Source organism: Argiope bruennichi, chromosome 10 (genome assembly GCF_947563725.1).
Source record: "Argiope bruennichi chromosome 10, qqArgBrue1.1, whole genome shotgun sequence".
NCBI classification, from domain to species: Eukaryota; Metazoa; Arthropoda; class Arachnida; order Araneae; family Araneidae; genus Argiope; species Argiope bruennichi.
Genome location: NC_079160.1, coordinates 24,879,655 through 25,005,968, shown reverse-complemented (window position 1 = coordinate 25,005,968; position 126,314 = coordinate 24,879,655). Strand labels below are relative to the sequence as shown.

The following is a 126,314-nucleotide window of genomic DNA, read 5'->3' as shown; positions in this document are numbered from 1 at the left end:
ATCATTGAATATCTAATTATCAATCCAACGTAATGACAGCTTTTAGACATCAGATATCTTTATTTACTTTACAAACTTTCCTACAAACTTCACCAGTTATCAGTTTAAAACAATAGGTTATAGTAATTCATTTCAGAATATAAATCGTTATTTTATGAAATAACGGATCAAGATCTATCAACTATATCCTAGAATATCTAGCTATCACAGCTATGTATAGACTAGTTATTTCGTGAAATGATTGATCATGATCTATCAGTTATATCAAAGAATACCTAATTATTTCATGAAATAACTGTTCAAAATCAATCAATTATATACTTGAATAAGTGTGTATAGTGTACTTCATTATTTCGTGAAATAATTGATCTATCAGCTATATCATAGAATATCAGTTATTTCATATTTCATGAACTAACTGATCAAGATATATTAACTATATCGCAGAATATCTAGTTATATCATGAAATAATTCATCATGAACTATCAACTATATCATTGAATACTTAATTATATCATGAAATAACTGATCGACTATATACCTAGAATACGTAATTATGACAGTTATGTATAGAATACCTAGTTATTTCATGAAATAACTGATCAAGATCTATCAACTATATTCTAGAATACTTAACTATGACAGCTATGTATAGAATACCTAATTATTTCATGAAATAACTGATCAAGATCTATGAAATATCGATATCCGTGTTCTAACTTCAACATATTCAAATTAAAATATACGTAGTAACACATGAAACAAAAACACATTAAACATCAGAAGCATTAAGCCGAATTTGAATTAGCATTTAGAAGGGAAAAAAAAAGATCTGTTGGCGTAAATAAAGGAAGAAAATCAAATCAAAAAAGTCAACTAGGTATTCTATCACAAATGGATAATTACAAAAGAAAAACCCATTTTTCATTTCCACAGTAATCTTATACTAAGATGAGTGAAAACGTCAACAAACATTCGTTTAAAAGAAATTAATGATTTTTTTTTTTTGTATCCTGAAAGTTTGCCATGAAATTAGTTTAATGAGACAACTTCCTCCTTATGTCAAGAAATCTGGCGATATCATTACATAGCTTAATATGATTATCACATTTTGCAGAAGCTACTGGACGGGTTCTTTCGTTGCCAGAACTCATCTGCAAACGAGTTCAAGGCGAGTGACAGCAGATGCGAATTTAATTGCACGTGTGTTCACTGTTATAAAAATCAGTCGCATGTGCCTTCGTATATCTACTTGTTTTTATGCCAAACCTTTAAAGAAAAGTCATCATATCGAACACGCATCGCGTTTGTGGCTTCTATCTTTACGTGCTATGAATAGAATTCCTTTAAATAAGACGTTCACCTTTCATCTAATGAGTATAATGAACATGAACTGTGTAATTTACATCGCCAATACATTGGTCCCCTAACAGGTGGTATGCATAACATTTTCGTCGGTAAGAAAATTAAACTGAAAATAATATGTTTCGGCGGAAAAGTAAGTTCTGCTAATAGCGCGTACATTACTAATTATGTGAGACTGGAAGTTATATTTTAATAAATATATTCAATCAGCTCTTGCGTGATATGAATAAAGTCGGCCGGACCGGTTTCATTTTGGAATCCATTGCATGTATTACAGTTAGAACAACGACGTCAAGCCAGAATTTAGATTAAGCTAACGTTCAATCGGATGACTTATGCAGTTGATTTTGTTATTTGACTTCTTATGAATGATTTTCTTCATATTTCTTTGGATTTACTCAGATCATATAGTGACCTGAGGAATTTTTATTAATTAAAATTATATAAAAGTGAAATGGGTCGTTATATTATTAAAAAGTTAAAATAAAAGTCAAAAATCCTCATATGGATTATATTGAAAGGTTAAAGTTAAAATTAAATTCAAAAAGTATATTATGAGGAAATTTATAAAAAAGGGGGAAAAAATTAAAAAAAAAACAGTATACTTTATTTATTAGTTCTATAACTTTATTTTCAGATTAATTTACCGACGTTTTGTGCTTTAGGTGGACAATCTTCTGTAAATAAAATATCAAAAGTGGAACTTTTCAAGAATTAGGTGGTTTTTTTTTTTTTATAATTTAGATCAAGTTAAATAATACGAACCATATACTTTTTACAGAAAAACAGAAACATCAGATCATTGGGTTAAAAGTATAATTCATTGTCTGTCGCGGAATATCTGGACATTTGGCCTTCAGGAAATTCTTGCATTAATCAATTTGTTAAAATCATTGCTTTGTTGTCATTAACTGTGTTTACAAACATGCAATTTTGTGATCAATTTCTTGTTTATTTCTAACGTACTAGAATTCTACAACTTTTCCTCTTGTAGGTAATCGATGACATTACAATATTCTAATAATTTCAGGATTCAGTTAATCGATTAATTTAATGAAAATTTTATTGTATATATATGTCATGGCAACACTAGGTAAATAAGAAAACGAGGCTATCCCTGTCTATTTGTTCTCCCTGCCAGCGGCCACTTTTATTAGACAATGAATTTTCAGTTTATATCTATAATGTTAAAAAATACCTTGAAACGAATACTTGAACCCTTTTTACAAACGCGAAGCTCTGTTTTAATATTAATCTAGGGCCTGCAAACGCGAATGGCATTCTATTAGATTATATATTTAAACAAATATATTATATTAAACAAATAATTATACTTATATTTTGTAAGCAAATAATTTTTTATAAAGTTAATAAAGTTAAAAAGATTAATATAAAATAAATCATTAACATGTTGAAATAGGAAATGAAATCGACTGTTTTATTAAACGAGGGGCCTCAAAGCATGCCTCTGTCTAGGGCCGCAAAGTATTTAAAACGCTATAGGTATTTAATTTCTTGGGAATATTCTTGAATTCCCAAATTTTATACGCTTTGTCAGCAATTATTCTTATGAAAAACTAAATCTTACAGAAAATTCAGAAATTTTTTTGAAAGAATGTTATATGTTCTTTTCAAACTGATACAGTAATTTTTTTTGTCAATATCAGAAATTTTCAAACTTCAAATTTTTACTCTTGATGAATATTCATTGAATGTATAAATTTGGTTCCAAACACAAAAATTTCTAACAAATATTTTTATTACAATTTTTTTTAAATTATAAGTCAAGATCGTAACATTTACAAGCAGAACTAAAGTTTGAACTGGTTAAAAGTATTTTATGTAACTATCTCAATTCATTGACAACATCTCTAAAAAAATGATCGTATTAGAATAATTATACCATCGAATTCTCAAGGAGTATCTAAAGCAGATGTTAGAAAATATTTTTCCAAAAACGTTTTGCTAAGATTGGGTCATAATTCTTGCAGTTTGATGCAATAATAGTTGATTATGATTTTTCCTTAGAAAGTACCTCAAAAAGCATAATTATTTATGCTAGGATAAAACGAAAAATGTCTTTTTGTCCATCTTTGATGAACATAAAATTCAACGAGAAATTGGTTTACAGAGTATTATAAAAGCAAGAACAGAAAGTAGAGGCTGAATCAGAGAGTTTAAAGTTCCAAAGATAAATTTCAATGCAAAAGATTACATCGACTCATCTCTGATTTCATGTCTTAAAAATGACATAACTAACACCCACCCCACCCCCTTGTTAAAACATGTTTCCAGATACTCTCTAAATTACTTTATACGCAAGGCATCTGAAGCTGAGCCAAATAAATAGTAGGTACAGAGGACCCGCTTATTGACTTTCCCCGGCTTTCTTGTCACACGCAAGCATTGGAAGGAGCCGTGAAACGGGAGACCGAATTGGTTTAAAAATGTGTGTGGTTTAAGAGAAAGATAGTGTGACAAGAGAAAAATACATAAGACCAAAAATTGATTCATGTGCGAATATGCCAAAATTTAAGAAAAAAAAATGTTTAATGCGGAAATGAAGTAAAAACAAAAATTCTGCAGTGTAACATTTGTAATTATTGAGGATACAGAAATAAAAAACACAAAATTTGGCATTAAAATTTTTTTAATTATTATTTTATTTTGTAATTAATAATTTCTCTCAATTTAAATGCTTATATAGGTATTTAAAACCACCTTTCATAACATTATATGCAAGAAAAGTTCATAAAGATATTTTATCAAAATTTATCATTTTCCAATCTTCTTACAAACTTTAAGCTGTTTGCTGCGTCTCAAGATGTTGCAACCAAATTTTAAAAAATTCTTTTTGAACCTAAAAGGCAACTTTTCCCCACTATTACTAAACTAAAATCTAAAAAAAAAAATTAAGGCTATTTTTGTTTCACCCTAATGTATGCTCTTTGAATTTTATATCGTGAAAACTAATTATTTTTTATAAAATTTTACATTTTTTTTTTGTATAATTCAAGTTAAAATTGCTTTTGTTTCACTAATCTCGTCTCTCATTTAGACTTTTTTTTTATAAATTTAACTGCAAGACAAATTAATCTTTCATATTTAAAATTTGTAATGTGAATTGTCGATGTTTTGTCGGATAGTTCCTAATTGCAAGCAGCAGCAATAATTATGAAGGAAAAGTTTACTATTACGACAACAGATGGCGCCTAAGACTATGTTCCTTCTGAATCCTGAAATGTTACTGAAAGAAAGCTGATTTTTAGTTGGAAGTCAATTTGTTATTAGTGCACATAAGGAAGTTCTCAGATAATAAAATTAATTATTTATTGTTTCTTAATATTTTTAAAATCACCAGTTAATCGAAAAAAAAATGAGATGAAGATACAAATTTAAAATTGATTTGAAATATATGTTTTCTAAAAGAATGATATTTGAAAAAAAGAAATAAATTTAGTTTTCGAAAAAACAAACAAAAAAAGTCAAAAATAAATAAATAAATAAAGCCACATTATAAAATTTTAATATTTGTCACGTTATATATTAAGAGGAAACAAAAGTAAAATGTTTTTCAAAAACACACAAAAGAAATATTTTTTTTCTCCAGATTATTTCCTTTTTTAGAACATTCACAAAATTTGTAAATGCGAAAGTAATTTACTTTACTTAATGCTATCAGTGAGATTTCAATTAGACAGAAATTAAAATAACTTCAATTTCTACTAAATAAAGAAAAAAACATAACGGGAAATTATTTTATTATATCTTAGTTTATCGTGCAAACGATTTTCCATGAAGGAAAAACTATTGTTTCACTTCACGAAAATATTAAAACATAACAAACGATTTTTTTTATTTCTTTCTTCCAAGTAACATTTCTTTGGAAATTAGCAGTGAGATTAGGAGAAACAGTTTAATACGGTATTTAAAAGTGAATCGAAGAATACCTTTATTCAGGTGGAAAATTAACCCGAAGAAAAGGTGAAAAACCTTTTCCGCACTGTATCTTGGAGGCTTTATCTAAAACACTATTTCATTTCGTCTCATCTGACCTGGTAAAGCTTATAGTTTCTTTTTCTACATTATTTCATATGAAGTTTTCAGAATTAAAGAATGATAACTTACATTTGCTTTATAATTAAAATGATTTGAATCATAAAACATTAAAAAAATATTACCTTAATTTATATCAAATACATATTGAAAAGATATGTAAAGGATTTTACTATTTTGAATGTAATAAATTTTAAATTATTTCTCGTTATTTGCAATATTTATTACATCCAAAATTATTATATTAATAGGTGTTATTTTATTAATAGGTGTTATTAATAGGATTTACGTGGATTTTGAAATTTTTAGAAACTAGACAAATCGTTTTTTTTTTGTTTCCAGTATCAATAATAAGAAGGACTAGTGTTTATAGAAAAGTAAAACTTCTTAATATTGCTGTTTTGGTTTTCTGCATAAATTCAGATAAAAATAAGTCTTAAGCATGTTCAGCATCTTTTACACAGAATATTTTTATAAGAAATTTATTCATTTCATGTTGGTAAAAATGGAATATTATAATCAGTTTATTACTCGTTTCTAGAAGTGAACTAGAGTTTTAAAAATTTTTACTCCTTTATGTTTTCAATGACCATACACTATTTTATGAATTTAATTATCAGTTAATTATTAATTTAATTAAATTTTGATTCCTTCCTGGTGGCGCCACCTGCCATCGAGTTCGAGATACAATAGATCTCGGGATTGAAATTAAAAAATAATTAAAATAAAAAATTACGCTACTTAGTATATTAATAAAAACGTGTTTAAAAGAACTTTTTCACAAAATTTTTATAGTTTTATAATACATTTTTATTACTGCCTAAAACATTAAGTCCTTTTATTTCAAACTATTTTCTAATTTTTAAGCTTGAAATTTATTTTCCTCTCAAACATGTTACTCACAAGTGTATAGAACCAAATGTTTATTAAATTAATCGACGAATCAATAAATAAATTTTGAACAATAAATAATGTGCAATCTATAATAGTACCTCAAAATTATAGAAATGAATTGAATTCCAATTTTTTTTAATTCAGTTTATTTAAGAATCTGTGTCCAAAATTAAATATCTAAAAATATTTATTAAGTTTTAATTATTTTATTTAAAATCCTATTGCTCTATTATTATTAACAATTTTTAAAAATAATTTGTCAAATTGAAATAATCTTACAATTACTATGTTTAGTATGGCTATAAATATAAAAATCCGAATTTAAAAAAAATCACTATTAATTAAGGAAATTGTTTCGAAATTCAGAACTCCCATATCAATTCCAATTCGGCATAAATAATATTTATCGGGACATTGTGATGGAATTAGAAGTCACATGGAAAATTAATTCCCAATAAAACAAAAATTTTCCTATCTCTTGTTTACAATCAAACAAAATCGATTATTTTCAATACAAAAATGGTATACAACTAATTTATTTCAAATCTGTTTTAGATAATGCTGCTTTTAGATTCTTCCGATATCATCTTCCTGTACCATCGCTTCCAGATAATGATTTATTATGACGTAACTGATAAATATTACTCTGGTGGAAAATTCAATGGTAATAAATACAAATGCGTTTTAATTGCAAATAAAAAAAATTCGAGGACGAAATTTTAATGAATCTAAACGTTTTAGATCTGTCAGTGTCCGAGAGACCTTTCTGTGTTATTATGGAGCTAGGTGTGCCTATTTTTGAGTGTGATAAATGAAAAGCTAGATATGCTAAATAAATGGAATTTAGTATGTTATATAACATATCAAAACTAAAGATCAGAATGAAATAATGTTCCTGTCCCTGATCAGTTATTGAAGGCAAGCATAAAATAATTTATAATTTAAGACAAATAGATGTTTAATATTTAAAATAATTTTTTGTAATTATTTTCATTTAACAATAAAATAAATCAAAGAAAATTTACAATCCTATTCCGAAACTAACTAGTGAGATAGCGTATTAAGTTTGATTCATCAGTTTTGATTGCATCAGCCATTGAATTCTGAGTGTAACAAAAAGAAAGTTAGCGAAAACATTGTCACATTAATAAAAGCTAAAATGGAAATTCGGCTTTGAACTTTATTTTCGAGAAAAATATCTTTTTAACCATAATATGAATAATGACAAAAGCATGTGAATATAAAAAAAGGGTGAAACAATAAAATTAATTCAAATTTTTGATTAAAATAATAAAAGGCATTGCTACAAATTATGCTCAATAATTAGCAGAGATAAATAAAGTTTTGTGCGATAATAAGCCGCTACGTTATTGAGGGAAACAAATTTAATTAATTTTTAATTAATTGAAAAAATATTTTAAATTCTTTGAAAAATAAGCATTTGATGGAGATATTCAAAACATAAGAGTATTCCCAATTTAATAACCCCAGGTCAATTATTTGCTTTGTAAAATTTTATAATCTTTATATCATGCAATTTACAGAAAATATGCCAACCTAAAAGCATTATAACGTTAAATATTTAATAATAATAGATTTCATTAGAGGTTTATGACTTACTTTTTATTAAATCTATGCAGAATTGGCAATGACTTCATTCTTTACAATCATTTGGATGCTACGTGACTCAAAATCACTTTTACATATATTTAATTTAATATCTGCTTATCTTCAAGAGGATTAGATAAACTTTGACAGCTGTATATATTACACTTCCTGTTCAGTTTCCGATGCGAGCTCTGTTTTTATGCCAAACGAATCAGAATGTTTCTTTCAATTTTCTTCTAATAGAAAAAGAAAATTCCAAATTCTTGTTCCTATTTGCATACACCCAACGTGGAAGGAAAAATATCAATCACTGTACTGGTGGTAAGCTCATCTTCAAAATATTTATAACTTAATTCTAGATGATAAATTGTTTGCAATTTTCATATCTGCATATCGTTTGTCAATTCCATTGCTATAACTTACATTCATTATTTTAAAATAATGTATTAAATAAATTAATAAAAAGATGCTTTTAAAAATGAAAAATACATAAAAAAGTAAAAATGAGTTTTTTTTATTATTTTCTGTTACTTATTGTTTATTATTCATTTATTATAAATATTATGTAACCTTGAAATTAATTTTAAAAAATTAACTACAAAATGGCGCTATTAATAAAATGGAAGATTTAATTAAATTAATCGATTAACTCATAATTAAGTTATGAAGATAGAATAATACAACAATAATACACAATTATATTGGTTTTCAAAACTCTGGCATACTATGAAATGAGTGAAAAATTGATAGCTAAATTTTATTTTACAAACCTGAAAATATCAAGTTAAATAAAAGTGTGTAATAAGATCAGTATTATTTGTATAATACCCTCTTTAATAAGAAATAACAGAAACAATGTTGTAAAAGAAAATTATAATGACATCTTGCTCAAGAATTGCATCTTAGTTCAAAATCTTATAAACAACAACTTAAGTTAAGCAATGTAATGGTATCAGATTTATTTTTCAATATGATTTTAACACAATTTTTATTTTTTATTATACTTATAAAGTCAGAAAATAAACAATAAGCGGTCAGTTTTTAAATATTTGAGTGAAACACAACTGTTTGTCTCAACACAACCTTAGTTTACATTTTTATGCCAAAAACGGTTCAGACTAAAACTATTTACATATTTTTTTCTCTCTCAGAATTGAAATAATGAAAAGCAATTCTTTATTATTGAACATATTTTGAAATTTTAAATCAATTTGCTATAACGTAAAAAAAATTGGAAAAAAGCCCAGCAGTTGTGGTCTCCCAAAGACTTTCTCGTATGCTTTCTAATAAAAGAGAGCCACACCAGAGAATGCTTTGCGGCGTTTGACATGGAGGTACAATAATCAAATATTAATCTTTGGCGTGAATTTAACATTTTTACTCAATCTATGATCCTTGGCGAGTGTTTTGGCGATTAATCACTGGCATGCTGTTATAGTATCCAAAAATTGAAATGTGTTTTAGACACATTAACGTTTAGACGTTTGATATATTTAACTGATTCCGTTTTTGAACTATCGCATTTACGTTTTTTTTTTTTCTGAAAATATAGATTTATAGGCGTTTAACCTTTTATCGGATTTGGCTCAAACTTCGATACATGTCTACAGGTTTAGAGTCTGTGTACCGAAATTTAGCCATCTAGCTCTTTTTATTTTGTAGTTGTCCTTTTAACTTATATACGAACAGCCGGACAGGTAGACTTCCATTGAAAGGAGTGTGCTCAAAATTTGATAAAAATATAAATTTGATGTAAAGACTTTTTATACCAAATTTCAACCGATTATCAGAAAGCATTTTTGAATTATCCTTATCACAGAAAGACAGGTGGACATTTTCCAAAAATGTGTTTTTCGAACTCAGGAAGATCTAAAACGTAGAGATTTGTCAAAATCTCGAGTTAAAATTTTTTGACGATAATACTTTTTTTATACTACATTTACGAGAAAATACAAAAAGCTTCATTAAAAAAATAAATATAAGCTCTGCCACAGGAAAAGTTTTCTCCGCTCTTTAATTTGACATTTCTCGGATAATAGTAACAATGGAAAATCTCCCTGAATGATTGATATTTTAAGAGCCAACTCTTTAGGCTGGCCTTATTGTGGAGGGAAAATATGCATCAATTTTTATTTCACTAGAGAGTAGAAAGATTCATTGCATTTGGCTGATGGTTTGACAGAAATAAGAATAGGACGTATCAGAAATGGTTATATGATGAGAAAAGGTAAAAGAACAAAAATGAATCTTAATTTTTTCTTATTTATATTCTGGAACTATCAAATATATGTTTCTTTTAATGGATGATAATACTCGATGTCATATAGCTTGTGTTGTGGAATACTGAGCTTTAGACAAGTTGGCGTAGTATAGAATGGGTAAATGCTTGGTACTCCGACAACTGGAGGGTTAAAGCGCCTTTGTGGAAGAATGGAAAATATTTTCATAATTGAAATCCGAAACTTGAGTACTCTTCCATTGTCATTTGATATAAGAATCATGTTAAATAGATTTAGATGCTATTATCTATTGTTGCATTATAAATTTCCGTATGAAAAAATTTACATTTTAAGTTTCTTTATTGAATTTGTGATATAAATTATAACTTTTAAATATTTATTTCAGTATCTGCCAGCATATGCTCTAATGAAAACCAGTGGCAGTGATCTCCTTAAAAATTTCTCGAATACTCTTTAATAAAGGTGTTATTCACTCCTAGTCTCCGTATGAAATTGTGAATCCTGAATAAGACCATACGAGTGCTCAGATTTTTATTTTCAGAGACTCACACTGAGATTTTTGTGTTTCATTTAATGGGGGATAATGCTTGTCATATAGCTTGGCCTGTGGAATACTGAACTTTAGGCAGGCTGGCGTGGTTAGAATGATACTATTCACTCCCTTGGTTGAATGGGTTATTGCTAGGTCCTCCTACTGTATAGTGCTTAATATGTGCTTTTAAACTCCTGTTTTTCGACCACTTGAAACCAAAATTGGAAGCAGAACTTCAATTTTACCAAAAGATCGCATACTGAGTTTCATGTTCCATTATCAGTTTTAATTTTGCTTTATTTCTGTTGTTACGTTTTTACTTATAATATTCTCTTCTGTAATTTTTAAAATTAATTTTACATCATCTTAAATTTTAAAAAAATAATACATTTTTCGATAACACCAATTTTTTGGTGTATAATAATTATGGCGTAATAATATATAATTCCTCAAAAAGACTTTAAGCGTATTTTTCAACAATAAGAATTCTGAATGAAAATTAAACGTATACGAAAGATTGTAATAATTCTAATTCCTTATAATTCTAGAAGAACGCAAAAGTTATTGACTGATGTTAATATTAAAGTTTCAGATTCTTTTTCGCTTTTGTTTTACAGTCAGAATTACTATCCTGTTTTTAACACAAATTCTTATTGGCAAAGAAAATTTCAGAAAAGTAAACGATATATTTACTTAATTGTGGGAATAATTTGTAAAAAATTTAAAACTATATTAAAAAATATTTTTAACGTGAAGAAAATTGCCAGTTACATTATTTTGGCTAGAAATTAGATTGCATTGTTAAACGGTTAGATATAGCACAGAATCTTAATTTTTTAAGGGAGTTTACAGAAAATAAGAGAAATACCTAGAAAAATGAACAGAACAGCGCAAGGCTTCTAAAATAATATGAACTATGTATCTATTAAAATTTGAACTTAAGACTATTTTGCTAAAAAACCATTAAGACTAATTTACGTAATTAAAAAAGTTTAGGAACCATTATTTCTGTCGAACGAACTGGTCGCTTAAGTCGGCCAATTAAAAATAATTGGAGATGGTAAGAGGTAGAGATAAATTTCTAATACATCAAGCAGAAAAAAAGTGATATATTAATCCGTAAATTAAGTTTAAATTTGAGAGTAATTTACTTTCGAATGACACTAGATTTAGTAAATTTGCAGATGTAATATTATTTTAAATGAATGTAACTGTTGCTAATTCTTATTTGCAGTTTACATTTTCATCTCTAGATGGCACTGTTACATAAAGAATGAAAATGTGCTTTATTTTTACCATCACATTTATATTATAAAATTCCAATCTTCAAAAAATTTTCGATTTTGAGATTTTTATTGATTTCGTCGCTTTAAATATTTCTTATTAAAAAAAGCATTTTTAGAATTCGTCAGTTTTTCTATGAATTCGATAACTCAAGAAATGGTACTGATTAGATGAATAAAATTTGGTAGGTTGTACTTGCAGCAAAATTGCATTGTTCTAAGTTTTAATTCAAATCCTTCAATGTGAAAATTTTTCTAAAGGTATAATTAGTTTACTTAATAAAGAGTCTTAATTATTAGATCACAGTAATATGAATATTACTGTTGAATGCATTGTATCATTTTTAATTATTACAGTTATTATATTAGTAATATGCATTTTAATTTAAAAATGATGCTAAAGTGTTTTTCTACAAAAAGAAAACAGCAAGTAATGGCAAAATATGGCAAATTTACGAATGAACAACAATAATAACAAAAGAGATAAATACTCATAAAAAATGCAATTTTGAATAATTTTAAAGGATTTTATTTGGCACTAAAAAAAAAGAATTATTTATTGCATTTTGTAATTTAGGTAAACTTATTTTTGAATGTCCGTTATAAATGAGATGGATCATATTTATCTTGAAAATATAATAATTTTTAATAAATAATTTCAAATGAGAATAAAACATAATGAAACGAAAAAAGTGTTTCTATGAGAAAATTCATAATTCCGATAAAATTGAAATTAAAGAAATAATGATAAAATAATATTTTGGATGGATATAAATTTGTTTAGAATAATTTCCTTTATTAAGTTATTAAAATTGAACTATCTTTCAAATTGAAAAATCAATCATCTTAAACCACTTGTTTACCGGATGAGAAAATGAGCTTACTGGTAGTTCATGTATTCAGAAAACCGAGAAATTTTTACATCTCATTTAACAATCACAGGAAGCTTTCAAGCGTAATTTTATGTAATTGCTTACAATCTCTGCTTCTATGGTTACTTTAAATTACCAGTTTTAGTGGAAGACAGACAATTGTTCTTTCGCAATAAACGAACGAGCTTCTTTTACGATAAAAATCTCGGGCAATAATCGTTTGGAGAAAGAACATTTATTCCAAACGATTTCTTTAACAAATGGAGCGTTTTTTTTATTAGAATCTGGTGTTGGTGTCTGTGGCATGGATGAAAAAGTAAAGTCATAGATTTTTATTGATAACCCAAAGTACAGTTTTAATGATTTGTGATTGTTGTGGTCTTATTTTGTGATTGAAGGTCAACAAATGTTTTTTGAAACATATATATTAAAAAGAATAACAGAATTATTGATATTTCTGTTATAAAGTTGAAGTCATTTGGCATGTCCCCAATTCATGAAGTACGTTGACATTGAAAATATATAATTATATTAACAGATCAAAAATTATTATCACATATGAAATGTTAAAATATTGGAGAATTTCTTTTACTTTAGTCCAATAAACAATTAAATAAAATAGGCTTGTAAATTAAACCAGAACTAGTCATTTAGGTTAGAAATCAACTTAATACTTTCATTCTCCTGTGAAGGAAATGAATTAGAATGAATTTAAAAAGTGTGTATAAGCGTTTTCTCATATATGAAGTATATTATCAGTGGGAGTGGTCTCCATAAAACATTCTTGCATACTTTCTAATAAAGGTGTCATCCCAGAGAAAGCCTTGCTCGGCATTGGCGTATTATAGTTACGAAATATTAGCTTTGGCGTTAATTTAGCATTTTTACTGAATCTATCATGCGATCTTTGGTGAGTTTTTTTGGCGATAGATCTCTGACATTTGGCTAATAGTATTCGAAAACTTGTGGGCAACACTTGGCATTTCAACAAAGAAATGTGCGCCCCCTGTTCAGTTTTGGAATTTAATGAGCATTTTTGAAGATCGAACATCGCATCACAGCACAAGAAACATAAATAAAAATTACATGCATCATTACATTTCTTATATGATTGTGACGTCACTTTTATTCTCTCCAATGATTATTTTTTCTGGGTGATTTTATTATTATCATAAGTTGGTACGAATTAGAAAAGCATTTGACGCATCAAATAAATTAGGGATAATTTAAATTGAAGAATAGCTTGAATTATAAATAATTCCAAAGTTCTTACAGATTTAACTCATAAATAAATGTAATAAAATAATTTTTTAAAATACACATTTATTATTGTAGTAGAAGACAGAATTCTTTCATTTTAATTATTTTGAAATTCCAATATTTAATTAATCATTCATTATTATAAAGTTTATGGAATATTAATTTAGTTTTTCTCAAATTCACAAAATAGAATAACTTGTATGGAACCAAATATCAAATCAATAAATGACTGATAAATAACTGATATTAACTGATAAATAAGTTCTGAAAATATTGCAGTGTCATAATGTAACCGAAAAGGCATACGTATACAGAATTTCAGAATTCTACTACCTCAAGAAGCTTGTGGAAGGTCATTTAAGAAATCAATTTTCAATCTTTATACACATCAAACAATTTTTTTTTAATAAATAAGTGTAAAAAATAGTTGCAAATGGAAAGAAAAGTGCAATTTTTTATGATTTAGGATCTCAAATTTTATAAACTTTGATTTTAATTCTGCATTATTTTGTAACAAATTGTATCTATGTAATGATTAATATATTAGTTATTAAATGTAGAAAAAAACAGTGATAATTTCATTAACCCTTAGCTGGGAATGTGCGGTCTGTGAGACCGCTAGCGATGGATTTTCTGTCACCCCTATTCTATTTTTAGCTCAATTGAATGGATTGACCCTGTAGCTTCCAGTTTTATGACCTTGAATACACGTGCACTTTTTCAACCGATTTCAGCAGATGTTTTTTAAAATAATTCAGTTCTTTCTTCAAGCGCGGTCTCTAAGACCGCATCTCCCTGTTAGTGTCCCAGTGATAAACAAGGCTTAGCAGATGGTGCTAAAACTTGGGCCCCTAAATATCATCCAGTTTACTTATTCTTTTATGAAACAGTGCTCCAGACACTTTTAAATGAAGAATAAAATGATTTATTCTTCATTTAATATCATTCATAATAATTATCCTTCATTAATTATCCTTAGTGATAAGGATAATTGTACAGAAGAGTTTTTCGATAAGAGTTCACATTCAACTTATTTTGATATGTATGTTCAAACATAATTAATTTTTCTAGTGATAATGTATTTTGAAAAATTCATAAAATATATTAATATACCAAAAAATATATATACAGAATTTATAGATTGATTTTTATACTAGTTCTTAACCTGTATATTTAAAATGTCATAGAAAACCGTGCTATGAAAGTCACACAAGCCGATAAAAAAAGGGCCAATTTTACCCATTGTCATTTTCTTTATTTTTCATATAATTGTTGAATTTTACATCATATTGTCTTCTATATACCTTCAAATACTGTAAAAACAAATATGATTTAAAAAGTAAAAAGTAATATGCTTTTTCAAGAATATTATTTATTGTAACATGTAATTTGAGAAGAAAAATGTATGCTCCAACGCATTTACTTTTTTCAATGATAATATATTTTAGAAAATTTCTAAAACATATCTATATATCAAGAAAAATATCTGCAAAATATATTGGCAGTTTTTCAAACTAATGCATTCATTAGAAATTTTAATTTGAGTGTAAATGAAATGCGGTCTCGTAGACCGCACCTCCCCAGTTAAGTCCTAAAATTTCACCTCCCCAGTTAAGGGTTAACATTTAAATATAGGTACATTAATCATTATCTCTTCGAAAATGCATTCAGTCAAACGATACAATTCAGTCAATTGCAAACGATTTTATGGTCCTAATGCATTTCATAGTGCTAGCTATAAATTGAATTCAGTCCAATATTTTTATTTGAATATAATTCTTTGTCTAATTTCTTTTTTTTTAAGAGAATAGAACTGTTCACAAATAGAAAAACATCACTGCAATTTTCCGGAAAATGGAATTAACAACAGAAGCGAGAAAAAAAATCGCATTGTTTTACGAATAATGGCGCGTTTGTTTTTAGTTCCTTAGAAGCAGGTGTTACTTTGAAAAAAAAATCTGCATCTATTTTCAAGAACAATTATAGTTTGCGAAATAATAGTTTGTTCTGCTTCCTTGTTTTGTAAGAACTGAACATTTTAAATGATTTGCAAATTTAATGCATTGTAATATTATTTAATCATTACATATATGTGTGCGTCATATATATTCTGGGAAATAAGTAAGAAAGGAATTAAGTTGAAATCTTTATTTTATTTTTCTTCTTCATGAATAAGCAGAAAGAACAATTTTTTAGCAGCTTTTAAAATTTCTTGTCTAAATCCATGACCAGGAAATCATAATCTAATTACACTAAGGGGAAAATATGAAAAAGAAAATGTGGAAGGCATTCAGAGCTCATATGAAATTTCAAACAAGAGTTTTACCAAAAGTTAAATTAGCAAGCATTTATTTTAGGCGCTTGGTATTTGCATAATAATGCAGTTTCATGCGGGACGGTTAAAGTTACAGATATTAGAATATTGAAGAGTGTCAGAAAACGAACACTAAAGACAACTCAGAAGTTAAAGTGAAATTCGAATTCAAGTGGTTGGAAAATATTGAACTTTAAGAAAGCAGATAAACTGAAATTATTACATAAACATACACACTCACATAGATTTCAGCACAATATTGAGAAATAATTAGATAGCGCCATTTATTGATAATATCATCTTGTAACTTGAAAATTTCAAAATCAGTATGTAAATATTTGAATGAAATTATGTAATCTAATAACATAAAAAAAACAATTCCTAAAATCTTTAAACAATATTAGATAACCGAGATAATTTAAATAAGACTTATTTCGACGTCTCAATTTTATTCATTATTTCTATACAAATTATTTAAAAGGATTGAAAGATCATTCTGTTATTTGCTTCTTTAAATTAAATTTATGTCATTTCTTTTGATAATTGCAGTTTTAGTTATTCAAAGTTAGTTTAAAATTAAACGTACAGTGGTTAAATGAAGAAGGAAGCACAAACACAAGCCAAGATATCTCAGTAAAAAAAATCTACAAATACATCCAACGATTTGTATGCCATTTTATTGATTGTTTTATAGCTTTAATTATATCGAGTGAATCCACATGTCAATTTACAAATAGTTAAATGAGATTGAACAATCAAAACATTAAAAATATCACCGGAAAAGAGAAAAATTCCCGCCAAATTCATCCACCTGTGTAAATGTCATTTGTCTTGATTAATCCCACTTTTTTAATTATACTAGGTTCATTCAAATTTCGAAGGATTAATTCATGTTGGAAACACACACAAATAAAAAAAATCCAAAATACCACAAGAAAAGAGAAAAAAAAAATGTCTAAATCCATCCAACTACATATACAGTGGCTCAAAAAAATGAAAGTACACCTTACGTTTACTTGACAAATGCGACTTTCAATATAAATAACACATTACCGGGAAGTGCAAACTTGTTTTTATTTTTACACATAACAAATAGTTTAATTTAGAGTAAAAATAAAGAAAAATCAACGAAAAATATCTAAATTGAAAATTTTAAGAAGCATTTTAAATAAACATACGCAGAATTTTGCCTCAAAAAATCGAGAATACACCAGTGAAATTTTTGCAATATCACGCGTAGAAACAAAGTGTCACTATTAAATTGCATGTCTTTTGGCTCTTATAATAGTCTCTAAACGTCATGGTACCGATTCGACCAATTTTTGGTGGTATCTGAAGATATTTTACCCCATTCTTCTTGCACCACTTGTTTTAAATGGATTTTGTTTCTAATTTTGTATTTTTGAACCACTTTTTCGAGTATGGCGCACGAATAATTGATGTCAGAGTATTGTGGTGGTGTTTGTAACTGTTGTTTACAATGAAAAAGACATCATATTTTGACGTTACGTGCATTTTGTTTGGGGTCGTTGTACTGCTGGAAAATGGAATTTCCATCTAAACCTAAATTTTTAACACTTTCCTTTAGATTGCTGCTACCATATGGTTCATCCAACTTGTTGCAGAAACTTTCCAAATCATAGGCAGAAGTGTAAGTGCTGAAACTGTGCTAAATGTCTTTAGACAAGCTGGATATAAAAGTCGCATTGTTAGATAGAAACCATTCATCAGCTTGCAAATCCAGAAAAAGCATTTGAAGTTTGCAAAAACTCATCAATTGAAGACCAATAACCTTTGGAAGAAATCTATATTTAGTAATGAAAAAACCCTCAACACTTTTGGCAGTGGCAACCATCTTACTGTATGGAGAAAGCCTAATACTGCTTTGTATCCAAAAAATGTACATCCTACAGTTAAACATGATGGTGACTCCGTGATGATTTGAGGTTACATGGCTTCATCCGGGGTAGGAAATTTAATTTTTATAGATGGCATTATAAATGATATGGTTTACTTGGATATACTTCTCAGCAATCTAAAGAAAATTGCTAAAAATTTGGGTTTAGAAGGAAATTTCATTTTTTAGTAAGACAACGACCCCAAACAGAATACACGTAACTTCAAAATATGGTGTCTTTTTTATTGTAAATAGCAGTTACTTACACCACCACAGTACCCCGACATCAATTCCATTGAATATTCGTGGGCCATACCCGAAAAAGTGATTCAAAAACACAAAATTAGAAACAAAATCTATTTAAAACAAGTGGTGCAAAAAGAATGGGGTAAAATATCTTCAGATACCACCAAAAATGGTTCAAATCGGCAGCATGACGTTTAGAGTCCATTATAAGAGCCAAAAGACATGCAATTTAATAGTGACACTTTATTTCTATGTGTGATATTGCAAAAATTTCATTGGTGTATTCTCAATTTTTTGAGGCAAAATTCTGCGTATGTTTATTTAAAATGCTTCTGAAAATTTTCAATTTAGAAATTTTTCATTGATTTTTCTATATTTTTACTCTAAATTAAACCATTTGTTATGTGTAAAAATAAATACATGTTTCACTTCCCGGTAATGTGTTATTTATATTGAAAGTCGGATTTATGAAGTGAAAGTAAGGTGTACTTTGAATTATTTTGAGCCACTGTATATCATTTTTGTTGAATAGTTTTATAATTTTTGTAATGTTAAATGAATTCAATATATATATATATATATATATATATATATATATATATATATATATATATATATATATATATATATATATATATAAAGCTTCCGGTTAAAATCAATGACATTGTCTCTGACCCACAGTTGTACGAACCAATTCAACACCCTTGTGAGTGGGTTACATTTCCTTTCCGGCAATCTCCACCTTCAGGCGATGGAGTCGAAATTTTTACCGACGGTTCCAAAACTGTTAACCGTGTGGGATCAGCAATTGCCTGTTATTTTATGATAAATTAATCCATGTCGATTCCCATCGACTAGAGGATCATGCAACAGTTTTCCAAGCTGATACCTATGCTTTCTTCATGGCCCTAGAATATATTGATAATATGTACTCCTGGATCAAGGCTTCAATCTATTCTGACTCACTTTCGCTTCTCTCAGCTCTTGCTTCACCAAACCGCAAAAGTTGGATTCTGAAGCAATTTGCGGATGAAATTCAAATCTTTAATACCCACCGCCGACTTTCATTCTTTTGGGGAAAACTCACATCGAAGTGGAAGGTAATGAAGAAGCAGACAAACAAGCCAAACTTGGCACAAACAAACAGATAATTGACTCACGTGTCCCCATATCTCACAACACTTTGAAAGCCGATATCCGGGGAAACATCATCGCTGAATGGCAACATGAATGGGCATCTACCACTAAAGGTCCTCAGACCCATCAATACATCCCTACAGTCTCCACCAGGAGGAAATCATACCATCCATTCATTATCCAATTCCTCTCTGGCCATGGAAGATTTCCATCCTACTTTCAAAAATTTGGCATCACTGACAATCCATACTGTGATTGTGGTGAAGTCGGCACCGCAGACCATTATGTATTTGAGTGCATTTATACGCAATCTTTCCGACTTAAATTTAAAAATTTTCCAACAAAAGATCAATTTATACTTGATCCAATGAACATTCACATTATCCATCTGATTGTCTCATGGGTTAATGACTTCATTCCTCGGCTCTAATTGGCCGCCGCTGTTTACTCTGCCAAACGGGTGGGTTTCGCGTTTCCCTTGGTTAAAACCCATGTGGGTAGCTGCTAGTAGATAATTTTCGGGTTCCACCATTTCACCAACGATGTGCTTCGTGCACGGTATTGGGGTGGCAACTCCGTACCTTAATGTAGTTCAGAGAAGCAAAACTCCGTCTCCAAGAATCGTCATCGTCTCGAAATGCTGAGCACATTTAATAATACATATAGCCTCGAGTCATAGTCACAAATGACTACTTCGAATCTTCCTAAGGCTCATGAAAAAATCTGAATGACTAAATGGCGTGACAGCATGCGAAGGAACTATGGTTAAATTCTAAGGGCCATCATCGGTCACGGTACAACCTCTCCTGTAGGAGGCTCGTTCCATTATCTGTAACGGGTAGCTGACCACATCATTTCTGTACTGAACAAGACGCAGAAAATAAACCATCATGCAGCGGCTTTTCATACCCAAATTTGAGGCTCTCCCCTGGGAGGGGGGATCCTACAAGTCGTTTGAGAAGTTGTTGTGAAATTGAAGTCGCTATATTGCCAAAACGTAAAGTATTACTAACATGAAAAACTTTTATTCGTTATTGGTTTATTCCAGTATCTTATAGCTCGTCCAGTTGAACCCAATCATGCATTCGTTTCTTATCCTGCATTTTTTTCGCACTATCTATTTCCCTTAACTCTCTGTAAGTAGAATTTTAAATCAGCTTTTATATTAATATCTTATTTTGATATTATAAAATGATTATTTCGGAATGAAACTGGCATTTTTTTTGTCGTAATTAAATGTCTAGGAAGGTAGCTGAGCCGACTGTTTCTCACTAAAAATGTCCGGTATATAGCTGGAAGGCATTTGACCCGTATCCGATTTATGTCGTCTAAATGCTTTATATAGTGGTGTGCAGTCTCGAACACATGATTCATCAACAAACAAGTATCGAACACATGACCACCAATCAGCGTCTCGAACACAAGACCATCAATCAACGAGTGGTGACCATAAAAAAGTCTTAGTTTCATTAAAAGTAACCATGTTGCAAATTTGATTTAAATTTTTATTCTTCAAACTATTGTCAAGTAAACACATCTGAAATGAATTATTTCATTTTAAAGTACCTTACTTCAGTTTCGAAATCTGAAATTAATTATCGTCCTAAATTCCATATTATTGAGCTGTTTCCACATGCAGAAAGAAGTACCATTGTGTAATTCGTGGATGTCAATACTATTTTTTAGACACCTTATGTTAACTTATGTTAATGAGTTATATAATTAACATAAACGTTTGCAATTATTACTTAAGTACGCAATTAAATTTTAATAATAACTCTTACATTATAAAATATACAAAAAGAACTGCGATACGTTTCTAAAGGCTTATGTTCACCTAAAAATATATTGAAGAAATATACTGACACAACATAACTTTACAACAGCAATATTTCAACTTTGTTTTTCTTTGCAATAAGGAAAACATTTATCGTTTCATCAAACGCCATTAGTCGAAAAAAAAAAAAAAACTACCACTTATAAATGTGAATGAAAAGATAGTATTTACTTCGTGCAAAAATAAATTGAGGAAACATTTAATTAAAGAAACGTTAATTGAACTTTAACATCTCAACTCTTTATTTTTAACTCACCTAAATGCTTTTCTAATATGTACTCTCCTTTGTCTGTTTTCTTTACTAAGAGGTTAAAAGACACTGCTCACAAAAGACTCCATTGTTGCATACAAGTTTTTTTTCCAACACAAGGAAGTTTAAGCTTAGAAAATTGTATTCTTTCATTCAAGTTACTGAAAAGAATTGCTATTGAATTTTGCTGTGGAAGACTGGTGCGAAAACAATATTCTTCTGGGTGTGGTTTTAAGTTAAACTATTATGATTCTTAAAAGAAATGTTCAATGGGCAATCGGCATTCGTGGTAAATTCAAAGCAGCGTAGCGTAAATTCTACGTACGTCACGCAAAAGCGCCTCTAATGCATATCATAAACGACAGTTTTTTAGTCCAGATTGTATTTGTATTTTCAAGGAATAAAAACTCATACATTTCTTTGAAGTAGTCATGGCGTGGTAGTTGTTGATCAATGTTTTTCTTACTGGTAAAATATAAAATATCAGTCTAACCGAAGCAAACTAAATCCCATCACTACCGGTCATATGACTATCAAATCTCACCTCGTTATAAACTGTATTTCAAATCCATGTCGGTTATAGCAACATAGTAAGGCATTCCAGTCAATAATATTGCAGTTACTTATGTCCCTTGGAGTGAACTTCAATTCAAACCATGTCCGAGAAATCGAGGAAAGAGGAATGCAGTAGCTCTGAGCACCCGAGGACAGAAGTTTGACTTTAGCTCAAATGAAGATGGCAATTACACACTCGCTTGCACAACCCCTTTTTACAGGGGAATCGGAATTTTTGCCCTCGGTAAATCATTCCCTGCCCCTATTGCTGTCATAGGTTTACTGGGATTTGGACCTTTGGCAAGAAAACTTGGAGCGGGTGACGGTTTTTAGTTTTCCATAGCTGCATTTCCGGTCGGGCTTATTGGTAATAATGGAATGGCGATAATTTTTGTAAAAATTTTATTTGATCTTTCATTTATGAGATCTTGTACATACATTTATCTTATCATTTATCTTATTATTATTAATAAGAGCCTTGTTCATTGCACCGAAGGGGGCTCTTTCAAACACCTCGTAAATAGAACATAGGGTAGAGAACAGCCATGCCAGAACCAGGACTCAAACGCGGGACGGCCAGATCAAGGGAAAAAGCGCTACCCCTAGGCCAAGACGCCAGCCTCAGCCAATAATCCTTTGCTATGGACTCACTTTAAGCTGAAATTATTCGAAGATAAAATAGTTTCTTTAAGTATTGTATACTTTCTAATCTGACAGATGTGGGAACAGAAAACTATAGGATTATTGAAGGTGCCTGAGAAAATAGTATTGACATCCCTGAATTACATAATTATACTTCTTTCTGCATGTGGAAACAGCTCAATAATATGGAATTTAGGACGATTATTAATTTAGGATGAAAATATTGAGTTGAAGTATTAACCCTTATCGTGGCAAAGATTGCTTTTTTGAAGAAAAGCAAAAAAAAAAAAAAATGTATATAGGTAGCTATACATTTTGTATAGTATACCTGATTTTGTATAGCATCTCATTTTGTATAGTATACCATACATACAACTTTATAAAAATTATTTTATAGTGGTAGCATATTTTTATAAAGTCGTATGTATGGTATACTATACAAAATGAGCATAAGGGTTAAGTAGAATCATGTACTAAAAGGACGAAGGTTCCATGTTTTAACAGAAAAGGATGATTCATCCATTGTCAAGTAACGTGTCCTAACAAGTGTGTCGTATAAATGGAATTGTCGGAATAACGAGTGTCAGGTTAGAGAAAATCTTTTATATTACTGTTCCAATTATTCTGTATGAGAACTTCAAAACATTTTCATAATGAAAGGACATGTGTTATTCATTTTTTTTAAAAATAAATAGGCTACTTTAAAAAAAATATTTTGTTTTGATATATTTCTTTAATCAAGAGACTCTGCTATTATATTATACATAACTTATATTGAAATGTTCAAATAAAAGCAAAAATGAAAGTAAGCATATATATGCACAAATCATTACATTTTTGAAAGGAAAAATTTTTTTAAATAACAACGAATATTTGATTTTTTTAAAAAAATCTTTCTACTTTTTTATTTAAATTGCCCTTAGAATTTCAGATCAATTTAATACAGAAAAAGCACAATCACTTACATCTTTATTTCACTTCATTTCAGTTCCAATTAATTCGTAACTATTGTAACGATAAAGACTTTGTTTATATGGGGCAAAGCTTTGATTATACGTTGTGTCTTCTCACCTCCCCTCTAACCTTCTAAAATTAGCAAATTTTCTGCCCCGGTCATTATATTTTGTTAAGGAAGAAAGTTTTCTGAGAAAACAGGGAACATAAGATCTTTTTTCTTTTTGCCATTTTAAAATAAAGGAAATGAAATAGGAATTTGAAAGAATAATATCTGGTAATCTATGGCTGGAGAGAAATGAATAAAAAATATGAAGATTGGTAATTTTTAGTATATGAGGCTTAAAAACGTAACGAACTTGATAAATAAAATTTGCTGCATAGGTTAAGCATCTAAATTGTAGATTTTCGTCAAATTTGAAACCAAATCCGTCAAAGGGTTGACCAACTGTTGATTGGCACTTTCACATGCAATAAATTTCAATAACTAATTTTTTAAAAAAAATATGGATTTGTTATTACTATTGTTGAGAAATGTCAAGTTTTGGCTCCCACCGATTGGTAAAAAAAAAACGCCAAAAATTCAAATTTGATTTTCGGGCATTTCTGTATTAACCGAATCCTGGGATAAATCGCCAAATATCATAATCGCCAATATCATCATTATTCGCCAATGTCATGCAAGGCTAATTGTCGAGACCATCAATTTCACAGGATTCTTGGGTTCTGAAGGGTCAATTTTTATATGTAAGTCTGTTCTAACAGAAAAAAAAAAATCTTTTTTTACCCACCGTCTAGAGGCGAACCTCGACGAAATTTCCAGTTTTCTTGCAATTCTCTGTTTTACTTTTTTAGATTTAAATTGATATTTATATTTAAATTCTTGATCATTTGGAAGCTGCGATATTTGGCGCACTCCAGCCACAATGATTATTTCAATTAAAATTGGTTATTCAATCAAATTTAGTGTATATTAATATTTGGTTCTATAACCAAATTAATATTGTTATTCGTTTTGTTCTTTCTACATTACCATGTTCCATGTTCTTTCTACATTAAATTATTAAATGAAATTAGCTAGGCAACGGCAATTTATCAGTTTGCCCGAGATGGCGTCGTTTTGCCCCTTCACAGGAGCCAATTAGCCAATAACGCCCATTTGAGGGGTGAAAAAAAAGTGCCAAAATGATGGCCAAATTCATTAGAACCATATTATTTCTCAGCGATCCTCTCTTCCTCCGTTTCATACTTTTCCTCTTTTTAGCAAATATTCCTGGCTGTCTGAGGAGCCGCGGTGGCCTGGTGGTAAGGTCTCGGCCTCGGAACCGGAGGGTTTGAGGTTCGAGACCCGATTCCACCGAAGAACCGTCGTGTAAGGGGGCCTGTTGCACGTTAAATCCGTCACGACCAAACGTCCTCCCGCTGGTGTGGTGTGGAGAGGGGGATGCCAGCTCAGGTGTCATCCTCGTCATCTGACCATGGTTCAAAATTACGAGGTCCGTCCCAAAATAGCCCTAGTGTTGCTTCAAACAGGACGTTAATATAACTAAACTAAACTTCCCGGCTGCCTGAGGTAATCAACTGGTTAGAGTCAAGCTACATCACGTTATTGCCTCGTCAAGTAAACTGATTCTATTAATTGAAACTCAACTATTATCTTGAATTTTTTTTTCTCACTTCAAGAACTATTGTGACGCGAGTCCTTTATCGTCTGACCAAATGTCTGAAAGAAATATATAAACACTTAACCACAAAAATATCATTTCAATCTTCCCACGATGATCAGCACAAATGTAGCTGTTCCAAAAGTACTACGCATACGTGGGAAATTTTTGAACGAGCAAACAAAATGCATTGAATTTATATTTGCGAGCATTCGCCTTAAAAATACAAAATGTTTCATTTTACAGCTTTTCAAGGTACATACTCCCGAATATTCCATCCCTTCAACTGAATAAACAGCCATCAAATCGTCAATAACTTTTTGTTTACCTTTCTCATTAAATAGCAAGATTTAATACTGCTATGCCTATTATCCAGAGGAAAAAATTAATTAAATAGATGAAATAAAACTGAAACCAACTTCCATGGCTCTGTGCAAACATTTTACACCATAAACAACATGTACTAAAGGTAGAGTTTTCTGTGGTAGGATTATGAGTACTAGCACTGCCTTAAATGGTTTATTGCATAAAAGCTTGCGCAGCGCAAGATGACTCACATCGTAAATATGGGAGTCCAATTTTTATGAGAAGCATATAAATCCAGGTGTTTAAATTTTGTCACATTTTCAGATACGATCTGAACTTATTTCTTTTCTTGTATTTCGTCGGGACTAGGAATTTGTCAAGGAGTTGAAAATATTGAAAGAGGGGTATTTTTAGAATGTCCCTATAGTTAAGAAATGTTTACATTGGAAGATGGAATCACATGGATTGTTAGTTGGTAACATAAAAATCTACTTTTAGCCGACAGGTTTTGAAATCCTAAAATGATTTCATTTGATTTGTAGTGGATTTAGATACTTTGTGATCCCCAGAAGCGTACATTATGATATTCCTCTTTCAATAAATTGGAGAATTTAGTTTCAAATTTTTCACTTATTTTTAAATGGTTTATTCGAAATTAATCTCTTCATTTTATTATCTTTGAGAAAAAGTATTCATCTCTATTTATCTACTATCCGACTTTGGCGACTAGCAGTAAGCCAACTTGGTATTAATGGCTTCTTCAATTAATAAGCTCAAAAAATAATATCGCATTTTTCTGAGCTTCCATATTACACCAAAGGCAGGTTGTTTGACTCCACAGCTTGAATTACCATGAATATTTGGCGATATATCTTTGGTGAAATGGAATCTCGAACTTCCAATCATCCAAACTAGAAATCGAAAAGTTGCCACTTCCGATTCCACTAAACAATCACAGTCTTACTAATACCGCTTTAAAAGTCATCAGACTCGTTAAATCAAGGGGTTAGGAGTTTCGAGCATTTTGTTCGGCACTCATGTACAGATATACTTATAAACTACTTCAACTTAAGCATATTCGGAGCTACGAGGTGTTTTATTTTCCGTTTCTTGATTTGATTATTTACGATTTTTGACTAGTATGAAACAGTTAAAATAAAGTATAAAGTTTTCTCCTGATAATATGAATTTATTGCTCAAAAACTAAGATGCATGTTTCTTTTTTTACTTTCTCGTATGCGAAGTAAAGAGAAAGCATTGCAATCGACAAAAAAAAAAAAAAAAAAAAAAATGAACTCAAGATTTTAATGAATCTCTACGTTTTAGAATTCACTGAATTTGAAAAACACATTTTTGGCAATGTATCTGTCTGTGACAAAGATAATTCAAAAACGCTTTGAGTTAAACAGATAAATGTTAGCATTAGATCTCTGCACAAATGTGTAGATTTCTGTCAAATATTGGACAAAATTCATTCAGGCTGGTCGAATATAAGTTAATACGATAACTATTAACTTTAACTTTAAACTATTAACTTTAGATAACTATTAACTTTAACTTTAAACTATTAACTTTAGATAACTATTAACTTTAGTTCCATACCTATCGATATGGAACTAAATTCCTTAAGCGGTTGATTTTCTGTTGGATTATTTTTCATAAGCATCAAAATGTGATAACTCAAAAATGCATTGAGTTACATATATGAAATCTAATAAATGATTTTATGACTGCAATTGTAGTTCAGTGGCAAATTTGATTTTAGGGTATTATTAATTGCGTGCCAGGGATTAATCGCCAAAACACTTGCCAAGAATCAGGCGACAGAATCAGTAAAAAAGGCTGAATTCGCACCAATGAATAATATTTCATACAAGAGAAAATTTATCAATTTTAAGATTTGCATCAATTTATAAAAATTTATCAATCGCCAAAACACTCGCCAAGTATCATACGATAGAATCAGTAAAATTCGCGTCAGTGTTTAATATTTCATACAAGGCAAAATTTATAAATTTTATGGCTCGCGTCAGTTTATCAAAATTTATCAAAGCCAAATTTATCAATTTTTGTAAATGATTTTGTGACTACAGTTGTAGTTTTGTGGCAAATTTTAGTTTAAATCTATGCACATATTCGATTTTTGGGTACTCTTAATTGCATGACAGAGATTAAACCGCCAAAACACTCGCCAAGGATCACACGATCGAATTAGTAAAAATGCTAAATTCAAGTCAATGATTAATATTTGTTCGCCAATGCCAATTCATTTATATGAGGTGAAGGGCATAAGACCTTTGTCAGATAGTAAATGACAAAATTTTGACTAGACCGTTTTCTCTGATTTAAATTGTAAATTCTTTAGTAAAATTTGTAATTATGCCAATAGCTTGACGAATTTCAATGCCACACTCCCTTTGTAGCTCAAAGAATATCAAGATCTAGTTCTTGCTATAGGTTGTCTTACGTCTATTTATAACACTAGATACAACATCTGTTTTCCAAATTTTCATTGCTTGATTATTACGAAATGATGTGGCAGACATCTATAACAATATCTAATTTTTTCATGAGCGGAAATAGCTAATTTTATTTTCCTGGAATCACAATAAGTTTTCCGTTTTTTCGCTTATCAATTCCATTTCGTTAAAAATTTATCCTTTATATATGGATTAGTTATTTCACTTGTTCCATGCTGAAAGCGTTTAAGAACAACGCTATGCATCAACAAGCATTTCATTTTACTATCTTCATCGGTTATTCATACTAAAGGTTTTTAATTAGTTAAGACTTTGTATTCACGTTGTATAATGAAAAGTGGTAGCATTTTGTGTTCCAAACAACTCAACAGTTTCGAATGATGAACTTGAATTTCATAAAATTATGGTTATTTTCTGTATGCACTTTATTTTTAGACCACTTACATATTAAGTAATCACCAAATAATTCTACGTTTCAGAAATTCCATAAACGTGTATTTTATTTCGTTTTTATAGATGTTATTGCCTGAAACATGTAAAAAAATAATTTGTCTGGGAATTCAGACACAATAAATGACATTTTCAAGAAAATAATGAGACAGTTAGGAATAAGTATTAGATTCTCGTTCCCAGTTAACAATAACACCCACTTCAAAACATAAGAGCAAAACAATTAAGCCTTTTAAGGTCATAAAAAGCGCCATTTTGTCGCGCAAGATGTAATTTCAACTCACAACTGAGTAATAAACGGCAAGAAAAACTGCGAACTTGGCGTCGAACAATTACAAACGATAATTTTCAGAGAGCGTTACGTGTCGCCCTAACAATGTTCTGCTCCATCTGAAATTAATACTGCGTTACCTCTTATGCTGATTTTTATTGCTTCCATTACAAACCAATAATTTCGATGCAATCGTCCGTTGAAATGATCTTAAAAGTGTGGTTCACTTATTTTCGAATTCGCTGCCTTATTTTTTACAATGGTTATCGTTGAACTGTAGAACAGAGCATGTGTAAAATCTTTTGCATAATCATGACAATAAAAACAGCGAATGTGGTCTCCCCAAAACTTTCTCGCTTACTTTCTAAAAAGTTTTTATCCTAAAGAACGCCATGCATAGCATTGGCATACTATAGTTAGGAAATATTAACCTTTCACGTGAATTTAGCATTTTTATCAAATTTCTCATAACCTCCGACCGGCGTCCTGGCATAGGGGTAGCTTATCTTCCCCGTGATCTAGGCGTCCTGGGTTCGAGTCCCGGTTTGGGCATAATTGTTCTATGTGTGAATATGCCCTCCTGTAAAAAGGAGTTGTGCAAGCGAATGAGTAATGCGTGAGTAGCAAAGTCTTATTCTTGGCCCTAGTTGGCGCCAATATAAAAACAAGAGACGCCCCCCCCCCCCCGGCTTAAATCGCTGTCTTCGTAAAGCGGGCTTGTCCATGGCAAGTGCCATAAGAAACAACAACAAACATATCATCTGTGACGAGGTTATTTGGCGATTAATAATTAATTTGGCGAGTTTTTTTCAACTGATTAAAACAAAAATTTGATTCATAACTTCACTTGTAGCCACAAAGACACATACTAAATTTGCTGTATTTAAGTCATTGCATTTTTGAGTTATCACTTTTACAGGTTTCTGAAAGTACAGATCAAATAATTGTCAACCCGTTGTTGGATTTGAATTAAACTTCGATACATGTCTAGACTATAGATGTTAAATCTGCATGTTGAATTTTATCTCTCTAGATCTTTTCATTTTGCAGTTATCCTATAAAACTATAAAGTATATTCGGGCAAATGGACAGACAGACTTCCGCTGTGCGGATTTTGCTCAAAATTTGCTAGAAATATACAAAATTGATATAAAGACTGCAAACCAAATTTCATCCATCTAAATCAATATATTTATGAGTTATCTTTATCACAGACAGATAGACAGATTGACGGACGTTTTCCAAAAATAGGTTGTTTGAATTCAGAGAGGTCTAAAACGTTTAGATTCGTCAAAATCTCGAGTTCGAATTTTTGCATTTTTAGCAAAATTCAAAGGGTTCAATTTAATATTGGAATTTATTGTACAATTTGCATTACTTTCTGTGTAGCGCCAAACTTCAGACAATGTACCAACAGACGCTAGATGATACTGGCAGTGGCATTTATAATACAACTATTGTGTTACGAGAATACCATTAATTAATTTATTTTTTATCTTACTAAACAAAATTATTTTACTAGTCTATTTTCTGTAATGGCAAATTTAAAAAATTCGCTTGGACGAATTAAGGTATATGTTTCCCACATACATATCCAAAATATTTTTTTCTTGTTCCTTAATCACTAAATTTAGTGAGTTGTTTTTATACAAATATTTATCTAGTATTTTATGCCACCATTTTACTAAAAACCTTATTGGTTACACAAGGCGAATATGAAATTACATTTTGAAATACAAATAACTATAAATCATTTTAAAAGAATATTTTTTTTCACACTCTATTTCAAATTATTTAAAGTATTTTTTATTATTTTTGTGAATATTTTGTAGCTTAATTTTAGAACTAAAATTTAATAGAATATCATTTAAATATTTAATTTATTATAGTAATGAAATTCATAAGATATGTTTTAAATAAAAAAATTAATTTTTTAAAATGTAACTCAATTTTTTTTTTGCAAAATTATTTTATATAATGAGATGATAAAGAAATTTTTCTCTGGTTATTTTTTTGTTTCATTTTATGAGATCTACGCTTTCAAATATAATCATTAATAGACTTTTTATGCAATATATATCAACATTTGTCACTTAGTCACGGCAATATATGCAGGGAAGCACTCAAATTACAATTGTGGAAACTAAATAGATGAAACGCTATAATAAAATGGAAACTAATTTCGCATAGTGTTCATTTAATTGTTCCCTATTACGAGTTTTAAAAATTTATTTCTTCTTTTTTGGCGACAAGATTTTAAATACTAATTGTTTCCATTATTGTATGGTTAAAAAAAAAGAAAAAGATAGTAAGAGATTCGAATCTCTGGTGGTAACATGGTTAGGTTTTAAGCAGCATTTATCTGTCTTGTCTTCAATTGGCTTGATAGTGTCAGCTATTTCATTTTTTGTGCAACAATTTTTACTTTCTCCTATACATAGTATAGACAAAGTATAGCAATCGTCAAAAAATTCAAACTCGAGAATTTAATGAATCTCCACATGTTAGAACTTCCTGAGTTCGAAAAAACACATTTTTGGAAAATGTCCATCTGTCTATCTGAGACAGAGACAACTCAAAAACGCTTTGAGGTAGATGATTGAAACTTGCAATATGGTCTTTAAGCAAATTTGCAGATTTCTATCAAATTTTGGGTAAAATCTGTTTAGAGGAATTACGTCTGTCTGACTGTTCGAATATGAGTTAACTCTATAACTACAAAACGAAGATAACTAAATTGGTCATTATACAAATTTAATATTTATGGTGTAAACACCTATAGACGTTTGAGCGAAAACCAATAAAGAGTTGATTGCCTGTTGAAGTGTAGTTTTAGAAAATTTTTAACGAGATAATTCAAAAACTCAGTGATTTAAATATATCAAATTTGGTATGGAATTTTGGGACTTCAAGTTCTATTGCTGTCAAATCTTTGTTTCAACCAGTTGAGAAAAATGTGTCTAAAACACAAATTCCATATTCGGATACTATTTACTGCGGGCCAGAGAATTCATCGCCAAAACACTCGCCAAACTTCACACGATCAATTTAGTAAAAATGCCAAATTCCTGCCAAAAGTTATTATTTCGTAACTATTGTATGCCAATATCATGCAAGGTGATCTCCGACAAGACAAATTTATTAGAGAGTATGCAAGAAAGTCTATGGCAGACCACCCCCACTGGTTGCATCATAGAATTTACAGAGTGAATTTTTTCATCCTATCACAGTGATCGGAAATACGTAAATTCAAATTTCTGAGCATTCAAATAAATAAACATAAATTTAAAATTTCTTTACTCATTTGGTAAAAAATACTTTTCTTTCCTTTGCATTTTAATTAATTTTCCAGAAGAAAAACAATATTCCGTTATATTCAGATATGTAGAATAAAATAAATTAAAAAACTTAAAACTAACTTTATAAAAAAATATTTTATTTAATAAAGAATTTGATATAAACATTTTTATTGATGCTTTTATTTAAAAGATTTAATATCAATTTAAGTTCTGAATTTTAGAATTTTTTCAAGCGTTGTAAATGTTGCCACCATCATATAGACAATTATTCACCGATTCTATATTAATTTTACCAAAGTATGAAATCATGCCAAACGATTTTTGAACAAATTATGCTTTTCACAGTAGATAGATAATTATCTGAATAATTCGATATTAAATTCTGTAACTACAACCTGAAAATAAAAGTACAATTATTTATGAAAAAACTGCTTCCAGATAAAAATGAAAAAGATGCAACTTTACAATTTTCTTGGGAATTTTTTTCAAAATAATTGATGAATAGATTACTGTGACGACAGAGAAGAACTTCATTACAGTTAATGAATATTCAGAGAAAAAAACTTTTTTGAGATAAAATATTTGTTGAGTGATTTTAATCAAATAAGATTTACAATGAAATATTGTTTGATTCATATTTAAGTAAAGTAACAACGTTATAAAGTGTATATTTTAATTAGACAGCTTATTTAAATCAGATTAAATAGCTGGACTTTGATTTGTAAGTGAAAATTGATGAGATAAATGAATATTTGGAACTCACCAGTATTGGTTAGACTTTTTTTTTTAATTCATTGTTTTAATTGAAATTCTCGTAAGACAGAGTAGAGTTTCTAATCAGTTTTTGATATCAAATAATTAAATTAATTAGAAAAAATGTAGTTTTGGTCGCACTGTAAAAAAATAAGTGCATCAGAAAATGTAATGCAATTAAATAAAAATTTAACATTTCTTTCATCAAGTTTTTTCCTAATGAATTGCTATTCTTTCTCTAGAATTCAAATGAATTCTTAAGTAAATGACTCTTTCCTATTTCAGCGATTTTTCTTTTTAAATTTCTTAATGAAAAAAAATCGATTTTACATTACATGCTTCCTGTATCTGGGAATTAATTTAGTTGAAAGGTTTTGTTATTTGTATTTTTATAAATTTATCTAAAATAATACGTAAATTGCCTAATGTTTACTTAGTAGTTGTCGACATGCGTTAAGGTTGAGATATTTTTCAGAATAATTTTTTTAAACCAATTAATTGAATTAAATGTTATTAATTATAATTTTTAACATTTCTTAGTAAAAGGGACAAAGTAACATTATATCGCAGTATATGACAAGGATAATTGCATATGTCATAAAGTTCTTAACTTGTGTTTTGACGGTATGTTTTTTTTTTTTTTCTCAAGAAAAATGGTTTCTAAAATATCATAACAAAAGGGCATATTTGATATAAATGATCATGAATTCATTTATTTTTCATCAATATGTAATATACATGGTGTTCTCTTACATTAAAATAAAATATTTATACCTCTAGTAGTTTGGTAATGTTTTGGGATTAAAGCATCCTGCATTATAATTTTTAAAAATTTATTTTCAATTACACCGATGATACGTACACACAGACATTTAATATCTTTACATTATACATGTGTATAAAAGGTGTAACTAAAAAGTTAAAGATATTGCTATAAATATACTTAAAAATGTTTTGAAATTTATTAATTATATTATTGTTAAAATATACCTGACCTGAATTGGCACCCTGTCTCCAAGCTTCCACAGCACACCAATGGGAAAGCATTTGGCCCCGAGAGGTCTTCGGTGGAATCTGGTTTTGAACTAAGAAACCATGGGTCCCGCAGGCAAAACCTTACTACCAGATCACCGTGGCCTCTGTATTTTGGCTATGATTAATATGATAGCTTTGGTGAATAATTACCAGCTCGCGGTTAATACATAAGTACCAATAAAACTTTGCGAATCCTCCTATACAGTTTAAAATTTTTTTTTTCCCATCAGTTTTATAAACGAAATAAAGCCACTTGTAATCATAACAGTTATTTTGAATCAACTTAAAAAAAAAAAGTTTTTTTTTCTCGAGTTTATAAGCTTATTTTACAAATTATTTTCAATGACATTGTTTTAAGGAGCTATATACATACTTTCATAACTTTCATAGTAAAAACTAAGAAAGATATTGTTCTTAAGATAAAAATGGAATATTAGAAAAAAAATTCTGTTTGCGTTCTATATTTTATAAGATCAAAATAATCTTATCTTAAAAATAATCAAAGTGAAATAACTTATTCTTAACTAACTTATTCTTTTAACTTTGTCTTAAACTCATGAGTCTTTGTTTCTCTTTTAGTTTGATAGAAAAGTTTTTTTTTTTTTTTTTTTTTTTTTTTTTTTTTTTTTTTTACAAAAGTGCTTGTTTTTATATAATATAATTCCTTATTACCCTATTGTTAGTTTTTCTAAAAAAATGCAAGAAACAAACTTACTTCCCGCAACTAAATCAATCAATTATTATTTTCAATTCCTCAATTAAAAAAAATAATAAAAGGGCTATGTGGAGGATTCTGCTGTAACAATCTTTTGATCAAATTCTTTTTTAGACTTGATCTTTCTTTTCAAGTAAATAAGGTAGGTTGGAAACATAGCTCAGTTCTCATTGTATCAAAACCTTTTCTAAAAATTTTAAGAATCACAAATTAATAAAGTAATTTCAATTTATATTTTTAAAAATGCATTAAAAATATGCATTTAAAGTATTTTCTTACATAAATAAGTTCTTGATGTATTGTTCGCTTTTCACTAGATTGTTCCTTGTGAAATAACTAGTATGAGAAGAAAACAATTAGACTTATCTTGACAATTGCTAGTTGCTAAATTGTGACAGTTGCAGGGTTTTAATGAATGCAAGCAAATTAAGAGAATTAGTGTGCCCATCTTTAATATCTTTTGAGAAATTGAATTTTATCTAAATTTTTTAATTCTAAAGTTTTTCAAAATGTTTCGCAACATTTTCGTTTAATTTTGTATCATTGATTATTTTTTGTCTGAAAAATACATTGAATAATTAGCCATTAAATAATGAATTTTAAAATGAAAAAATTAATGAGTATAAAATAATACAAATTTTGCTAAATATTAAAAATTGCAATGAATTGTAATTAGTGTGAGATTTTAGAAGAATAAGAATTTCCTGAAAATCTTTATTTAATGTTATTCTGTAGAATAAGCTGTCAATATTTTTTTCTTTATTACGAAAACTCGTAAATAGACATGTTTCAAAACTGTTTATAAAATATTTTAAATTTTTTAATTTACATTATTCAGACATCTTTTCAAAGAATGTGGATTTATTTATTTAAAACTTGTTTGTTTTTGTTCCAGCTACTTTCACAGCAGGTTAATATGGTGTTCTTTTTTTAGTATTTCAGCATTTCACATTTAATTTTTCGAGCCTTGCCCTTTTCAACAATAATAATTTATTTATGCAAAAACAAGTTATTTTTGCTGTTTATTTCCTTGAAATCTCTACAATTCTTATTTCAATTTACTTTTCTAATTACTTAAATTTTTAAAAGAAGAAAACAGTATTATTTCGTATTTCATTTAAAACTGTTTAAAATTTTATTGTAATTTCATCGAAATTTTTTGTCATTTTATCTCATTGAGAAGAGTTTGATTTTATTTAATATTGTATTTGTGACTGAAAAATAGCTTTTTTATTCGTGGATTGAATTTAATGAGATTCTATAGCACAACAATATTATTTTAGATTAATAGTATACTGCTTATTATTGAATCTAATCTATTTAATTTTCGTTTTATTTCTATGAGCTCGCGATTTTGGGACTATGAGATAAATATTTTATATTATCTCATAGTCCCAATATAAATATTACCCCTGGCATAGGGGTAGCGCATCTTCCCCGTGAGCTGGGCGTCCTTTTACAGTCCCGGTTGGGGGATGGTTGTTATTCCTCTATTCTATCTGCGAGTTGTGTGAATGTGCCCTCCGTTAAAAAGGGGTTGTGCAAGCGAATGAGTGAGGCGTGAGTGGCGAAGTCGAAGCCCTAGTTGACACTACTATCTTCATAACAGCGGGCTTGTCTAAGTGCCATAAGAAACAACAACAACAACAGTAAAAGCCTTTACTCTGAATACAAGAAGGCTTTTTTTTTTACCCGAAGGCGTATTCTCTTGATTTCTGCACTATTATCTCTAACTCAAAAATTGAATAATACTTCGTTTTTTAATTGCTTAGAGAATTTTTACACATTAAAAATTTATTTTAATAAACAAACATGACTAATAATAATAATTTTTAATAAATAAACATAATTACATACAAGTATTTTTTTTCTTTCATTTCCATATGTATCGAGAATTATTCACATTTTCAGTATTATTTAAAGATGATATCAATTATAAATTGTAGAGATCGTGATATTTGTGAAATGAGATGAAATTGCTTTGCTTGTATAAGAAAATATTAAGTTCTTGGATTAGTAAAAAAGGATAAATAGATAAATGCCACAATTAATTATTTATATCATAATAGTTAAATTATTGAAGAATATCAACTATAATAAAAATGTTTTGTGAATTAAAAAAAAAAGAAAAAAAAAACTTGGAAGCTTTTTTTAAACATAATTAAAAGCACGTGCCTTCTTTCTAAGAATTTCAAATTCAGAAATAAATCAGCATCCAGATAAAAAAAAAAAAAAAATCCTTAGAAAATAAACCAATGATAAAGATTATCTAGATAACGCGACTCAATGTTAACAATATTGCTGTTGTGAATGGTGTATACTTTTTTGGTTTAGATATATACTATCACTTTTGATAAATACACTTTTAAATTACCACAGTGCCAAATAAAAAAAAATCCTCATAAGAAAAAACAATTAGAATTAACTAACTCTTAGTAGTATACACTTCTCTCTCTCTCTCTCTCTTTCTGCTTTCAAACTGTACCATGAACAACAAATGCTATAAAGTAATCTTTATTTTTTAAACTTTTTATGATTTATAAAAATATCCCACCAGTGAAAAAAAAGGACACTTTTATGTGAGCTAAAGCAATTTAAAAATCATATCCTTAAGTTTCACCTTAATACCTTTGAAGAAAAAAATAGCACAGCACATTTATAACAAAAAAGACAGAAAAAAAAACGCAATGAGAAAAAAAAAGAAAAAGAATGTTCTACTTTCGGAAAACAGATAAACAAACAACACTAACACCAAAGCCCTCTATATCAAATTGAAAAACGAGGCCAATGATAGTTTAAAATAAAATATTCACAAGTTTTACAATTTCACGATCACTGTAACTTAGTAGATCAAAACATTCCATTTACCTTCTTTATTTATTCATCTTATTTTTTATGTTCTGTCAGTTAAGAAGACAGAAGAACAAGAACTAATCAAACAAAATGAGAATAGAAACCGCTGGAAGTGAAGTCAACCTTTAAACGCGGAAGTAAGGAACTACGTCCTGCGTGCTGCTATCCATTTTCGATCAGCGCCATTGCCGACGTTTTATCACCGGCGAAGATGCGCGCAACTAATAAACAAAACCATAAAAAAAAACTAATAAGTAGAACCATGAAGCGTTTGACTCGAGAGGGGGTGGAGGCCGTCGGAGAAGAACCGGGGCCCGAGGCGATGGGCCACGGGGCCATATTCGACCACTTTTTCAGGTTCGTCGACCGCGATTCACCGATTCGTTCTTTATTCCTTTTTTTTTCCCGCCTTTATTTTGATCTTTGTTTTATTTTCGTCGATACGCTCAGGTGGTTTTGCAGCCGAACCGTTCGCTGCATACATCACACGCCCGCAGCTTTTACGAGAGCAAGGCCACTAAAACACAGTTCCGTCTCTCTCTTTCACCCTTTACACGTTCAGCACGCAGTTTGGGACTGACCGGTGTTCTCAGTTGGAGATCGCGCGTTGAGAGAACAACATCGAACATTCGAAGCGCGGAGAGATTCCCTTGCATCCAACTGAATACCATCGGATTTTAAGAAAACAATCGAAATCTTTCGTTCGAATTCCATTTTTGAATGATAGTCTATTATTTAAAAGGAGTTTTTTAATAATAAAAAAGATAGAATTTTCCATGGAAATTGTTAATTATACTCGTATTTAAAAATAATTTAACGTGAAACAATACTTAATAAAAATATTTGCCTTCTCGAATTTTTTAATAAATTCTGTATTCAGTTAGATTAAAAGATAATTAACCTAGTTATATTTGTATAATTATTTCTAGGTCTTAAAAAGTAAACCAAAATGGAGCTTTTGGTGGTAGCCACAAGTATGCTTCGATTGTTCTTAGTATCCGTTGTTTACCTTCTAAATATCAGAGGACTTCTTCGACTAACTTGGCAACCGAGAGCTTGCATCCATGCGCTAACCACCGGTGCAGTTCTTCTTGCTGGGGTGCTATACCTAAGCAGCTGGGCCCCTTACATCGCATACACCTTAGCAAATGGCCACTGGCTGCTACTTGGGGCTAGAAGACATTGCCTTTTGCAACATTTCGTGGCAGCCGAAATCGGTGCCGTTCTTTTGGCCCTTCTCGCTGTCCGCCTAATGTACCGCCTACTAGTTAGAGTGTATAAGAGGCCACCACCATCAGCAAGAGCTGCAAGTTTGGTCACTTGTATGGCTTGGTTGGGGCCTCAGCTGCTATATGATGCTGTCGCGGTGACAAGAGATGATACAACAAGATCTCCTGATTCATACAGATTCCTCGACGATTTGTTGGTGGTTCCTCAGGGAAGCAATGCATCTCACGGCTATAGAGTTGGATTCATGATCTGCATGCAACTGCTGAGTGGCCCGGTGCTCAGTTACTATGTGTGGCAGTACTTGGTTTTGGTTCTTCCACTGGCAGGAGTAATCATCTATTGTTCGGCGAGACTGATGTTGGCATCTCACATTCGCAGGCGAGAAGAACCAGCAGATTCGTCAATTGAATCCAAAAGTGGTCGTTTCGGTAAGTTTTTATTTAATACTTATATTCTTGGTATTTAGATAGTTTTTTTTCGAGATGATTTAAATTTGACTGTCAGCCGTTTTGCTGTTAGCATTTTAGAAAGCAAAGAGTTTTTCTATTTTATGCTACAGTATTTTTAAAGTTGTATAAATAATTGTTTAAATAATGCATGAAGTAATATTTTGGCCACATGTCAAGGAAAATCACAATATTATTATCTTTTTGTATGCACATAAATTTTAAATAAATTTTTAAAACTAAAATCAAAACTATACCATGAAAGTTTGCAAAATATGTGTGATTTTTGAAAAATTATTTTAAAATATGGAATACTTAATGTTATAAAATATTTATGCATTTTACAGTATGGAAAATCATGATTATTTTTTTTATCCCTGCATTATATTGAAACTATTAGCAAATATAAATACGAAAAAATGCTATATTTTTTTCTATTATCGTACAATTTTTGCAAAGAGATTAATATTAGCTTAATTTTCCAATTTCCGTCGTATCAATTTATCTGTATTATTGAAATAAAACCAAAAAATACAATTTGCAACATTTCAGAAATATATATGGCTTTATAAACATAATTTTTTTTATATATAATTAACATTTTTTCCCAACATATAAATAAGCAAATAGAAACAGTAGGAAAAAAAAGACAAATTCCGTTATTCTAAATATATATGATCGGTTTGCTTGCCGACTTTCAATATATCTCACTTAATGTCCAAGTGACAATCTATATACCAATAAATAAATACAGTGTAAACACAAGCGCTTTTAAAAAAGGTTTCCGTGCAAATAAATTGAAGAAATACGTTTGTTCTGTGTTGGTCTTATACTGGAATTATCAATACTAAATTATCCATTATTTCACATAAATATTCACTGCACATACATCCCACATTTTTAACTATAACAATTTACAAAATAAATAAGTAAATGAAAGAGGAATGCAAATGGATAAAGACAGGAATTAATTGAAGATGCATACTGATGATTAACGAATGATGTTGTTTTAATATTTTCTCAAAAATGCTCTCATCTCTTAGAGCAGCCCTGCTGGGAAAACTCTTTTACATGATGTTCCACTTGTTAAATTCTTTTAATTTCGCATTACGTCCAATTATGAAACTGATCTTACTGAACAACTACTCGTGCTAAATTTGTAGAGGAAGTGTCGCCTATGTTCGCCAAGTAAACCTATATATAATAGAAAATAACAGTAAGCAAAAGAAATATGATCTTTGAGATGTGTGAATGTGCCCCCCTGTAAAAAGGGGTTGTGAAAGTAAATGTGATGCGTGAGTAGCTAAGACGTACTCTTGGCCCTAGTTGGCGCTACTAAAACAAGAGACTCTCCCTTTGTTTAAAATCCCTGACTTCGTCAGCTAGTTTGCCCATGGCAAGTGCCCTTATAAACAACAAGAACAACAACATAAATATGAACTTTATTACTATCTCATTAAAATGACCATATTTTTTATGTAACAAAATTAAATAAAATAAACTCTTCAGGAGCTTATTTTTTCAAATTAAATTTTCTTAATTTTTCTTTTCTTTATTTTATTTTTGATTATGATTTGATTTAATATTTTTATTGTTATACATCTATAAATAGAAAATAGAATTATTGGAAAGATTTTATTCGATGAAATTACATATTCAGGACTTATTTTCGGGTGGGACATAGAATCAAAAAATGTGGGACTATCACATTTTATTAAAAACTTAAGGCTTTTTACCTGCTTATATAACTGATGAGTTTATTGAATAATTAGCATAGCGTTATTGTTGTTGTTTCTTATGGCACTTGCCATGGACAAGCCCGCTGTTACGAAAACAGCGATTTAAGCCGGTGGGGGAGTGTCTCCTGTTTTTTTAGTAGCGCCAACTAGGGCCAACAGTACGACTTAGCTTCTCGCGCATCACTCATTCGTTTGCACAACCCCTTTTAACAGGGGGGCACAATCACACACAGAACAACGAAAGAACAACCATGCCCAAACCGGGACTCGAACCCAGGACGCCCAGATCATGGGGAAGACTCGCTACCCCAATTCCAGGACGCCGGCTGTATAGCGTTGTGCAATACATTTATTAATCAGCTGAAATTTTTACATTTTGAGTACTGCTACATTCTGTAGCGTATATAGTGAATTTTTGTTAGCATCTATGTATCTTATTGGTTATAAATATATCTTAAAATATTTAAAAATATCCAATAAAAAATGTTAGATAATTTAAACGGTACCTTGTAACTCACTCACGTCCATTTTTATTCTGTTGTTGAAATTATAAATATTTTAGAAATGATAATATACTCCTTTAACTTTCATAAAAGTTCAATGTACAAAAATGATATGGTTTTTCCCGTAATGCTTTCATGATGCTTTTATATTGTTAAAATCATAGACATTGATTGGCATATATATAAAAATGATACACTCAAACTGCAATAACTAGGAAGTAGAATACAATAGTGCAGATAGAATATTTTGTTATCTATACTCTCTAGAAACTAAAAACTAACATTGTACGTTTGATAATGCAATAGTACTATATAAGTCCTATGAAAAGCATTAAAATGAATTCTTGTTTATGAACACAAAAAATACACTTCAGAATTTGAGAGAAAATGAAAGAATAACACCTGGGCTCATTTCAGATATATAGAGTACGTGACATCATCTGCGTGTGGATGGGCGGATCAGAATGGATTTTCGATAAAACAAAACATTCACAATGCCATTAATAAGAAAAAGCAAGAATATGAATCGTTATCAGACTATTGATTATACTTTAAGTTTGAAATGAGATATTTTTGAATCAAAAAGCTTCAGTTTGGGAACTTAAACTTATGATTTGAAATGGTGGTGTTTCCTAGTCATATATTCCATAAAGACAAATATTCTAAAGAGGATGCATTTCCAAATTTTACTGCACTTGAAATATTAGTGGCAATAATTGAGATAACCAGACATTTGTAACAATCACCAACAAGATTTTATTAAAAATCTATAAGGGTTTGAAAAATTACATATATATGTAGTAATTTCAATCTTTATGTGTTCTGAAAATAAGATTTTCTAATTACATGAACTCAGACTTCACTTTAAATTCAACTTCTGATTTGCGACGACTGTTTTTTTTTTTCATAGTGATATTGACAAGGGCCAAATTCCCTTCTAAAACTATATAAGTTCAAAATACTTTCTCATTACCTCTTTTTCTGATTCCTTCAGGCTTTTCATGGTTCTTCTAAGAAATCTTATTAATAATCGATAAAGCTCGATAACATATTGTTCATATATCAATAATATGCCGTTAGAAAATTACGCGGTTGCTTCTCCTACTAATATATGTTTTACACACACATATATATGAATGAATGAAGTAATGGAATCATAACAAAGTCTTAAAAAGTCGTTTTAATTATAAAGAAGTAACGATAATTGTATAATATAGAAAATTGTTTTATTTCTCATAAACGTTTGGCATTCACAACAAAAGCAGATGCTTTACATATTATTTTAATGCTTCTTTATTTCAAAATATTAAATATCTTAACATCTCCTTAATACAAAATAAGTTATAGATTTAGAAATTGCATGTAAGAATTAATCCTTTAACTCGTTTCCGTAATCTTTATAGCAAAACTTCTCAACTTATTCATAACATGTAATTATGCGATTAATTATTTTAGAAAAATCTCAAAAAGCAAGACAAAAATCATTGTTTTATGAGATGAAAAAATGAAAGTAAGAAAAAAGAAATCATAGAAGGACAACTGGCCTTTTCTTAGTTGTTTTTAAATCTCAGAAAAAAAGTTAATATCTATCCACAACTTCGTAGAAGTCATTTCGTTTTCCTTTTTCTCAGTTGTATCGTGAATGTTGGCAACAAGTTCGTTTTCAGTGAGCGTGCAACAAACGTACAAGAGTAAAATAATCGAATATATCGTGTGTGTGAAACATTTTCTGGATCTCTGTGGACCCAGCTTCTTTGGCGTAATAAGAAAACTATTGATTATTTAGTTATTATATTTTTCATTTTTTTCTGGTGCTTCTAAAATCCTTGTGGTTCTTTCGATATATGAAATCACGCTATAGAACTAACCTTTGCGTTTTCTTATTTTACACAAAAAGTTCGAGCTTAATAGAGCGATGATTAAAACCTAGGCTCGAAGCACGCATGTCACGCTAGTGAGAATAAAATGTTAGGAGACGTAATTTTTAGCATGTGTTTTCAGCGACAACACAAACTGAGCAACATTTTGGACTTGAAACATAAATCACGGTGCATTACTTTGCGTGTAGAATAGTTATTACAATTAATACAGTAATTTCAGATTTTTTATTCTTTACTTTTATTTATTCTGAACATAGTCATGCTTTTTTGTTAAATGATAAACAGTGTTTGAGAAAACTTTTCGCTTGTTTGAAAAAAAATTTATGTCTACAATTGTAGCTCTGTCGCAAAGTCGGTTCGGATAAACGCATATGAAACACAAATTCGATTTTCGGATACTGTTAATCATATGCATGGGATTAATCGGTAAAATACAGTCCAGGGATCGCACGATAGATTCAGTAACAATGCTAAACTCAGGCCAAAGGTTGACATTTCATAATTATTGCGTAGGCGATGCTCTCTGCCTTACTCAAGATTCCCAATTTTTTGTGGAAGGTGAGGGAATAACAACTTTATTAGAGAGCATGCAATATTTTTTTTTTGAAATCACTCTTGCTAATTATTGCATGAAATAAAGTTATTTGACTGAATTTGTAGTAAATGATATCCAACATCATTCAATCTTGGAATGTCATAATCGATTATTCTAGCTAAGTAATCTGAATCGTGTTGAAATCTGAATGCAGTTTTCATCCGGGATACCCCACAGAATCCAGCAAAAATCCATTAGTCTTTCTTATCAATATTTGCGTGCTGAAACTTCCAAGTTATACTGTTACCATCGCGTGACCGAAAAAAAAAATAATAGTCTCAGAAGCGTTGAGACGTTTTCAGTAAAAGGTTTCACTCGCTCCATTATGAACGATGTTTCTTTACATCACGCAGAAAGGATGAGAAGAGGACTAGTTCTCATCGAAAAAAAGGATTTTCGAAATTCGGTCAAAATGCCGCGTTTCTTTTGTTTCAGAAAACTCATTTCTGTCGCCTACTTTGAAGGTTGGTTCGGTTGAATACAAAAGGAGGACGCTTAATTGATCCAAAATTGGTTGATTGTTTTTACCCGCTTTTATAGTAGAATGAATCTTTTAATAATTGAATTTTCTTTAAAAGTTATGCCATGTTTAAAGAATTTAGAAGCTAAACAAGGAGATTTGAAGGGCAGAAATTAAAATTTAATTTGGAGTTTGTCGATCAAAAATTATTTATTATGTGACATTATTTAGCAGGAAATTACTTGTCTAAACAGAAATGTATAGGCATGGTCAAATGTATGAACATTAATAACAATGAGTTTATTTTAATATTGCCCAGATGAAAAATCAATTTTAGAAAATAGTTTATATCAAAATCTATATTAATAATAGGAATAAATGTAAGTTTGTATGTATGTGTGTCTATTGACGCTGTGCAGGGCAGACTGTTTGACCTGCAGTTACTAAATTTGACATATAAAGGATGAGAAAGCGTTTTTTTAAAAAAAATTGTGATTAGAAGCTTGATTAAAAATTAAGCTGAATTTTGGCGTTTTACGGGGATGACTTCCAAAAATATTATTGAACAAAAATAAATTTTAGACCACTTCAAAATTGTTTTTTAATGATATTACTTTAATGGTAATGCAAATTTTTGATTAATTTTGCCAATTTTAATCATTTGATTTTCTTCTTTTCTTGAAAGCTAAGGAAGACGAATTCCATTTAATATCTCTGTAGTTTGCAAAACAAATAAAAAAACAGAAGCTACAATATTGTGAAATTTTAAAGATAGATGAACTGGATTTTTAATAGAGCTAAGTTCTTATGGTCTGTCTTCATAATAAACGTTCATGTAGATAATAAACAGAACTCAAATAAAATAATTAAAATAGCATGGCTTTAATGTCAGAGAGTTTGGAAAAATAGTGGACATGAAGTGATTTAAAATGATTAATCTGAAATCAAATATAATTCATATAATAAACCAATATTCCCTATGAAATATTGGTTTCCTATTGCCTTAGGAAAAGAATATAAAATAAAAGAGGAAAATTGTAAAGAGGATACAAAAGGGCTTTCACTGCCGCTTCGGAACAATGATGATAATAAATCATATTCACACGCAAAAGAACTAAAACACCCGCTTAAATTTATACATCACGCAAACACTTCTGGAACTTCAGAAGAATTTTTTTTTTACATAATGTTGCCAACAATTCTTTAGTAATTTATAGAAAACCAATTAACTAAAAGAGCAGAAAATATTGGTCCTCGTGCATTTAGTTTCCCAATTTCTAAGTAAGGATAAAATATATGGATATTATTTACTTTAAATGTAGTGTTATTTTTATATAAAAATAACACTAAAACACTTTCCTTGCATTTAATAAGAATTAAGAAGAATTAATAAAAATTAAGAAGCATTTAAGAAGAATTAATAAAAATTAAGAAGCATTTAAGAAGAATTAATAAAAATTAAGAAGCATTTAAGAAGAATTAATAATAAATCAATTTTTACCTAAAGGCAGTGAAAATATTTAGAAGCAATAAATGTATTATAATAATCTTTCTTGTATGATTCAATTTTAAATCATCCTAATGCAGATATAAGATAATATGTTCAAATTTAATTCTGGATTATTCAGAGCAAACTTGAATCTCATTCTTCAATTATTATTATTATTATTATTATTTTGACAGAAAAACCCACCACTTTTCGTATCATTTTCTGCATCAATTCCAATACATCAATAAAAGACATAACAAAAGGAAAGGAGTTCTTTCAAATCACGATATTTTATTATACTCAAATCCAGAATGCATAACAACAAACTATCCAAAGGATTCTTTCATGCAGATATCAAGCTAAGAAGAATACGAATATATAGTTTTTTTTTTATTTCCTTCTAATCCAGCACGAAGCAGACATTCGCAATCGTTTCGAAAAGTATATGAAAAGGTGCTGCATAATTCTTGAGAGGGCCCATTCTGGTCTTCCATTTGCGTAGGTGAATAAAAAAATCGCTTTGACATGCGGGCACAATGGAAGGCGGGAACATATGAATAGAAACGTGCATATCGCGTTCCATTTCCTTGACCCAAGTACTCTTTTGGGCAGTGACTGGAACGTCCTGCTCGCTCTTTGTACGAAAATGTGTGCATTTCTCTCATTCGCATTGTATGTTTGGTGGATTTATGAGGTGAGAGGTCTGAAGCTGACTGTAATGGGTTTGATTTGTTTCATCAAGTAATAGCTCACAGAGTAACGTTAAAAGCACTATGAAAATAATTTTATTTTATTGATTCTTCTGGCTGTTTCTGCTTCCAACTGTCATAACACCCGCTTCTTATGATCTTAAGAGTTATATTATTTACCAAAGAATTTCTGCAACTGAAAATGTATGAGTTATGGAATTCATAAATGCTACGATATTGTATTGTGAATTGTGTTCAAGAATCATATTGTTTTGTCAATGAAGCATAGCACATCTATTTAATATAAAGAATGCTTGAATAGTACATTACTTGCGTGGTTTCAGTTCCATCTTATAATATTTAGCAACAGTTTGTTACAATAAAATTATATAATAATGAATTCAGCAAGTATTTTGAAATTGGAGCTCTATACTAAGTACAAAATAAGCAACATAACTTTCACTTACAACGGGCATCTATCACTAAGAGATAAGATATAATTTTTTATTCTTTTACCACCAAAATGATAAATTGGCACTAAAGATCTCAATTCTCGTATCTTACATGGCTTGACATATAACCATTATTATTTTCTTTTTTAACCATTTAATCGCGATTCACTTCCGTAAATTTGCGAGCAGTTTGCTTGATTATCTGTCTCTGTTTATATTAACATGTTGACTTAATGACGACATCAATAGAAATGGTCTTCCCAAACCTTTCTCGACAACTCAAATAAAGATGTTATCTCCCTGACTCCGCATAAAAATGTGAATTTTGCTTAAGGTTGTGAATGCCTTGCTTTGCAATGATGAATAATAAATAGAAAATATTGATATTTGATGTTAATTTATTATTTTTATTGAATGTATCGTGCGATATTTGATGACATTTTTTTGTTGATTAATCCCTTCCATGCGGTTAATACCCAAGTATCCGAAAATCGAATACATATTTTAGTTACCCTTTTACCGACCTATTGAAACTAAAATTTGACATACGACTCCAGTTGTAGCCACAAGATCATATAACAAATATAATTTATTAAAGTCATTGCGTTTTAATACCGAATACCAAATTTTATTTGTCTAGCTCATTGCATTTTCGATATATCTTCTTAATCGAGAGTCAAACAAACAAAATTTTAAAAAACGTAATTTTCGATTTAAAACTTGGAGATTCGTCAAAATCTCGAAATCAGATTTTTTGACAGTTACAATACTCTTCGTATACATCAAATATGAGAAAGTAAAAACTTTATTTGAAACCTGAATGTTCATAGAGGAGTCGATTTATATTTATTTGAATATATGTCAGTTAATTTTAAAATAAATTGTTTAACCTGCATTTGCTATATATATTCATGATGACGTACATCACGTGATAGTGACATGAATCGAATCCAAAGGCAATCTTTTTTAAACTCTCGAAGAAGTGATAATTTAAAATTTAAAATGAATAGAAATCAGGTATCATATTATTCTATTATAGTTAAAAATTTATAGCATTATAATCGAAGATATATTTCATAAGTAAACTACTTGCATTGTTTTTTTAGCTATTAAGTAAATTTATTTGATTATTTCTATTCTCAAATAAAAGCTGTCATTTTACCGACTATTGTTTTATACTTAATCTTCTTATTCAGGAAATAAAACTTTAGACTATCTAACCTTTTGGTTTTTTTTTTCCTCCTTTCAATTGATATAAAAATCCCTTTTGGGTACGGCTTCTTTCATTTCCCAGTTTCAAAACTTCCTTTCATCCTTAAAGATGAACTGAGATCAGAGTTTAGTTAAGGAAATGATTGTGAATTTCCTATTGTTTCTTTATAAACACCGCTCTTTTGAAATGTAACAACAAACATGGGTAAGGTGAAATACAATTTGTATCCATCAAGCTTTGTGATAGAAACAATAGCTACATTCTTTCAAAACAAAAAAAATTGCCCATTCATTTAATGTGTTTGTTAAAATCACGAGGATGGTTGGAATATATATATATATATTTATTTAAAAAATAATATTTTAAATCTAATATATAAAATTTAAATTATTTTGGCAGTGGAAATGACGATGTTAATTTCTGTGGCGACTTGCCACTGCCTGTTATGAAAGCTAAACAGAAGCGAATATCACTACTCACTATGTGAACTGACCGGTAAAAACTAAATGTTTATTTCATTTTCAGAGAGCAACTACTACTTGTTCTTTTTCCTTTAAATTTTTTTCTTGTTTTGTTCTTTTTGTGTAAAATAAAGTTTAATCTTGTTCTAAAAGCCGTAGCATGTTTTAAAACTCGTGACATTTAAGTGAGGGGATCCTTTGTAATTCCTCATTCTTATAAAATAATCCAGAATTAAATGCCTAAGGTATCCAGTTACGCTACATAAGCTAAAAAGTTTTATTTCGTTTTAAAAAATGTTGTTCTTACCATGACCTGTTTATGGCATCACTTTGAAAAGCATCTTGAAATATTCTTCTTTTGTCAGATGAATGGATTTTTGTTTTAATGAATCTTCATGGATGAAAGAAACGAGATCAGTTTGAGTTGACTCGTTTTGAAATATAGTTCAAATTCTTCTAAATAAAATACTTTTGGAAGAACGCATTTCATTAGAAGAGGCAGAAAAAAATGAAAAAGAAAAAGAAAGAAAATAATGAATTAAAAATGCGTAGCTTAACAATTAACTATTCTATAAAATGGTCTTTTTAAAACTTCTGAGCTTAACTATTCTTTAAAATTATCTTTTTAAAAACTAATTTTGTCCTACTTTTGTAATTTGAAGGGAAAGATTTAATTAATTTTCAATGTCTGTATAATCATTTGATATTTTATTTTGCGAATTTCAAATGAAAATATTTACTTTGATTCAAATGAACTAAGAAATTTTTATTTTGGCATTCTACTTGTATTTTTTAAAATTTTATTGCATTGTTTCATTTGTTTCTTTTAAATTTTATTTTATCATTGTACCAACTTGTTTCTTTTTACACTATTTTTCTCAAGACAAATTGATATTTCTGCTAACATCTTCCTTTGCAAACTTTGAGCATTTAGATTTTATTTTTATTTGAGTTGAATAGACATTATAAATTTAAGGTTCATGTACTTTTTATTATCTCTTATAGCAACCCTTTTACACAAATTCCTTTTTGTTGGTTTTATATCAATTTTATGTGTACCTCCTTAGGGTGGTGTTATAAATTTTTATTCTTTATATGAATCGTCCATCAATATTATCCCTGGCATATTTATTTTTCAAAAAAATAATATTTTATTAAAGATATCAAAAGAATAAGTTTTGTATTAGTTATAAAGATTAAAAATATCGAAAAAGTCATTAAAACAATATTCTAGTCAATCATAATTCGTATATCTTTTCAGTAAGAGCTAATTTTCTCCCTTTTAATGTCTTTATCTTCGTATTCATTTCATTCAAAAATAAATATGGCTAATTCCTTTTGAACTAAAATTATTCTTTAGAAAACACTGAAAATATCAGTGAAGAAGACCCCATTAGCCAAAAATATATTCTTCAACACGGTTCAGACTTAAATCGAAATATTTTGATCTTTGAATGATTAAAGACAATCAACCGCCAAACATTTGATGCATTATTATATAAGGTAAATTAGTACCAAACATCAACTCAATTGTGATTTCAAAACAAATGATAAAATTGAGATCTAAAATAAGACTGATAAAAATAGAACCTCCTATTTTTCTGAAAATTCTTTTTAAAAAATTCTAAATATCTGTTTATTTTATTCAAGATTCTAAATTAAGGTAATTTAGTTGTTCGGTTATTTTAAACTGACAGATAAAATATTTTAAACTCCTTGCACAATTACGTCTTGCGAAATAAATAAAGTTTATTTCTAAACCACGGCAGTTTAACTTTTATGTTCAATTTATTCCACGGCTTTTATGTTCTTAAGTATCAAGTTTATATTTGAAACTAGTTGTAAAATAAATAAATTATCTTTATTTATATGATATTTTGTACGGCTTACTGTAATTTGTTATGAATAAATATTGTTGAAAATAAACTGATGCAAATAAAACGCTTCTGACGCAGACATAATAAGTTGAGGTTGTTAAAACATCATGCGTAATAAAATACGAGTGAACATTCCATTCTTAGAATTTAATGACTCAAATACTGTAGTGTTTTGCTTTTAAGTTATGGTTCTTATTGTCTTACAAAAACATGAGAAACATGAATAGAATAAACGATATTGATTTCGGATACGGTTTATCGTTTTCAGATTTGTAATAATTTCATAGAGATTTTTATTCATAGAATTTTTGTGCTGCTTTTGTGCTAGAAAGAAAGCGTTCATAACATTTTGTCCTAAATAAAGTTATTTAATTCAAGAAAAGTTTAAAATAACATAAAAATATTGAAAAAATCCATTTTATAATATTCGTTCTGTTGTCGCCTGTCATATTTTATTACTTTTAACTATCGGTTTTCTTTCTTTTAAAATCTATTATTATTATTGAGTATCTATGTTTTTAAATGTTTTTAGGAGTTGTAATTTTAAATTCATTTTATGTTATTGTTTTCCTAATATTATGATTCAGTTTTATTACATAGTACTTCTTCATTACTGTCTCAAATAAATTTATATATATTACTGAATTTTGTAAAGCTGACGATTATTAAGATCGATTCTTCAGATAACGTTTTAATATTCTGAAGGGTTTTTTTTTTGTGGAAATTCGGCCCCTTTTTACTTATTTTGAACAATTTTTTTATTAATTTATTAGAATTTAATATTATGTTGAAAATATTTTAATTAAATTTGCTGTCTTTGAAAATAAAATTAATGCGTTCTTTTTCTTTTTTTACGAAAATGTGCTGTTCCAAATTGAGTAATTCTTTTATTTCTAATTTAAACTTTTTTTTTTTTTTTTTTTTTTTTTGCAATTCGAGCAATTTGTCCTCTGTTTCAAGGTCATTTTCGAATTGATGCTTCTGGATTCCTGCCTTTTTTTTTTTTTTTTTTTTTTTGTCATTTAAAGCGAACAAAAGTTCTGGTAAAAAGAACTAGAACAGTGGAACTAAGTGAACTGGAACAATTGCTCTACTTACAGGTGTAAGGGGAACAAAATAAAGACGGCAGACGAGACATTCGATCTTGACAGTGAAAGATTGAATTACTTCCAAAAATAGAAACATTTCCCACGTTCCGAATCTCTTCAATTCACATTAATCCGAAAAGAGGATTTTTATTAACCCTTCAGACATAGTTATCACGGAATAAATAAGTGAAAAAGGAACACAATATTGATGTCTTATGCTTGGATAACTTCTTTAACAATCTTGTGTGGGAGTTTCTTGAGAGATTAATCAATTGTCTTCGGAATGTAGATAATACTGATCTGATAATTTATTCTTAAATCTGTGATACGCATAAATAGTGTGGACTGAAATAACTTTAAGCTTCAAATTTCCGTGAAAAATTCTGATAAAAAATACGTACAAAATAAAAAATCGTTTTGAACTCCTAATTATTTTGCTTTTTATGTTGATTTTATCTACAAAAATGAAGATGAAAGACAACTTATAAAACAAATGTCCTATATTTTTTATAATTTTAAAACTAAATTCTGATAATAATTTCTTACTTGATTTAAATTAAAATTCAAAATCAGCCATCATATTTCTCTTATAAAGAGAATGAATGACGTGCGCACTTTTTGAAAACAATTTTCTGTTTTATTTTAATTCGTACAAGTAATATATTTCCAAAAAAATGTATTACTAAATTTATGCTTTTAGAAAGCTGCTTTAATCAAATGCTCATTTATATGGCTGCATGATTTGATATGAATTAATAAGTAGGTAGTTTCGAAAAACAGATTATTATTTAATGGTCTGATGAATGCTCAATGAATGTCTGCAATTCATGAGATGAATGTTCACGATTTGATAACTAAATACATGCTGACTTCTGACAATCTTTAATTTAATCTTTTCTATAAATATTTGTTTTAAAAATAATCAGACGACTCACTTTGTTTTTTTAAAAATAAGAAATTTTAAGAATAAGAAAAATAATAAATATTTTGTGTAATAGAATAAATGCTTTATCTTTCTAATAAAACTCAAACTAAATGCGAATTTAAATATGTATTTCTTATATCAATGGTAAGATTTCTTTATTTGATAAGGCTGCAGCCATTTTGTGCTACTGAGCGTGAACGTGCAGTAACGCGCTCAGTAATACGAAGTGGTCATGAACTGGAAACTGATAATATTTAATTTAAAAAGTGTGGTCTCATAATTTGATACACGTGTTAAGGCAAATCGTAAAATGATTCAATTTATGTTTTGATACATTATTTATATAAAGTAAAATATTAAAGTGAATCAAAAAGAAATAAATATGGGTTTCTACTTTCCTCCAGTTCTGTGTTTGAAAGGCATAAATATGCCATTAGCTTGAGCACATTATTTATTTAATAGCTGTCTTTGGCTACTAGTTGGTTTACAAGAAATATGTGTTGTTTTACTTTGGTTAAATCTTTTATGCATGATTTGATATTTCTCTCAAAAAGTATTTTTAAATATTAAACTGTGACTGACATTAAAACCGTGTTATTTTTATAGCTTTATACTTATTATATTTACTTTGTTCTTCAACCTTTTATTAAGTGTTGATTTTTCTGTTGCTAAAATCTTAAATCTCTGAATAATCGATTTCTACCTGTATCTTTATAGTAACGAAATTTTGCGTTTTGAATTCTATTATTATACGCTATCATAATTAATTGAATCCTTATTTCTTAGTAAAATTATGGGAAAATCTCGAGATTAAATATTTGAGGAAACTATAAAAACAATTTGAATTTTATTGCAACAATGAAATCTATTGTTGAAAATTATATTTAAAAATATTTTTTTTTAACTGTCAAAATTCTAGAACATTTTTGTGGCAATTGAATTTTTATCATTAAAATGGCAATTTTTCGCTCCGATGCGCCTTATACCTTTCTAAATATACCTGAGCCAAATTTGGTAGTCAAGGTCAATACAAATATATTTTTTTTATCATTATTAGTAGTGATAAAGATAGAAATGGAGACTACCCAGATATTTTGAAGACGCAGGATATCTTTAAAAGAAGCATGACAGAAGAACAATTTCTTAGTTTACTGATTTCATTATCTTGAAATTGTTATTCTTTAGGTCCAAATATATTTTGAAACCAAAAATGAAAAATACGAATTGCAAAGAAGATTGATAAAAAAATCAATATAAAATTCTAAAACTATCAAAGATTAGAAAAATAGATTGACATGGTTGTTAAGAATTTTCTCTGAGCAAATTTCAAATTCAAATTGCATTTGATTATATACATTATGAATTTCAATTTTTGTCTCAAAGCAGGCTATTGCTTTGCGTGTTTTGACAAAAATGTAACTATTTCAAATAAATTATTCATATTGAGAATAATGCATAACTATTTAGTTGTCAAGGATTTTAAAAGAAAAAGGAATCGCATAATGAAACAAATAGTTATGGCTGAAAGTTTTCTTCTGTTTTTCTGTTTCCGTGCCGTACTTGTTGTACATTTCTGATTAGAAATTACTTTTGAAAAATATATAATTATTTATTGCATTACCAAATGGTATCCTAGCTAGTATATATTAAATGCTGTCATGACCAACTGTTTCCCAACTGTTGCTAGGTTTTTAAAGCAATTAAATGAATGAAATAACTTAGAATGAAATTGCTGATATTGATATTTATTTTCTAGATTCCCATATCATTAGAGAAAAAGTTTTTCTTTTTCAAAAAGTTCAGTCATATTTAAATCACAAAGGAGATTTTTGTTTGTGACAGCCTTCCACTGATTCACGCAATCTTTTAAATTTTTTTATTACTTCAATTACAATTTTCTGTTATTTCATAATAAATGATAATATTTACATACCATTGGCCCTCGGGTAGTTGAAATGGTAACTCAATGGAAAAAATTCAATGTCGTTTTTTTTTACATTTAATATGTTGTGTTGTTTTGGGTGATTTTTCATACCATACAATATATTGACCATAGTATTGTTTCTAATAATTGTAAGGAAAAAAAAAAGTTCAAAAGCATCGAAGTAAATAAATTACAGTCTTTCCCAAAAAATTTATTTTTCGCTTGTAGCGAAATTTACAGAAAGTTGAGAAATTTTTGAAAAATTACCATTTTTCTAGAACAATTTTAAGCATTAACAATAAGATCCCTGCATTCAAGTTCCTAATTTTGTTATCTTTTTCAAAATGCCGGAAATTATTTTGCGAATATTCTCCATAATTTAAAACAAGAATTTTTTTAATGTTTTTTCCCCCTGATATTCAAAGATTTCCGCCATAGATTCGACGGAAATTTTTTTTTCTTCGCAAACAAAGTAACGAATAATGGAGGGTGTGGATAATGGGATAAGAAGATTTGCTGAAATTAACAATATGGTGTCAAACGTGGATTTAAATAGAAGGAAATGCAAGAGATATTATGCAGAGATTCCAAGCTCTTCATTGAGCTTTGTCGAATATAATGACACAAAACAAAGATATCTTTACTTATAGAGAGCATGTTCTACGTAGAGAAACTAATTAAAATTTAAAAATTCACAAGCGTAGCTAAAAAAAGAAATAAAATACATAATTATGTAATACTCCAATTTACGTAATGTAGCTTCAAAATTTGTTCAAATTAATGATGTGAACAAAAATTTGGTATTTAACACTAACTGAGAAAAAATCTATCATTATATTGATGAATTTTTCAAGAGTTTTGAAATTTTATTCAAATTATTTTACATGTTTTCGACAACAGCACAATATTTTAAATATTCTTAGAATTTCATAAGCCATTAAATTTTTAATTATTTTAAAATTTTGATTTTTATCAAAAATAAATAAGGATGATGAGAATTTTATTCTGTTGTAAAGTTAGCTGTTCTTACGAAATAGGAAGAAAGAATCAGAATAATTATTCTTAGATGCCAGGAATTAGAAATAATTGATGGAATTGTTTGATTAAAAATCGACTACAAGAATCTATTATAATCATGAGTTATTAAATATAGAGAAAACTAAAAATTAAATATACTAAAAATAAAAACTTTTTTAAGAAACATGACTTTATTTATATATTAAAAAGCTGTAGACATTTTTTATTGAAATCGTTGTAAAAAATGTAAAGATAGAAGGTATTGAAAACATTGCGTTAAGGAAATTAAGTCACAGGAAATATGAGATTATCTTGAGAGAAAATTCATATATATTCATACTATAAATAGAATTGTATATAATACATTATATTACATTATATAATACATAATATTCATAATACATTAAATTTTCTATAAATAAGTATGAATTGTTCTCTAATGTTATTTATTGTGACTTAATTTCATTTTACCGATTTGTTTATGTAAATTCATTTATTTCTATTAGTTCATCACAATTTTATCTTTTTTTTAACCACTAATTTTTTATCAAATATTTTTTTTTCTTTTTTTGGCATTTTCATACAATGATAAAAGTTTTGTTTTTATTTCTCTTGCTTTAACATGCTTAAGATTCAAAGTTTGTTTTGATACTTAAACATTGTCCTTTTATTCTCACTATAAAGTTAAATAAATTCAGTAAAGAATTTTTCTAAACGATGCATCATTTAATAGTTCTTCAAGATAAAATATTATTCAATTTTTTGTAATATTTATTTGAAATGTAGTATTTTATGAAATGTAATATTTTATAATAATTACTGTTTATTTACTATGTATTAAGAAAAAAATATTTTAGCTTTACATATTTTGATTATACTTATTTTTAGTTATATTGATAGAAAACTTATAAAATCTATATTTTCTAGAAAAATATATCTTTGTATATTTTGTACAAAGGAACTTCAAAAACTATATGTAATAAGAATTTCTATTTGACAATTTAAATCAATAACTAGTTAAAAATGCAATACCATTCGAAGGTTTTACTATTCAGAAAAAGTTTCTGTGTACCCTTTTCGTTCCCTAGGGGATAAAGAATTAGTAAACAGATCTGACCTTAAAACTTATTGAGTTCAATCTTTTTTATATTTTTTCATAGTGAATATACTTAATATACGCATTTACATACAAAAAGTTAACAAATATTGATCAACAGTTCTTGTTTGTTTCTTACAATAATTATGATCATTCAACGAATTGATAAATATTTTAAGAATCGCCGTTCCAAAATCATTCTGATTATAGGCAAGAATTTATTTTAAAACCATATAAAAAGGGGGTTGAAAAGGCTATATAAAAATACAAGTAGTGAAATTTTTGTTTGAAATATTTCTATGCATACAAAACGAAGATAATTTATTATCAAAGTACCGATACATTATTTTTTGATGAAATTCTTAAACATTTCTTTGAAATGTGCAAAACTTTAAATTGCAAAAAAACTAAAATGAATGTAAGGTAAACGCCAGTATTAGATACAATTATCATTTCACTGAAACTAAGCATAATTTTACGCAAGTTTCTTTAAAATATAAAGCAATCACTTGATTTTAAAAAAAGTTGCAAAATCGTAATGTTGAGTCCTGGTAAGTGCATAAGTTATTTTATGGTTATTACTTACTACTTTTTTATTTTGTGCTTGCTTTGTTTCTTTTTCATATTTTTTTTTAGTGCATGAATGATTCCTATGATGATTGTAAAGGAAAAATTGGATAATTTAACAAAAAATTCTGTGATTCAATTTTTTTTGGATAATAATTATTCCTACAATATTTTCTCTCTTGCTTATGTATTTGAACAATTTGAACAAAAATTACAGGCCTGCTTCACATCTTATTGTTAATTAGGGAAGTGTGCGGATATGGCTATTTTGACACTTTAAATTTTAAGAAAGAACCTGAAGATCAGGATTTTTTTCTTATTAATTCTATTACCTGAAGTTATAAGGATTCATGGCTTATTTATAAAAAAGTTGATTATTTTAACTGCAGATTATATCAACAAATGTTGAAAATTTCAATCTTTACTTTAGCCAGGATTGATAATTTTGATATTCATGTTATGAAATTGAGTTTTATTACGGATTATCTTATATCGAATATCGTTTATGCTGATTTTCTTCAGACGTGCTGCTGGCTAAAAATTCGTACGCCGGTAAGGCTGGGTCAAATTACCATTTATGTATTATTCTTCCTGCAAAAATCTATTTCGAGCCAATATCTAGAGTTCAATTTCAACTATTTTGCTCTTCATTTGTCCTCTTTTTGTAAAGTTCAAAACAATTTCGAAATTTCTGAAAATATTAATTTTGACTTGGCTATTTTGTAAGTTACTTTTACGATAAAAGCATGAGGGAAATGAAAAAAAAAATAAATAATAATAACAAGAATTGATACAATCAGATATTTTTAAATGGATCGACCTAGAATTATTTTTAGAAACAAACAATTTGCGATGTTCCTTAATTGGTTTATTAATATCGTGGGTTTGGAAGTCAAGCGTGCCAGAGCACGGCGTCAACAGTTTTTGCTCTAAGCCACACAGGAAAATCTTTCAGCATCCGTTCCGAATTTTGAGCTCTCACACAAAGGAGAGTTTTCCACCCCTCCGCATTTCTATTTTTTATTTAACTTTTTAGTTTATTTCATCGTTTGTGTGAAATTGAATATATTTCCTGACAGGAATTCCTGCTTCGTCAGATGAGGGAGAATAGAATTTGTTTTTTTTCTTTCATTGCTTTCCAATTCATGACAGGCAACAAATAACAACATCGTTATCCCTACGAATAATAGGCGATTCTCGCAGACGATTCTCATGACACGGCTCGAGTTGAGTTGAGAGAACAAAAGAATGAATAGCAACTAGTTCAGAATATGAAATGAGGAAGCAGATTTGGAACTATTTTCTCTCTCAAATCAGGACGAGGTGCGGAAGACATAAGTAAAATTTTTGTTGAGGTTTTGTGTTATTTTCTCTTTATTGATATCAGCAATCACGAATCGTTAATTTTTATTGTAAATATAGATACAAGAGTCAGTCTTCTATTTTAGAAGTTTGACTTTCAACGTCATTCTTTGAAATAAGTAAAAAGTTAATAACATTTGAAAGGATTAAATATATACTAAGGTGATTGGTATAAACAGGCATTTAATGATTGAAATTATTAATTACACTTTACAATAAAGATATTGAGTGAGAACCTTGTTATTTTTACACAGCTTTTCAACAATAATTTCACCGGGAATCATCATACAGCAATAATTTTGTCATGGTTTTAAAAATACAGAAAATATTCTTTCCTCTACTTTTTAAGTAAGTTCCCATTTTTAATCAAAATTAAAAATATAAAACTTTGTTACAATTTATTCAGATTATTTTCCCTTCTTTATTTCTTATTTATTGGTAAGTATCTTGACTGCATTCGAAGACTGATAATGAAAATAACATTAGTTGTAAAAATAATATCTATAAAAATTAATCATTATGTCATTGATAATGTCCTATGTCCATAAGTCCTTGCCCCAAATGACCAAAACCATTTAAGTCACATTTTAAATTTTATCCAAATTTTGCAAGTCAAAATGTCGACAAATCGAAGATGTTGAGAAAAGAGTAATGAAATTCAAATAATTGTAACTTGTACTATATTTGACAACTTTTGATATATAAGAAGTCAAGTTTTGATTTAATAAAGAATCATTTGCTTTTATTACTGAAAGCATTATTAACCTGGTACTTTAATTTTTACATTTTGGTTGAGAAAATACCATAAACCATATATAAATTTTAATTGAGAAATGGAGATTGCACTTTAATTTTTACATTTTGGTTTAGAAAATACCATAAACCATATATAAATTTTAATTGAGAAATGGAGATTGCACTTTAATTTTTACATTTTGGTTTAGAAAATACCATAAACCATATATAAATTTTAATTGAGTAATGGAGATTGCACTTTAATTTTTACATTTTGGTTTAGAAAATACCATAAACCATATATAAATTTTAATTGAGAAATGGAGATTGCACTTTAATTTTTACATTTTGGTTTAGAAAATACCATAAACCATATATAAATTTTAATTGAGAAATGGAGATTGCACTTTAATTTTTACATTTTGGTTTAGAAAATACCATAAACCATATATAAATTTTAATTGAGAAATGGAGATTGCACTTTAATTTTTACATTTTGGTTTAGAAAATACCATAAACCATATATAAATTTTAATTGAGTAATGGAGATTGCACTTTAATTTTTACATTTTGGTTTAGAAAATACCATAAACCATATATAAATTTTAATTGAGAAATGGAGATTGCACTTTAATTTTTACATTTTGGTTTAGAAAATATCATAAACCATATATAAATTTTAATTGAGAAATGGAGATTGCACTTTAATTTTTACATTTTGGTTTAGAAAATACCATAAACCATATATAAATTTTAATTGAGTAATGGAGATTGCACTTTAATTTTTACATTTTGGTTTAGAAAATACCATAAACCATATATAAATTTTAATTGAGAAATGGAGATTGCACTTTAATTTTTACATTTTGGTTTAGAAAATACCATAAACCATATATAAATTTTAATTGAGAAATGGAGATTGCACTTTAATTTTTACATTTTGGTTTAGAAAATACCATAAACCATATATAAATTTTAATTGAGAAATGGAGATTGCACTTTAATTTTTACATTTTGGTTTAGAAAATACAATAAACCATATATAAATTTTAATTGAGAAATGGAGATTGCACTTTAATTTTTACATTTTGGTTTAGAAAATACCATAAACCATATATAAATTTTAATTGAGAAATGGAGATTGCACTTTAATTTTTACATTTTGGTTTAGAAAATACCATAAACCATATATAAATTTTAATTGAGTAATGGAGATTGCACTTTAATTTTTACATTTTGGTTTAGAAAATACCATAAACCATATATAAATTTTAATTGAGAAATGGAGATTGCACTTTAATTTTTACATTTTGGTTTAGAAAATATCATAAACCATATATAAATTTTAATTGAGAAATGGAGATTGCACTTTAATTTTTACATTTTGGTTTAGAAAATACCATAAACCATATATAAATTTTAATTGAGAAATGGAGATTGCACTTTAATTTTTACATTTTGGTTTAGAAAATACCATAAACCATATATAAATTTTAATTGAGTAATGGAGATTGCACTTTAATTTTTACATTTTGGTTTAGAAAATATCATAAACCATATATAAATTTTAATTGAGAAATGGAGATTGCACTTTAATTTTTACATTTTGGTTTAGAAAATACCATAAACCATATATAAATTTTAATTGAGAAATGGAGATTGCACTTTAATTTTTACATTTTGGTTTAGAAAATACCATAAACCATATATAAATTTTAATTGAGAAATGGAGATTGCACTTTAATTTTTACATTTTGGTTTAGAAAATACCATAAACCATATATAAATTTTAATTGAGAAATGGAGATTGCACTTTAATTTTTACATTTTGGTTTAGAAAATACCATAAACCATATATAAATTTTAATTGAGAAATGGAGATTGCACTTTAATTTTTACATTTTGGTTTAGAAAATACCATAAACCATATATAAATTTTAATTGAGAAATGGAGATTGCACTTTAATTTTTACATTTTGGTTTAGAAAATACCATAAACCATATATAAATTTTAATTGAGAAATGGAGATTGCACTTTAATTTTTACATTTTGGTTTAGAAAATATCATAAACCATATATAAATTTTAATTGAGAAATGGAGATTGCACTTTAATTTTTACATTTTGGTTTAGAAAATACCATAAACCATATATAAATTTTAATTGAGAAATGGAGATTGCACTTTAATTTTTACATTTTGGTTTAGAAAATACCATAAACCATATATAAATTTTAATTGAGAAATGGAGATTGCACTTTAATTTTTACATTTTGGTTTAGAAAATACCATAAACCATATATAAATTTTAATTGAGAAATGGAGATTGCACTTTAATTTTTACATTTTGGTTTAGAAAATACCATAAACCATATATAAATTTTAATTGAGTAATGGAGATTGCACTTTAATTTTTACATTTTGGTTTAGAAAATATCATAAACCATATATAAATTTTAATTGAGAAATGGAGATTGCACTTTAATTTTTACATTTTGGTTTAGAAAATACCATAAACCATATATAAATTTTAATTGAGAAATGGAGATTGCACTTTAATTTTTACATTTTGGTTTAGAAAATACCATAAACCATATATAAATTTTAATTGAGAAATGGAGATTGCACTTTAATTTTTACATTTTGGTTTAGAAAATATCATAAACCATATATAAATTTTAATTGAGAAATGGAGATTGCACTTTAATTTTTACATTTTGGTTTAGAAAATATCATAAACCATATATAAATTTTAATTGAGAAATGGAGATTGCACTTTAATTTTTACATTTTGGTTTAGAAAATACCATAAACCATATATAAATTTTAATTGAGAAATGGAGATTGCACTTTAATTTTTACATTTTGGTTTAGAAAATACCATAAACCATATATAAATTTTAATTGAGAAATGGAGATTGCACTTTAATTTTTACATTTTGGTTTAGAAAATACCATAAACCATATATAAATTTTAATTGAGAAATGGAGATTGCACTTTAATTTTTACATTTTGGTTTAGAAAATACCATAAACCATATATAAATTTTAATTGAGAAATGGAGATTGCACTTTAATTTTTACATTTTGGTTTAGAAAATATCATAAACCATATATAAATTTTAATTGAGTAATGGAGATTGCACTTTAATTTTTACATTTTGGTTTAGAAAATACCATAAACCATATATAAATTTTAATTGAGAAATGGAGATTGCACTTTAATTTTTACATTTTGGTTTAGAAAATACCATAAACCATATATAAATTTTAATTGAGAAATGGAGATTGCACTTTAATTTTTACATTTTGGTTTAGAAAATACCATAAACCATATATAAATTTTAATTGAGAAATGGAGATTGCACTTTAATTTTTACATTTTGGTTTAGAAAATATCATAAACCATATATAAATTTTAATTGAGTAATGGAGATTGCACTTTAATTTTTACATTTTGGTTTAGAAAATACCATAAACCATATATAAATTTTAATTGAGAAATGGAGATTGCACTTTAATTTTTACATTTTGGTTTAGAAAATACCATAAACCATATATAAATTTTAATTGAGAAATGGAGATTGCACTTTAATTTTTACATTTTGGTTTAGAAAATACCATAAACCATATATAAATTTTAATTGAGAAATGGAGATTGCACTTTAATTTTTACATTTTGGTTTAGAAAATACCATAAACCATATATAAATTTTAATTGAGAAATGGAGATTGCACTTTAATTTTTACATTTTGGTTTAGAAAATACCATAAACCATATATAAATTTTAATTGAGGAATGGAGATTGCACTTTAATTTTTACATTTTGGTTTAGAAAATACCATAAACCATATATAAATTTTAATTGAGAAATGGAGATTGCACTTTAATTTTTACATTTTGGTTTAGAAAATACCATAAACCATATATAAATTTTAATTGAGAAATGGAGATTGCACTTTAATTTTTACATTTTGGTTTAGAAAATACCATAAACCATATATAAATTTTAATTGAGAAATGGAGATTGCACTTTAATTTTTACATTTTGGTTTAGAAAATACCATAAACCATATATAAATTTTAATTGAGAAATGGAGATTGCACTTTAATTTTTACATTTTGGTTTAGAAAATATCATAAACCATATATAAATTTTAATTGAGAAATGGAGATTGCACTTTAATTTTTACATTTTGGTTTAGAAAATATCATAAACCATATATAAAATTTAATTGAGAAATGGAGATTGCACTTTAATTTTTACATTTTGGTTTAGAAAATATCATAAACCATATATAAATTTTAATTGAGGAATGGAGATTGCAATCTTCATTCCACGAATGGATTAAATTTTAAGGAACATAATTTTAACGAGGTATTTTACTTACGCTTTAGCAATAACAATTTAGTTTACAATATGTAATAAGATTTGCTTTAAAATTCAATATGGGAAACAAAAACTTTTGATGTACTTTCCTTAAATCATTATCCGTGACATAAACTCTCTGTTCATAAGTAAACCTTTTGCATATTCGTCTAAATTAAGTAAAAGATTATGCTATATTTGGAAAACTGTATTTGATCAGTTGTCCATACATCTGTTGACGTATGCACGTGCAACAAACTGCGATTTCAAAAGTAGGATCTATTTTCTTAATTGAAAATAGCAAATTAATACGCCACATTCGATTTTATTTCTCGTTTTTAAGTTCATTTACAGCTATGAACATTTGTTTTTGAGTTACTTGTGTAAACAGCGGGGGATAAATGAAAAATTGAAGCGATAAAACTTGATGTTAAAAAATTTGTATTCCCATATAACAAAAAAATAAAAACAACTCTGGAAGAAACAGTCGTCTCTTTTTAGGAATATTTTACTGTTTGGATATGGTGTCAAAGACAAAATGTGTCACTGACACATTTAATTATCAGGACTAATATACAGAAGATAACTAAAGATGTCATAGTCTGTCATAACTCTAGATGTCATAGTCATATTTATTTAGATGTCTTTAAATAAATAAGATAAAAATAAATGAATAATTTATTCTTATAAAGAATGAATAATAGACTCCTAATTTTGTACAAGAAAAGATTTGACAATTAAAATTAGTCCGAGACAGTATATTTATCAGTCATTTTTGTGTTAATGGCATTGTTACTTCAGAAAAATTATGCAAGTAACTTATTTAAAAAATTGTCCAAGTTTTTTTTTTAATTATGTTTTTTTTTCTTTGATATCGAGCCATAGTAGCACAGAATTTAACTTCAATAAAAATATGCCAAGGAAAACGTGCAAAATTATTCAACACAATAGATAAATAAAAAAAAAATGCCGCTTCTTCTTGTCTAAGAGTATGATATATTCATCGATTTTTCTGTCTTTTTATGTAATAAGTTATTTGATTTAAGACAAGTGTAGCCAAAGTATCTTCAGAGGCTGGAATTTCTGCCCGATTGCTTTAAAAGTAGGTGTTTGGCTGAAGATTTGACATGAAGCCATATAGCTTACTATAAAAAAAAAGATTCACCAATAAGAAAAAGTAAAAGTTGTTAGCTGACATGAGACAGAAAAAAAACGTATGTGCTCTTATATCATGTGATCATTGCCAGATCGCCTGCATAGTAATCTCCATTGACATTACAACACTGAGTGTGCGTCTTGCGTTTTATTTTTCCTTCGAAGTTCCTGGTTAAGTTATTTTTTTCCTACTCAATGACGCTTATTGAAAAACAGACATTTGCTTTGATTTTTTTAAAAATTAATATTCTTCAATTAATGCATCGCAGAATTTCAAGGAATTTTAGAGGTTTTTAGATATATTTTTTTCACCTTCAATATGAAATTTATTATAATTGCAATTCACAGTGGAGTCGAAAATTAAATTGCCGCGGTCATTTCATATGCATTTAATATGAATTGACTTCATTGCACGATCTCTCATTAATACTAATCAAAATTCACAAGAAATATAATTTTTTTTCCTCGGTTGTTTTTGAAATGTTCAGTGACAAAAATAATGAATTACAGTTATGGTGAATTACATTTCTATAAAAGAAACAAATAAATCTGAAAAACTTTTAATAATAAATTTTTTTAAAAAATGCGAAAAATTCATCATAAATGACCCTGACATTGATATAATGTGAATTCTTGTTACTTTTTGATTTTGATTATTAAATTTTTAAAGAATCGAATTTTGGCTAATAACCCATAATTGTAACTTTCAAAAAATTCGAATTAAAAAAGAATTTCTTGTGGAAGCTGATTATTCTTTATTATATTATTCGAAACAATTCATTAATGAACTATATTTTGCATATTCCTACTAATAATCCTGTGTGTGTGTATCTTCAAACCAGGCCATTTGACTTACGCTTACCATTTTGGCACATTTATAGACTGGAGGGAGCGAATACGCACTTCGAAGCGTTCTTTTAAAAGTTAAATTAATTAAAAATTAAATTTCATTTTGGCATTTTTTCAGTGATAATTTCCTAAAATATTTTTTTATTAAAAAATAAAATTTGACTTTGTTTTAAAATTTAAAAAGAAATGTCTTTTTAAAAATACCAATTCAATAGTTGGGCAAGTTTTTCCTTACTTTCAGAAAATTTTAGAGATAATTTTTTCCCCTAATTTACAACAATAGATTACATTGTTGACCTGAAATTCAAATCATTTCCCTTGTTTCAACAAATATTTATTCGCGTAATTTTTTCCCCCATTTTTGAAAGCTAAGGAAAAAGGATTCTGTTTAATATCCGTGTAATTTGTAAGGTAAATAAAAAAGGAACTTGCAATATCCTGAAATTTAAATGATAGATGAACCGCACATTTATAATTTTAATTATTAAAGATGTCAAAGGAATTATTAAGCTAAGATGTCATGGGAACTGGTCTACGTTATAAAAATCAAGATATAGAACCAACAGAACATATGTGAAACAACTAAAATAGCACGGCTTTCATATATAGAAATTTGGCGAAATAATGGACATAAAATTATGTCTAAAGGATTTAATTGAAATCAAATATAACCAATGTCCCCTGCGAACCAACTGATTGCCAAAGATGACTTATTAGCAATAACATTTTACATGAAATTCATTATATTAGACAGAGTTAACTGCAAACGATATAAAAATACACATTTTTCGGTTTAGTTTTTCCTTCTGATATTGTCTTCGTGCGCCTAAAATTTTATTCATCCCATTACACAATTCATTTTATTATATAAGCTCTCTCTTTTGCAATCATAAAACACAACTGCATAAAACGATAATTCAGTTTTCTGTTTATATATAATTAACATCTTTAAAAATTAATTATACTTTTTTTCTTTATTTTCTCATGAACTCACACTTTTATTCGATCACTGGTTTTTTTCTTCAGAAATGTAAACTAAGAATAAGAAATCAGATACTCTTCAAACAGCTTTTTTTATGGCAGACGACAATTCTTTTATTTTTTAATTTCGTCACGCAAACTAGGGATTTTTTTTTTATTTTCTTTGAAAGACATTTTTTTGTAGATAAATTCTACAAGATTTTTTTTTTTTTTACTTTTACATATGTATATATTTTTTTCTTTATTATTTAAATTATAAATATATTTCTTATTACTGTAAATTAATGATATAGTTTATAAATTTACGTTTGCATATTAAAGTAACGTTGTTACTTAAAATTCTAAATTATGAGGATTTTGTCAAAAAAATAGATATTTTTTAAAGATTTAATAATTTTTTAAAGATTATTAATTAAAACTCAAGATTTAAGGTAGGAGTTCTTTTTAACTTTATGGATAAAATTTAAAATACGAAACGGAATGTATATTGTAATTAACTGCTTCTGCAACAATTTAAATCAAGTTTTAGTACTCAAAATGTCAAGATTTTTCTGCTGGATTGCAGATATATCAGCTTGGAAATTTGTTTTTTTATCTGTGAATTTTTACAATACAAGGTATCAATAGAAGATTTCAAGGAAACATATTTCTAATGTTTTCTTAACCTTTTTATTCTCAATTTATTTTATAGCCATGGGAATGAATCAATCAGAAAATCGTACAAAAGGTACCTCAAGGTTACTCATAAAATTCTTCCTCACACACACTTAATACGAGAAATAAAAATTTCAAGAATATCAACTGCAATTTGTCGAGGTTTGTACAGCTTGTATTTCACCTGTCCGATTACTCTTGTTGTTTTCTATTTCTCTTTTACAGTTCTTAGTTAAATTGATTATAATCCTCATGTGTTACCTCATGTGTTGATCCAGGTTGGATACTTTACATGTTATTCAGGTCCATGTTCATTTTACATTCGCCAAAATGATGTCAAAGATGTTTTCTACTAGTTTGGATTGGGAAAATGATGTTATGTTTAACGTGCTCTTTTCTTTGCCATATATGAGCAATACATGTGGTTTAAATCTGATTTAACAGTTTAAAAACATCCTGTTGACTGTTCCGCTGCTGATTTTCAGTTTTAAAGTCAATAAAATTTCACAGATTCGCATTCTGCTTTAAACCAAATTACATATAAAACTTGTGACAACTTTCTATCTTTAACTGTTCTTAATTTATGACTAAGATAAGGTAGCACAAAAATATGATTTATTATTCAAATAAACACGATTGCGAATTTTTATTTATTAATTATTATTTCCTTTGATATTACTTTTTTATTTTAGACCCGAAACAGGATTTCGTATCTATAAGTTTAATTATATTCGAGTTAGTTGAAGAATGTTTATACAAGCAAAATGTTAAATAAAATCTGTGTCGAAAATATACAAACAAGTTGTTAATTTTAGATATAAATGCATACTATTTTTAAATAGTTTTCTGACAGAAGCCAATGAGAGAAAAAAAAAGGGAAAAAGTTTTATCTCTTGAATTCAAAAAATGCAGTTATTTCATGGCCACGTAATGTACATCAAATGAATCGCATGAATATAATTATGAATCTATTTTACATCTTACAAATGGGAAAAGAACTGACGTCACTGCATAGCGTTAGAGAGCATTCATTAATGAATGTTATAAGACTGTGGTATAACGTAATGTTGATTTTATTGGAGTAAACGAATAACTAAATCAAAATTGAATTTGATATATTATCAAATTGTAAATTCTTTCTCTCATATAACTGCCAAAAATTTGGTTACTAAGCTACAAACATATTTTTCATGAAATTATTTCTTCTTAGTCAATTTATGAAAAAAAGTTTAAATAAGATTAAAATACCTTTTTAATTTCATTAATTAACAAATAAATTTCTTTTCCCTTCTATTATTCGTATGGAAACAGTTTGGGAATTGCATCAATAAAAAAGAATTTTAATTTATAATTTGATTCCTTGAATAAAGACAGTGGATAAATATAATGTTGGAATTTCATATTAAATATTTTGTTTATGATGAAAATTCATTTAGAACGTGAAAGACAGGAATCCTGAAGAAAATAAAATTAATACCCTGCTGTTATTAGAGTTGAAACAACAACAGCAAAAAATTCCATGATAATGCAGATTGTAAAGAAAAATACGTACTCATTTTTAAACACCAGTTTTAATTTATTTTACTATTGGAATTTTGTAGTTCATTTAGCGGTTGTAAATTAGATGCTCTTGAATAAGAAATCCAAATAAAATAGCATCTCTTTTTTTTCTTGCAAATCTAGGGTACTTTAGTTTAAATTTCGTTCTGTTTAGTTTTACTACGCTCGATCAAATATTTCTTGAGTGAATGTGATGCTTTATTTTTTCTTTTATATATGTGTATTTTAGATTTAGAACAATGGTACTTCTTTTGCAGTATAAACTTATAATGACTTTTATCGACTTTATTTTACCTTAATGTCTAATTTTCACGTTTTCTGATGATCCATTTCAAAAGTAAAATTTCATATATGTGTTAATTGAAAAAGAAATTCTAAATTCGAATAATTTATTATTAATTGACCCTGCTTATTGTTTTCATTTAAAAACTTTCATTAAATTACGAGTTGTTATCCTTTACAATTGGTTACACGAATAGAATTTAGAATGGTTTTTAGAATTTGCTAAGTTTGTTTGTTTAAGTGCGTTTTTAGTTGTGCTTCTTGGTTTTTGTTATCCGTCAACAAAAATTGATACTATTTTTTGCTACGAAATTACTTATTCGTATGTTTTTATTTGCTATGAATGTTTAATGAATTTTTCCCAAAGAAATTTGTAACATGTTAACACCTAGCAACACCTTACATTTTTAAATGTTTTTGCTGTACTCTGTTTTTTTTTAAATTAGCTTATAATTTTTTCAAGTATGGCTTCAAATGCATAAGCTTACAGTTTTCTTAGGGAAAAAGTAAGGCCCTTTAAAAATAAGTAATAAAAGACAAAAAGTTTTTTTAAGCATAATGCAAACAAGTTTATACATGAATCAAAAATGCATTGTCTTATAACAATTCCTAACATATTTCTGGTTAATTTTAATTTTTCTCTCTTGTGTTTGGGACATACAACTTGGATCAAGGTCTCGGTCGGTCAACTAGGGTCTAAAAAGATTCTGCAATGTTTCTGATAACATCTTGTTCCTCAAAACCAAGAAGTCCATTATCAACCTATTGCGTCTATCGTTTTCCCTATTCCTTTTGTAAAACCTGAGAGATATATATAAATTTTCCGTAAGTGAGAATTGAATTTTCAGTTTTAACTCCTATTTTGAAGAAATATGAATTTCTATTTATTTTGCATCTCGTAAATTTGAATCGTTGTTTTTTGATAAATTAGTAACAACCTGTTTGTTCTAGTTTCAACGCCATATTAGCGCAAACAGTTGTTTATTCATACTGGGTTGATGAACACGATGGCAGATGAACATATACAAAGTGGATATAAAGTTTAATTGAGTTTCAAATATCTAACCTTTCTTTGATCAAATCTATGTGGTTTTGACAAAGAACATTGAGAAAATTTCAGGAAATAACATATTTTTAAGCTTTATATGTATTCGAAAGAACTATTGTATTTCGTTGTTACCATGAAAATGTTTGATTTTAGCATTTTGATGAATGAGGCTAGATGTGAGAACAGCCTGAATGCATCGTGACAATTATGTCCTGCCAAAAAGAAACTGTATAGCCATAAATTAATTCTTGGGATACACAAAACATTTTTAAATTTTGTATAAGTAATTATAATAACAATTTATTGAGAAAATAGGAAAACAATAACATGAAACTGAAGCAAGAATTAATTTAATAATCAAGATAGAGTTCCAAACGATTTTTTTTATATATGCAAGTGAATTTAATCGGGAACTGAAGCTTTGCCAACTAGAAAATAAAAATTCTTCTTCGGATTATAAATAGGGAAAAAAAAGTTAAAGTGCGACAGTAAAAAAATACAATTTCTGAGTCTAAACAAATGCAATATTCTAAATGAATATTAATCAAAATGCGGAATTTTGCATTTCAATCGACTGACTTATTTAGCATCCTGAAAGCAGTGAACCGTGGCAGAGAACCTCAAATGAAGGACATTCTGCATTGATTCTTTTTGATACATGGTTGATAAACGAAACAGAAAATTTAATCTTATTTTATTCTGGTATAAAAATAACTATATAAGGCATTATTAAATCATGTTTAGTTATCTGAAGAGACAAACAAGGCCATTGCATGGTCTCCTTACGACCACGCAATGATCTGGCACAGATTTTCTCCAAATGGAAAGAAAATCAATAAAAAACTTGATTGAATATTTATAATATACTTATCGGCTGTATAAAACGAATTTTTTCAAGTGAAAGATTACTTTATTTCTAATGTGAAATAAAAGAATGAATATTTATAAAAATATGAATATATATATTGAATAATTTATAGGGATCTTTATGAAATCCTATGATTATAAAAGAAATTGCTTCGATTTGTCGATCAAAACTCTCTCTATACTTATTAAAAGAAGTGTTTACGCGCGTATGTGTTGCCAGTTTTCAGGTTATATTTAGAGCTACCAAATTTGGTATGTGCATATTCTAAAAGATAAGAATGTGCCTTTCGAAGTGATTTTTGAAACTTTAATTAATTAAAAATTAAGCGAAATTATGAGATTATTCTACTATAAATTATGAAAATATTACAGCACAAAAATAGTTTTTACGCAATTTTAAAATTTAAAAGAATTGCGTTTAAAAATACTAATTTAATTGCCATGCAAATTTTTCCTGTCTTTGGACATTTTTTTTTAATGAAATACATGCAAAAGATATTTTTAAAAATATCTTTTGCATAATTTTGTCCATATATTTCATTATTGCAATAAAATTTAGATCGTTTTCATTGCTACATCAAATATTTAGTTTGCACGATTTTCTTCTGTTATTGAATTCTAATGAAGGAAAATTATATTAATTATTTGCGCAATTTACATAAAGAATCAGAAAGTGAAATTACACCATCGCAAAATACAATGTGCAATTAGAAATAGATTACTCAAGCCACTCAAGTTGCCGTTGACATTAAAATATCGTGACTGGATTTATTACGCAAACTTTTGTTTTGAGAGAATCATGAACATTCATTAAACGAGACTTAATTTAAATCAAACACATCCAATATTCCCGGCGAACCAGCTGTTCTTAGTTTTGATTACTACATAAATGAACAAATAGAGCTTATATAATGAAAACTCACCAGCGCTCCTTTATGAAGTTTTAGTCTTCGAAAATACTAGTTTAAATTTTAAGTTCTGGAAAATGTCTTCCTTGAAGTAAGGCATTCTATTTTGAATCGCGTTCTACGAGTAAATATTTATTGTTGAAATAGCTTAGTACATAATTTATAAATATAATGAAAAGCCAAATAACTTTTCTCATTAAGAATTTTTCCTTAATAAATATTTATTGATGAAAATCCATTATAGACCCATTAAATATTTTGTAAATGCACTTTAATTGAGAATTTCGTGTTTAATTTTTATGATATGTTTTGAAAACAAAGATAACCTTACCTTAGAATAAATTTTACTCTTATGTCTAAATAAGATTAAATATATACCTTCAATAAATATTTAAAGTGGTATTATCTACGAAAAAAATTCTGCTTTCTCGACTTTTTATTACTTATTTAAGTTTGTTTAACAATAAACTGATTAAGATTAAAAACTTCCAAAAGTTGATATAGTAATATTTGTATGTTTTCTTGCATTTAAATGCATTACTATAGAAATGATATTAAAAGTTGGTTTCTTTTTGTACTGGAATTTTTTAATCAAATGAGCTATTTAGTAAACAAATTTTATATAAGTTATTTTCAATCTTTTAAGTAACTAAACTTTCCGAGTCAGTGTTTAGTGAAAATACTTTTTAATTTTAGTTTTGGAATTTTAAATATTTAATTTCCTAGTAACTTTTGTGTTATTTATGTGTATTTTCATGAAATTTTAATTCTATATTTAAAAACTTGTTCCAATTTTGTTATTTCACTATCATTTCATAGATTCCTAATTTTCGATTATAGTATTTCCTGTATATTATCATGTTTTTTTTTTGTTTTTTTTTTTGCAATTTTTCATATCTTCGGTTATATTTCATGTCTCAAATAGATTAAAACAATTTACACACTATTTTCCTAAGCCAGGACAGTTTCACCTTCAAGGTAACCATATAATATACAATCTAAAAGTCACTGTTTTATGCTACGTCATCCATCAGTTTTTACTGAAACATGTCAGTTCATCCGCCATAAATATTTCTACTCCCTGATACATAGTTTTGCTTTTGACACATTACGACAACCTACAAACGGAACTCTAAATATCAAAACAAAAGCAATTTCACGCATCACCAAATCCTGGAAACGATGGAACGGTGCGACAAGACAAAAATCGCCTTGTTAACAACCGGATACTCCGTCGATGCGCATTTTCTATAAACGGAACCCGAGTCCAATCTTCCACAACATCTCTTCTGATGTCTTTGTTTGTAACAGAAATTTCCTTCCGCATTCGATTAACCTTGATGTGGATTACTGGGGCACTCACGGTTCGGTCAGAACAGCAACAAAACACAACAGACGTTAACCTTTTCCCAGACTGGATTAGTTGCAGACAGGTGATTCACCAAATCGTTCCGATTATGGAGATAAATTGTCCCATTACTGGCAGGTATGATTTTTTTTCCCCCTCGAAGGCGTAATGGTTAAGAGTGGGTGGGCTTGAAGGGAAAACCGCTTCCTACCCAACGAGTTATTATTAAACGTATCTTCCGGAACCAACAGGTAGAACAAGAAGCATAATTGTTCCTTCTTATCTTTCAATTTAACACCTTTTATTATTTCAGTAATTCTTAGAATTGAGAATGTGAACCAATGTGCACCTATTTCAAAATATTGTTCTGCGAGTATTAAAATAAAAAGAATTCTTAAAGAAAGAATGAAATAGAATAAAACAGATTGCAAATTAACGTTCACGAGCATGAATTCTGATCAGTATTTGATTATGAAGCCAGTTATTCCAAGAATCCTTATAAATCCAAATATGAGCCAATCATTTAGTATCGAGTATTAAAATAAAAAGAATTCTTAAAGAAAGAATAAAATCGAATATGACGAATTTCAGATTAACATGAACTAACATGAATTTTGATCAGTATTTGATTATGAAATGAGTTATTCGAGGTATCCTTATAAGTGAAAATGTGAGCAAATAAGCACCTGCTCTGAATTATCATTCTTATAATTGCAAATGTGAACCAATGTGCACCTATTTCAAAATATTGTTCTGCGAGTATTAAAATAAAAAGAATTCTTCACGAAAGATTGAAATAGAATAAAACAGATAGCAAGTTAACGTTCACGAACATGAATTCTGATCAGTATTTGATTATGAAGCCAGTTATTCGAGGGATCCTTATAAATCCAAATGTGAGCCAATTATTGTTCATACAAGTATTTAAATAAAAAGAATTCTTAAAGAAAGAATTAAATAGAATAAAGCAGATTGCAAGTTAACGTTTACGAGCATGAATTCTGATCAGTATTTGATTATGGTCAGTTATTCCAAGCATCCTTATAAATCCAAATATGAGCCAATTATTTAGTATCGAGTATTAAAATAAAAAGAATTCTTAAAGAAAGAATAAAATCGAATATGACGAATTTCAGATTAACATGAACCAACATGAATTTTGATCAGTATTTGATTATGAAATGAGTTATTCGAGGTATCATTATAAGTGAAAATGTGAGGAAGTAAGCACCTGCTCTAAATTATCATTCTTATAATTGTTAAAATAAAAAGAAAGAATTCCTTAAGGAAAGGAAGCTTGGAATCGAATTAAGTCAAATTTCAGTTCAACTTACTTCAACATGACTTTTGATGGATATTTACTGCACTTGAGAAGTCAGCTATTCATGTAATTCTTATAAATGCAAATTTGAACCTATGCGCACCTGTTCTAAAAATTGCTCTTACAAGTATTAAGATAAAGAGAATTCTTAAGAAAAGGAAGGAAAAGAATGGAATCGATTAAATTTTAGGTTAACATACGCCAACGTGAATTCTAATGGATATAAAATTTGTCGAAAAATGAGAAAAATTGTTTTCTTCCCGAAAATATAGAAAAAAATTACCCCTCCCCCCTTCTTGCGTCTGTAATTTTATTAGGGTCAAAGGGTGAAAGAGAATTCAACTAAGAACTTTTCAAAATTTGAAAATTAATTTTCGACCTCTAATTTTTAAAGGATTACAGACAGCAAAACATTTTAAATAGAAATATTATTATCTAATGTGAAGCCACAAATTTGAGCATTTTTTTTAACAGTTAAAGAATTATGGAGAAATGAAAATTCCAGTCCCACTATCTAATCTCCCTTAGTCTATTGTCTATTTATGTCTATTGTCTGTGATTGTCTATTTATGAACAAGGCTGTAACTTTCGCCACAATTACAACATATAAATCGTCACTTCAAACCCAGTCAGAATTACTCTAGTTATTACGTTCATAAGATAAAATAGGAAAAGCTTTATACATTTATTTATTCACAATAATATTTTTATATATATTTTCAGTGAGTTCCAGAGATCATGCTCTGGAAATTTCCTCGAAATGTGTCATGAGAGTCACTGCAACATATAGTATTCCAATAAGAGATACCAAAATATCTTCCAGTTAATCTAATTTGTTTCTGATTATGTTGCAGACAACAAATCAGTAATTATGATCTCTCCGAAACTATCTCGTATACTCTCAAATAAATATACTTTTGTGTTATTCACCACTTCCCATTAGCGAACACTATTGCATGCAATCTTTGGTGGTTAATCGCTGTAATGCGAATAATATAAAATAACCAGAACACAGAATATATATTCTAGACGCCATTTTTCTGACCGACTGGAAACAAAATTTGATACAGAATTATAACTGTAGTCAGAAAATTATATATAATATATATTTAATTATTGCATTTTTGATCTATTGCGTTTACATGCTCGTGAAAATACAGACCGATAGATGATCAACCCCTTGTTGGATTTAGTTTCAGTTTTGTCAGATATCCACTCTTTGAATGTTAAATCTGTGTACCAAATTTTATCGATCTAGCTCTTTTAGTTTTATAGATATCGTGTTAATTTATATTCGGACAGATGAATAGATAAGCTTTCTCTAAATGGAATTTATTCAAAATTTGTTAGAAATTCTGTGAAAATACCGTTTATCAGTTTTCATACTTCTCGCTGAAAGCATTCGGGAGTTATCGAGCTGAATTTATAGTCAGACAGAGACAGACAGACATAATTCCAAAAATATGTTTTTCGTATTCAGAGAGATCTGAAAAAAAAGTAGATTAGAGATAAAAATCTGTTGTCATTACAAGTGCCTGCAGTATTAACATATTTCAGCAACACCATTTATAAAGACAGTGAATCTAGATGATTTTTTTTAAATTTTTAACTTGAGTATTATTATTATTATTATTTGTATATATCACGTTACTGATTTAGCTGTTTTTCATTATTGTTTCATCGTATTGCTATTTTTACAGTTTTCCCTCCCCCTCTTGAAAAATCATTCTTAAAGAATGCTTCTATTTAATTTGCCTTTTTAGACGTTTGTAAAAATATCATTTTATAGTTGATTTTTCGCTTATTTTCTGATTTACTAGTGTTCTGATTTCTGTATTTGTGCATTTTTGATAACAAAGCATTGCATTAATATTTCCAAGTTTTATTATCAGTATATCGATTAATACGATTCAATGTTGATTGTTCAATGTTGACGGCATCGCCTGATAGTACATTTGAGAAAAAATAATTTTAGGATTCCATGATATTTATTATAATGTATTGAAGAACTAAAGAGTTGAAAATATTTAAGGACAAAATATTCTATTCATCATTATACAAGTGAAAATGGGTTAAAAAAAGGCTTTCATATTTTTTATTATTTCTAAGGGTTTTTTTTTCACCAAATTTTAAGGTTAAATAATAACCATTTGAAATTCAAGCAAATAAAATTTTGACATGGAACTCAAGATGAATATAACCATCATTTATCGCACAAAACAAAATTATTATATAGAACCATTTCTTTCGGATTTAAAAAGGCAATTTTTTTTAGGACATTATGTATTTGATTATGTAAATTAAATCAGAAGGTTATCTAAATAATTTATTTTCACTAAGGAAACCAGCTTTTGTGGATGATGTAAAAAGCATTAAAAGTTTTCAGCATCATGAGTCAAAAAGTGTTCATTAGGTATTCAATTCAGTCTTAACTAGTTTTCGTTGTTTATGAATATTCATTACTAGGGTGGAGTGACATGTGTGGATGAACCCTCTTGACTTAACATTGAAAGTAACACGCCTCTTTAGTGAATTGAACGCAGTTATACACACGGGAACCAGCCACAAAATTTCTGAATCTTAAATTTGTTGTAGACAATTGTATCCGAATGTGGGTAACTTATTAGTCGAATTTATATAATTTCACAAACTGTGGAGTTGTTTTATTGCTTACAATATAACTGTTAATTCTGTATAGCCTTAGCATTAGAATTGTTACCATTACGTTTAGAGTACAACATGCGTTTTGACGTCATTTAACTGCAGTATATTGTTTGACAACGGATTCTAAAACCCTCCGCGTTTTTGCGCATGCGTTAGGACGGGTTTAATTCGACAAAATAGGGGTGAGCGGAAAGTAGGGAATGTTTACATTTAATAATAAAATAATTACCATTATGTTACGTTACCATTACGTTTAGAGTAAAACATGCGTTTTGGTATCATTTAGCTACAGTATATTGTTTGACAACGGATTTTAAAACCCTCCGCGTTTTTGCGCATGCGTTAGGATGGGTTCCATTCGTCAAAATAAGGGTGAGAGGAAAGACGAAAGGAGGGGATGTTTACATTTAACAATAAAATAAACTCGGATTGCTCGCAGACTGAATTAAAATAATACGGTCAGAAGCGGCACGATATTCACGTACAAGTGAAAAAAAATGGAACAAAAAAGTATCTAATAAGGTGAAAATCAAGGTCAAAGAGTGACGAATAATTCCGGAAATGCGCTCATCCTTCCGCGTCTCTCCCCTTAATGAGATAGAATCGTCGAAAAGTGATCGTCTCAGAATACTGAAACGAATAGTAATTGCATCTGATTAAAAGTCAAGTTGTACTCCAGAACGAAGCTTTAAGCAGAATATTAAAGCATATGCTTAAAAATTAATACCACCTTGCAGTTATTTGCAGCTACTAAAATTATGGCAAATAAAATGTCAAATAAAATTAGGAAAAAATAAAATTGTTTACTGTTCTTTGGTAAATATTTAAGTTATAAAAGGAAAATATTTTGTATCAAATAGCCGAATTATATAACTTATATTTTATTTCGAAGTTTAGAATTCCATTTTCTGTAAAAGGAATTTCGTAGCAAATAAAAACAATTTTAAACTCTAGTTAGAATTTTACAAATATTTTTTAGAATCGCTTTTTATTATTCTTCCACAAAAATCGGAAGTTTTAAATTTGATGGTATCGATTTTAATTTACTTTAATTCATGTATCTAGCATTGTTCGTGACAAAAATATTTTCCTGTTTTTTTTTTTTTTTTTTTTTTTTAAATGTGTAAACATTAAAGAAATATATATTTATTTGTCTCTTAAATCCGTAGCTGATCGAAAAAAAGATACACTGTATCAAATAAATAAATAAATTAAATAGCTGAAAACTGAATTATTTTTCCATCAGTAATGTATAATTTTTAAAGAATGATAGGTATAAATTAAAGAGAACATTGCAGTTTAACTCAAGTGATAGATTAAGAAACCGATTTAACCTATTTATTATATTTTCATTTATTAAAAATGAAAATATTAAAATAATATTTCTACAAATCAAATCGTAGTTTTTACTTCATAATTAATTATGTAATTAGATATAACGAAATCTTCGCTAAAACTTTTATTATGTTTCAAAGAATTTATGAGCAAAAGATGAACAAAAAAAAAATGGAGTACTTAAGTTTTCAATAGTAGCATATAGACGATTCGTGTATTTTTACTTTTGTATATTATATATATTTTGCATTTTTCGATCTCAAATTAGAAAGAAAAATTCTGCAAAGAAAATTATGCTTCGAAGTTATGAAATAAGAATGGTGAACAATTAAAAAATTATTTATGAAAACCAATTAAATGTGTTTCACATTTATGAAAAAGATATAGCCATGTTGCAGTTAATGGGAAAAAAATTATTATATTATTTAGTGTTATGTGAAAAATGTGTAATCTTATTTCCATTATAATAAAATATCTAATAAAATATTATCTGTGACCTAATAAAATGTTTACTCAATTAAAAAGTATCATTCATTTTCCTGATAGATATATTTAAAATAGACCGATTAACATTTTCCTTTGAAAAGAAAAGTCAGATAACTTTATTCAATATCACCATATTCCATCTATTTTAGAAGTTCCTTCAGATTTAAATTAAAGGAAATAAATTCTAAATCGGTCAGATACAGAGGATAATAGAAGTAATCACAATAAAAAGCTTGCCACATTTTTCTCTGTTTCTTTTGTTTATATTTGATGTAATTCGATAGCATTTAAAGGATAATATAGAATTTATCTGCAGTTACCAACAGGTAAAATTAGAAATATAATCTTCGTTTCTTGCCTCTTAGGTTAATCACATTTTACTATTCGAATGCCTTTTAGAACTGTAGATGCAAATCAAGGTCTACTTGTTGTAAATTATTATGATTCAGATTACTGTTAATCACGCTGATAATAGATCAATGTACTTACGAGTATTCCTTTGTCGCATAAATTTAACTGGAATAAATATTTAAAATTATTTTTAGCAGCTATTTTCGAATGACTATTTTTCAAGTTACTGTAAACTTACTTGTCCTTATTTATTGAATTTACTAATTTATCGAAATGATTGTTTTTAAAATTATTTTTACAGGGCAATTATTATCATTTTTAAAAATTACTGCTGAAACTGTTAAATATTTTTTTTTTAATTTACCGCTTAGTTTTAAAATTATCAATTTTTATTTTTATACATAAATCCAGTTTTTTCCTTATCCATGCTGGAATATTCGATATTTCATATTTGGGGAATGGAGGATTAATATAAAAATTAATCAAGAGTAGTTTTATTTTTTATTTTGAAAACGTTTACATTTTATGTAAGTTACTTGTAACTCAAAGTCACATATAAAATTCGTAATAAAACGAAAATAAAAATTATTTTCGTCTTAGTTTATGATAGTTGACATTAAAAACGTCTGACGTAACTTGATTCATACTCCTCAAAAACAGAACTATAAAGTTTATGACATTTTTAAGATGAATTGAAAATGTATTTGCTACATTTTCTTAAAACACGTGAAAGAGAAGGAAATATTTTTATAAAGAATACTTATGCTGATATGTTTTCATAGTTAACGAAACCCGCGAAGAAGTCTCTTCAAAACTTTCTCGGATACTCTCTGATAGATGTCTTATTCCCTTCTAGTTGCATAAAATTCTGGAACTTGGGTAAATCCACGAATGCCTTACATGGCACTGACAGCTACAAAATTTACATCAACACTTTTTACAGGGTGGACTTCATTCATACATTTCATTCGGGCCGCGGTGGCCTGGTGGTAAGGTCTCGGCTTCGGAACCGGAGGGTTTCAGGTTCGGGACCCGATTCCACCGAAGAACCGTCGTGTAAGGGGGTCTGTTGCACGTTAAAATCCGTCATGACCAAACGTCCTCCCGCTGGTGTGGTGTGGAGAGGGAGGTGCCAGCTCAGGTGTCGTCCTCGTCATCTGACCGCGGTTCAAAATGACGAGGTCCGTCCCAAAATAGCCCTAGTGTTGCTTCAAACGGGACGTTAATATAACCAAACCAAACCAAACCATACATTTCACTCACTCATCCACAGATAGTAATTGAGACCTGAATCAGAGAACAATCACCTCTGATTTAGTACCCCCAATGGGATTGTCTCGACTTGCAAGACTTTGTGACTACGACATATTTATACGTGCACCAGCCACCTTATACACGGAGAGTCTCCGGCCGGCGGGGTTCGAACTCACAACCCAAGGGATGCGAGTCCAACGCCTCACCAACCAAGAATGAGGATTAAATACATGAAACAATCGCCATTAAATCATTTTAACTGGATAAAACCATTCGATTTTGATTTTTTTTATTTGAAAACTTTACCTCAAATTAAACTCTTAATGTGAAAAGGCTCAATCTGATTAGACACTGAAATCGATTATTATGAAAACTGATATAATCCTACCTGATAACTTAAACTATTGCGTTACTTTTTTTAAAACTCTGACAATAACAAAACTTTTCTAGTTTATTGCTACATCATAATTAATCAATTTTCATGACAAGAAAATACATCAAATGCATATATTTGATATTATTTTTCATCCTATCTTCATTTTCCCTCTTTTTTCAGCATTTCTATCTTGGTCAAAGAGAGCAGTATGCCAATATGGATGCAAGACCAACACCTTCGTCGACATGGCTCTGTACTACAATTTTATCTGGCTAGTGGTTCTGCGCCCCCTTGCCATACTCCATGCTCTGTACATGCAGACCGGAGAATGGGGCAACGCTTTCTACATGGATTTCGGCAGTCACCTCGTCCTGGCCTTTTCGGCGGTCTTCAGCCCTTTCTCCGTCGGAAATCCGACTGCCGCCCCGCCAGAGCCCAGCAGGCTCACAGAGACCATCAACCCCATCATCATGCAAAAGAAGCAGAAGGATTCAACAGGTGGTGGCATCCTGACCTCGGTTCCCGACGTCTGTCCACAAACGGGTAGCATACGCTTGGGATCCGCTTACGTAACCCCTCCAGTGAAGAGAGTCGAGAGCTATGAGAATATCAGCGATCTCAAAGATATTGCAAAGGACTGCTCTGTGGCTTTGGAAAACAATGAAAAACCTGGAGAAGAAAGTGTATGTTGAGAAACTGGCATTCGACCCATCTCAAACAGATGGTGTATTTCGTGTACACCATCTTTACTTCGAATGAGATCAGCCCGAAAGATCTGACGAAACCAGATACACGAACGATAACATTTGATGGGAAACAAATAAAAAAGCTTATATAAATTTTAGTTTTGAATGATATTAACAATAAAAAGCCCGGTTAAGGTTATAGACGAAGGGGGACAACCACTGACTCTACTAAGAAATGACAGGTTGGAAAGCTGCGCGGAAAGAAACAATTAGCTAATTATTCACTCATTTCCTTAGCATTTCAGAGAGAATTGTTGTGATGGATAATTTATCTTATTTATATATTTAAAAAAAATTCTTCATGGATTTCACATGTACCATTCTCAAAACTTTGCTTAGGGAACATGAAAAAGCAGTTTGTGGATTAATTCCAGAAAGTGTCCTTGCTCCTTCGGAATGGAGAACAAATGTTAGTAGATTGAACGGAAGCTTTGTTTCAGGTCAACTGCTGGCGTCAATTGATCATACTGATGTGATGAATATATAATGTATAGTTTTGTGTCAGCTTTATATTATGCACAGTTTATGTTTTTACAATAAAATCTATATATAATTATTGGATCTTGTCATTGATTTCCTTAGCACTAAACATACCAACACTTAATACATACCTATTTCTACCATAGTCAGTCAAATGACCGGACTTTATTTTTCCTGATTGAATGTATGAAAGGAAATAAACAAATTAACTTCATTATAATTAAACAAAATTGCATATTGTCAATTTCACTGTATTACAAACACAAATTTAAATCCATTGCTTATCGCATTTTTTTACATATACAGGGTGGGTGTAAACGAACATTGTACATTTTCCGCAAACATATTTTTCACATTTATAAACAAATTTTGATGGTTTTATTTTCGTTACAATGACATGTCTTACGTTGACAAGAATCTACAATAAATTTAGGCATCGATAGTTTTGTATTTGTTCTTTCTTTTGGTTGTTCACGGGCTTCTTAAAAATCGACAAGTAAAAAAATCCAGATATTTTCGTCTGTCGTTTTCCAAAATGCCTGGATTTTGTACAGGACAAAATCCAGGCATTTTTGCCAGCTACATCAATATGCAACTAACTGAATACAATAGATTGATTACGCATTACATCATAATTTCTGATCCAATAAATAACTTTATAAAACAATAAATTGCTCTCCCGGTCAAATGATCGGTTGTGGTAGATAACTATATACGACAAGTATTACTCAAAATACAAATAAAAATATTAACTATATATAATACTAAGAAAAAGTCATGAAGTCAAATGTGCAAAAGCGATAAGATGATATGCGCATTTTCGATGCAAAATTTCATAATCGGTCATTTGACTGGTTATGGTTTGTTTAGTGTTAGTAACATAATAGATATATAACAATAAAATTCACACTCATCTTTACTTTAATTATTTCATAAAATAAAATACTGGCCAAATCATAATTCCCCTTATCTTTCCTAATAAATGAAAACGATTAAGTTTCTCAAACAAAACATTTTTTGCCCAAATATATCAGTAATTTATTTATTAAGATTGAAAATTTATAGATTTCATCATATGCGAAATTTCTCATTTTTCTATAATAAAAAATAAAATGCTACTCTTTAATATTCGAATGAAAATCTTTTGAAAAAAAAATAGAATAATACAAAGTTCTTCATATGATTTTAAAATTGGTACTGCTTTTTTTTAAAGAAAAAATTGGTCTATATATTAAGATAATAGATTTTAAGTCAAGAGAGCCCAAAATTTAAAATTATAATTGCTTTATTTCAACTTCATCTATTTTTTCAATCACGGATTTCTTAAATTTCGCAGATTTAGATAAAGTTAAAAAAAAAAAAAAAAAAAAAAAAGGACATTTTAGTCTAATGAAGACAAATACCATACTGAAAGTTTTCGGAAAAATTGCGATGAAATCCTTATGAATATCAACAAAAGAAATTTTAAATATTTACAGTCTTACGTTAAGAAATTCTTGGTGCAACTTCGGTTTCTAATAGCAGTTTTTCTTTAGAATTCGGTAGCTGTTTTTAATTTTATGTGAAATAAGTTTGTTGAATCAGCATATTCTCAATATGTGGTTTTTGAGGAATACTTTTGATTGAAAAAGGCTCTTATAACTGACTCACGATTCATAGGTTGAGAATTCCTGATTTAAAATATTTTTTCATTTAACTAATAGTGTTATGATTCGCTTGACAAGTCTTGTAAAAAAATAGTTTTTAAGATCAGATTAACACAAAATTATCATTTCCTTACAATCGATATAGCAATTAAATGCTTTTATTTTGTAAATAAGGAAATCTATTGATAATTTACATTAACCCTAACTAATAATTAGGGTTAATTTTTTCCCATGATATATACATTAAAAAAAAAGATATTTTTCAAAATTGAACTAAAATAAAATTAAAACAAATAATTAACATTTTGATTAGATTAAGTAATGTGAGACTAAATTGATTAGTTTTTGAAAAAGAGACCTTATAATGTGCATTGTCTGGAGTTATAAAATGTCTAAATGCAACATTGGTCTAAGTTTAGGACAAATTACATTAGGGATTTGTGTTTTTATGGATCTCATATATCAGACAGAAAAGTTTAACTGAAGTTAACAAAAGTGTATGGACTTATCAATAAAATAAAATGGAAAATACAATGGACTTTCATCTAAAGTTAATTCATATAATGCGATGAAAATATTTGTTCTTCTATAGTGTAATAAATACTATGTTTTCGATACTTGTGCAAATATCACATGTTGTTTACCAGTGGAGTTGGATGTTATTCTAGCAAACATTGTCCACAATAATGCGTCATTTCTAATAATATTTTAATAAATAAATACAAATAATTTAAATAATTAACTTTTTGAATGCTGCCCAATTTTATTATATTAATAAATATTATCGTGGAATGAGAATGAATAAGGAAAAGAAGTGGTTCTTTGTTTGGCTCCTCTAACATAGAGGGGGAAAATATATCATTCAAAGTTATTGGCGTCTTAAAATACGTCACCTAATGTTTTTATTCTTTGGTCAAAGCTGAAGTAAAAGTATAAAAATGCAGCAAATTTTTTAAAAATTCACTTTACACTTAATTTGTAATTAAAATTAATAAAGTTAAAGCATTAATTGTTAAATAAAAATTTCATCATTTTTTTTTTTTTTTTTGCCTTCTAACACCATAATGTAGAAAACAATTTCATTCATCAGCCATAAAACTATTCAAAATTAATTTAAAGAATTAATTCAAGAATTTCAAGCAAATTATTTAAAGACAGAAAAGGCAAAGGTGAATCATTATGTAATACAAAGAAACTCTTAAAATCTTAATTTTATTTTTATTTAGAGGCAAATCTGAATCAATATGTATTGCAAGGAAGCTTAAATATATAATTTATTCTTTCTTTTTGATTACTCAATAGAAGAATCATTATAGCACAAAAGGAAATAAAATAAATTAATATATAATATTGATAAGTAAATATTAATGTACTATTATATTGTTTTTCAAGAACAATTAAAAAAATTTAATGCTCAGTTTATGTAATCATAATAATGCACACAATTTCAATGTATTTAGATCTTTTCATATAAAAGAAGAATGGGGAAAAAATCAATTGTAGGATAATTTAGCATGAATGTTCAAGAAGAATTTTAAAATCAGTAAAATATTAACAGGCTGAAAAAATGAGCAATACAAACTTTACATTTTAAGTAATTGACACATGCTAATAAGTTATGTTGACCATTCAATTGAAGAAATTTCAATTTAATAAGTATTAGTTTTTTTAAAAAAAGCATTTACATTTTAAAAACAATCTGTACAAATTCTTCAAATGATGAATATTACAAATAATTTAGGGTAAATTATTTTTTAAATGTAAATTTGCAGTTTAAATAACAATGAAAAAATTAAAGAGAACATAACATAGCAAGCTTTTTTTTTTCAGTGTTTATAGTGAAAGACATTACAAGTTTTTAAATATAAGTTTCATTATCAAAATTTTTTTTCTAATTTTATTAACATTACATATTGCATAAATTGTAACCAAGTAAAATCATGACTATTGAAATATCATTACATTATTCCATTAATTTCAGATGCTATGTATTTATTTTATAGAAGGTCATAGAATTATATATATATATATATATATATATATATATATATATATATATATATATATATATATATATATATACACAAAAAATATTTCATTATGATTTGAGCAAATGTGAAATAAATAATAATAGATGAATTCTAGGCACATTATTTAAAGATACAAAAAGCAATTATACTGAGAAAAAGGATATCATGAAAATGCAGCAATATCAAACTTGAAACTTCTTTTAGTTAAAGCCAACTTTCTAGGACATAGAACTGAGAAGCTGCACAACAAAATACTAACATACAAAAATTAAATTTATTAAAAACATTTTTCAGGGGTGAAAAATTATTTATTTAGGATATATTAATAAACTGCATTCTAAAATCATTTGAAAGTAATATTTTCAAAAGTTTAGCAACAGAGCTCTATTTATGGAGAATTTTTTAAACTATCAGACAGGAATTATCGTAACAGAAATGAGGAATGTTGTCTCAGAGATAATCAATTACAATAGACTTGCAAAATGTCACAGTGTGTGGAATTTGTAATTTACACAGCAATGGTGTAACATACATTAGAAATATTTTAATGCATTCATATTCAAAAATGTTGAGAGCAGAATATCTTTTGATCTATTTTAATCTTTTATTTTACTATGCTAAAAGACCATTTATTTTTTAAAAATGCCTTTCTATATCAAATAAGGTGCAGAAAAAATTAATAAATAAAAGCAAAAATGTTAATATTTAATCTTGGCAATCAAGGAAATTTAAAAATAATTAATTAAAATCATGTTGAGGCTTTTTTTTTTATAAAATTGAAATTTTATATAGACTTGAAAAACATAAGTATAGTAAAATATAATAATTTATTGACTATGAGTGAAGACTCATATTAAAAAAACACCTTAAATTTCTAACTTTTAACTAATTGATTTTCAATCAAAAAATAAGCAAGATAACAATAAAAAATATATATATAAAAAAAAACCTTATCTCTTTAAATCATATATTTGAAATATTAAATGAAAATAAATTTTCCACCTACAATTTTACAATTTATATCAAATGAAACATTAATAAATACAAGTAAGATATTTTTATTATAAATTTAATAACAACAACAACAAAAAGGAATATATGGAAATAAATTTTTATATTATTTTAATCGTCAAGACAGACACTCAGGAAATACAGGAACATATTATAATGTTCATTCCATTTCACAAAATCATTTTGAAAATTTTATTGCATAAATAAAGAATTTCATAAATTTAATAAAAAAGTTTCAAAAATTTAATAAATTTTTATTACAATAAAAGCATAAAAATATCTAAAAAGTTTGCTACTCTATAAATTTGTAGGATATTTTCATCTTTTAAAGTAAGCATGAGGTTTTGTTATCATATACCATTACTTAAATTTATTGAAAATTCATTGTTTATATATTATTTCAAAATGATTTTTTTAAATAAAATTTTATAAGGAAACAAAGCAATTTTCTTAAGTTTTAAGAACTGGATTAGCTATGTTGGTCATTGTATATGTTGGAGGATTTAAATGTCGCAGAATTTTCAAAATATTAAATTACACTATCCAGAATGAACCAGACATCATACATTATGACATCTGTTATTTGATCATTATAATCAACACATTTTTACTTATTCTTTTAATTGACAACAATATATAAGTAAAAGTAACAATGCACATAAGTAATAGTAATATGCCTCCCTTTCTTGATTTTTGAGAGATATTAGATTGTAAAACTTTGGCAGAGCCATTATTTTAAACAGATGTTCAAATTTCACCATTTTGCGACCAGTAATATCTATGTTTATTTTGTCAAATATTGCATGAATGTGTAATATGTTACACAAAATAAAACAAAAACTACAAAAAAGATAATAATAAAGTTTTGAAAAATAAGGGATTTTAAAATAAAAATAATAAATGCAAAGTTTTGCAAAAACAACTTAATTTCATAATTCTTTTAAATTAGATTAATTTTTAATTATAATTTATTGGTGCTTTAATTTTTTCATAAGCATAAATATTGCATAACAAAAAATGTTAAGGTGGCAAAAATAAGATGATCTCAGCCAGCAAGTGAAAAAATCTAATCCCCCCCGCCCCCAAGCAATTTGAAATAACCGTGAAGAATTTTATTTATTTCATAATATTCATTTCCTTCCTTTCTTTAACCAAGTTTTGATGGAAACAAAAGTTTACACTCTGGCTTTAGAAGGTCACAACACATTTCATGAAAGAAAAGGCTCAGACATATCATCTATATTGGAACAAAACCATAAACTATTGCAAGGAAAGCTTTTAAAGAAATATTTAAGTAAAAGCAGATGGAACATTTATTTATTAAAATTTAACGAGCATATTCCTTCAAAAATAGAAATGAAAACTTCAGGAAAGATGTCTGTTGATGAAACAGTTGAAAGTAGTAATTGAGAAACAGCACACATTTTGGAATAAATATTGTAGAGAAAATAGCTAGGCATCAAGTTCCAAAACAAAATCAGGGCAAGTATAAGCAATATTTATATTGTTGAACACTATTTTCATCCTGTGATATAATACTTGCTTGCTTTTTCCTTTAGTACATGATAAAAAAGAAAAATATCGTATATTTTATTGCAGAATCATTTAAACAATCCACTTTTGAAAGATGAATTATAATGATCTTTGTCTCCAATAACATTTCTTTCAAGAAATAACATTTATAAAAGACAACAACAATAGTATAATTTAACATTCAATGTAAAACAGCAAAAAAGTACATTTGCTTTACTAAATTACACAAATTTTAATATTTATATTTCAAAAAATTCATTTTCACATAATCAAAACTGACCAATTAATTAAAATGCAAATACGAATTTGCACGATAAAGTTAAATAAGAGCTAAAAATCTTGAAAAATTGTTATGAATGAAAGGGAAAAATAAATATATAATTTATTAAATGAGTAAAAATAGCAGTGCACATGCCATGACATGATTTTATAAAATACATAAAATTATGATGAATAAATTCAACTTCAAAACAGCAGATATGAATAACTCTTGCCATCAAAAGCCAATAAGACTTTTAAAGCCTTTGACTTCATTCATACACAAATACATTGTGAAAATGTTTATATGACATACTGCTTTATAACAAGCAGTTATACACAATTTACAATTTAATAAAAATTTCTTTGAAATTTCAATTGTAAAAAATATTTAAAAAATTATACAAACATATGTCTAAAATGCATTTATATTTACACTGTACATTGTTAATCCTACCATCTTTGACAGTGAATGGCATTTAAAAGTACATCAATCATCACTAAGATCTTCAACAGTGTGTACAACAAAAATATGTTTTTTCAGTTCTGTAGGAGTTCTAAATGTTGTTTTACACTCTTCACAACGTTTTTTATTTCCTAAATTTATAGTTTTCTGTTGTAAATCTGAAAAAAGTATAAAAATAGTGAGTAGTTATAGACATTCCTCTGTGAAAATATATTACTAAATTTAGAAAATGTAACAAAAGGTAATTATTGCTACACATCTCACTGAGTTAAAAGGCAATATTTTGTAGCTGAGAAATTTTTAATATATAACAGATACTAATATGATTTTACTAAATTTTCATAGCTGATCCCCCCCCCCCGACTTTTAAATATAAATTTGGCTTACTTTGCACTTCAGAATTTTTTTTTACATAGCTTTGTTATGACAATACAAAAGATTTATTACAAATTCAATGACTACATTTTTGACACAAACTTGCATATTGATGAAACAGTTGGCTATAAAAGTTGTCAGAAGGTTACAATCCAATTTATTACATTCATACTTATATTTTAAATTATTTTACATGGACGGAGTATGCTTAACGAGGATCAGTATAATTTATTTTGGTAATACCAATGGTATGTTGATAGATTTCTTATATAATAAAATGTAGAATAAAATTGAATAGTTGAAATGTAAAACAAAATTGAATAATAGTAGTAGAATTTCTTTCAGTAAATAATACATTTACTGAAAGAAATCATATAGAGATGATCAATTACACATTAAAGATGGGAGGGGGGACTAACAGCAATAAAAGTTTTTTTCTTACAACATATAAAATAAAAGAAATTTTACATTAAAATTTTAATATAATATTTGAACAAATATTTAGCTTTCATGTTTGAGATTTATATACATATGAATAAACTTTTATCCTTGAAAAGTGCCTCAAACTTTAATCACTCTGCTTTTCTTAAACAGTTCAGATTATAAAGCATTTTAATAGGTTGCATGTATTGCAATCCTTTCTAAAAATGCTAAATTAATAAACTGTATAACAATTGTGTTCAATTTCATTCATTTTTTTGTAATTTCTCCATTTATTATTTTCATGTTTGTTTCAAGGAAGTCTCTAATTTTTTGGAAAGCTCTACTTCATTTTCACTGAAAAGATGTTAAAATGAAATGCTCTTTAATATTAATAAGAAATTTAAAAATATCCAAATGTAATTTCAGGGTATTTATATTCACATGTTTATTCTATATAAATATATATAAGCAAAACCTACTTTTCTTTTTACTGCTTCTTGTGTTTATTTGAAATAAAGAGCTTTCATCAGAAGACCTTGTCGTAGGAATGTCATTGTCAAAAAGTTTGATGGTTTTCTTTTTGGATCTTGCAGCTCGCTCAGTAGCACTTTTGACACTACTGATAAATAAATAAATAAAAATACAACATTAATTACTAATAAAGCTTGTACAAAACACATAGTCATCATTTCTAATCAAGTGATTAAAAAAAACAATAATTGTAACATGACTTAATGATTGAATGATTTATTTAGTGGAAATGAAGCATTAAACTTGTGTGGTCAATCCAAGTCTATAAATGGGTTACAAATATTTAAGAAAAATTGTTTTCAAATTACAAAATTTTCATTAGAATAAGATTTTTATAATTATCATTGCAATTTGAAATTGAATGTTATTCATTCTAACCAAGTGATTTAAAAAAAAGATTTTCATTATTATTATTATTATTACTATTTAAATGTTGTTCATTCTAATGAACTGATTAAAAAAAACTTAATAAATGCAATATGATTTAACAACTGAATGACTTATTTAGTGGGAACGATTTATTAATAACTGAATGAAAACTACAAATAGAAAATTATGAGAAACGTGACACAAAATCTAGAACATGAATATGTTTTCAATACATTTTTCACATTACTATTATTTTTAAAAAGAAATGTACAGCCTGAATATTTGATTTACAGAGATATTTAATGCAACCTAATCATTGGATTCTGCATTTCAGCATCAGATTTTAAGTTTTTCAACATACGATCTATTAAATCTATGTGCAATGTCTATCTATGTTTCAATACATTTTTCACATTGCTATTATTTTTAAAAAGAAATGTACAGCTTGAATATTTGATTTACAGAGATATTTAATGCAACCTAATCATTGGATTCTGCATTTCAGCATCAGATTTTAAGTTTTTCAACATACGATCTATTAAATCAATGTGCGATTTTTAAAAGTTATAGGCTATTAAGTAAACGTGGTACTGTGCTTTTATAAAACAATTTCTATTTAATACATTTAATATTTTATTGACTTCAGAATTTTAAAAAAAAAAATTGTTTAAAAATGCTTATTTCCAAAATAATCTTTGGTTTAGGGCTTCAGTAGCATGAAAATTATATCACCTTTTTGTATCGCTGAATTAAAATTTATTTTTGCTATTTACAAGATTCAAAACTTAAAAAGGAAGGAACACAGTCATTTCATACTCCAAATGATGTAAAAATTTAAAAGCAACCAAAGAACACAATTTGCTTTTCTTTTTTCAATCACATATATTTACAAAGCCAAACAAATTCTAAATTGTATATAAATTTTATGGGCAGCCAGAATTTTGAAGAAAATGTAACATAATACAAATAAATATTTATAAAATTCATATATCTGCAGACAGAAAGTCCTTTATAAATTAAAAAAATTTCGAATAGTGAGAAAAATAATAATAACCATTCCTGTTTCTAAAAATCATAAGAAAGATTTTGTTCGTTAAATGTAAAATAAATTCGATGATTCTTTATATTGTCTTTTATCTTGCATTCCTTTCCAATTATCATGTCAAAAATGGGCATACACCAACCCATCCACATACTTATATGGCACAGTTTTGAAATATATTTGGCATCTTAAAATAACACAATTAAAAATGTTAATCAACAAGACTTGAAAATGGGGTAGCAATCAAATGTAAGTTCATAGCTTGTTTTAAATTTTTTTAAAGAGTCCAAAAGTTTTAAGAACTTTTAAAATAGAAACAAAACTAAATAATCTTTTAAAAGTATTTCAGAGAATAATTATAATGAATAATAATTAGAGATGAAGCATTCCTTGAATATAATAAACAGATTTTAGATAAATTTCTTGTTTATATATTTCTACAAGTATCTGAAATTTCTGAACAATATTAATTTTGGGTATACAATGAAAAAAAAAAAAATGTAAAAATTACACACACACCCCTTTCTCCTATCCATTTTACTTTACATTTTGTTATTCGTGATTTCCACAGCAGAAGCTTTATGTAAAATCAAAAATTCGTTATTTATTAGAGCATTTATTGAATCAAGTTGCATAAAATATAATCATTTTCCATTTAGACCATTTTAGCAGATCTGTGTCTTACTAAAGGTTTACAAATAAGCTGTGTGGCCCTGATTTGAATGGATATCCTGTTCATATTAAACAAAACTTGCCTTAAAATAAAGCTGATTTATTGGATTAATAATATAGAGAGTGTAAAAGATCATAAAATAATTTTCCTTGAATTTATTTTTTTTAAAAAAAATAATATTTCATATTTGTTTCATTTCCTACAGACACGTGCCGAAAATTATATTTTTGCAGATTTCATTTCCAAAAAGATTTAATTTATTTTTAGTTGGAGCTTTAATCAAAAGCTAATTTTTTCCCATGAATGTGAAACGTGCTCGTGCAGCTTAAATTTCATTTTTATTTTGTACGAAAAAAATCGTTGAAAAATATAGTTAAAATATTTATTTAAAAATAGAAATTTAATTTTAAGGTTAAAACATTGGTATCATTTAAAAGATAAATTTTTGATGTTTAACTTCATGTAAAAATCTTTTTTGTGCGGTAATATTTTCGGAAGTTATAGCAGAAACACACCAAAATTTCGCTTAATTTTTAAATAAATAAAATTCTAATTAAAAATTCGAAAAAATAACCCCCAGGTGCACATTCCCGGCCTCCAAGGTATAAATTTGCCAAATTTGGGAGCTGTAGGTTAAATGGTCTGGCCTGTAGAGCGCCAACACACACACACATACAGCTTTATTATAAGTATAGATTTACACTAATAAGATGTAGTAATATTTTGTACCCTCCCTTATACAAAGAATTTTCAAAAGTGTCAAAAATTTTATAATAAATACCTGGCTGCATTTGGGGCGAACCCAAATCGGCGTAAAGTCACTTGTTTAGGAGCTTCAGGCTCTTCACTAATTCTAGCCAAAATTCTACTCATTGGTTTATTTTTAGCAGTAGATTTTGTTGTTTTTAATCGTTTTTTTGGTGGTAAGATATGGGAATCCTTTGCAGGCACAGCTTTGTTTCTTGATTTTGTAAGAACAAATGTAGGATCATCTTCTTGACTGTTTGTTGGAGCAGTTGTTATGGAAGAATTAAATGATTCATTATCTGAAAGTAACACAGCACGAGCAGGATTCTTGTCAACGTAGTCCTACAATAAATAAATATATAATAACATAAATAAAAACAAAACAAAGAATTAGATCATCTAATAATACAATGTTGGAAAAATAAACAGATATTTAAGAATAAATTTAAGCATAAGAGGGAAAATTTTGATTTTTGATAGTAACTATTATTAACATTTTTTCATAAATTATTGTAATTTAAAACCATTAGAAAAATAATTTTTATTTTATTTTAATTCAAACTATAAAGAACTTTTTATTTTTTTAATTAAGAACCATTAATTTTTTAAATTCTAACATCTAGCTATATAAGATTCAGATTAAATAAAGATATCTAAACCTACTGAATAAAAATATTGATAATGTTCAGAATTTAAATGCCATTTCAGATATGTAATGCACTGTTGCCATGGAAGAATTATATCACTATAGCATTTAAACAACTACTTGTAATATTAAAAAATCAACAGAAGTGGTCTATCGAAAACCTTTTAGAACTTTCTAATAAAAGTGTTAGCCCGCTCCTACTATATAAAATTATAAAGTTTGTATAAGGCCACAAATATCTTGCATTTCATTGCTGAAAAATAATTATGAAATGCAGATCAATGTTATAAATTCTTACCAAATTTAGCATGTGACCTTTGCTGATTAACACTTGTCATGTGGTAAGTATATGAAAATCGAATTTGTATTTTGGTTGCCTCTATGCAGACCAATTGAAACCAAAATTTGACATGTAATCATTAGATCACAGGCTAAATTTCATTTATTAGTAATAGCATATAAAAGTACCAATTGTCAGATGGGCAACCATTTGACAGATTTGGTTCAAAATCTCATAAGAATCTACATTTCAGATACTAAATTTGAGCACCAAATTTTATTTAACTAGTTCTTTATATTTTATAGTTATCATGTTCATTTATTCTGAGACAGTTGATCTTTGAATGGACAGAAAAATACAAATTTAGTGTAAAGTCCACATCTCAAACTTCATCCATATAGCCAAAAGTATTTTTGAGCTATCATGTTAACAGATAGACAAATATAATTTCAAAACTGAAAATACAGCTGTTTCCTTTTTGGTGTTATGGCTACAGTGTTTAATTTTTGTAACTATATTTCCCTCTTTTGTTTAGACAATTTTAAATTTTCTGTCCCCCCCCCCTTTCTTTCCCAGTGTTGCAGCAACCTTGTTTTCAAACTCAGGGGGGGGGGTCTAAAACATGGAGATTAGTAAAAAACTTGAATTAAATTTTTTAATGATTACAATATTTTCTCTTTGTATACAGGAAAGTAAAAATGCTGAAAAGAATATTATATTTATGAACTATAAAAAATAAATTAATAATCGAATTTAGTTATATTCCTTAATTTTAATGAACTACCAGGTAAAAAAATATACAATAAAATTACCAATTTCACACAAGTATGCAAATTATATTAGCATAGAGTTACATTCACCAAAAACTACAAAATTACATAGGCATTCTATACAAGGCTAAATTAAAGTATTTTCAAATACAGGCAATTTTCACTAAAAAGGCACATTTCATAGCAAATTTTTTGCAAATGAAAAAAATCTAATACGTAAAAATAGACTTAAAAATAGTGTATAAAATAACAAACATCTATTATTGTAGTATTTTCAGGGTTTTAATTAGAAAGAAATGGGTCTACTGAATTTTTATTTTGATGCAGAATTGAAATATTTTAAATAAAATGACAAAGATTTTAAAAATGCCACATCATGCTTTAAATTGCAATAAATAAACAAATACTGCATTTACATTTTCTAAAAATCCCTCTGTTACTCAGAAAAACATGGAACACTTACACTTTTAAACATGGTTGGTGTTAAGAACTTAAGATCTGCATTTTTATCACAATCACTAGTATCTTCATCGTCACAGTTAACAAAAGAATTTTGCACAGGACTATCTACAACCACTTTAGGAGTTCTGGTCTTTTTTGATACAGAGGGAGAGTCATCCTCAGAAAAATCATCCTCTAATCGAAATTCTTCTAGAAGCTTCTTCCAGCGTCTCTTATTTCGAGATGTGCTTGTAGCAGAGGTGATTTCTGATGAATCAGAATCTGATGAGCATAGAGAAACTGGATCAATGTCATGCATGAATGGTTTCTTAGAAAAGTTTGTGGTGCCAATCTGTGGTTCTGTAGAAGGTTTAAAGAAGTATGATTTGGTTGGATTCAAAAGTCCTAAGTCCTGTACGTCATCTGATACTTTATATTGCTGAACATCTTCCAGAGGTTCTTCAGGACTAGATGGATTGAAAGAATCATGTAATGAGATATTGGCAGGTTCTAGGTGAGGTGGCGAAGGTGATGAAAGAGCCGGATTGAATGTAAATGATCGTGTAGTATTATCAGGCTCAATGTGATGCACTGGACTAGGCAATTTAAAATGGCTGGATACATGTGCAGATTGTGGTGGTGTCAACTGTCTAGGAGGAACTTGATATGGTTGTATAGACAAACTCTGAGATTGTGAATCAATGTCAGTCTGAAATTAAATAAGATATTACTTATTTGAGAAACAAATATTTATATAATCAAACTTCGCTCAATGAACCATTCGCATAACAAGCAATATTTCACAAAATGAGTGACGAAGTGACATTACGATGTTTGCCTATGTCTTGAATGAATTTTTGAAATGTTGATGAATTTTTTAAAATTAAATTAAAAGAGGAGCTGTAAAATATACAATTAATTGAAGTTTCAATAAATAAATAAAAATGAAAGACATTATGGTAAATGATATTGTTTCGAATTGCAATATAAGGGAGAAGTTTTTTAATAACAAGCAAGGTCAAATACAAATATAGCTAAGAACTGCATTCTGTGTCACAGCAAGAAGTTGAGGATAAGATTAGTAGCAGAGGAGGATATAACTGCTTCAATATAGCATCAACTTTACAATTAAAGAAGTAAGATGCTGAAAGCATGGGAAATTGAAGCATCAAATATTGAGAAGTATCACCCTAATAAGGCAGTAGGTATGTATGCAATAAAATTATTTAACAATAATGCTATGTCACATTTTTGCCAAATTTCGAAGCATAAACAAAATCAAATATATTTTGATAACATTCTTATAATTTATTATAAATAATAAATTATATTATTATAAATGTGTTTGAATATTTTCTTTCCCTGAATGGAATGCAATATTCCATTTCACATTAATCCTATGGGGGAAATTGTTTTCCTTAAAGAATATTTCGCATCACAAGTAGGATTCAGGAACAATTTATGGAATAAGAAAAGTACACATGTAAAATAAAATAGAACTGTATTTTATGAACGTCTTCAATATAAAATTAAAATCTGCTAAACGATACATATAAAGGAAATACATTCATAAATAAAATTTTGTCTTTAACAAATATCTGCAGGGGAAAAAAAAAAAAAAAAAAAAATGCAAAAGCAAACCTAGCAACTATTTTGAGAGGCAAATTAGTTGCTAGATATGAGAAGTTAACACATTGGATAGTCAATGTAATATTGCAAAAATTTTATTCAATATTTTTATAATAAAATTTTTTCCCACCATAAATTTTAAAAAAATAGATGTATAAATTAATTAGTGAATTTGGAGTTATCTTAGATTCTGATTTTTCATTTATTTGTTACATGCATAGAAGGTATAGTTTAAAATCTCTGGATAAATTCATTTTTTTAAAACAACATTATTTCATGCTGCTTAGAATTATAAACAATTGCAATAAAATAAAAATTTGTCATCTTTAATCAGAAGGAAAAATATATTATGTCCAAGTCACTTTCTAAGAATAACTAAATGTGCAGCCTGAATTTTAAAAATTGATATATTATAAAATACAGTTTCAATCCAAATGCTGGGCATGATTATAAACATAAATCCGGAAATTGAGAATTACAATTATAAAATTATTACAAAAAATCAACATATTTATTCATTATGAAATAAATCTTTAATTATAAATTTACTTCTAAAAATGCTAAACTTTAAAAATAGTTATTAATTTCATTGCATTGGTTATAAAAAAAGCTTTTAATATTAAAATAAAATTGATAACCATGCAAAAGGTATACATTAAATATGAAACAAATTTTTGAACATATATAGAAATATACATTAATGGTGAATGAAATATGGAATACTATAAATGTCATATATGACAAGATCACTTTTAAAGACTTTTTTTTTTAAATAAAAAGATTGCAAGTTTTACATTAGATTATAATAGTAAACTGATTAACATTATAATAAGGTGTATTTAGCAATAAAAAATGGATTCAAATGTACAGAAATGATTTTTTTAAAAAAAAGAGTTTCAATTAGAATAAAGAGTTATAAATTAATTTATTTCATTACACAATTAAAATGAATTTAAAGCCTTTAGATAATATTTGGAGTAGATCTGAGCAATGATCATAATAGAGACACACAACTTATATATTCAATTGTAAGTTGCTCAAAATTTTTATCAGTTACAACTACAGAGAGTTGCTGTTCCTCAAATTCAATGGAGATTCAGGATATTACTTGTACAAGCAAATCAATATCAAATAACTGTGAAGAAGGGGAGGGTATCAAACCCATGTGATTCAAAAGAATTTATTTCAAAAAGATAGATAAATTTAATAAGCTAAAGAAATTAAATTCCAAAATGGGATGGTAAAAAAAAAAAAAAAAAAAATGCTAACAGCAATTGAAATTAACAATAAAAATTTCTTGAAATATTTTATAATTATTTACATTTATAAACAAAAAATAATTCAGATTGGTAGTACTAATCTTAAAAAATAGAGGAAGTGATTTTATCAAGAAGAAATAACCATATTACCTAGAAAATTATTTACCTCTGTTTCTGAATTATTTAAAAGGAATATTCTTTTAAGTGATTTATCTTCATACAATGTCCGTGCAATCACTTTAGCCTCCTCAGAGGTTATTTTTCTAAAAAAGTTAAATTTATTAGTATAAATACATAAATTAATGCCACATCATATTTATAAAAACATGTCATTTAAAAACAACTTTTTATCACAGAATGATGAAATATACAAAGCTTTAATTTAATATAGAATGACACAAATTGAGTTGCAAAGTTCATTCAGATTAAAATGCACTACTTATAATCGTGTTTAGCAGAGATATTTGCATTTCAAATATTACAGTGAAAACAGAAAAATTTAACAATTTGCCTTAGAAAAATTAAGGTTGAAAAATATGCAAATATCTATCAACAGTGAATTCCTCTTTCAGATACAATATTTACTTCACAAAATAAGAAAGAATTACTGCTCCAATTTTTTTTTAATTGATGTAATAAAATAATAGGTAATATACATAAAAGGACTCTACATACTACACTAAAAAACAAGGAACATTTTCTATACTATATGCAGAATGCAAATTAAAAAATTAAACCAGATAAAATATGTAGCTGAGGAAAAAAATAAATGCAAAATTCATTTCCACAACATTTAAAAAGAAAAAAGCAAAATAATTATAGCAGGACTTACTCTTCGTGTAAACAATCTACCACTTTCTGGAACAGTTCTACATTTTCAATATTTTTCTTAATGTCTGCTTTTAATAACTGAGCTTGATATTCAGCTTGAAGCCAAGTTTGAATAACCTGATCAAAATATCATAATGTTTTAAAAATGAATACTGATAATATTTCAGGACATATTTTTGGCATAATATCTTTCATGGCAGTAAAATTCAATTATTTTTCAATGTGGTTTAAAAATAATTTTAAAAACCACTTAGATTTCATGTATATTTCTAAAGTCAGCTATCTAATAGATGCAAAACATAGAAATATTTAATGTATATAAATTCATATGTTTACTTTTGTATCACTAAGCTTTAAAAAAAAAAAACTGTATAAAGAATAATATTTAACACACATCTTTTATGTTACATTTTGAACAAAAATTAAATTTCTAAAAAGGGAAATTTAAGAAAAATATTTTAATTTCATAAGATTTAAAGTCCGTTCAATTATGTACAGATATAAAAAAAGATCGATGGAATAATCTGAAACATTTATATAGCAGTTTGTTTCTATTTCAATGTCACCTACAACAATAAGGAATAAAAATGATTTCTGTGCCATGCATGCTGGTTTTTTTTTTTATATAGAGATTGTCAACAATGTTGGTGTCGATAAATTTCAAATAAATTTTGTCTTTTTCATTTTCCTATGTTTCTCATTAAAGCCAATTCACTAATATTTATATATATATATATTGTATGACTAGATTTATTTTGTTATTGTGAAAATGAAAGCTTGTAATCAATTTTCACTCATTCTCTAATATGTTAGAATATTAAAATTTCATTATTGGTAAAATTATTAATTTAATCAAATTTTCATTCTGTAACTCATGCACCAGCTGGAAGAGAATTTATGGGGAAAAAATTGACAGTTAAAATTGTTTATATTTTGAAAATAAAATATAAACTATTAACATTAAATATATAAATATAACAGAAGATTTGTTTAAAAATGTTTTTATTAAATTTAATTTTTCAGTAATAAGTGTGTATTAATGCATATGAACAAGAATATAAGTGATTGTAGAAATGATTATTAAACTCTAATAAAGTTATATTAAATTACTAATTTTGTAAGAATATATTATGCCAAAGCACAAAGAAAAAAAAGAAGAAACATTTATTTTACTAATTAAATAAAACAAGTTATAATGAATTTAAAAATACATAACTTACCTGTAAAAGATTTGGTAATGGTAGATTTTTACATGCTTCAGCATTAAATTTATTTACTTCTCGGGTCATAGTTATAAGAATTTTTTCTCGTTTTTGAGGATCTTTACTTTCCTCAAAAGAATTTAAAAGTCTCTAAAGGAAAGATAGAAAATAATCAAATATAATTAAAATGATAAATCATAGGTTGCCTTTATACAAATACTAATTTTTTAAAAAATAAATAAATTAAATAAAATACATAAATCTAAAAGGTATAAATACCAAAAATTTAATTTACAAAAAACGTAAAAGATTTTCAGGAGATTTGAAAAATGAAATAATTATTAATTCCTTATACATAAATTTATATAATGAATGAATAAGATCATTTAGAAAGAGTAAAATTACATTTACATATATACATCCCATTATTTTTTAGAAAACGGAAGAGTTCAAATACAAGATACAAAAAAAATTGTGATGCAGTAAAAATAAATAAATAAATAAAATTACAGATTTATGGGTGGGAAAACATAGACATTAAAATACATAAAACATAAATTAAATACCAGATGCTAATGGGTGAAATTTTCGTACTAATTTATAAAATAAATGTAATCAATAGAATTTTCAAAATAAAATCAATAGATCATTTTTGCATGAATAGGTAGCTAAGATTTACAATTTGAATAATGTCAAAATATTATCAATTGGTTTAAATATAAATATTTCAAATTTTTTTGTGTAATATTATAATTTAGATTTTTAGTAAATAATTAAATACTAACAGAAATAGAAAGACAATTATTAATGCACTTTTAATTAATCTTGTCAATGATCCACTAGGCATATCACAGAAGCTCATTCTCTTAATTTTTAGGCAGTTCTAAAAAGGGAAACATTAACTTCCACAAACTTATTGTACTCTAGTATTTTTTTTTTTTTTTTAACATGGCAAACTTTAAAAGAACCAAGTATTGAATCAGTATTCTTCAAGAACCAAAAATTAGAATTGAAATTAAATTTTATCTTTCTCTTAAGATTGATACAGATGCTATATCAGCACAATTATTTATTCTTTACAAATTGATAACTTGCAAAATAATAAGTAACTCATCTAAAAATTGACAGAAATTATATGTCTAATATTCAGGGAAGAATTTTTCTGTTACCACTTCTGTCAAAATCTCTGCTTTAATAGATAACTTAATGATTTTTTCCAGATTCAAATTTATAGTCATGTTAAAAAAATAACAATTAACCTCCTTCCTGCCACGGGCGTATATATACGTCTCCCTAAGTCAATGTGTTAACTGCCCCTGGCGTATATATACGTCTCCCTAAGTCAATGTGTTAACTGCCCCTGGCGTATATATACGTCTCACAACTATATATGTGGCAATGGGGACCGAATCTCACAAGTTATCCTCGGCAGGTAAGGGGTTAAATAAAATTGAATGAAAATTAATACTGAAAAAAATGACAAACAAATAGTTTAAAAAATAATTTAGTATAAAAGTTTTGTACCTGTAAGTCAAAAAGCAAATTAGCCACAGCTGATTTCAATTCCGGGCATTTTTCTATGACTTTTTTGGATAATTCTTGAATAAAGGGCATTCTTGCAATTGTTCGAATAGTCCTGGCTTCCATAACAAATCTGGCAACCATCTCATGTTTAGTGATATCACTAGCAGCTTTTTCAGTTCTTTCAACAACCATATCTTAAAAAATAAAATCAAGATAAATAGTTAAACATTGAACAGATATGAATAGTATGTAATACAACATAAATGAAAATTTAAATTTTTTTTAACATGCAACTTTTTTGCAACATTGTATTAAAAGTATACGTATATATATATACGTACTATTTTCATAAAATAGATTTAAAGGTGGTGCAGATTAAATATAATTTAATCTGATTATTTTCAGTATTATTTAATAGATTATTTCTGGCTAGCAAGTTACATAGAATTTGAATAGCTATTTCCTAGCAATTATATTTTATACATCAAAATTTTGACAGAATTAATGATTCATTCTTAATTTATTTTTGAATTAATTAATATCATAAACAAGAGACTATAATTTGCCAAAAACATTTAAATCAAAACCACACAATTTAGAAAATAATACAAACCACCACTAATTGTCTCTTTATAAAATCAGGGCATGCCCTTGCCCAACAAAAATAACCTAAAAAGGTTTATTAACACTGAAATAAATATATCCTTTTTACCTTGTATATACTTAAATGTTTTTTAATACTTATTCCTTGAACTGATAGTCATAAATTAATAGAACTACTGATACGAGTTTCAGACAATTCTGATTTTATTAAAACCACCAGAATCCTCTGACTTATTTTGATCTTTATCCATATTAAATTCTTTACCACTTCTTAGTTAATTTAGATTAACAAATTATTAGATTAACAAACTTTTTATACCAAATTAAGGCAAAAATAAGAGCAAGAAAAAGTATACTTACATAGTTAAATAAATATTTTGAAAGGATTAATTATTTCATATAGGTTTTGCTACATATTATTTGCTGAAAATTAGCTAACATATCTATTTAATTGACAAGATGATGAACTGACATAACAATTAGTATGCTTGCATATTTTACATTATTATTATGTGAGAATACGATTATATTTTGAGAATGTAAGTGTGGTGTCAGACAAAAGAAAGAGACTGAAAATGAAAAAGAAATAAGTGATAAAAACTTTTACTTTTTATTTTGAAAATGATTACATGCTGGTGGTCCAAAATTTACAAGCTTGATGAAAACAAATTAAATAAATAAATGGTCAGGATCCAAAATTTATTACCAAGTCATAAGCATTATTTTTTTTTTACAATATTAAAACAATAAATGCATTTTCTGAGAAATGATATTTTTGAAGAAAACAGTTAAATGTAGCAATGATTTCTCAAAAAAAATTATTCAAATATCAATATGAAATTTTCCAGGATTGTACTCTGAAATTTATATTTCCCTGTAAAAAACTGTAGTCTAAATAAATTATAAGTAACATCTTCATGTTTTTCCATGTAAATAAAGTGCATTTTTTCCCCTTTAAAAAATTATAAGTTTAGTAACTTTGTTCACATATACTTCAAAATCATTTTGAATTATAAGAAATATTTTAGGACATAACTATTGTAAAGTTGAACTCCTGCAAGGACTCATGAATATTCAGATAAATATTGTCTCTTGCTGTTAGCATAAGACTAATTTTACAGTTATTTTTCAACAAATTTCTCAATTTTTAAAAAAAAAAAATATTTTGAAACTTTCATCTTACAATAATTTTATACTTTTAAATATTTCTGAATAACTTTCAATAAAAGTGCATAAAATATTTTTAAAAAGAAAATTTTGATAAATTTATAATAAAACATATCAAATAAATTATGCTTTATAATCAGTTAGTTTTTACACAACATTTGGATCATATTTGAGATAAAAAGTCAATGATTTGTTAGTAAACTTTTTATCAACTTTAATTTTCATAAACAAAAGCAATGTTTAAAAAATATCAATTTGTTTAAGTTTTGGCGCCAAAACTATTTGTAAAATGAAATACACAAGAAAAAAGAAAATATAAATTATTCAGATTATGCTGATGAAAATATACATATTATTATATGTATGAAAAAAAGTTTTTAAAATATCTGAGAAAATAGGTGAGATTTCATGAAATCCTACTTCTTAAAAAAGTCAAAACATCAGGTTCCCAAGTTTCATTTTCATTTTGTTCACACATATATCTGCAAAAATCCCAACTAACAAACTGAGACACAAGTAACCATGATAATTTGATATTATTTTCAAATTCACACATCACGCAAATCTTTATTCGGATTCGGAAACAATCAAGATATCATTTTGCCTTGCGTTTAAAAATTTAAAAGTAGATGGTAAACGAAAATATACACATTAAGTTGAGTTGCATACCAGCAAAAAAGGAACCCAAAATCCTTCTTAGTTAATTTAAACTTTTATTTAAAAAAAAAGGATGAAATTTATTTTATCAAAATGCTATAAAAATATTTACGCTTTACATTTAAATATAATAAATTTAAAAAAATGGATTCAGTGAAATTATCAAGGCAATAAGAGGAACTGACAAACACACGCATGCGCGTCTATGATAAACCGAAAAGCATGGAATTAAAATTCAACTTGATCCGTATTCCGTGTTGTTATAGCGATGTAGATAAATTTCGATTTCAGTTTTCCTGGTGTTCTTTATGTCAAATTTTTATGATTAATGCGTCAGTCGAAGTCTAATTATTTATAATGTCTAAACTTATCAACTCGCTTTGCAAAATATTTCTTTTATTAATTATTTCTATATTTATTTTACTTGGAATCGCTATATTTCGAGCAGCTACTTTACCTGACGAGCACTTACCTGTGTCCTGCACTTCTGATGATAAAGATTATATATCTGATGAAAGAGGATTGACGAAACGCCTCTCTGAGGCACTTAAGTTTCAAACTGTGAATTTTAAGCAACATGATTATAATAGATCAGAACTTGCGAAATTCATATCTTACATTACCAAAAGTAAGTTAAATCGGCTACTGTTTATTTTTTTAACCAAATAAATAAAATGCACTGAATTAGTTTAATTGATAATTATTTATAAATCATGATTGTTAAATTGTACTGTTTATTATTTTATTTTCATTTATTACTGAGAGATAATTACATGTATGACAGTATGGACATGGTGAATATTTTTCTGTAAGTTTAAATGATTGAAATGCAAAATTTAGAAGAAGAAAAAAGTGCATATTATCTTTTATTGGTGTGAAAATATATGTTTAAGAATTGTGAATATGTTTAAATAACATATCATAACCATCTTTTGAAGCAAACATATTCTGCTATTTTCAATCATTTGCACTGAAATGAATTCTTATAAATTAATCTTATAATTAGGACAGGTATGTTCAGTAACTAGGAAAGCAATTTTCTATATTAATAAGTATCTATGAAATAATAAAACTTGGTATTTTAAATACTACTATGGTTATAAAATGTTAAATAACAATATCCTTTACAATAATCATATTTCTCATGAATATTAAAGATAAGAGATCAAAAGCTGAAACAATTTATATGATAATTTCATTCTAAAACAGATAAGAGATAAAGGTGTTATCAGACTCCATAGAGATAATCTTGCATTAAATATAAAGCAGACATTTCTACATTTAGAGGGAGTGTCAGAAACCAGTAAATCATATAATGCTTTAAAATAGTTTTATTACTCTTTAAAGTTCTTTATTAAACCAATATTGATTGGGAATTGTCTGTATGATTTATTAGTTGGTTTCATTTCACTGTTTTGTAAAATTATTATATGCTAATTAATAATTTAATGTTTTTTGAGATCTGATTCTTAAAATATGAGGTGATATAAAAATATTTTTATATAAACTTATGAACTCTGTTCTATTTTCATAGATACAAGTGTGAAGACCTTCTTTAGTTTATAGAAAATTTGACGTAATATTTATTTTGTTTATACTACAAAAAAAGAAAAAAAAAAAGATTGTTCAAAACTTATCACATTGGTTTTGAGTGCTTCTAATTTAATTTCAATATATACATCATATTTTGCTGAAACATAAAAAAGTTAAACAAATTTTATTTAAGAATTTGTGAGCTTTTTAAAATATTGGCATAAGTCTATCCTGATTTTTAATTTTTTTACTGTAGTTGATTTTAAAACAAGGTTATTTTTCCAACGTTTTTACCTTTTTTTGGATTTCTTATCTTTTACTGCTTTTTAAGAAATCTGCAGTTCATTTATATAAAAAGGACTATGTTGAAAATTAAATGTGGATAAATCTCTGTACAATATGAATTCAGAGCAAAAGTTCTTAAAAAAAATGCTAATGACAATTAAGTTCAAGGTAAAAGCCACTATCAAAGGAAGTTGTAAAGAAAATATTAGGCATAGCTAGCTAATTATAAGGAAATATTCCTTATAAAAATGAGATTCCAGATCTCAAAAATTTCTTCCATGCTTGAATGTTGTACATAAAAAGGAAGCTTTTTGTAGTGTCGGTGTGACTGATGCTTAAAAACAAAATATGAAATATCTATTGAGTCATAATAATGAAAGAATTGTTAAAAAAAAGCCAGTAATATGTCCAAAATAAGCTGCAAAAGTTTATTGGCTTTAAAGAAATATTTGCTAAAATATGCTAGAGAAGCACTTTTATTATAAAACATTGACTTTCTCTTCATATTAGTTGTTTTATATACATTTAAATTTGTTCTGGACAATATACTTTTTAAAGTATCCTTGGGAAAATTATTTGTTAATAATTTCTTACTTTTATAAATATTTTGAATTGAATAAAAAAGACAGTTTGGTTTATTTTTGTAAAATTTTTCAGCGCATTTCTTTAATTTTTACTTTGCACATACTTTTTTTTTTCACACATTGTTTTCTGTTGCTTTGTTGAATTTTTTTTCTTTTGCCTTTTAGTCAATCACATCCTTGTTAACAGCATTTTATCTAACATTTTATTAAATTTTCTTCTTTTTGAAACATGTTTGAAAATTCCATTACATTGAATTTAATCAGTTTTGTGTTGAACAGTTGCATAATGCACAATGCTTTTTAATACATAGGAGCTTTGTGTTCAGCATAAATGATTAAAAAAAAAAATATTGGCTCAGTGCATTTCCAAAAGACAAACCAAAGTAATAGCAAGGTGAACTTTTTGAGACTGTCCTCTATTACTTTGATATTTTATTCAGGGGCAATGACTGAAACATAAGTATATTAATAATCTATACTTATAATAAAGCTCAATGTGTGTGTGTGTGTGTGTGTGTTGGCGCTCTACAGGCCAGACCGTTTGACATACAGCTACCAAATTTGGTACATGTATACCTTGGAGGTTGGGAATGTGCATCTGGGGTTTCTTTTTTCGAATTTTTAATTAGAATTTTAATTATTAATTAAAAACTAACTTTCCCGCCAAAAAATTCTTCCATTTTCCCCATCGCCAACTTTTCCGCCAAAAAAATCTTCCATTATCCCCAGTGCCAAACGAGAAAGGCTTCAGCTTTTTTTTCTCCCAACAGTAATGAAGCTAGGGTTAAAATTTTTCTGCGGATTATTTCAATCGGTTCTGTTTATTTTCTTAATGTTTAATGCATTTAAAATTAAACATTGTTAATGAATCAATCTTTCAGATTCATTCTGAAGTACTTTTGAATTAAAATAAAACAGAATAAAGGAAATTAAAAATGTCTAATCCGAATAGCGTTACCCCAACTGGCGTAGAAAAAATCACGTATTTACGTTACGTAACCGGCGAAGAAAATTCACGCATGCGCATTCTGTTCTGATTGTTACCATGACAACGTTATCAATGGATGATTTAAATTATTTTTGGGTTAGTTGCATGATTTTGTAAGTAAATTGTATTTATGTTAGTTATATATTTTTTGTATATGCTTATAGTTTTAAGTACATCGTTTTTTAAGTAGTTTTTTTAAAACCTGTTTTCCACCGTTTATTTTAAATGATTCGTTTTATTTTCTTAGTGTTTGATGCATTTAAATTTAAACATTGTTAATTAATCGATCTGCTCATAATGAATCTAAGAAAATTTTGTTGACCAACTCTTGAGATATTACATAAATTAAAAAAGATATTCTTTAGTGCCCATAAAGTTTAAACGCTGAGTGACTCTATTTTCAGTAATCAGATTATAAAAAAATGCTTTGTTTCAGTAAAAAATATTATTATATTAATTGAAGATAAATTCTTTCCACTTTAATTTAAAGCATAAATTCTACCGTTTTCAACCGTTTATTTTAAACGATTCGTTTTATTTTCTTAGTGTTTGATGCATTTAAATTTAAACTTTGTTAATTAATCGATCTTCTCATAATGAATCTAAGAAAATTTTGTTGACCAACTCTTGAGATATTACATAAATTTAAAAAGATATTCTTTAGTGCCCATAAAGTTTAAACGCTGAGTGACTCTATTTTCAGTAATCAGATTATAAAAAAATGCTTTGTTTCAGTAAAAAATATTATTATATTAATTGAAGATAAATTCTTTCCACTTTAATTTAAAGCATAAATTCTACGGGTGCTAACAGAAAATGAGAGAGATACATATTACGTTATGACTGAAGGCCTTTATAATATTATGAATGAATTAAATGATAATCAAAATCTGAAGTTTTAAAATATTTTGATAAAGAAGCTATTAAAGTATAAATTGCATAAAATATTTAATTATTAAAATTTTAACGAACATTAAGATTGGCGAACTGGCTGGTCGCCAAAGGCGTCTAGTAAATATATAAAGTAATATTAATAAATAATAAACAAACTGTATTAATAAATAATAAATAGATCCAAGCAATAATATCTTCAGAGACAATGGTATAAGTATTTTATTTATACTGACACCATAATTGGTATTTTATTATGGTATCAGTATTTTAGACTTTCTTGGGATTATGGTTCTGTGATTGTCTTTCAATATATTTATTTATTCTAAGATTATTTAACTGATTAATATATGAAAATACATATGTATTTAAGTATTGATTTTCATAAATTACTTGCACCAATAATTTATATTGTTAATTATAATGAATTTAATCGTGTTCATTTTACTTCCTTACAGCTATAATCAACATAAGATAAATCCTTAAACAGCTTACTTCCTATTATTTATATTATCACTTTTAATAGCTTTTGGAACTAAAAACAGTTTCATTGTAGCATAAGCCAATAAAAACACTCTTAAACTTCTATTTAAAACAGTCAAGTTGAAATTTGTTAATAATATTTTTGACACTTGCGTATTAATGTCACCACAGCTACAGATTTGGCAGTTTTTAAGTGCCGCCAATCACTTTCAAAATTCAACGCCACCGCAGTTACAGATTGGCGCCAATCTACATCTAAAATTTTTGCAACAAATCATAAAATAAAGCACTTTATTTTTTACACATTTTTTTGGTAAAATATTTTGCTCCTGAAAAAATGAAATTGCATCTTGTTCTGTTTTTGGCAAATCTTGAAGAAGCATTTTCGTAGCACTAAAAAATGGCATCAAAAATCAATCAACAACAAGGCAACAAGGAATCCAAAAGATAACTGCGTACGGACAATGGGGTCCTGTGTGCAAACAACAGGATTGCTCTTTATTGGCGCATTAGTGCAAAAACCGCCAAATCTGTAGCTGCGGTGGCGTTTAATACGCAAGTACCAAATTTTCTAATAGTATATTGCCAATCAATTTATGGAGAGAAAAGAGACCATACTTGCTATTGAATTTTTTTTCTGTTACCCTATTACTATCTGACTTTCTTTTAATCTTGTATTTAGAGAATAACCCTTTTACAGATATAAATTGCTTATTAACTGATAAACAGTACTTTTCCAATTGTGTTTACTATATTCTAATACAATCCATTGAAATTTCCATTAATCAAAATAATAATTTTCACTTGCATATAAAATATATTTTCATATTTATCCTGCCTGATATTAATTTAAAAAAATATTTTTTGCAGGTTTTCCAATTATTCATAAATCTTCTATTATTACCAGAGAAGTTGTTAATGAACTAAGTCTTTTATACCATGTACGAGGTAGCAATACCAAGCTGAAACCTTATTTGTTGACTGGCCATTTAGATGTTGTTCCAGTTGAAGAAGCTTATTGGGATGTGCCTCCTTTCAGTGGTATAGTTAAGGATGGTTTTGTGTGGGGAAGGGGTTCTATTGATTGTAAACATGTGATTATGGTAAGTTCTTGAATACATTTCTTATTAAAACTTTTATCTTCCTAAATAATGGAACATATTTTATTGTTAAAAAAAATGCAAACATGAATATTAGAATTTGTTATCTATTTAACTGTAGATTGTTTCTTTTCTGATTTCTTGTAAATGATAATAATTAATAATTATACAAAATGTTATGTGAAGATTTTTAAACATAATGGTTTTCATGCGATCAACCTGAATTAGATTAAGGCATATAATATAGATTATTTTTATTTATATGAAAGCATAAAGGAGTATGGATGAAGTTACGCTGCACATGATAAGAAATTTTAAGTGCATAATTGTGCCTAAAAGAGGGGGGGGGGGGTGAAAATTGAGTTAAAAAAGTCATTATAGTATTTATAAAATTAACCAGTTATTATAGTTCTCTTAAGATTCATTTTTGCTGTTGAAAGGATAATTTATTTGCCTATTGCTTTTGAACTTTAGTATTAAAAGCCAAGATATTTATAACATTTTTTTAGAAAACTCATTATGCATGTTATAATTTAATCAATTGAAATGTCATTCAGTGTACGTTGCTGCCAACTTTGGTGATATTCTGTTATATGTTGTAAAATAGAGTGTCATATTTGCCCTGATGTTTCTCTAAGGATTCATCATTCATAGGATGAATTTTTTTTAAATGTCTTTTTTTACATTGGATAATGATTACAGATATAATCTAGAGATAATTTCATTTTTATTATTACTAAAATTATTTTTCATCAGTTTAAAAAGGAACAGCCCCAAGCCAATGATTAATTGCCAAAGATGTTATTTTTGTCTATTGGTTATGTTTGTCATTAAGTTTAAAGTTTGCAGGTGGCATGTCGGTAAGCCTAAAATATTCCAGTGGCAGGCATTTAATGTATAAGTTCCAAGGAAGTTTATTTTCTTTAATAAAAATTATATTGTAGGAATTATTTTTGAAACACAAAATACTTTGTTTTTTTGTCAGTGGAAAAAATATTGAAAAACATAAACTATTATCCATTATTAACCATTATAAATCAGTAAATCAATCTTTTTAGGGTGTTCTTGAAGCTGTTGAATTTTTGTTGGAAAAAGGATACAAGCCCCAACGATCATTTTATTTTGCCTTTGGACATGATGAAGAAGTAGGTTCTAAGAAATTTTATTTTTCTAATTTTGATCTAAAATGTTATAAACATGTAGTTTTAAACTTGCTACTTTCATTAAGGATTATAATCATTCATTAAGAAGTATTTTTTATTGTAATTTAAAATTTATACAATATTATCTAATGTTGCTTTAGAGATAATACATGTTTATATTAGTAGAAATGGAATGATCTGAGTAACAGGTATTAAAGAACATTTTAGATTTAAAAAATTGATATGTATTGAAACATTGATTTTTTTTTTTTTTTTTTTTGGCTTCATTTCTTAGAAAGTTATTATTATTTTTTTAATGTCTACTGAAAATATGCTTTGAACTAGATTTTAAATTTGTGCATACATGTAATTTTTAATCATTGTCAGCAATTCTGAGAGTAATATAGAATTTTGCATTTTGATTTCATCAAAACATCAGTTTCTAGTTTTAAGTATTTCATGAATAATTCAAACTTTTATGTTTCATCATTTATTAGTCTAATTTATATCCAGGTCTCCATTTATAAAAACTTGTTATTTAATAATTTCTGTACTGTTATTAAATATGTATTGTTTTTTCTAACCATTTAAAAAAAAAATGCTGTAAATGCATTTTTAAACACTTGAAATTGATGATGATTTTTTCCTTAGAGCCATGGAGTTGATGGTGCTAAACATATCAGTTCTTTACTTAAATCCCGAAATATCACATTTGAATACATTTTGGATGAAGGCACCTTTGTACTTGACAAATTGTTTCCTGGAATACAATTTCCTGTTGCAATGTAAGTTTAATCCTGTATTATGTTTATAGTGATATGTGTGTAATAGGTTCACTATTTATCTAGTATAATTTCTCTATTATTGTTTTAGACAATAATCCTTAAGTTATGAATCCCAACTACGTGTAGTTACATAAATGAATTTTAAGTTCATGAATTTCTCAGCTGTTTGTACTCTGATATAATTCTAAAATAATTAAGATAATCATCCAAATTTAAATCATTTCATCATTTTTTTGAGGGAGGAATTTTTATTATCTTTGTGAAAATTTGTAAATAAGAAAAATAATTCATTCTCTCAAAGAACACATACCTTATCACTGCTAAAATTTGCAAGATCATTATTATAAGCAAATATGTTAAATTTTAAATTCCTTAAAAGGTAGCATTAATACTAATATGATGTAAATATTTCATATGATTATTATATTTATCACCTGTCTGATTATTTTTCATGTGCATTCAAATATTACTAACTGTAATCTTGCTTTTATTTTATTAAACTAAATGATGATCTCTTACCTTTATTCACTTTGCACTCCATAAAAATATTATGATCATTACTTTACACTTTTTTGTGGTATTATAATACATAAATGACAAAAATACTTTTGCTAAAATGTGTAATAATACTTCTAATAACTTTGAATAAATGTTTTTATTTGCCTTGGTTTTCATTTTCTTAAAATAAATTGAAACACTATTTTCTGATTAATTGTTTAATTTTTTATATTTTATTTATATGGGTTTTTTTTTTCTCATTTTAGGATTAGCATATCAGAAAAGGGTATGCTGGATTTAGAGCTTACTGTTAATGATAAACCTGGGCATTCTTCTTTCCCTAAAAGAGAAACTCCAATAGTTGTTATGTCTAAAGCTGTTTCAAAGTAATTATCATCAATTATATATAAATTCTTATTTAATGATGCTCATGTCTAGAGCATTTACAGATGGTCTTCTGTTTTATAGATTGGAAGGAGATATGTTCCCAAGCCTGTTTGGCACAGGACCAGAAATAGCAATGCTTGAAGAATTTGCTTATTGTGTAGGCAAACCTTTTAAAAATCTGATTGTGGTTTCATAAGTGTTGATATGTTCTTATTTCACATTAGCTTATTTAAACATATAAAATTTCTTTTAATTTATAATTGACCTTCACTCATAATTTTATTTTCTTCACATATGCATACTGGGATTTGAAATATTTTGAATTGATATAAATTTGAAATTTATTCCCTACTTTTTTTTTCAAATAATGAATATAATTTTAACATATAACATGTTAGTTAGCTTAGATAAAAATTTTTTAAAGAAGGTTCAAAGCAGTTATTCAGTGAAATTAATTAAACTTATATGAACTATAAAGAAGAAGGAAAGAAAAAAATATTTAATATGTTGTTATAACTAAAGAAGTATTTGATTATTTAAAGCTTAAATTATTAAATTCATTAAAAATACAAAAGAACAAATAGGTAACTATTGATAAGCCATTTCAAATCTCTGTATAAAGAATGCTTAAATTTTTTCCAATAAAACTATAGACATCCATACACACACAAAAAAAGCAGAGGTAGAATTTCAAGTAAATGAAAATTTTATTGCTAAAATATTTTATTACTTTTTCATTGGATATAATTTGTAAATTATAAAAGAGACAGAATAAAGGTATGAAATTCTAGGTATACTTAAAAATAAAGGAAGGAAAGGGGGAGGGAAACCCTTAGCTTTTTTAATTTTAGTATTTATTATTCCTTGAAAAAATATTTTTGTAATATAAAAATTTATGAGAAGAATTAAAGGCTTGCATTTTTCATGCTTCTTAAATTATTATATTGATCTGATTTCATAAAGTTTGTTATTTATTTAGCACACAGTTGGAAATAATATGTTTAAAAAATCACAGGCTTTAGAAGTTCAATTAATTTATGGCCATGAATTTTTAACAAATTTCTATCCTTATTTTCATGCCATATGCTAAACATTATATGATAGGAAGAAAGCAGAAAAGTGTAAATCAAAGTGTTGTAATTTATAATGGCAATAATTATATTCATGGTTAAAAATGTAAAAAGAAGGATGTCAATTCTTCAAATTTATAATTCTGCATTTTAATTTCATAATTTTTTTTTTTCTTTAATTTAAAATATTTTAGTGAACAACTCATGAACAGCAAACTTGAGACAATAATCTCTACTAACAATTTACAATATTTTATAGCAAAGAAAGTATCAGAATGGTGTTCTTACAATCAATGTATGTTTAAATGAAAGATGAATAATAATTATAAAAGTTATATTTGAGGAAGTAGATTTTTTTTTTTTTATTCCTGCATTTTTTCTTAATTTTTTCAATGTATTTTTTTTAGGTATCATTCCCTTTGAAAGTTGTTTTGAGTAACATTTGGCTTTTTAAACCTTTTATACCACTGTAAGTTATTAAAATACAACTCTTCCTTTCAATATATTATAAAATTTGAAAAGTTTTTTAACAAAATATTTTTATTGTATTATTTGTTTTTTAAGATCTTGATTTGATTTATATTAGTTAATTTTTCAACCCTCTGAAACTTTTCACAACTCAACAAATACACTGGGGTAACCACATTCAGTTTTCCTTTTTTACACTTTGTTATTTGTAACAGTTTTAGTTTTCCAGTTTTATGGAATTATTACCTATTAGTTAATTCATCATTTTATTAGTTATAAAATTTGAATGTTGTTAGAATAATCTTTTTTTATCTGATAATTCACAATTAAAGCTATCATATGAAATAATTTCCAATTAGGATTTATGAACATAAAGATTTTAAAAAGAAATTATGAATAAGTTAGATAATTTAAATAAATTATTACTTTCAGCAAGATAAATTGCTTATGAAAATGTGAATTTTTTAAAGATTAATTCCAAAATTAAAGACAAAATTCAAATGCACGTAATAATAATATAAAGATGATCATAGAGGCACACCAATATGAAGTTTGTCAGTAGGTAACAGTTATAGTTGATGATGGCAGAAATGTAAATGAAAGCATTTATCAGTTGCATTTATCATTAATTCAAACCTTTTGTATTCCTGTTATTTGCAACATTTTCTTGTTATTTGTTTATTGGAAAAAATTTGATATACATCTTAATCGCAAATAAAAAATGGCATAAAAAGAAAGAAATATTATTTAAATAAATCTAAGACTTGATATAAAACTACAAAAGACTGTATTGGATTAAGTTTATTATTTTCCACATTTCAAAATGAATGAAAAGGTTTGATAATTAAAAATAAACATTAGAATTAAAAAAAAAAAAAACTTTTTTTGGTAATGGGCTTGAAATTTCTCATTTTTTTCTCTTCAGCTCTTTTTTGTACCATTGTTATTTTCTCCCTTTTATATCATGTGGAGAGTTTATAAAATTCTTTCTTTGAATGACAATAACTATGAATTACTAGCATTAAAAGGATTAGACTAAATATTAAACAATACTTAAATTACAATAATTGGAAAGACAAATATTTATACTTTAAGATGTTATAAATATCTTTTTTGTATGATAAGTTATTAAAAAAATAAATTTGGTAGCTTTAGATTTACCAGTCTTTGCTATAGATTATTACTTGAAAAACAGACCTTCAGTAGATAAATTTTCTTACAATTTATATTTTCCACCAGTTTATACCAATGTTGTTCTAAAAAACTGAAAATAGTAACAGAACACTATTTTAAATTTTCAAGTTCATATAATTTGAATATTTTTAAAGTGAATTTAAATTGAGTTTCCCTGTTTTGATTTGATAAATCATTTTAGTTTCCTATGGTATTTTGATTTCTTTTCACATAGATTTATGAGAGATCCTATATCAAGTGCTTTACATAGAACCACCACAGCTGTAACTATTATAAATGGAGGCCATAAAGTAAGCATTTTTTTTTATTTTCCATTCCTAACAGTTATAATTTGATTATTGCTTAAATATTTATTGATAAAATTATTATTTTTAGGTAAATGTTTTACCAAATTCAGTTACAACCCGTGTGAATCTCCGAGTACATCCTGGACAGACTGTATCTGAGGTTGTAATATTTGAAAATATTTTAATAATGCTGCATTACTTGACTGTGCAATTTAGAATTTTTTGACATTAATATACAAAATGTGATTAATATGTCATTTTAGAAAAGAAAAGTTCATTGATGCTCTACTATATAAAAATATTAATTTTTATATAGTATAAAAGAATTATTAATACTTAAAATTCATTATTTGTGACTACAGTTCCATGTGTTAAGAATAAAACTTCAATTTTTTTTAAAAAAATATTTATCAGCTTTGAAACATTTTTTAAAAAAATATTAAGTATTAATAATTTTATTAAAAGATAAAACATTAGATTGATAAAAACTGTTTTTTAAATTTCGGATGCGGTAAAACTTTATGCTTAAGTTTTTTTGGTTTTTTTTACTTAGCCATTAAAATAAAAAATAAACATTTTAGTAAATCAGTTATATATGATGTATTATTATATTGAGGTATATATTGTGAAATAATTCATTTTTAATATTTATCTTTAACTTTTATTTAAATAATCATGAAGGTACATATTTTTTCTTATACAATTTACTTTAAATTTTCATTTTTTTTGTTTGTTTATCAGTGTATTTTTAAATGTTATAAACTATAAAAAAAGTTTCTTGTATTCCACAATTTTTTGTTAATATATTAATTACGTTTGCTTTATAGGCTGTAGATTTTGTTAGAAGAGTTGTAAATGATGATAGAGTACAAATTAAAGTTTTACATCAAGCTGATCCACATCCCTTATCTCCTATTGATACATTTGGGTATTTAACCATAAAGAAAAGCATCAAGCAGATATACAATGATACTTGTGTTCTTCCAAGTAAGCCTGTGTTCTCTTGAAATTAAAAATAAATAATTGTAGTGGAAAACTTGAATTTTTTCAAGCTATTTGTTTAAAATACATATAGTATTTTCTTAATCATTTTGAAAACATATGAAAACTCTCAAGATTTTGTTTAAATAATTCAAAATTGATTATTGATTTTTTTTGCATTAAAATAAGCCAAATTAATCAAAGTTATGAAAATATGGATCTGAAATTTTATTGTAAATATTTAATTTGTTTTATGAAATCGGAAACAATTTAATTTGTTTTTTATTATTCTCATTTTAAAAAAAAATAAACTGTTCTGTAATCTATGGGGGAGATGTCTAAGATGTCCTTTTAATGTAACAATTACAAGTATCATATGCTATTTATTTTAAGATAAATACTTGTTAACGTTTTGATTTTTCATAAGTCACTTAGCAGAACAATCCAGTAGTTAATTAAACATAGTTATGAAAATTTCATCATAAATTGATATTTTCAGATAGTGTAAAAGAAATTACAAGAATAATTATTGTAGTTTTTTTCGAACATTTTTAGTAATGATACTTGAATAAGTGTAACATTTGATTGTGAATTGAACTTAATTATTCCTTTTTGCTATGCACTTTGCTAAAAATCTTTATAGACAAAACCAAAAGGTTTGTTTTTCTAATTCATTGTTAGTACACATACAGTAGTATTGAGTTTTCAATATTTAATGTATTATTATGAAATAAAATAATGTTTGCCTAGTAATTATAATAATTTATTTTATTAAAAGCAATGATATTTTTTTTATTGTATCAAAAGACAATTAAGTATAAATTTACTCTAGTTTGTATCCATTGGCCTATTTAAATGATAAATCTTTCATGTTTCCTGCACTTCTCCAGATTATTTACTGGCTACAAATATTTGTTACATTTTATTTTTTTGTGTGTATTTTCATTAAATAAATCTTATCATTTGAACATTGTTTTTAATCATTGATTTTATCTTATGCTGTGAAATATTCCAAATAATTATTTGAAATGTTAGATTTCTGAATTTCTATTTACTAAAGAATTTATAATTTTTTTTCATGTTATTATGATGTAATTATTCTCATCAATGTTATATTTAAAAAAATAATATTAAATAAAAATCAATTTAAGGTAATAAGCTGAGCATTAATTAAAAGGTTTAATTCTCAAAAATAATTTTGTTTATAATATTAGCAAATATTAAAAAGCTTTGCCACTTTTTCTTTATTCTCACTATTCTCCTTGAGTTTTGTTTTATAAAATATCTTGATTGTTCTGGAAGTTTTAATAAGTGACAATTGTAGAATATAAGCATAATACAAAATCAAAAGATATATGCATTCAGTATTGTGCTCTTTAGTGTGCTGCTTTTTATATATTGTCAGTGCTATTATCTTTAAGGATACATTTGATATATAATGTATAACATATTCATTTTAATAATAACAAATTACAAAAGAAGAAGAAAAGGAAAGGAGGCAAAGAAAAATCCTTTTTAAACTTGAAGTCAATTTACTCTTTCTGGATGACACATTTTTAGTGAAAAGAGTGTAACCCAATTTGTCTGCTATAAATTTTAGCAAAAGTATTTTTATTTTTGAAATTTAGTATTACCATAGTAACAAAAGGACAATTACTTTAGAAAAATAACTTTTTCCCTTTTGTAAATGAAATTCTTATCTCTTTTATTGAGTTGGTGCTTTTAAATATAAAATAATAAAATAGCAGATTTATTTCATTATACTGGTTTTCTTTTTTGTATATCACTGTCGTTTATGTTTTATATGAATGATTTTAATATTTTCCAGGTTTACTCATCGCAAATACAGACACAAGATGGTACCTTGGACTTAGTGAATCCATTTATCGCTTCAGCCTTGTCCGTTTGAATATGAATGAAACTGGCCGTTTCCATGGAAATAATGAAAAAATAGGCATCAAAAATTATGTTGAAGTGGTTAACTTTTTCTTGCATTTGATAAAGAATTCAGATCAGCCTGAAGTAGTTATGAAACATTCTCATTCAGAGTTGTGATGAAATATTCTGTAAGTGAAACTATTTATTATTCATAATTATTTTACAGTACTCATATATTTTAAATATTTTTTTCTTTCCATATTTATTTTAAATAGCTAAAGTCTTAATAACTAGCTGTTTTAAGTAACTTTTTAGTTATAATCGTTCATAATAATATTAAAAAATAAAATAAAAATAATAAAAAGTGCTATTAGTAATTGCATAGCCAATGAATGATATCTTGCATGCTTCAATACATCTAAAATACATAAAAAGAGTTCCCTGATATCAAAAATTTTTAATTTGAAATATAAATAAAAAATTCATTTTCTTGTATGCGAATTGTTGTTTTTGAAACTAAATTTGCACAAACACATTATCCAATTTTAAGCACATCACTTTTAGTCATTACCTATTAGAATTGCTTGCTTATTAGAATTAGATTATATTTTCATCACTAACGAGATTCCATTGTTTTTCTATCTTTTTTCTTAAAACATCTAATCACCTTGAAGTTTTAAAAAAAGTTGCTCTGTTGCTGCTCAGTATCACAATAAATCTTAAGCTTTCAAAGATCAGTTTATTATACTAGTGATTTTTAAAATATCAGGGTTATTTAATTATGCATAGTGAAGCACTATATGATATTTGCTTTATTGTAAGTCTGATTTATTCTAAATTATAATAAAATTTTAATAAAAATGAACAGTTAATTTGTTTACTGAATATTTTAAAGATGTTTAATAGTAAAATTATAGATATTTTTTATACCTCTTCAGAATTGTTTAAGAGGTGGGATAGTATTATTAACTTCAGATTATTTACAGTTATTTCCTCACCTCTGTATTGATTTGCTCAACATTTACTATTGAAATTAAAATTGAAACATTTGCAATGACCTGTCAAATTACAAAATATTAAGTGGATGAAATTAGGTATTAAGAAATCAGCTACTACTATATGAATTTCAGATTCACTGTTGAAAACTATGCAGTAGAATATTTAGTTATTTAATTTTATGGTCAAAAATAGAAGAAATTGTAATCTGTTATACAATAGATTATTTATAATGGAATTATGAATGTAATAAAATGTAACATGATAATTCCCTTCATTGTTCTGCAAAAGGGGCCGCCCTGTTTTAAAATGTGGAATTCTATGCTTTTAAGCATGCACCAATCGTTCTTGATTTCACCAAAATAAAAATGAGATGGCATATTTACATCCATAAAATTACCCGGTTCGTTTGTAGTGGGTATATAGTGTGAAAACAATCAGCAGAACTCAATAGAAAACAACGACGACGTTCATTAAACGCGGACGACGAATACAAAGACGACAATTATATACAGCCGAGACAAACACAGGACAGCACAAAGCAGCAAACAGTAGCTCACAAGTAGTAACCGACCACAGCACACAAGGCGGCCAGGCAGAATTCAGCAGATGGAGGTATTTCATGTAGCTTCACTCTACGGCCTCTCCAAACGTCTGCAATTGCCCATTGTCTCCTCGCTTTAGCTGTATCCAACTGCCGACACACTACTACATGACTGGCTACTCCTCACAGGGCTTGATGCTGCTTCCACAATAAACGCCAGGACTCTGCACACCATTCAGTTCAACTATCGCTTGAGCTCCACACAACGCTGGATTATTCTACCGTTGCTTCGTTATCCTCTCGACGACTCGTTTCACGACTCTTAATACCAATTGACTGTAGCTACGGTAATTTATGGTTTTATTGGAGCACCCGCCTCGTTCCCGAGGCTATCTCCTTCTTGGTTTAGTGATAGTCTTGCAGATGATGTGCCCTGAACTGTAGTGATATTGGAAATGAGTAGTTCTTCAGTCTGGTCTCGTGTCGAAGGCACGGGTGGGAGAATGGGAAAAGTCTCTCGTCCAATGGAAAGGCGTCGTCCTGGTGGATAATTGGCTGCAGCTTGAGACTGCCGGCATTTTACAATTCTCGAGAGGCGGGGAGAGAAGGTTCTGCTGTAATCAGGCGTATCTCAGTTCCTATTGGCTGGATCATTAAAATTTTCGAAGTTTCCAGTAATATCTATTTTGTCGTCAAACCGCCAAATGTGTCGCCAAGCTCTGAGATCACTAGTTCGGCTTCTGAGCAGCACCAATAGAGATGATTGTAAATCGGTCTTTCCGGTGATAGAACTAACCGTGCTGGATATAAATATATAATGTGTGTGTGTTCGAATTAATGCAAATTAGTACAGTTTAAAAACGAAATAAAAAATACAACCAATAAAAAAACCTACAAAAAGTGGTAAACTTATTCCTGCATATCATTTCTATCGAGTAAAAATTATAGGCACATGATTCCGCTACAAATAGTACATCGAATAATCGAACTAAATGAATAGTGTTTGCTTTAGTTTCACAATGCTTTTGTGGCCTTATTTCTTTATGGCATAACCACTCTCAAATATGATTTAAAATTAAAATTTCTTAATTTCATCCAAGAATTACTTTTGAAAGAATGGCTTTTTTTATTATTTATTGCAAACTGACATCTAGTTAATGTTCAGTGTATAATTCAAATACTATACATAATTTTGAAATGTTGAACCCACTGTTAGTAGTTTACTGTTAATGCTAAATTTCCTTTTTCATTACAGGTGATACCTTAGAAATGAAATCCATTAAGATCATTTATGACTGAAAATGTTTTGGAAAAACCTTTTATGCGATCAAGGACTAGGGAAATGTTGCTCAAATATTATATTTATATTTTATAAAATTTGTTACACAAATATTGTTTTATTTATGATTTATAATAAAATTTGATCTGAAAAGCAATTTGTTTTTGTTTTCTTAATATTCCATTTACTAATTATTTATTTTATTACATTTTATTCAAGCTAACGCTTTAAACACCAAAAAGTAATGAGACACATTATTAAATATGTATGAGGTTTCTTTTTAGTCCTTAGACGTTTCAGAAATAGCTATAGTTTGCTATAATTACTAAAAATTAATTTGAAAGTTTTCGTTATTATGCAGCTTTTACAATAATCATTATCCAATGAAGGTGCACCTATATTAAGTGACGTTTAAGGGAAATCTGTGCAGATATTTCTTCTAAAATTAAAAGGGAAAATGCGTGTATCTATTGTCTATTTCTTTTATGCATCATAGACCAAACTTAAGATTTAATGTTATCATTATGTAAAATTGTATTTTTGGAAGTTGGGAATATGCAGCCAGGAGAGATGTTCCAAAACTGTAGTTTTATTTATTAACCAGTGGGAGTGGTCTCTCTAAAACTTTATCGTATACTCTCTAATAAAGGCCTTATCTCCTCCCCCCCCCCACGTAAAATTTTGGCCTTGAGGAAGGCTGTGAATCTTTTAAATGGCATTAGTGAATGATAATTACGAAATATATATCAAGTGTGAATCTAGCTTGGGAATATTTATTTTGAAAGCCCTTCTGCTGATCAAAATTTGGCAGGGAATTAAAGTTGTACTCACAAGATAACAGGCCGAATTTCATTGATTTAACTCATTGCATTTATGAATTATTGTGTTTATATGCATGCGAAAGTACAGATCGACAAATGGTGAACCGTTTGACGGATTTGGTTCAAAATTTCTCAAGTTTCTGTATTTTTGGACACTATACGGTTACGTAAGCATGTTGCCATGCCTCTCACTTGTAACGAATTCTAGAGGTATATGAAAAAAACCATCAGTCTTTGTAACATCATTGACGTAGCAGCACGCCGAAAGGCAAAACAAAAAGAAACTACCGAAAGCGGTGAAACAATAAAATCTTTAAAAAACTAAAAAAGGTCCGTCATCATTGTTGAACCTCTCCATAATACATGTGTACCAAATTTATTTATCCAGCTTTTTATGTTTTTTAGTAATCGGCCAACTGGACAAACGGACTTCCTTTGAATCGATTTCATTCACAATTTGACAGAAATATACAAATTTAGTGCAGAGTCTATATATCAAATTTCATTCATCTAGTTCAAAGCATTTTTGAATTATTACGGTCACAAACAGACAAATATAATTCCAAAATATGTTTTTCGGACTCGGGCAGATGTGAAACGTAGAGATTTGTCAAAATTTTGATGTTGATTTGCTTTAAAGATTACGATATTTTCTATTTATATACAAGAAAGTAGAAAAACTGAACGGAATATCTGAATCGATTGATCATTTAATTGTCCATAAGAATAATGTAAAGTGTACTCTTCATTGTCGATTTAGAATGTTTTCTAAACTAGCAAGAGGGAAATAAAAGCCAAAATGTCAATTTTTGTATCACATGTATAAACCCCATACTTCCCATTTCTCCGGAAAGTATGGATCCTGTAATTTGTAATTGTTAAATCGTTCTGTAAATGCATCTCCTTGAAAGGATTCCAATAATTCGGAAAATTACATCTTTATTCTTCTACATCTAGGCCAGCATTACGATTACATACAATCCCCCCGGGGGGCACCTCGAAATGAGGATGAGATGCTTCCGGCATGGGGGTTGGATCTCGCCACCCTGGGGGGACTAATAGGTGGGGGATCTGGCTCCTCCCATCGATGACGGGACGTACTTCCTTAGGGGAGGGTTGTACCGTGGCCGGTGACCGCCCTTAGGACTCAACCACAGTTCCCGCCAATGTTGCTGTTGCGGCGGTCCGGTCATTCAGTTTTATGGTTTAAATCCGTGTGCCTTTGGGCGGGTCGGAGAGTTAGATGGTTGACTTGCGATTACATACATGGTTAGCATATCTACAGATGGTTACCAAAATAAAGGAAACACCTATGAATAAAAGTGACATTTTTGAATGCGCTTCATAAGCATTAAAATAAGGATGGGTGCACGTTTGGAGGACACCTGTACCAGCAGCGTATGATCGTGGTTGTCTCTTTCCAACTGTCAAATATGGAAGCGGATCTGTCATGATATGGGCAGCCATGTCTTGGTTTTCTGCTGAACCAATCGTAGCTCTAAAAGGAAGGATCACTGGGGAGAAGTATAAAGAAGTTTTAGCTGATCATTTCCATCTTATGATGCAAATGTTGTTTCTTGCAAGAGATGGAATTTTCCAGGATGATGATGCACCTATCCATGCAGCGAGATTTGCCCAATCATGGTTTGATGAACACGAGAATGAGGTTAAACATCTGCCTTGGCCCGAACAGTCACCCGGCCTCAATATAATTGAACCTTTATGGTCTATTTTAGAGCGTTCAATACGGAATCGATATCCTCCACCTGCATCTTTCCCAGAACTTTCACAATATCTCCAGGAAGAATGGTATAATATCCCTCTAAACACTATTCAATACTTATATGAATCGATTCCTAGACGAATCCAAGCTGTATTACATGCCAAAGGTGGTCCTACACCATATTAATAAAGGATTCTTATAAATTTAAGGTGTTTCCATTATTTTGATAACCACCTTTAGACCTTCCTTGTCATTGAATTTTAGAAGTTTCTTATGTTTAGTTTCTTTTTTTATTATTCGAATTTGCAACTGTCGACTAATCAAACTGAATGACATTATGCGTGACTAGCAAATTTCTTTCATCTTGATGATTAAATTATGTATTACTTGAGAAATATTTTCATATGACAATTTTTGTGTATTGAGTAAATTTGCATTTCTGAAATAAATGTCTTCGTCTAACTTTGTGGTACGCTTCTCTAAATTTAAAAACAAGGATATCTCTTCAAATTTTGTAGAGAGAAACCTGAAACTTAAACTCTACAAAGTCGATGTGGTTTAGTACGACTGTCCTCCTATATCAATGAAAGTTTGCATTAGGAAGTATATGCCTAAAGGAATTGAATGAACAAATTTTTCTCGAGCACGATCAAATGTTTTTCACGAGCTGATTAACAAAGGTTAAATCGGCGGACTGTCAGATATTTGTCATTGAGCCTGTAGTTTGCCTTCCATCTTTCAGAATAATCGACATGAGGACAAGCGAAACAGATGTCACATTTTACCGATTGCTTTTCATCGGTCGGATATGGATTTTTAGTTTCAGTGACTGTTTTGATCAGTGAAGCTGTTAAGAAAAATTAGACCTATTATGTAGACCTAAATGATATTAGCATTATGTATTGTAGTATTAAGATAATACAGAGAATTTTTCAATTTTTCTCCGATTCAAACTTTATTGAACATTTAAAAAAAGAAGCACTATTCATGCAAAGGTAAATAATAAATAATTAATAAATAAATTTTATTTAAAATAATAAATAAACAAATTAAGAACAATAAAATTAAAAAATTTCTCATTTGATTATTTTTAGTTTATTAACTGATTCTTCTTTTTTTCATGTTTTGTGATGTCACAGTTTTAGAAACTGCGGACAATTGACTATGCATTAAGAATTCTGTTCTTAGTATTAATGTGCACAAGATGTCTTTTTGTCCAAAACTGACAACACTTTACAACTTTGTAATTGACATTCTAATCAATCTTGGAGCTTTTTGAGATAGGAACACTAATTCCAAAGTCTTCCCCCAGTTAATCTGTAAGTGATGTGTCATTGCGTAGCACATAACCAATTTTAATGCCTTTAGACACCATTTTCTGGATTATAACTGTCGTCGTTCTAAAGTCACGGGATTTAAGTGGGCTTATATCTTTCCTTCAGAAAACCATGACAGTCCTTTCAGGGTGCGTAGCGTCATGAAAAGTGCTTATTTTTGAAAAAAGGTCCTTAAAAAGTGCTTACTTTCTTGGAGAAATGCAAAGAAAACTTTTTATTTCTTCATACTTTGAATACCATATAATTCGAAAGAATAATGATAAAAGCTTGTTTATCAAATGTATCAAGAAAGAAAAGTGAAGAATTTGAACAAGGAATCCATGGGTTCCAACACATATTTATCGCTTAGTGAGCTTTTTTTCTGCTCCCTCTTTCTCCAACAATGTGCATTGCCGT

General features: G+C 27.7%; 3 protein-coding genes across 5 annotated transcripts; 2 read left to right on the top strand and 1 right to left on the bottom strand.

The window, feature by feature from the left end:
- The first annotated feature begins 8,133 nt into the window (after positions 1 to 8,133).
- On the top strand, positions 8,134 to 82,627 carry LOC129989184 (uncharacterized). Of its 2 annotated transcripts, none has more exons than XM_056097557.1 (3): positions 8,134 to 8,245; positions 38,699 to 39,427; positions 81,506 to 82,627. In XM_056097557.1, the coding sequence occupies exons 2-3, from the start codon at positions 38,719 to 38,721 to the stop codon at positions 82,015 to 82,017; spliced, it is 1,221 nt and encodes a 406-aa protein (XP_055953532.1). In that variant the 5' UTR covers positions 8,134 to 8,245; positions 38,699 to 38,718; the 3' UTR covers positions 82,018 to 82,627. The 2 variants fall into 2 exon arrangements, with proteins under 2 accessions (XP_055953532.1, XP_055953533.1); XM_056097558.1 differs by lacking the exon at positions 8,134 to 8,245 and adding an exon at positions 38,045 to 38,126.
- Positions 82,628 to 89,160: 6,533 nt separating this feature from the next.
- On the bottom strand, positions 89,161 to 104,627 carry LOC129988569 (uncharacterized). Of its 2 annotated transcripts, none has more exons than XM_056096820.1 (9): positions 104,428 to 104,627; positions 102,238 to 102,431; positions 100,732 to 100,863; positions 99,513 to 99,628; positions 98,847 to 98,943; positions 95,815 to 96,501; positions 93,690 to 93,997; positions 90,773 to 90,912; positions 89,161 to 89,653 (listed from the first exon to the last, which is right to left on the bottom strand). In XM_056096820.1, exons 1-9 carry the CDS (start codon positions 104,561 to 104,563, stop codon positions 89,520 to 89,522), a joined length of 1,944 nt encoding a protein of 647 aa, XP_055952795.1. In that variant the 5' UTR covers positions 104,564 to 104,627; the 3' UTR covers positions 89,161 to 89,519. The 2 variants fall into 2 exon arrangements, with proteins under 2 accessions (XP_055952795.1, XP_055952796.1); XM_056096821.1 differs by having other exon boundaries at positions 90,773 to 90,909.
- Positions 104,628 to 104,888: 261 nt separating this feature from the next.
- On the top strand, positions 104,889 to 122,188 carry LOC129989286 (N-fatty-acyl-amino acid synthase/hydrolase PM20D1-like). Its single transcript, XM_056097721.1, has 12 exons — positions 104,889 to 105,292; positions 110,299 to 110,531; positions 111,587 to 111,673; positions 112,322 to 112,455; positions 113,220 to 113,339; positions 113,422 to 113,497; positions 114,818 to 114,879; positions 116,287 to 116,362; positions 116,448 to 116,519; positions 117,187 to 117,346; positions 119,169 to 119,406; positions 122,014 to 122,188. Exons 1-11 carry the CDS (start codon positions 105,022 to 105,024, stop codon positions 119,393 to 119,395), a joined length of 1,518 nt encoding a protein of 505 aa, XP_055953696.1. The 5' UTR covers positions 104,889 to 105,021; the 3' UTR covers positions 119,396 to 119,406; positions 122,014 to 122,188.
- Positions 122,189 to 126,314: the final 4,126 nt, after the last annotated feature.

What these genes read in the sequence shown, in the direction of transcription:
- LOC129989184 (XM_056097557.1), top strand. Translation starts at nt 38,719, where the DNA reads ATGGAGCTTTTGGTGGTAGCCACAAGTATGCTTCGATTGTTCTTAGTA. An exon ending in ATCCAAAAGTGGTCGTTTCG is followed by an intron (nt 39,428 to 81,505) that starts GTAAGTTTTTAT and finishes CTCTTTTTTCAG; the next exon opens with CATTTCTATCTTGGTCAAAG.
- LOC129988569 (XM_056096820.1), bottom strand. Translation starts at nt 104,563, where the DNA reads ATGTGTGAATTTGAAAATAATATCAAATTATCATGGTTACTTGTGTCT. An exon ending in TGTTTTGACTTTTTTAAGAA is followed by an intron (nt 102,432 to 104,427) that starts GTAGGATTTCAT and finishes TTATTTTTTAAG; the next exon opens with ATATGGTTGTTGAAAGAACT. An exon ending in AAGAAGCAGTAAAAAGAAAA is followed by an intron (nt 89,654 to 90,772) that starts GTAGGTTTTGCT and finishes TACTTTTTTCAG; the next exon opens with ATTTACAACAGAAAACTATA.
- LOC129989286 (XM_056097721.1), top strand. Translation starts at nt 105,022, where the DNA reads ATGTCTAAACTTATCAACTCGCTTTGCAAAATATTTCTTTTATTAATT. An exon ending in TTGAAGAATTTGCTTATTGT is followed by an intron (nt 113,498 to 114,817) that starts GTAGGCAAACCT and finishes TATTTTTTTTAG; the next exon opens with GTATCATTCCCTTTGAAAGT. An exon ending in TTATAAATGGAGGCCATAAA is followed by an intron (nt 116,363 to 116,447) that starts GTAAGCATTTTT and finishes TATTATTTTTAG; the next exon opens with GTAAATGTTTTACCAAATTC.